Below are 144,179 nucleotides of genomic sequence, written 5' to 3' on the forward strand. Positions count from 1 at the left end.
CACGCCCTTGCGTATCGCAGCACGCCCTCGCATCTCGCAGCATGCCCTCGTCTCCGCAGCACGGCGCAGCACTCGCCTTCCTAGTTCCTAGCGAGCCTGACTTTCGCCACACTGCAAAGCCAAAGGCCACGTGATCAGCTCTACGCCGACCCCAGACGTAAAAGCCTCGACTAAGAACAGCTTCGCTTTAACCCTGATGTCACGCCAACGGAGTCCTACTGGAAAATGGCATATCATGTGGCCTTGCACCTTAGAAATGACCATTATGCAAGAGTGTAACTCGAAAATATTATCTGACAGAGCTTCGTCCAACACGCTATTTTCCACATCACATGCGACGCGTCTTCTCAAGCTTGTTGATGCTGTCTACGAAAGATGAATTCGTAATTTCAAAACTTAATATCGGCTTCTACAGAATGAATATTCAGCCGTTTAAACTTCATTGCTCTGCTGCTATTACCGAGAATGAATTCGGCAATGTCAGACAATGTGAGCGACCTCCAGAGTGTTTCTGGCAAAAATACAGCCTTGGTGGATTTGGTATACAACCGCGTTATGTACATACTTACTTCATTTCAAAAGTTACAGATGGACTCATTCGCTACAAAAGGATTCCTTACTGCACCCTTTTTTTACCTTCAGTGGTGGGGTGCTGTAGGGCTTGCATATGCGGAAGATACACTATGGAATTCGAAGGACCACTGACAGTCCATTTCCTTCTTGTGACTCCTATGCTCCAGTGTGTACGTACCTCTATGAAAATAATGACCTTAAATTTAAAATGGTTCAACGTAAGCCTAAATAACGCAAGCTTCGCAAATTATGATCAACAGTGGCGCGAGGAAATAAGCGTAGCAGTTCCTTCGCAAAACATTTTACTCGCTGTTATGTTATGCTTTATATAATCACGTCTGATTTATTCTGCTGAGGCTCCGCAGCCCCATGGCGAAAGACAGCTCATGGGCTCAGAAATGTGTTCTCTCTATATCATTGCTGCTTGCTTGCTTGCTTGAGCTTTGTTTTTCGCTCTTATCAGATGGTTTCACGTGGTATGGTATTTGCTACTTTATAACAACATTCTCCTCTATTTCCTGCTTCTACCAACGCATTCTTAACCTAGGTATTTTATTGCGCTGCGTCATTAGAATGCGCACCAACAGTAATGGCGGCACCTTTTGTCGCGTCATTGAAATCTTAGTACACAAGAACGTTTACCTTGCTTTTCCGTTTTCTAAAGCTCACTCCTCCATCTCCTATTCCATGCAAATTTCACTGCGGTTAAACTTGCCTCAAAATGACCAATTATTCAGGTATTTGTTAGTAGCTTGTTATTACCTATTTCGGATCTTCCATTGACTTGGTCTGCTCAATCCATCAGCTAAATAACGTAGAACGATTCCGCATTCAGTATCCCTAACTAGCTCTCCGTGATTGGTGAAATCTTCTGAGCCCTGCCCATAGCGCTTCTGTGTCACGTGATGCAACAAAATCCACGTGTTCGGCCTTCGTTGGAACACCTCACTATTCATTATTCCGGCTTGCTCCACAAATACATCGTACGATGGCTTTTATAATTCACAAGAGCACCGCATGACAGCAGGGGAATTGTTCGAGGGGTTAGTTTTTGTAAGACACAGCCAATGAAACTAACAGACAGTTAAGCCAAGGAAAGCATAGGGGACCTTATTTGATGTCAATAAACCCTAGTGTAAAACTTTGACCTAAGTAGAAAGGAATTAAATTGGATTTAGGTAGCAGGCGACGGTTTATTCGTCAGCTGCCACCTCGTGTGCAGATAACGTGCCACGTGACGCCCTATGGCAAAAAGAGTACACTGGCCGCCTTGGCTACGAGTGGTTCTGGCTAACACTCCAACGGATTAAGTGCACAAAAATACACTAAAAAGAGAACGAAGGAGCACCTTCTGTTTTAGCTGAATTGGTAGAGCATCGGACACAAATTTCGAGGTTGTGGATTCAGATCCCACCGGCGGAAATTTCTTTCAGTTTGGGTCAGAATCATTAAAGTGTAGTTCAAAAAACAACAAACAACGTCCCCTATCTTTACTTGGCTAAATTCTACGTTATTTTCATTGGTTGCGTCTAGCAAGATTATTGTGTTACTCCAACTCCCCGCTGCCCCACCGAGTCATCTCTAGTAGTAAGTGCAAAATTGAATTGGCCAATCATGACGTCCATTGCTAAATCGAATTCCCTATGTCAAACGACGCATTCATTTATTGCTTGGCGGATTTACATCAAACGGACTGCCCGAAGCAATTTATTTTTGCAAAATGCGATGGTGCCCGTAACTATTGTACTATATGGAGATCTGAAGGCAGCAGTACTTGTACCTCAGAAAGCAGTGGCAGTGAGCGAGCTAAAACCAACTGAATAGCACGTGGAACAGCAACTGAAAATTGTATTGATAATCTTTGGTCGGTGTTGTCGGCACGGCGGTGAAGCATGTCATTAGAACGGCGCCGTATTCCAGAGGCAGGAGCAATTCATCCCCTATAGACGCCAGACTCCCCATTATAGACGTAGTTTTAGCTTGGCCACTCTCCAAAATATAGGCACGCAGAGCGAGCGCAGGTCAGAAACAAAAAGGTTTTGTATTTTTTTTCAAGTCAGAAATTTTATTGGAAGAGTGAGACGCGGAGATCTCCACCGTGCACGATAAATCCACGCGTTCTTTATTTTTCTTCAACCAATAGAAATAGCGACCAATTGGCAATTGAAATTCTCTTTAGCACTGGTGTAACTAGTCAGTATGAAGTTCATCACCTCGCGCATATTGTTGATCCGGGTGAAGGGGCCGCCAGCCGGTGCGAAACCCAGTCGGTGGCACGGTGGAGCTTGGTCAAAGTCCACGTCGTAAGCAACCAGAGAGAATTTTAGGTTCAGATTAAGCTGCTTCGCGTTACATGCCTGTGAAATAAGAAAAAAAGAGCACGTCAGGTACGGTGAGAAGCTAGCCGTTGTTTCGGTTAAAAACATGAGGCCTGCCGGATATCCGCAGCAGTGCGACAGCGTAAGCTGGAGCAGCCCTCTTTACAAAGTCCGTTCTAAGCTCTCTGAGGGCGCCTACTGCAATAACAGTTGCGAAGTACCCATCACGCATTAAATCATTACATTTTGCGACGTAGCGAAGCACCGGCTACGCGTTTCAATGCACCTGAGTCAACGACGAGACGTTACTACAGCTTAAACTTGACGCCTTACTATGCTAGAACTAACATGCTCAAATTTAGTTTTTTTTTTCGTTCCATGGGACACTGGAATTCGTTGCCTGGTTCTGTTCATTGGCGCCCATCACCCCGTTTTGTAGCCGGCTCCCACGACATGCATCTGTAACACACACTCGTCTATTAGCCAATGGTATTAGCTCTTGAGTTGCCGTGTTTGTTCAATTTTCGTTGATGCTCATCAAACGTCTGTGTACTTTCGGCCTTGTATAACCACATATCTCTACCTGTTAGCGTAATTTTAATTGCCGTCAATTCCGCATGTCCTTGTATACCCACTCCTGCCATAGCGCCCATTGCTCTGCAGTATGAATGAATGAATGAATGAATGAATGAATGAATGAATGAATGAATGAATGAATGAATGAATGAATATGCGCACCTACGTAACTGCACACTTGGTTGGTGTGGCGGATGAAGGTGATGATGAATCACGTATGAGCCTTTTGTAATGAGCGGGAAGCTTTAAACCACCAACTGGTTACGGAATATACATGCTGCGACACCTGGGCCCATTCTGTTCTTCTGACACGCAAATTTATTCGTCGACGCGATTCCTGAAACGTGTCATGAACCCCCTCTCGGACATGGTGATAAAACGCAACCTGCAGATAGCAAATACCGCTATTTTAAAGGCGTTTATTGGACGCTGCAGTGAGGCTTGACCGGTAGCTCAATCGAGGGCTCAATTCACGGACCCCGAGCACGAGTGGAATCCACGAGCCACGCCCGGTAGACACAGAGCACTATGCTCTATCTCAAAATATGGTGGCAGCAGGGTGGAAACTAGGAGATGTAATCAAACCACATGCTTCCGCAGCAAAACATAGTTCTGTTTGTAATTGCGTTATAATTGGGGAAGGTTAAAACAACTGTGTTTGTTTGGCACGTGCTACGTCACGGTAATGCGTGACACGCTAGCCACGATTCGCAAGTACGGCGTCAGCATTTAATTATTATATCGGTAGCCACTGATAATTGTGATGGCATACACACTGGCCGCATCCATACAGACGCGATCGCCCGCTTCGACACGAACTCGCGCTTGCTGCTTGCCCACTGTGCTCACAGCAATAAATAAACGGTGGAATCCTACATCGTTTTGTACCATCGCACGCTGAGGAAAAGTATTAAGTACGCTTTGTCCTTATTATTGAGACCAGATTTTTGTTGAGCCACTCCTGGTTAAGCCTTATCCCCGAGAATTTGAAGACAATTCTTGGAAACACAGCCAAATAGACACGAATACATTGCTGTCGAAGCATGAATGCGCAAATAAAACGCAAACCCCAGCGTCGGTTTAGAACTTATGGGCCACACAGCTCACGACGGTGACTTCATAATTTCAAAACACAAGGAACCAGAGTCAATGGGTGCAATCATGTTGATTTTTGTTTTTCCGATGCTACCGGTTGCTACCATGTGCTCGGCTTACTCGGCCAACGCGTGAGCGCAGAAGCTATGGGGACGCCGAGCTGGCGATGCGGTGCTGATGAATACATCATGAGTGGTGTTCGCTCTTCCTTTTGGCTAAGCAGCCCAGTAGGCGTTAAAATGCTGCAACCAGCTTATGTGATAAACTATAGGTTGCGCTGGAGAAGATGCCCCACTACAGCGTCACTCTTCGCTACGATCGCCGCCGGGGTCGAAAAGGGAGCCACCTAGCGGCCTAGCTGCTCGTCACTATGAGTGGCTAATAGTACGCCTTGAAACTCTCGATGTTGACAATGCCGCGTCCACGACGGCGCATGTCCGTGGACGGTTCAACGGGTTCAATCAGGCAGTTGACGGGTGACGCGCTCGATGACTCGATAGGGACCTTCATACTTGGGCAGTAACTTGGAGGAGAGAGCAGGCGCAGCGGTAGGAACCGACAGCCACAGAAGCGCTCCAGGAAGGAAGGTGGTCGTAGAAGTATTATCGCCGCGAATGCACCTTTGGCCTCTTGGTAGTTGGAAGTAAAGACCCGTACGAGGTCGCAGCAGTCTTCGGCATATCTCACCGTGTCAGATATGCGCGCATAATGAGAACCATTTGGCCGGGACGGTACTGCATCATATTATGATGCAATAAAATTCTCCTTGATTGATTGAAAAAAAAAGTTGTGCCGGTGGTGTGCGACGGGATCCGACCGCACAGTAGGAAATAGGGTAAACGAAAAGATACTTGGGTGAGTTTGTAAGGAGCCATGATGGTTCTCGGAAGCCCCGAAACATACGAGACACACAAGGTACACAAGAAAGGAGAAATAGCGCTCACTTCAAAACTAATTTCGAAAACTATCCATGTTTCATCACACACCAAAAGGCAACAGCAAACACTGATACACATGCGTGCACAACAAACAAACAATAAACAACTGTCGCCTCAAAGATACATTTATGTCAAAAAAGCTACTTTGGCGCATGAGGGTCACAAAACATGGTAGAAAAGCTGTGAAGAACACACAGCTCGCGCCAGGCGCGCATGTTACGGCCAGCGATCTATTCCCAGCACCACCCTCACCGAGGTAAGCCACTTCACTTTATAGTAGGTCAATAAGCTTTAGTTTGAAGCGATGGCTGCTCTTGTTTATTTCTCCATTCTTGTGTGTCCAGTGTGTATTCGGGTTTGTAAGTACCATCAAAGGTGAACTCACAGCCAGTGGTGCTCTGAGTAGCAGTGTGCCATGCACAAATTATCAAGGGCAGAATGGCCACCAAATGTGTGCGGTCGGAGGCAATGTTGATTAAAAGCCCGTCGTCAAGCATGCGGTTGAAGTGCTGCAAGGGCATTAGCTTGAGGGTGGTACGCCGCAGTTGTGCGATGAACGACGTGGCACTTTTTAAGAACAGCTTCGGCTACTCTGTATGAGGAAGACACGGCCGTGGTCACTGAGCAGCTCCTGGGGTGGCCGCTGACATAGGATATTTCGACGAAGGAGAAAAGAGGCAACGCGGCCCGCTGCAGATGCCGAAAGCACAGCAGTATTAGCTTATTGCATTAGGTGGTCAACAGCCACAATTACCCAGCGGTTTCCAGCAGCTGTCACCGGAAGCGGCCCGTACGAATCAATGCCGACGCGTCCAAAGAGCCTGCTAGGACAAGGTAGCAGACCAGCTGGCGAGAGGAGGGGTCAACATTTCTGGTGTTGGCAACTGAGGCAAGAGTGCTCGAGCTTCTGGACGTAGCGATACAGCCCCCGCGTGTAGCACCACTGTTGAAGGTGCTGGTAACTCTGAAAATTTCAAGGGTGTGCACAATTTGGACCGGCGTGGAAACCTGTGCATATTTTGGAGCGCAGGCTGTGAGCTACTACAACCACTGGCGGTCGTCGGAGCTCTAAATGTGTCGGTGGAAGAGATCGTCGCATATAGCCAAATATCGAGCTTGGTCGCGTCGATGGATCAGGGAGCAACTATGAAGGCAATCTAGGGGTAATTGGGCTGCTCGGAGGTGGAGGTGTCAAAGTTGGTATAAATGACAGTAAGCTGAGATACTGAGTGGCAGGCATAGTCGTCAGCCTTGGGAGAGCGCGAGAGGGCGTCGGCGTCCGATTGGTGTCTACTGCGGTGCAGCACGCGCATATCATAGCCTGGTGCTCTGAGTACTGTTGTTGTAAGCGTAGGTTACGAAGGGCAGAATGGTTTCCCAGTTGTCGTGGTATGAGGCGACTGTGTAACTACTCTCGGCTTTGGTAAAGTGTTCGACCTGCATAAGCCATTGCATAATCGGGTAATTGAAAGAGATAGCGCAAAAAAGACACTGACAAAAGAAATGAACGTACACACACTGGCGCTACTAACAACAATGGTTTATTTCTTTCACCTGCCGACCAATATACCACTTTTGCGCACGACAGTCACATGAACACTTTATAAGACCACAAGAACAGGAATGATACAGAACAGGGAAACTTATCTCTACGAGATAGAAAACAGGACTGAAACGGCTAAGACAGGCAATTAACGACCCATGCGCAGAAACTGTAACTCTTTGGCACTAAGAGACAGAGAGGGGTTACTAACACAGGCGTCACCAAAATGATCAATTTGTTCGGCTACAATGATTAGCTTAGTGATATCGGACCGGCTGTTACTGACGACAATAGTTCCATGAAAGTTCGGTTGGCACGCGTAGCCATGGCAGTCAGTACTGTGCCAAAAAGCCATCAGGTGGCAACTTGCCTACTTTACTGCAGTGCTCACTTAGCCGGACATTAAGGCAGCGGCTGGTCTGCCCAATGTAAACGCGGCCACAGGACAGAGGAATGCGGTAAACAACACACGTCACGCACTGCACAAAAGGATTTCTGTGCTTTTTTGAGCATTCCAACGGAACAGACCTGTCTGGGTTGGTCTTTTTGCACAGATTACCGAGTTTGAACGGGGCGGAAAAGAAAACACGGGTGTTAACTCTAGCAGCTATTTTTTTATATTGTGAGAGACCTGATGGATCTACGGCACGACAGCCACATTTCTGACCTCAGGCGAGGAGCGACCATCTGCGCTAGCCTGGCACTGCAAGACTTTAAATTGCTTTAGTAAGCCCTCTGCCACTGACACTATGAGGTGGATCGGGTACCCTGCATCTTTTAAACGTGAGGCTTGCTGCCTGAACCTCACGCCAACCATGTGCGCACAAGACTTATTGAGGGCATTATTGAGACACATTTTTGCAATACCCATTTTGACGAGTTTCTAATGGCTTGAATTAAACGCCAGTAAAGGCTTATTAGCCCTGGGCTCGTAACACCAGCAAATGAGATCGTCTACGAAAGTGATTTTTATGACAAGGAATCTGATTATACCATCTGCAGGCAGCTCAACAGTCACAACCAGGAGACTAAGACAGTTACGTATCAAGGATACAAGGTTATTACACTCATCTTTATAATGACAGGTCGTACACTTAAAAAACACGATCAAATCATCAACGAACCGGAAAATTTTTACATTGCGGTTCCGCGCGTCAAGTTGCGTGGAGAGCTGACGGTCAATTTTAGCTAAAAACAGATCACTTAAAATAGGCGCTAAGCAGGAGCCGATGCATACCCCTGCTTTCTGTGAGAAAGAAACATTTTTTCTTTGGATGAAAGTGGAGTTTAAATAGAAATGGAGCAATTCCAGGAAAGCGCCCACCGAGGTACCGGCTTCGCTAGAAAACTTTACAGAGCCAAAATCGTCAATACATTCTTCAACAGAAAGCAAAAACTTGTTATGGGGCAAGGAATAATAAAGGTCTTTAACGTCAAGGGAGAATGTGTTAAGGCCTTCTTTATCGTGAGTCGCTAAAAATTCTAACACTTGGTTGGAATTCTTGATAAGAAAAGTATCTCGAATTTCGAGCAGTCTAAGCTTATCGAGTAGATACGTAGCAGTTTCCTTCTGCCACGTACCTTTTTCGGATATAACTCGGAATGGCTCATCCATTTTGTGAGTCTTGGCGCTAAAGAAGACATCTAGAAATAATTTGTCGCTTTTCTCAACACTCTTCCGTAGTTTATCAAGGCCTAAGTTATTGCACATTTTCTCTGCTTTAGCCTTCACTTTAGCCAGGGACAGCGCAAAAGTGGTATATTGGTCGGCAGGTGAAAGAAATAAACCATTGTTGTTAGTAGCGCCAGTGTGTGTACGTTTGTTTCTTTCTTTTGTCCGTGTCTTTTTTGCGCTACCTCCTTCAAGTATGACGAACCAACAAGCCCGACTCGCCACCCTACTCGGGTAACCCTAGTTTGTGCTGCGCGAGGACAACGCCGAGCCCAACAGCGCTGGCCCCTCTGTAGGGGCCGTCGGGTCGCAGTGGCGAGGAATTGGGGGAGACATCCGCGAGCGACAGAGATTCGTCAGCACCTCATCCAACTCTATTGACCACGCGGTGCGGGGCACATTGGTGCCTAGGAACTTCGTCCAGGCTGACATTATCGTGGCGAAACTAATTATGACGCGTCGGAAGTACGAACACAGTCGAATTAAACTGCGTAATTCTATGATAGACATTGGTTTAGGGACACAAGCAACTGCCAGGAGTTTGGAAGGGTCGGTGAGAATTCCATCCTTGGATACGACGTCCACAAGTATGGTGAGTTGCCGTGAAGCAGGTCGGCTCCTTAATCTTAGTTTGAGGCCAGCGTTTGATAAGCACGTCAAAACATGTTGGAGTCGTTTGAGGCACGTGGTGAAGTCGGAAACAAAAACAACGACGTGGTCACGACAGCAACACACACGTGCGTCACTTCAAGCCTCGCAAGACTGTGTACATCATAGACGCTAAGGGGTGAGCATGCTGAGCACTGGCTGTGCGGAGAGTCAGTGCGGAAAAGGGTGTCATGACTTTGCGAAGTAGGCGGCAAAATTTGGCGTCCATAACACACACGGCGTCCATAGTATGTACACTATGAATGTCTCACCCAAATATTGCAGTCATGAGCGACAAAAAAATGGGTTGTGGAGTAGGAACTTGCCATTTCCTCTGGCGCCCTCTTTTTACACTGAGGCCTGTGCTCACTCTCTCCGGAGATGCCGCGCATACTGTTTGATGTCGAACAGCACGTGACATGCTATTGGCCAATAGTCGACATGAATTAAAAGTGGCGTTTGGATCGACTGCGCTTCTCGCCACGTGGTGCCGACACGTGCCGATGCCGCACTGCATAGTCTGCTAACGTTACACAGTTAGCTACACTAGCACGCATGAATCATAATGGGAGAGCGCGGTCGCGCTCCATCACTCGCGCTCAATGTGATGGCGCGCTCACTTCTTTGCCCATGCCACCCTCCCTGTGTAGCGTCCTGCGCGCTTCTGGGGAGGGAGGGGGGAGGAGAAGGCGCTTCAAGCGTACGACAAATCCATGTAACTCCGCCAGTCCTTGACGGATCTGAGAAATTTTTTTGCGGCAATCGACTGGTGAGGCAATACACAACGATAATTGTGCCATTAAATGATAGCCTGATGAATTGGCCAGCACCAATTAACGGCTAAAGCCTTAAATGTCTCTGATTCAAGGTTATGGTGTACAAAATATGGTACTGCAAAGGCCATGTTCTCTTAGGAAATATGCTGCTATCTTTTTTTTTGTTAGACCATTTCAATTAGTTTCCATCGCATTCATCGCTTCGCCATCGCGTAGACTCTGACATCCTTTGAAAATGCCCTTAAATCAACTCCTACATTTTTTTAAACATTTAAAGTAAGCACGCATATCAAGTTCGGGATTCCTTCACGATCAACAATGCCGAATGTGGCAGCGCTACGAGCAGCGGCAGTGCCACACACAAAACAGTCCCTTGCTCCTCTTGGGGCCTTTGGGTTTCCCAAGCGTTGATCATAACGTCACCACACGCATCTGGTCATGTCAGCAGCGGCAAGGACCTACTTGTCAGCAGCACATACACGCCCCCTCACACACCACCTAGAACTGTGCTGACGCTGCCCGCTTTTCCTCCTCCCACGGAGACGAGGAGGAGAGGCAAGCCCACAAGCGGAGCGTGACGAAGGAAATAGCGAAACGATGGAGCATCGCGCTTCGATCATCAAACTCTAACTTCGCTAATAGGGCACAATTTCAAAACATTATTCGTGGCTACGTGTTCGTTGTAGAGTCGTGCACAACTGCAGCACCACAACTAAATTTCGACGCCTCGGGGGCGTAGAAGCCCTCGAAGAGGCATTAACACTCCTCTTAAAACGAAGCGCCATGAGCTTGAGGCAATAAAATTCATAGCAATTTTTAAGGGGATTCGCCAAGGCAGCCGTTTCTCACAAAAAAGTTTCATATCTTACTTTTAAATGAATTACCTCTTTAGACGCCGTGTCCACATATGTGGAGAATACATGTTCTTGCCACTTTTTTTCGACTAGAGCCAAAGACCGAGCAAGATTCCTGGATGAATTGAGCCTCATTCACTGTCAATATGTCATCAACTGCCTTCAGTGTGCTGCGTAAGCCTTGAGTCGGTAATTTCGGGGGAGGCACCATATTAGAGAGTTCATCCACGCATCGCGTTCCAGGCCTACTTTCAAGAGTATGAATTTTGTTGTGACAAAAATGAATACTACCAAAACAAAATGGCGCCTGCATTTCGAAACGGAGATCTGATTCTTTTTACGCGAAAATGAAACATGACTCGTTTGAAAAGCGATTTATTTTCGTTTACATTGTCGTTACGATTATTATTTAATGATGTAATAAAAGCATATTACTTCGTCGTTTTCTTTCCTCAAATTTATTATCGAGTGCACTGGAGTAATTTTGAGAACATTCAAAACGGAATCGTGAACAGAGCATGTTCTTGCAATCCCTGTTCTACGATCTCGCATCACTTCCTGCCTCCACCTTGCTCTCAACTTTTACTAATTGCTTGTCAAGGTATGACATAGTTGCAGACAGTGCGCGGTATGTTCATGTTCCAAGGGTGTAAAAGAAATCAACCCGCCGCGGCTGGTCTAGTTGTTATGGTGCTCCAGTGCTTACCGGAAAGTCGCGGGATCGAATCCCGGCCGCGCCGTCTGCATTTTGACAGCGGTGAAATGCTAGCGGCCGGTGTTCTTAGATTTAGGTCACGTTAAAGAACACTGAATGGTCAAAATCTCCAGAGCTGTCAACTAAGGCGTCTCTCATAATCATTGTTATTTTGGAACGTAAAACACGAGAAATTAAATATTCGGCTGATTCCACGCGTTGTCGGAATTGGTTTCATGCGAAGTAGTCAGCGAGTACTTGTATGCTGTATTTTTGGCTTTGAGCCAAGCGTTACGAGGTGGATAGATGGGTTTTTGTAAGTGTATTACTGTGTACCCATCGTGGGCTTACCAGGCCCGTCGACAACACTGGCGTCTAAAGGGTAACTTATGGTGCGACGTAACGTCACCACTCACGTTAGAGTACATACGTGACTATTTTCGAAACTAAGTGCACCTTATGGAGGAATCATGTGAATATCATACATAAATTTTGCTAATGTATTCCACCTTGTAAAATTAGATAATCAGCTCCACAACCACATTTGACGTTGCACCGCCATTACGCCTGCATAGACTGTTCTTCCAAACCACTTTCCAGATTGGCGTGGCCCTGTGGTAGTATAGCTGACTGCCAGGCAGAATGCTTAGGTTCGATTCCTGCTGGGTTCCTAATTTTTGTTCTTTGCATTCGTGGACACAACGCTGCCGATGTCGGTTTTTCCTAATGTTCACGTATTAAATTACCAACGTCTGTTCTCGCCGTTCCTGGTTAGAAATAAACTGTCAATCACTTGTTGCGCGTACCCGTACACCGCGGCCAGTGGTAAACGGGTATGTGCCACACGTGTCTGGAAGAAAGGGTTTGAATATGTACGCGACTGGCTTTTCACGTTATTCATGTCATGACTCGACAGTCATATTCGTCAAAACCTCTTACCCTTCCCATGCCGACTTTGGTTTATACGAAGTTAAGGAGGCGATCATGAGAGCACCCAGGCGTAGGCGGCTAGACAGATAGATACGTAGATAGGAACGCTGAAAGTGCCGAAGATTCGCTAAGAAATGCTTCGCGTTTAACAATTATTGTGAGACCCATCAGATAAAGGCAACCTTGTGTACTCACCAGTTGCGCTATGGTTGCCTCGGTCAAGTAGGTAATTGTCTTCTTCTCGCCCATGTTGTAGGCTAGCAGAGGCAGTGACCCGTTCGAAATCCAGCCACTTTGCGTGCACAGCTGTAAAAGTAAATAACCCATTATCCCAACGCATACAGAGACAAACACGTTATTGCGAATGCATTCAGGAGGACGGAGATTCGGGCAGGTTGGAAGAAGTATTTCGCGCACCTACATTTGACGACCAATACATGTTGCGAAAGATCGCATACTGACAAAGTGTCACGTGGTCGTGACAGTGAATTAGGCAGAACACAAATTGGTAGAGATAAAACTCCTTATGGACCTCGAGGTCGAACAGAGTCGGTGCCTAGCGGCGAGCGGAGGAAACCCCTGAATAGTGGATCCCGGTGGCCCGCCGCCTCCCCAGCAGCAATGTGTGCTGTGTCTGTTGTTCGATAGTTCACGATGGCAGTTGACGGGGACGATTATTTCGACATTGAGTAACCTGATTCTTTCCTTTTTGTAAAGGAAGGTGATAAAGTCAGGCGCTTTTTTTGAGTAGCGATGCGAAAAGCATTTGCTTAATGTGACTGCACCACGCTCGCTTGTTGCTTTTCAGGTGCTGCGAGACTAACATTTGTATTTCCGTGTCAGAATACCCTTGCCTCTGAGCACAATTTTGATCGACGTTGGGGACTGTCACACATTTATCGTCGATGGGGGCAAAGTTGTTGCAGCGGGCCACATCACATGAATTCAGTGTCTTCTCTTCGACGTGCTGCTCTGACGATGCCGCGCCCTTTATCGCGTTCGTGCTCCAGCCTTCCGCGCTTAGCAAAGACCCAGAAAAAGTCTGCGTCAAGTTTTCAGACGGGAAAACAATACCGGAATTAAACTGCTCATGCCCTGCAGGATGGTAATAAGACCTCAAGTCGCTTGCAGATGGTTGGTCGCGGCGCGTACCGCAATTTGTTGTATCGCAGCTTGCGAGGCAGCTTCTGCTAATAAAATAAACGCTACAGTAACTTCAACATTGGTACTATATAGACCTCAATAATTTCTGGAAGATCCATTTAAAAGGTTCAGAGAGCAGATACGTGAGCATGAGCAGAGGCGATAAGCTCGCCCGCGAATGTTCATTCATCGCTTACATGGTCCGTCCGTTTTGAGCTCGCGGGACTTTTTTTTTTAACTCTGCGCGAGATCAAGCACAGACTGGACGAGTTTCGGCTCTCATATTTATACTTAGGATACGCGTAGTTGAGTAGGCGTGATGGAAAAGGCGTGAACTACTACACAGTAAGCAAGGTCTGGGTACGGGCTAGTTGGTATTCCATTTTAAATTGTGATCACAGCGCAAAGTAAGACACGAGACAGAGAGCAACGAAGACGAGCGCTGACTTCCAACTAAAATTTTATTGTGAATAATTTTATTGTGAAGTTGGAAGTCAGCGCTCGTCTTCGTTGCCCTCTGTCTCGTGTCCTACTTTGCGCTGTGATCACAATTTAAAATGTGTAATAAGGTTCGGTGACGCTCGTTTAAAAGGACTTGCAGCTCGCGCGAACTTTGCAATCACTGCGAAGGTGGCGCACAAAGAATTTGGATCGAATCGCATATTTGGAGGCTCGATTCATTTACTTGCGGAAGTACGCAAAAGAGTAAGCAAATCATGACCGGCAGCCCTGGCCAAGATGCCACGATCTTTCGCGGACTGCAACAGTGCTCACGCACGTATAGTGCACAGAAAGTACGCATGCAAGAAGCATGAATGCACAGATTACAGACTAAGAGATAAACGTGTTAGCATCAACACTTTCGTCAGCCAAACCCCGTGATAGAAGCGCCTGCTGTGTACCATCGCCGTTACGACACCTGAGAAGCCAACTCTCGGCGATGTTGGGCGTCGCCGGGTTAGGAATGAAAGCTTATCTCTGGCTCTGTGCAAGTTGCGCGGCATTGCGGCACCGAATAATAACTCCCCTGGAAACAGAAACACTTTGGACAGCTACGGAGCGCAGAATGACGATATAGAAACAGAAGCCGCGTATACACCTATACACTTTGACAAACTGTACGGACGACGTATCCCCATTACCGCAGCGATGGTGCTGCGACCTATGGGCACCGTGCATACGTTAGGAGCCGCCACAGTCGCGCGCTGCCTTCAGCGCCAAAGCGGCCACGGCAGCAGATTTGGCGGGATAAGGGAGCAGACGACGCAGGCGGTGGCAAGCCACTGCGCCGTGCTTTGGTGCTTCGCTTGAGGCGTTTTCTTTCCCGTTTGCTTTCAAAAGACGTCAAATTATTAGCAGCTATCAGAGAACGTAGCGTTAGCGCGTGCGCTTCTTTTCGCCAGACCTCGTGTACCCTCAGGCGAACGCGGCAACATAAGATGCATGAGTGGGGGAAGACAACGGAGGTGACGGGCCCGTTGAGCGAAACTGCGCACGTGTAACGCGGGCCGCCTCGCTCACTAAACAGTCACAGCTTATCGCCTTCGGGCTAACGCGGCAGCGAACTCAGCGGTAGCTTGAAACTCGCGATACCAGCAATTGCACTGTCATGGCCGCTGAATGAAAAAAAAAAAATACTTTTCCATCGAACGGCCATGGCACTGCATTTGCTGCGCCGACTTCTCTAAATGGAAACTGGTAAAAACGCGTGCCCGGAAAATTCCTGTAGGTGTTATTGCACCTAACAACGCAGCAATTATTCCTGGAGTTCAGCATTCCTACGATTAGCGCAACCGACACAAAACGAACTCCCCGCGAAAATAGCTCGCGCCGTCGCAGCGGGAGCGTGGAGCGAGCAGGGGTGCAATCGCGGAGCGATGCTTGGCTTACGCTATATTGTTCTTATTGTCCACCACATGCGGCTGACTGATCGCGTTGATAACGCGGACGGACCGTCGCTCTGGTCACTGGCCAAGCGCGAAAAGCACGAAAAGTATAGTCGTCGTAAAAGGCATAGTTCCTCGATTTCACCTCATTGCGAGCATCCCGCCAAATCTGCGCTTCTTGCCGCTAGGGATGGCTTCGCTCAGGCAGCGGAGTTACGTCTGCACGGAGCCTATAGGTCGATCTCGCGGGCAATAGGGCGAACCCGTGCCCAGGAAGTGAAAAGTGAAAGTGGAAGGAATACGCTCTGTACACTGATAGCTGCGATCACATCATTCGGCCGTCGGTAATCTGATCATCGGCGGTACGCGTCGTCTTCTAGACATCAGTGGTCGAACGTTCCAGCGTCATCGCTGGGGCTCGCGTGAGCTCCCGAATAAACTTCACCGCTGGTGTCCTGCGCGTAATTTAAGCATCACAATATGAAACAATCGCGAAGCTTCGTAAACAATGGGGCGCGACCTGCGCCGAGAGGTGGTAACAGTTCTGTGGGCGAAGCCCGTAAACATCAAGAATTATCAATAAGGACCCACAAGGTTGATACGTATATCAGTAAGCGAACGAGCGCGGATCATCCGCATGCTCAGTATGTATCAGTGGCACCGTAAAAACACTGCCTCATTCAGAGTTGTGTTACAACCTTTCCTACATCGCCCTCCTGTCATACAGCTGGAACCTACATATAGTGAAATATAAAGGAAGGCGGGTTACACAAATCTAGCCTAACTGGTGGTCTGTCCGAATGGGCGCGCATGGCGCCATTGGCTTGACCATTGTAATACCATATAGGAGATGTCAGTGATATGGCTCAGCATACGGCGTGAACTAATTGCAGCGCATGGACACTTCTCATTATTTAATTCACATTTCATCGTTAAATTGGTCATTAGAGGAGTACTGGAAATCAGGGGTAGTAAAATGCATTGCTCTGGCACTGTCAATACAGGGAATCAACACTTCTTCCTAGCCTTCACTAACCTTCCCACAGGCGCTGTCTCCTCCTCGCCAGTTATTTGTTCATAAAACGTGTGGATAATGTCAACACGAAGCGTTCAGCCTATAATGATTTCGCGATTTTAGGCTACGCGCTGTTATAACCGCTTGCGTAATCTAAAACGTTCAAAACGATGCGAGGTACGTCGGTCGCGCGTGATAGCCATACGAGACAAAACAAAACGGCCGTGAGACTGCGTGGCTAAGCAGGGTATTAGAAAATTCATATCTGATGTCTTGCGTGTATGGACCAATCGAGACCATAGTTTAATGACGCCACTTGGACTGCTGCCGTCACAAATTGTGCCGACAGGACGGGAAACTACGGAAATAATGCGGTTGTTTTCTACATTTTCAGAGGCTCTTTAAGAGCCCTTTAATGCGAATAAAACGATCAACATTCGGCTGTGCTATGGCATAACGTAATATATATGGACGAATGTACACAGAAGATGTTTCAGCCAAAGCGGAGTCACAAATTTGATGCGATGTATAGATGGATAGTAGAGTGTTTCTATTACACAGTCTTTAAAATCTGGCGCGAATGCATTATACTATTAACTTACGCGTGCATGAAATTAGCGTACGGCGGGGCTTGAACACCATGGTTGTTTGCATCGAATAAACCGCAGACATGGAGTTAATTGGCCCGAGTAAACAGACGAGGCGTCATAGAGGGTAATTATTTTTTTTTCACTAAAAACCTTGGCTGAGAAGGAAGGCGTGCAATAGACAATAAACATTTCAGGCTGCAAGAACCCCGGTTTGGAAAGTACCGTGATATTCATTTTAGGAACACGTATGGCGGCCAGTCACGCAATTTAACTTCGGGGTTCTTTATTTCTTGCAAACAAAGATGCGAAGCTTTCTAGCTTGCGTTTTAATGAAAGCACTAGAAAACTAAGCATAGAGAAGGACATTACTTGCTGTCTTTTCAGTAATTATGATATAAATGCGACGAAAAATAAAGCTGACGAAAAGACACCTTGCCGCCGGTGGCGACCGAACCTTCAGATGACGTGTCCGATGCTCGACTAATTGGGCTACGCCGGCTCTCATCCTCCCGCGCACTTGATTGGGTATTTCTGTGCAAGTATCAGACAGCGGCGCCCAATGGGAAGGGCATCGGATGCATTATCCGGCAGCTGTAAGTTCGGTACCCACAGGCTGCAAGTTTCGTTTTGTCCACTCCAAGTTCTTTGCTATTGTATCACAGTTACTAGTTAAAGAGTACAATTACTGTCACCTATACCTTCAATTTCTTCATTGCATTTTGTTTTCGTGACCAGGATTTGGGGATATGCGCACGTAGCGCCATCTCTCGTCGGTGACACGGGTGGCTTGCCGTAACTGAATGGGAAATAGGCGAAAAGATCATATCTGAGGAAAAAAGCTAGTTACCAAAAACGACTCCCCGTTGTATGCAGCAGAGACAGATTGGAACATTCTGGTAAAATTACAGTGGAACAGTACAAGCGGCGTGGCTTTCCCGAGTGTCTAATATTTCACAATGGGGTTCCATGTGTTTCTAATGGGCGGTGTTCAATTGTCCTGCGAAGGCACACACTTTATAGCGCGATACTGCAATTTTACCAAAATGTTCCGGTGGGTCTCTGCTGCACATAACCGGCAGCCGTTTTTGGTAACTAGCTTTTTTTTGTGAGATATGATTTTTTTGCGCCTATTTCCCATTCAGTTATGGCAGGACGCCGTTTCTGCAGACGAAAGATGACTCCACGTACAGATGTCCCCAGCTCCTGGGAATGCGCTAGATTGTGTATAAAAAAGAAAGCGAGCTCTTTTTCCATTCCCCTTCTTTCGTCCAGGCTACACTGAGCATTTCACCAGTACTTGCTTCCAAAACACAAGACAAGAAACAGTTGTTCCGAAAAGCAATAGCAACATTAGATTCTACATTTCCGCAACGAATGTCAAAAGTATATTTCCGCTGTAAATGGTGTTTTGTGATTTATTAAAATTTATTATAGAGAAGTGCAGCTTTCCTCACCACTTTCGGGTCCTCGTAGAATGGTTCCCGATGTCTCGTACACGGCTTAAACAACTGAAACTCGTCCGTCTTCGGTGCAGAAGGATCAGCGAACATGGGGGTGTAGTACACTCCTTTAAGACTAAACGACATTGCAAGAGGAATCGAGAGGCCCGTCTTGTCCACTTCATGAAGTAGTGCCATGCTTTCGTTCTGTGAATGTGCGCGAAAGAGAGAGTGAGGCCTTGCAATTGGTTGGCGCATTTCCGCGCAATCAGACTCCGTCTAAAATTGTAAAACGCTCGTGAACCAGCCGTCGTCATCAATGAACACTGACTAGGAGCAATATCGTTCGCAGCAATAACCTTGAATGCGAGAACAGGGTAACTTCATTGCACGTTGTCGAAATATGACGCAAATGTGAAAGGAAATGTAAGCAGTGTTGTTTGACACGCCCCCCCCCCCCTTCCCGAAAGCTTTCTGCTCCCAACATGGTTTTGCGCCACCTCCGCGATCGCAGGCATTGGAAGCTTTCTGCACGCTGCTCCGGTGTCAGCCCACATTGATGACGCGACGATATTATGTGATGACGTCATCATGTGACCACGCTATGTGACACTATAGTGCCGTCGTTACGTGACGCCATTTCATGATTTTGTTTTTCATCACTCACGCTGGCGCCACCGCCGCTGACGCCGATAGTAACTGCTCGCCTTTAATTAGGCATCTACTTATTTCACCTTAAAAGTTAGGCGACCATTCACACGTTGGAGACATGCGAGGCATCACGGCTATGCGGCGCCGTCTTAAATGGGCCCTGCAACACTTTTTGATCATGGTCAGAAAATGCTGCCGATCGGTAGTCGAGGTTTACGCGATCACGTGAGCCAAGCGTTGTAGTACAGCGCGCGGCAATGAACTTACAATCAAATTTCAAAGTCAGCTGAAAATCACTCGCTTTTCCATCGACGCATGATCCGATATACCCAAAAGCAACTGCGTCATTTACCCAAAGGACACGGCCATTGGCTGGTTTGAACGATGTCCGCGGCCGCCGCAGTGTGCCGCGACGTGCTGGCGTCGCGGGCAAGTGATCCGCGCACATCCTTTATTCGTTGGCCGCGCGCGCGTTCAAAGAAAACAAGCAAAGAAAGTGCTTAAAGTGATCACGTGCGTTGACGTACAGAAGTAGCTCTTGGCCTCTCCCCGCGTGGCTTCTGCGCGCTCGCTTCGACGAAAGTAGATAGAGTGCTACAGTTTCCTGTAACTTCGTACGTACTTAAGGCATTCTAAAAACGTTTGCCTCAGTCGATTCGTGACCTAATAAACTCGTATGTTGAGGTAAATCGATGATTACATGGAAACGTGTGGCAGGGCCCCTTTAAGGCCACAACCCATACACACTCATACACACCCAGCATGTGCGACATTGAAGTACGAGAAAAGGTCATTTACTGCGAAACGCATTGTTGAGCAGATTGTTGTTATAGTCGCCATGTGGCATAACCTAAGGGGTGCAAATTCGACCTTTCAGCGATTGACCAGTTTTTTTTTTTTTTTTTTTTTGCGCTGAGGACTTACCTAACTGCTGGGCAGCAATGGCTAGCTCCTTCCGTTGTAGGTTAAACCCAGCCTATTTTAACTGGGAAGTTTGCCTTCGAAACTAGAATGCATGTTTTCCGTATGCTATTCTGTCACGCCGTGGGCGTATGATGACTCCGTTTCTCCTAAAGTACGTCTCTATAACATTTCGTAGTCTGAGCGAATGCTTACTACGCTGTGTCCGTAGTAGTCGTGTATCTCACGGACAAATTCAGGCAGAGTCTCCATGGCCACTGGAAAGATGAGGCAGTCACTGAAAAGCCTCAGCGGGTAGGAAATGTGCGCAACGGCGATGAACATCGATGGAGTGAACACTTTTCTGAAAAAGAACCACAATTTTAAATACAGCGATTGAATTCTACTTAACGGCAAAACATAGGGAATCTAAACGCACAAAAACAAAAGGAGATGTCAGGTTTTCTGCTAAAATCCATGGTTACTCATATATACACGAAGGACTGCATACATTAGGTGTTTATAAGTTCTAAGCCTGCGCAATAAGTCATGGTGCAGGTGACTAGAAACGCTGGCTGTGTATCTACTTGCGTTTCGGTTATTTGATTTCTGTTGTCGCATCACCTTTGATTTGAACCCAACAATTTGGCTGCTATCCAGCTATCTACATTACAGGTTAAAGTACCGTCACTTCCGCTGATTTCTTTACAGATTGTTTTTGCAGTAGACAATGGCCGACAATTAGCACAACACGAGCCCTATGACGAGTAGTATAAAAGCTGTCTGATTATGCTGACACCATATGTGGCCCATACGCCTTGAGACGCGATCGATCAGTAACCGCTGCGGATATATACAAACGGTTGACTGTCACAGCCTGTGCGTAGATGTTTTTGTTGCCGTTCGTGTACATCGTCAATCTGCAAGTTATGATCGGAAATAAAATATGATCAATGCAGAATTATCAAAGAACTCCGCTGTTAAATAAACTGCAGCTTCTAAATCTACATACATGTTGGAACATTACCACTTGACTATTGCTGTAATTCATCCCTCCAAGCGGTGTCTCAGAAATGAACGCGAAATACAGCGCGACAAGACGGGAAAATGAAAAAAAAAAACACACACATACACAGCTCTTACAACTGAATTTATTCCCGCTGACTACGAACTGCCCTGCTCGTTTTTCTAGAAGATAAACGGAATTTATTATCGCTTGACAAGCAATAAAAAGGAACACATGTGACGCCACAGAAACAGCAACGCGAAAATCAAGATGATCAGAAGAAAAAGAGATGAAAATGAACGAGGAAAAAGAAAGTTAAAATAAATCGGTTTTCTCGGGCGCCGAGTGCGAGTGTGCTAATGAAGGAATTCGTTGTTAGGGCGTTTCACTTTGCTGTTTCCGTAACGTGTTCCGTAACACGTGTTCCTGCTTATTCCTTGTTAATCGATAATAAATTAAGTCGTCAGTGCTGTGTATGTGTGCTTCTTTTTGTTGCCTCGTCTTGGCGAGCTGTTTTTCACGCTTAGTATTTATCAACTTACCCGCCTACAATCAGTGTTGCTATGTCTCAGAAGTGCGGCTTCCTTAACAGGAATCAAAACGTACGAGTGATTGTTTATCAAATCTTTTCTAAATATTCACAGTAATGCGCTCGCTGGAATTATCGCAGGTACTGATATTAGAGATACTTAGATATATTTATTAGGATGGCACGTGCCTCAAGTTAACCGCTCGCATAGGTGTTGCCGCGAAGTATGCCTTATCGTTTGTTCTCCTAGGTGTTTATTTTCTGCCAGCGTCTGCCCCCGCCCAACGGCCCTGTCTACGTTTCAAGCAAAGCGAATGTCTCCGTTTTTCTCTTATGTATGTCACAGTGGCTATTTCATTTGATAGAGGGAGTTTTTTGCCATGTCGCCTCGAGACCAGTGTTATCGGTGTAATTCGGTGGTTGTGGAAAGAATAACGCCGAGGTATAAATGCTCGCAGGAAAAACGCCGCGGCATACCTATTACGCCGACATTCGGCTGCGCACGTCGCTTTGTCGGCTGCTTCTTCTTGGAGTCCCTTGAGGAGCACAAGTTCGCTCCAATGAACCTTGTTTGCTGAAAAGCCCTGCATCGTTCTTCGCTACGAGGCAATATTCTCGGGCGTACTTGAAAGCATAATATTATCTTTCCTTACAAAGTAAACGGAGCAACAGTACAGCTCTGCCGCTGTGACACTCCGCTGTTCCCGAAAGTGATATAATTATTGTGTCGAAGCCAGGCATTCCGTCACCAATTTCTAAACAGAAATAGTAGGAAGATTAATTGTTCTGAACTGTTTACTTCAAATTCAGTCAGAAAAGCTTATTCCTTTTCGATGATGTGTTTTGATTTACGGTGAAAATCGTCGCACTGTCATTGCCGGGGGGCGGGGGTGGGGGCGAGTTAGCCGACCGAAGTTCTTCGGTATTGTATGAATATATATGCACGCCCACGTACAAACGAACGCACGAACATGCATAATGTTTAGTTGCATACCCACACCTCCCGTTCCAAAAAATTACACCACCTCTCACTAAAGGGAACCATATGGGGATGCAAAGCAGCGCTGGGTGTTCACTTGTGTTTCCATTGTTGTTCCATTTGTATGCTTCCGTGTATGTTTCATTTGTGTGTGGAGTTGTATATATGTTGTGAACCGCTTATGTTACCCCCCCCCCCCCCCCAGCTCGATGGTTCCGTTGCGCTTCGGGTTGCGTCGCACCTTCGAGATTCGCTTGCCTCTTACGTTCACTTTAGCGAGAGTTCATAGCGCCGTTGCGAAGGTGAGTGCAACGGGAGCGAGCGCGCGCCGCATTATATACGAGCGCACAGCGGTGGCGGAGAGAGTAACGGGAGAGGAGAAACCAAGCGGAGGCAGCCCTCACGAAATCTCCTCCACCTGACCTCGTCACACCTCCTCGCGCTCACGCGAGGAGAGGGGGGAGAGTTGGCGCATGCGCAGTGGGGAGCGGACGCGTGAGGGAAGGATGGACATAGCCCCGAGCAAAAGCTGCTTCGCTTCTAAAACATTCTGGTTACGCCCTCACTCTTCTTGTATTGCAGTATTGCAGTAGAACGAGCATAATTGCCTTTTATAGGGAAAAGGTGGCCTGTTCAAGTACCGACAAATAAACAAAGTGGATGGGGATTATGGCGTACACACGTATGCTGCTGCCGCTGTTAACATTTATTAGTGGTCCGTTTGATCGTGGCGATCAGTAATCACCTAGATGCTTCCTTAGATTCACGTAATAGATTACGCGTTACAAATTAAGATCCCAGTCTTGTGTTTTTTTAAATCATTATTGGAAGTTCTTTTTACTTATCCTACTTTCATCGACAGGTGCGACAACTACTGTTCTTCGAATTCTATCCTGGCTGTGGTCAGCGAGATTCTTGGTTTTGTTAACATCCTTGCCTACATTCACCACTGATCAAATAATTCTTCCGTCAACATATAAATCTACAGCCTTTGAAACAGCGACGCCTTCCACTGGCCGTGTAAAGTGAATAGTCTAACAGAGTGTGTGCTTTTCTTATTTCCGTTGTCTCTTCGATCCACCAGTTTCTTGCGCAAAGGTAGAAGGCAAATCCATGCGAATGTTTCTGAACAAAGGATTTTTTTGCTGGCGATAAAACCGCGTGGATGTCGAACTTTTTCTTTCGTACGCATTCCTCCATTTTGCAGGCTTCTGCAAAGGTTTATTACTAAAAACTGTCCAATACACTGCGAGTGACTGTCATAGATTATTGCCTCCCCCTTAAAGCATCTTGTTTATGCCGCTAAGCAATGCGATTCACATTCCGTGAGACTCACTGAATGAAATTGATAATTTGGTCGTTAGCTTTACTGTCAGGTGCCATGGCAACGACGTAGTAGGAAGGTCTCTTGGCTGAGAAGTTCGGTTCCAGGTGTTTATACAGCTCCTGAAATCGAGGAATGGAACAAGGACAGCGGTAAAAATATCTGGTCACACTTCACAATGCAAGCTGCGATACAGCAATTGCTTGCGACATCCTTATGGGGATGTAACATCGCAAAATTTGCCTACCTTATATGGGCCAACTTAAAATAATACGGAAAACAATAATATTGCCAAAATAATATATTGGCATGGGGAAAAGAGAATGCCAGGGGAACAAAGGCTGAGAAATGAAGGATGATGGATACGAAGGGTGAGGAAGAGACGGTATGGGGCAAACTGCCGCAGATTTAATTAGTACTCAGCTAGTATTACTTTTAATACGGAGCAGCACTAAGCGATGGAACAAGACCGGAAAAACATGGGCGCAAACTAACAAGAATAAATTATTTGAAAAACATACGCACGCAAAAACTGATGCGCGAAGAGCTTGAAAATTCGTCTACTGCAACGCCTCGTGGTAGATAGTATTAGGAGACACCAGAGCGCTCACATGTGACACCCTGTTACAATCTCAGGCTGCTGAGCTAGTAAATCCGCTCAAACAACAGACCCAGAGAGAATCAGAAGCACATAGAGCGCCAACTACATACTGATACATTTTGAAAATGACAGATGCGGTGCTGTGCCTTTGTGGCACTCACGCAGCACAAGGAGTATCCCTTGTGCGGCGCATCTGCTATAATGGCAGGTGCTATAATGGCATGCGCTATATGACGTAACTATGCGACGATGAAAACAGCGTCAATTCTGGCCGAAGAGCAAGAATCGAACAACACAAGCGCTTACGAACAACTAAGTGCAAGTTTATTGAAATGAAAACTCGATACGAAAAATAAGAATTAAAAAGAAACATAACATGCCGTTTGATCTTCGATGGTTTATCTTTGCGGCTGTATGCGTTTCTCAAAAAAAGTGCATCTTTACTGTATGGCGTGACGGGGGGTTGCTCACATACGTGGTACCTTTGTTTTTAAGGAAGGGAGATTCGAAGTGTTAACGAGCAGTTTTGTAGCAACTGCTGCTAAGTATGCCGACGGGCGTAAATATCGTTCTCACACGCATTTGTTGCACTGAGCCCTAATATGAGCATCATCCTACCCGTATAAGTTCTTCGAGGGCTCCCACTGTCGATCATTAAAGCACATGCCCGCTTGGCCGACATGACTTTCCACAGCTGAAAAAATAGCACAGATTACCCCAACCGAACAACGTCCAAAACGCTTAGCGTGTTCCTTAGTGTAACAGTGTGTGTCGGTGCTCGTGGTACAAAGGCAGAGTTGGCCAAGTTTGTTGGGAGCCGAAAGGGCGACACGGACTTCAAACTGCCAATTTCCTTAGATTGTGGCTACCTCTGTGCAGTGCGGCTCAACATCAGGTCTTGTGGAGTCAGCTCTGGCGGTGTCGTACTCAGGGCACAGTCCCTTCTTCACCTTAGAGCGAACTCTGTCGTCATACCACGAGTGAACTCTGTGTACATAGCTACGGTAAACTCTCTCTTTTCCCCATCCTTTTCTTATTCCGCCGACGACAGCAATAAAGAGGCCCTACAACACGTTTTAAAGCATGGTCTGAAAACGCTGCCGAATGATGATCGAGGTTCCATTATAGCGCAGCACGCGGCCTGAACTTCACAATTAATTCTCAAAGTCAGGTAGCAGTCGTTCCCTCTTCTCTCGACAAATGATGCGATAAACACAAAATGTCCGTGCCGTAAACCCCAAGTTCACGGCCATTGGCCTAATTGAGCATTGTGGGCTGCATAGTTACTGGGGCCGCAGCAAGATGACGCGATGTGTCCGTGGGCGCGCTGGTAGTCACAGCGAAATTGAGCCTCGCGTTTAAAGAAAGTATGACGCGCAGCTGACGAAGGGACGCATCTCCCACCTGCCATATCCCTCCCTGCGTATTTTTCAGCGCGCTCGCTTTTACGAAATGAGACAGAAAGAACTTGAAGCGTGCGGCAAAGCTCTAACTCCGGTCGTACTTGACGGATTCTAAAAAAAATGCGGCAGTTCATCCGTGAGGCAATAAACACTTTTACTGAATGCATTTGATGATTACTTGGAAAAGTGTTGCAGGGCCCCTTTGGTGCAGAACAAAACATTTGCTTCAGTAGAGAGAGACCCGGAATTAAGGGCCGAGTGTAAGGGGCTCGCGGGAACTCTGACCAGTAATGACATGCATTAGTTGTGGCCAGCTGCGTCGCTTTGTAAGATTTCAAATATCATTCGCACTTGAGTCTGCACCAGTCGCGCGACCATTTGCGAATGGAGTCGAAAAGGCAACTTTATGGGCAACCGAGGTTCACACCATTGAATGCGACCTACCCATCCCACATATAAATCACGCCTGCCCTGCTCGCACCGCGGCTCCCGTTGCCGTAGCCCCGTGAAGTAAGCTGACGTCCTGTTCCGGTGCATATGATTGGTTCAAACGGTTTCAACTGCAGTAGCACGATTCAAAATTTCAGCAGCGAGCGACTGAGCCAAAGTAGTTGCTCTATACGACCAATCGGGCCACTTACGACAATTTGCGACCAGTTGTTTTGCGACTTACGTAGTCGCGATACCAATGGTAGTCGCTAGTGTGTACGACCTCTAAGTGAACACGGGAAAGTCCATTCAAATTTGGCAGGTGAAATAGAAAAGTCGACTGCACCAGTATCACCTTTAGCACTTCGAGGGCTTGTAGAACAGTGTCGGGCCGCGTGAACTCCCTGTAAAGATCCAGGAAGCCAAAGTGTGAGACTCGTTGGCTCCAAACCTCGTCGAGAGTGTTGAAAAATGCACGCTCCTTGTAGTCCGTGAAGAGGTCATACCTGCGGGAAAGTTTAGAAACAGAGATCAGTAAGGCACACCACAGGATACGCACGTACACGTAGGAGCGCGAAATATTGGGGCAGAAAATCGGCGCCACTCGTTTTTCCCGCGGTGCGCGACTGCTTTTGGAGAATGCTCACACGCTAGGCGGATGTGCCTTTCGCTGTCAACCACTTCTATTTATGCAGCATTTTACAGCTCTTTTATGGCGAGAACCTTATATGACTCATCAAACGCGACAGATGACCGACAGCACTGGCGTCCTTGGCGTGAACACGAGTGGTGCAAAAATCCATATCACCTGATTAGGTCACCTTTTGACGTTATCATGATGCCACAGGCCGGCAGAATTTATGCCATCACAATAACGTCCCCATTACTTCTCCTAACGTGATGTAACACGAGGACCTCATCGCATGACAGAGTAGATTGGCCAAAGGAGGCACTGCAGAACCACGAGAGGTGCATGACGCTTCCAATGCCCCCAATATCGGAGGCCTTGCAAAGCCACGTCGGGTGCAGAAAAAATCAATAATCAGCGAAGGAGAAAAAGAAGTAGAAGATGCCTTTCGCGCTTGAGTCGTCTTAGGCAAGTGCATACGCGACCGTGAGAGAAATGAGCCGATAGTAACGAATTGTATTCATGACGTGAAAATTCTATTACAACGTGAGCAACACGCAAGCATTATAGTGCAATAGAAAAAGGAAAATGAATTCACTTCTTGTTAGCTTGCATCGAAATATTATCGGGCAAAAAACATTGAGGTATAGGAGCGGATTCTCTTGTACCTGTCGCAGTAGGTCTTACAAACGCAACAGGTCGTACGCAGCGATTTTCACGCACGTGACCTTAAGTCCAACATTCGAATGAAGTCTACCGCGACATGAACTTCGCGACAACTTCTGTCTGAAAGTTGATCTCCGTAGATTTTGTGCAGCTTCAACGAACATTGAATTGACTGGAGTACAGGAGATTTACATGAATACCTTGGAAACTATATGTTATACCGTTGTTTACCGCCCCACTGACGCGAGAATCGCGCGAGACGAATTGATAGCAAGCAGGCACAACAGGTACGCGCTGATCATTTCCTATTCGCTTACTTTCTCCTTTTACAGCGACATTATATGTGGCCAAGTTCCAGCGAATCACGTCCACGGACAAAAGGATGCGTATAACGACAACTTTAGCCCCTCGCTCCCTCAACACCGTCGACGACTCATTCACAAGTGTCACGATACTCGGCGGCGGAACTTCTCACTAATCGTAGTACTCCTTTGTCTCGTGACGTACAGTTACCCTTTGGACTCGCTATGCAACAGACGGGTCGCATAGCGAGTCCTAAAGGAGATAATTGAAGGAAGAAGAGTGGCGACTGAAGGAGGGCCCGCGCCCACAGCGGCGCGAGTAAGTGTGGTAACGAAGTGAAGCTGCTGCCGCGGAACGTGGAACCGCTGCCGATACTTCGAGCTCCAGCACATCTAATAGCTGCGACTCCTTCGCAGAAGTTCAGCTCGCCCGGCTGACCGCCAACGAGAGCAAAAGCGTCGGTTGTTATACATCGGCCACTGCTAGCCGAATTTAACCCACGCTAAAGAAAACTAACAGAACACCAACGTTATCGAGTTCTAAAAAGCAGTTCGTCAACACTAGCAAGCGCAGGACAACGCTAGCCTAGTCATATTGAGTCAATGCAAGCCAATGAGCGTGCATTAGTCTAGAAGACCATATCAGCAAGGAATAGGCAGCATTACAAAATGCAAGCCAGTACAATTTGAGTGTTAGCCATCGGTAGGCAGTAGCCTCGTAGCTTTGCGCGTCAGACCGGTGGAGGCCAATTCTCAGTTCCCTAGCGGTAGGCAGCACAAGTCAATATTAGCCGTCAGTCGTCAACAGTAATTTATGCTTGGCTAAAGTTAGGCAGTGGTGGGCATCATTAAGAGTCAGAATAAGCGCCAGTAATGATTTTGTCGAGGTATTCAATAATTACAAAATGTATGTATATAGAAGGAGCCCCTAATAGCTACCACTTGCCAAAATCTGCATGCGATATGGAAAAGAAGCCAAAAGTAAGCACAGGTAGCCAATATTAGCAGGAGCTAATCAAAATCAGCTTACACTATTTAGTAGATAGCCAAGGTTAAACAATGCTACTCAACAGTTCGAGAAATCTGTAGACACCATCACGGAGCCCTGGCTGGAGGCTGGCCAACCAGTTATAGTTTTATACGCGTAAATACGGCGCTTCTCATGTCTGAGGCCCGTGTACTTAGATTTAGGTGCACGTTAAAGAACCGCAGGGGTTCGAAATTTCCGGAGCCCTCCACTACGGCGTCTCTCATTATCATACCGTGGTTTTGGGACGTTAAACCCCAGATATTATTATTAGTGTTTTGCACATTGACCTGTCTCAGCTAACGTAATAAATCTGATGACATCTTTTCATGCAATTTACGACGTTATATCATTATTTTTGTCATGCGCTTGTAGTACATTCTGGTGTATACCATATAACTGAAAAGACCACGGCCGGCTTCTTGAAGTAATTGTCGCCTCATAGGTGCCATTCGTGTTACGATGTGTCTAGCATTTTCTAACTTTAACGTAAAAAAAAATTAGTTCATGTTTACCATATATATTCCAAGATTCCAAGATCCAAGAGACGGCAAACGCGTGAGGGGGAGACAGAAAATTAGGTGGGTAGATGAGATTAAGTTGTTTGTAGGTATAACGTGGCAGCAGAAAGCACAGGACCGGGTTGATTGGCGGAACATGGGAGAGGCCTTTGCCCTGCAGTGGGCGTAGACAGGCTGATGACTACCATATATATATATATGTTAAGTAGGGGTGTGCGAATATTCGAAAGTTTCGAATATTCGTCGAATATTACATTCGAAATATTCGTATTCAAAAAGTGTTGAATATTCGGTAACTTCTAATATTCGAAAAATTCCAATATGCGATTCGATTATTATGCATACAATAACTCGTCTTCCACATTTCTGCTGCGTTCGTACAGCTAAAAACGTGCTGAGAGGAGCGATACACATCGTAAGTACACGGAGGCACGATATCTGCCTGCGACGAGCGCCCCAATTCGTATGATTTATTGCTGGTGCATCTCCGACGTGCAGCGCTGTTGGCGATCAAGTAACCGTACATTTTCAATATTATGCGGCCGTAACATGTCGCACTACCACTACTTCACTATGCGGCACCACTTCTGAAGAAAGACAGTGACCCATGTGACTGGTGGCGGACCGTAGGCACCTTCAGATACCCCAGCCTGACAAAGCTTTGCCCCATGTACCTCCGTATACCAGCCACTTCTGTTCCAAGCGAGCGTGCCTTTTCAGTGGCAGGGGGGGGGGGGGGGGGGGGGGGGTTGTCTCTGTTAGAAGGGAGCGCCTGCTGCGTGATCATGTGGAGCAACTCATATTTCTTCATGATAAGATTTAGTCATTGCTTTCATTGTGCCGTGATATTTGATTGTGTTGTGATGTGCATTGTGCTAGCCTGGACATTGTGTTCTGGAGATAGCAGTGTATGTTGTGTAGCCAGTCAGGCTGTTAATGTTTTTTTTTTCAAATAGCTACATGTTAAATAAAATATTGTTACTGTGGAGGCATTTTTCCTTTGATATTCGATATTCGATTCGATATTCGAAAGTGGATATTCGTATTCGAAAACTTTGATATTCGCACACCCCTAATGTGAAGGCATACACATTCAACCACACACCAACACACTCAAACGACTACCTTGGAATAACAACGACGTCTCATTACTTTCGACATATATGACGTATATAGCATAACATAGAAGTTCAAGAGCAGATGAAAACTTGAAGCGATAAGAAAACGTCAGGCCTGCGCGGAAAGCGCAGCACAGTCACAGGGAAAGGTGGAAGAGCGGCATTTCTAGAGCCTGTTGTAAACTCTGTTGTGGCTACTAATACAAGTACACTAGCAACGTACTCACTACGCCACAAATCATAAGGAAGCACTCACCACATTATTCGTCATTCTGCGGAGAAGCGAGGTACCATCTATAAGGCATCAAGTGCACTTTGTTGATGCGACGGTTGATGACGATGAACATTTATGGCTGAGCCCTTTGTAATGGGTTGGAAACTTTAAACGACCCACTAGTTACCTATTTCGCATTACGTGAAGCCCAGTCGACATTTAACTCTTCCACCATGCTTTATAACATACGTTAACGTGAGAAAGAGAGAGAGAGGGAATTAAGCTTATTGAGACCTTGAAGAAATGGATCACGGGAGCCCTATGGGCTTCCTTGGCACCCGACAAAAGTGCACTTGCGAGGAACCCACTACGCTATAAATCAATTTTTTTGAAGTAGGGGAGCAGCAACTATGCAATTTTTCGTCATTCTGCAGAGAACCGGGATAGCCGCTAAAGACCTTTATGGCATTATGTGCACTTTGTTGATGCTGTGGCTGAAGACGATAATTAATTATAGCAGAGTGCTTTGTAATGGGTTGGAAGCATTCAGCAACCCACTCTTTGCGCAATAGTGTGACATCCGGTTAAAGAATTCGCGTGTGTGACGCCTGGTTCTTATTTTACTCTTCTATCAAGCTACATTACATATGTTAATGTGGTTACTTCCTGACATGAAGCCTGTATAGGGTCTTTTTCAAAGCAGTTTCAAGCACCCGAATGACTCTAAGGTACAATACTGGGCTCCCATGCCGACGGCCCAGGTTAGAACCTCGTTCCATCCTGGATATATTTTCTTAATTCGTTTTGTTTTTCTTAAGTCGCGCGATAGTGGTTACGGACACCGGCGGCGGCGGCGGACAACTATGGCGCGAAAAACGGCCCTTTTTGTGATTTCATAACAGATTCTTGGGACACCTGGTGTCGCTGGAGGCAACATTTCGACATGCGCTAGGAAGAAGACATGAGCACTTGTCGAAACGTCGGCTACAGCGAGACTGCGTGTTCAAAGAACACATAACATACGCGTCATTCACATGAGCTGAACAGCTATTCATTTCGTGATCGGTGATTTGTGTTGGTAATACCATCATGGCTTGCCGTGCAAACTTTAGCACGAAAGTGTTTTATGCCGGGGTCCACCAAGTACTTCCGTTACCGGATACGACCTTCATAAAACGGACACCAACAGGTGAGAACGAAAAAAAAAAAACAAGAAAAACATCAGCCGCTGCGGCCGCGACGGTAAGCGCCCGACTCTAAACCAACTGAGCTAGCTCGGTAGATGCCGGACTTCTCACGAACGCGTCGCACGGTGCTCTATGTTGGCGGTGTAGATAGGCGGTGTGGAGCGGGGTGGGTGCCGCCGTCTGTGAGAAGTGAAAAGAAGTAATGCGTCACGATCGACACTTATTAGCGCTTACACCGATATTGCACGCGACATCGGAAGGTCATGGTTAAAGCGTCTCGACACCAATGAGGGACACTGGCCGCGGTGGCGTCGCCGAGGCACCCTAGACGCAGTTGCGTTCGTTCTTTGCCTTTCGCTTTGTGTGAGCGTGCGCCGGCTCATCGGAGCAGTGCAGATTCCACATGCACCAACGGGATTTCTCCGCCGTCGACTAGTTCGATTGCGAGAGCACCGACTAACAAAACTTCTACAATACGTGTTGCACAAAGGACGCGATTTCGACGCGCGAATGACGTGCCTTGGTGAAGCGAGACAGAGGCCAGCGCGCACGCGTTTGCGGCTCAAGCTAAGAACCTCTACGAACTAGGCGTCAACATGGGTGCATTCACGCTAATCGGTGCTATAGCTGCCAAGCACGAATACACATTGTACAAGCTGTCGTATATCACTACAGAATAAGCACTACTTCTGTGCAGACACGTTTCGCTTTCGTGTTTTACCGATTCCTATGACGGAGGGATCAGCCATGCTTTTTGTCTATATGCAATATAATAATATCTGGGGTTGTTCAGTTATTGTAGGATTGAAAGCTGCCAGAGCTGGCTTAGACAATGTCCACTCAAAACACATTAAACTTGTAAGTTCTATTGTTTCCCCTATCTTAAGCCATATTTTTATCCGCTGCTTCAAAAACGGCGTTTTCCTAGATAAATTAAAAGTTGCAAAGGTAGTGCCAGTATTTAAAAAAGGTGATCCACTCAGCATCGGCAACTACAGGCCTATTTCTGTCCTTCCATTCCTAGATAAAATTTTGGAAAAACTAATTGAAATAAGGCTTTCCAAATATTTAACTAAATTTAACATACTTTCTCCTTGTCAGTTTGGCTTTAGGGCTGGTCTTTCTACTAATACTGCAATTGCGTGTTTCACTGACAAAATTAGGTCATTCATTGATAATGGTAACGTCACAGATTCTATCTTTGTCGACTTCTCTAAAGCGTTCGACAGTATTGACCATTTAATCCTTTTTCGTAAACTAGAGTACTACGGTATAACTGGTCCCATACTAACGCTATTACAGAACTTTCTCCTTAATAGGTTTCAGGTGGTCTCGGTTAATAACTTTATATCCAGTCCTACCCCCATTAACAGAGGTGTTCCTCAAGGTTCGATTTTGAGCCCCTTATTATTTTTGCTATATATAAATGATTTACCGCTTTGTCTTAATTATTCTTCATGTTTACTTTACGCTGATGACACGACTCTTTTTTCGCATCACTCGGATTCTGCGACTGTCGTGTCCAGACTTCAAGCTGACCTCAATTCAATTGTTGAGTGGTGTAACAATAACCGATTATTGATTAATGCTTCCGAAACTTGTTTTACGCTTTTTCACTCACCGAACAAAAAATTACCATTCATTGCCCACCTCTTTGTAGACTCGGTAGCCATTCCTTTGAGTGGACATACATCATTTTTAGGAGTTACAGTCGATACACATTTGAAATTTCACGAACACAATAATTCTGTTTGTAAAAAGATTTCATATGTTATAAAGGCAGTGATCAAGTCACGAATGTGTTTTAGCATCGAAACTCTTAAGGCATTGTATTATGCATTCATACACAGCCATCTCAGTTATTGCATCACATCATGGGGTAATTCATATTCAGTGCACATTTAGCCATTAAAGGTACTGCAAAAGCAAGCAATACGACTCACAACATTTGCTTCAAGTCAAACGCCATCACATCCTATTTTCTTTCAGCTTCATATACTACCCGTCTTCGAACTCTATGTTTATAACGTATGTGTAGTGTTTTTTAAGGTTTTTCAGCGCACCCTCATTATAGACATATTTTTTGCTGTCTTGTTGTGCAACTCCTATAGAACAAGATTCGCGGTCTCTAATAACCTTTTGTTGCCTAAAGTTCGCACTAACTATAAAAAAATGAGCATCGTTATTTCATCAATTTCATTATGGAATTCATTATCACGTGATTTGAAATATAGCATGTACATTCATGTATTTAAAGGAAAATTGGAACAGTGTTTACTCAGTGTATTATGGCTGTACATATCTAATTTTTTGAAGTTGGTTTGTGTGTAGTTTGACTATTGAGTAATGCGCTCCTTACTAGTAACACTTGTAACAAGCAGTTCTTCGCTTTTCTTAGTTTATTTTTCCATTGTATTAACAAAGGAGGTCCCGCCTTCGGTGTGTAACCTTGGGACCTCCTCCTGTATATTTACCTGCAATGTACTATATTTTTGACAATACTAATAAAATTTCATTTGATTTGATTTCGATTTAACGTCCCGACACGACAATATGAGGCCTATATACGAGGTAAAGAAAACTACTACGATAGCGTCAAGACGTATGTAGATAGATAGATAGATAGATAGATAGATAGATAGATAGATAGATAGATAGATAGATAGATAGATAGATAGATAGATAGATAGATAGATAGATAGATAGATAGATAGATAGATAGATAGATATGTTTTGGTGCGCCATGAATCGCGCCGTATATGAAAATTTATGAGCTTTTTGGTTCGCTTGAACCTTGGCTATCTTAAACACATTTAAATACGTTGAAGTAGTCGTGGGAATTGACTCACTCAGGTGAAAAGGATAAGCCGAACTTGGTCTTGCTGTAACGGGTCGCTTGAGAGACAAAATATTGGGCACTGGCCTCCATCATCTTGACGCCGTGGATAAATCTACTCTTGAAGGTCTTGTACAGGGAGTCGAAGAACAGGTAGTCACACAAGCCGTCAGTTGGCAGGTAGCCCAGATTGCTGCGCACCGGCTCGCTCACAGTACAGATGTACGGAGAGGAAGGCATGGGCTGGGCCACTGTAGAGAAGAACCAGTCATTCAACAAAACACATCAAATCAGGCGGGAATGCACATTCACTTGCAGCAGAAAACTAGGTGGAACGAATATAACTACCTCGACGCTTTAAGGCGAAGAGGTTTCTTTCGGCGCAGCCCACACCTTTCATCGTTCCTAGTCGAACTTGCACAAAAGGATTGGTCTCTGCAGACGCGGACGTCATTTTTACCTACTTGAGTAGGCGGTGGAGGAATACTGGGTAAGCGTCGCTGACTTTACTCCCTTCTCTAATAGAATGATACGGGCAGCAAGAAAAGAAAAACAGCGCAGAGCTTCGCGCACTGCGATCTTATCTGGAAAGCACTAAGTCAACACGTATTCGACTGGTCACAGGAGGCGCTCTACGGTTTACTGATTCCGTAATCCAGTCAATGTTGCGGGAGCATGGTCGGACGAAAGCGCATTGAATGAAACATACTAGGCACCAAGTATTCTTGGTACACATACGCCACGTCTCGAAGGTCACGTTTTTCATTTGTTTTTATTTCTTCTTTCTACAAGTACCAGTAGCGCCAGGAAGGCATCCTTGCATGAGGTGGCAAATCGTAAATAGAAAGAAGCCTATACTCGAAGCAAAGTAAGCGATAAGTATATATGTGCATGTATACTCACGAAATAGACATTCACATACCAGTTGCTTAGAAATAAAAAAAACATTCAGTAAAGAAGAAAGTCACAGTTTCGCCGCAACGGCGAAGCAATGAATGCGATAGCAACAAATTGGAATCTAACGCGAAGAACAGAAAGCAGCTCGAAATTGCCAGCGCGTTGTTCGAGCCCAACTATCATGCGTGACAGTTCGATACTTGAAGCGCACTGTAGAACATAAAGCAGGACGCACAAAACACACAAAACGAACGAACATGTACACACAGGACGAGCGCGAACTAAACGTCGCAGTTGTTACTTATTTCTGTTTGAACAGCGCACTCCTTTCGCAAACGCGGCCACCGCAGCGAGCGAACGACTTTCATTGCGCTCCTCGCGCCATCCCGCTGGCAATAAAGAAACGCTTATAAGCGCCTGCCGTCTCTGAGTCAAGCCAGCGGTAAAGGGTGTGTATATAACGCTCGCCGTTAGCTCTCTAGAGGATCGGCGTTTCGTGGCGTAGTGGCTAGCGCCACGGGCTGCGGTGCGAGAGGTCCCTGGTTCGATTCCGTGCTTCGGAAGCTTTTTAAGTGCGAATGCACTTTATAAGCGACCCTGAATCCGCCGTCCCATAGCAACGGCGCGAGGAAAGGAGAGGAGCGTCTGTAGCAACGGCGCAGCGACGTCACACCCCACGTGACTGCGCGCGCTCCGCCTCCACACCGCGGTTTGCGCGGGCGCGCGCCGGCTCCGCACCGCTCTTCTAGGTGGCATTGGGTGCAGTGCTTCGCCGCTCCTTCTCTCGCCGTTCGCTCTCTCTCCTCCCTGCGCTCCACTCTCCCGTCCGCTGGCTGGGCGCCTCTCGAAATGTGTGCTCGAGACGCCGCTGTGAAACGCCAACGGCAACCACAAGGCTGAGATTATGGCCGTCAGGTACAATGACAACACAAACAGGTGCTGATGAATGTGTAAATAAATGGTTACGGTACAAATCCTCGTCTCGTCAATAATTTACGCCATTAAAATTACTGCGCCGTGTACTCTCGGCGCAAGAAATGCATTCGCCTTTCCTCACGATTCCCTTCGGGGAGGTGGGGGCATTTTTTCTAATTATTTTTCTTTGGGACTTTCATATATATGTACATACTATTACATATACGGTGAATGACGGCGACGGAGACGGACAAAAACCAGCCGAGACTGTCCATATAATTGCTATCGCAATAAAATAAAACGTGCTAGGTCGATACCTCGAGAAGAATGGCTTCTCTTAGTGTTGTCATGGCAACACTGGTGCCAAGCAGCAAAAAGCTCACCTAGTTCAGTTTTCTCGACTGTGACGAGTCCCCTTCTAAGCATAATGAGTCCCCCTAGCAGTGCCCTACGGGGACGCAGCTTCGTAAGGCAGAACGGTTAACCATCATCGATGTCCACGTTTCATCGGATCGTATTACACGGCTATATCTTTTCCATTAATCGATTCAGATAAAATGACTTCAGTGGCGCGAAAATTCTGAAAGCGTGTTAAAATGTGCATGCTTGGGAAAGTTGGTAATCCATAATCTAGTTTGCGTTGAATAAGTATGAAAGTATCAGAATGACGAGCGAAACGAACGTCTATGATGCCGCGGAAGTGGACGATTTGGTGCGGCTGCCTTTAATGTCGACTCTTTTCTGGAATCCCACGTGTGCTGCAGCCGCCCAAGTCAAGCGTTTCCCCTGCATTTCCTCCCACTGCATAGCTTTAGGTCAGGCAGCCAGGTTTGGCAAGTGCACCCTGAGAAGACAGCTTCTGCGGATTTTCCCTCATTGTATCAGCCCAAGATCTATTCGTAAGAATGTTTGGTATGGGCAGTGCTAGAGCATACTACGCCATGCCTCCCAAGGCCATTAATTGCGTCGCAGTGACGTTGAGCAGCTGTGACGTCATGCCGCGCCATCCACTCCGCAAAGGCGTCGCAGCTGCGCTCGCTCGGGGGCATGGCGCTGTGGTACCACTCTTTGTGGTGCTTTTGACTGTTGCCTCGATATGAACTGATGACCGTCCTCTACTACTTATCGCGCGAAAAATTTTCTTAGACAAAGGACGAAACAGACAAGGACATGTGCAAGCTTCCAAATGAACTTATTATCAAGGTGAGGCATGTATATGTGTGTGACAGAACTGAAGAACGAATGACACAGATGCGCAGTGTATTGGCGCGCATCAACTAATTACTATACCCAGATGCAGTTCTCCCTCCAAGAAGGTCATTTCCTTCTTTATCAATGATATCGAGGTCATGCTCACGCAACTTTGCCTTGACGTTGCATTTGGGCTTTTTCGCACAAGAAATAGTAGAACATGAAGTACCAACTAGATAGAACCCACACCTAGATGATCGTCTTTGTTGCCTCCAGCAACTGAAATTTCGCACTTCTAAACTCGTGCATGACGGTCCAATATCCGGCATGGATGGAAGAAAACAGTTAGGAGGGAGCATGCTAAAATGCGATAGAAAGAAAGAGAGAGAGATAGAGAAAGAAAGAAACAAAGAAACAAATAAATAAATAAATAAATAAATAAATAAATAAATAAATAAATAAATAAATAAATAAATAAATAAATAAATAAAAGCAGTACGTCAGGTCAGGCAGACACGACAACTTTTGCTCGCCCCCATTTTCCCGTTAGGGCAAGGGACCATGAGTATATTTCCACTGAATTACTCCTGCTGCTATTACGGCGTTGGTGTACCCCTGATGTTTTAACAAACAGATTTCTTCACTAAAGTGTTCATTTGCATGAAATAATCGTAAAAGAATACTTATCTACATAATGTCATCGATGTTTCTTCCACTTCCATTTCAACTGCTACGTTCAAATTTAATGCCACGTGTATACTGCTATGACTCATCCGTTATGTCCTACAACTGCACTGGGCATGATTCTGTGGGGTTAATAAAGTATACAATGCTCAGACGTTACGTGTAATATTGCAGACAAGGCAGAGATACTTGATGGTCACTGGGACAGCCTTTCCTTTGCCCGGCAGTTAGCGAAGCCTTATGAATGTGGTCAATGAGAGAGCCAATTTACCTATAACTGGCCCGGGAGGGACAGGAACAGGAACAGTCACAGTTGTCTGCGTCGACCGTCTGCCTAGAAGCAAAAAAAATACGCAAGCAAATGTTTGCAAGACGAAGCCAATTTCTGCTGCCTTAAAAACACATAAGCAACTTGCAGTCATGAAATCCTCAAGGCATTCAATACATTTTTAGTTCAAATTGACTGATTTGCCTTACCATGTTGTGAACGATTCCCTATCCCCGCCCGTTTTCCTTATCTCGTGTAAGGTCACAATGGTGACAAAAAATTCCAGTCCCAAAGTAAGGCGCAAACTGATTGTTAACCACTAGTCTGAAGATAAAAAAACAAGACATTTGCTATTATATACCTGTCCACGTTGTCACTTCCCGTAGTGACCAGTATTTTCCTAGAACCGTAACATCGCCTGTTAGGGGACGTTACAAAAGCATTCCCAACGCCAAATTCATGGAAACACGCCAAACTGCATTGCGAATTTCGACCTGATGCTCAATTGCGATGCACGAAAATCGATACGTTGTTTAGAGCACGAGAGGCCATAGTGAGGGATGCTTCGCAAGGTAATTTGACATGGTGGCCAAGCCATTTCTCTAACGCTGGGTAAATCAAGCTGACCCGTGCAATGAAATTATTTTTCTAAGAGTGTAACAATCTATAAACCTTGGAACTAGTGCACCGGATCACTTTCCCCCTGTTCTTCAGTAAGCAGAGGTTATTTGTAACGCACCGTTTCAAGCAGCCGCGATACTAGATGCGGTAACGCAATATAATCAAGGCGCAAGAAACCATTCAGCGGCGGTACAACGCCCCTCTCCTTGCGACTTCTTTTCGCTTTCATGGCGCGGCACAGATAATAAGCTGCACACTTTCGCGAGCTCCTCGCGCTTCGCCAGCCGGTGGGACAAGAAAAACATGCTGTTTGTTTTCAACGGAAAAAAAAAGTCACAGTTTCGCCGCAACGGCGAAGCAATGAATGCGATAGCAACAAATTGGGATGTAACGCGAAGAACGGGAAGCAGCTCGAAATTGCCGGCGCGTCGCTCGAGCCCAAAGGACGCACAAAAAGAACGCACACAGGATGAGCGCGAACTATCATGCGTCACAGCTCGACACTGGAAGCGCAGTCCTCAGACGTAACCAGAACGCACGAAACGAACGAACAGGTACACACAGGACGAGCGCGAACTAACTCTCACAGTTGTTACTTGTTTCTGTTTGAACAGCGCGCTCCTTTCGCAAACGCGGCCGCTGCGGCGAGCGAAGCGACCTTCGTACGCTCTGTCACTTGAGCGCGGACATCGCGGGAAAAGAACAAGACAGACACCCCCCCCCCCGCCCGCCCCCTTTTTTTCCTCGGATAAGCGCACGAATGCGACCACGCCATGTAGTGCGAAGAGAAACGGCGCTCGCAGGGGTGGGGCGAGCTGGCCGACGCCTTCAAGTGCGCCCGTTGCGCTCATTGCGCCATCTCGCTGGTAATCAAAAAACGCTTATAAGGGCCTGCCGTCTCTGAGTACTGCGGTAAAGGGTGTGTATATAACGCTCGCCGTTAGCCACCTGGACGATCTGCGCTTTGTGCATAGTGGTTAGAGCCACTCGCTGCGGATCGAGAATGCGCTGGCTCAATTCCGCGCTTCGGAAGCTTTTTTCGTAATTATTTTCCTGGGGGACTATATAGATATATATATATATATATATATATATATATATATATATATATATATATATATATATATATATATATATATATGCGCAGCATGACGGCGGCGATGGCGACGGCAAAAAACCAGCCGAGCCTGTCCATATAATTGCTATCGCAATAATAACAACCTACCGCGAAGACGGGCATAGCTTGAGTTGGCGTTTCCGAAACGCTTCTTGTGTCTGTTTACTCTTGCATACCGAGTTCCCAAAACTTTTATTTAGATGGATAAAATAGTGTCAAAATTATACAGTTTTACGCTACAGTGCTCACTACGTACACGCGGTATTCAAAGACGCCGATGTTCGCCAATCTAAGCGTGGATGCAATTTTTCATAAGTTGATGAATAGCCCCTTTATCCTGCGCCTCTTCGGACATGAAACGTATCAACAATGTTGTAATGGCGCCGTTCCATGCATTACCTTACCGACACTTTTCATACCACGTAGTTCTAAGGTCATAGCAAATAGATTACCTCCATCGAAGACGCGGTTACTTTTCGAAGGCCCGGTACTAGCTTGTTATTCGCAGCTTTAATTTTAAGTTGCTTTTCTGATGTCCTACTAGCTGCCAATCTATTGTAAGGTACTTAATTATTATCAACTTGTTTTCTTCCTTGGAACTCATATATTTTCACGGGGTCGTGACCTTGACGAAGGCAGCAGTCGGCTTGTCCAAGATGAAACTCTTTATTTGGCCGAACTTGTGGCTGGGAACTGAAAGTCAAACTACAGCACTACACACTGTACATTGATAGTGAACAGAGCGTCGGCCGTCGAAAAACTGATCATATCTGGGACGTGCCGTCTTTTATCCACCACACACCAAACTTTCCAGTCTTATCACTAGTCGTCGCGCAAGCTCTGGAATAGTCTAGGCTATTCGCGTCCTGCGCGCAATCTTAAAAAAAATCACAGCATATCCACGGAGTGAATGATGATGAGTGGGCGAAGCTGCGGAGGTTCATCGGTAAACCGTGAATCTTCCGTGAATTCTGCCCAGTACATCATCGCCGACGTGAGACCGGGCGCGTTTATACTAAAGGTTCGATGAGTTATGACGACTTGCAGCTCACTTTAATTTAACATGGACGCTGTGAATTTTCATTGTTTAGAAAACCCTTGCTTTAAAAAACATCTGGCGTCTTTCGTTAAGCAGCTGGCGTCTTTTCCTTTTGCTGTAGAAACATCTGGCGTTCTTTCGTTTTGCTTTTAGGAAACATCTGGCGTCTTTCGTTGGTTTATTTCATCAATCAACGGCGTTTTGAACAAAATTTTTATTGTTTAATCACGCACAGGAGAAATCTCACCAGGCACTACCTTGGAGGTAAACAATGTCTGCTAATGGGAATGAGAGAGAGAAGAAGTCGACTTTTAGCTAACACTTACACTTCTACTTCTACTAACGTTTCCTACTGGAACATGCCAATGGCTGCTAATGGGGAATGAGAGACAGAAGAATTCGGCTTTTAGTTAACGCGCACGCTGCGAATTTTTTATTGTGCAACAACGCACAGGAAAAATATCCCACCGGCACCACCTTGGAGGTCAAGATCTGGTACTAGCGTCACGACTAGTTACGCACTACTACGAGGGACGAACCGGTGCCGCCTTAAGGAGCTTCGCCCCTAAAATGTGATCTACTACAATCGCGAAGCTTCTCAAAAGCTGCGGCGTGGTCTGCGTCGAGCGTTGTTAACCGTCCTTGCGGGTCAAACCCGAATACATCAAACTAAAACGAGAAGCGGGCGTGGCAATATGTATACACACATACACTACATCCATCCAGCAATAACTTCTTTCCTCGAGTTTCCCAGCCTTAGAATACCTGTATCAGTGCATTCTAGAACCTCACGCGCTCTGACGGTGTCAAGGATAGGAACCCTGAAGAAAATCTCCACCTTTGAGAAGCTCAGCGAGTCGCAGATGATAGACGCATCAGCTAGAAATCAGTCAAGATCATCAGCAAACAATCGTGAAAAAAAAAACACTGAGAATGCTGTTTCAACTGGAATCATTACTAGGTATAGACATCTTAACAACATACGCACGCGATGTCAAGAATAGCAAAAATATGAAGCTGGTGTAAGAAAAACGTTAGTTTGCAATGAACTTATCTGTTTAACATTACTTGGTGGTGTTATCTATTTTTTGCGGGACGTATGAAACGCGGTAACAAAAAAAAAACAATCGCGATTATACTTGTGGTAGTCGTATCTTTGCTAATGGCATTTAACGGAACAGCGGCTTAGACCGTCGTTCTCACAGTTTTCAAGGTGGTTTTGCTGCTTGCATGCATCGTAGTGGTAGGAGGGTGCTTTCGCCTTCACTATAACGATCGTCCGTCGGCAGGGTTAATGCTGGCCTCGTTGGCAACCTTCTTGTCAAGGAGTAAAGTGCGAGGTAATCCCCTGAGTTGCACGTTAAGCCACTTCAAGTGGTATAAATGAAAGGCAGAACTCACAGAGAGGTGTTATTTCCAGAAAATAATGCACTGAAATTAATTCTTAGTTGAAAATCACAACAAAATTTCCAGTTAGGACAACATGAATGGCTGTTGTTGCAACAAGATTTCCCAGTGTACTCACTACAAATTCCTAATGTGCCGCGGACATAATAATTTTTGGGGTTTAACGTCCAAAACATGCGCAAACAACATCTCCTGTCATGAATTGGATTGGATTTGATTGTAAGAACTTTATTAACAAAGTCCAGAGGCGTGTGCCTTAGCACACGGCGGGCCGCTCCCAGGACGGGACAGTCAGGCCGAGACCTACCGCCGCATCGTGGGCCCTCTGGACAGCCCAAAGCTGTGACTGAATGTCCGGACTCCTCAGAGCGGAGCCCCACTTGCTGGCCGATGCCGTATCAGTGCCACGTGCCGAGGGGCACTCCCAGAGCATGTGGTGTAAGGTGGCTAAACCGCCACATTTCGTACATGAGTTAAGTAAACATCAGGATAGAGCTAGTGTAGAAAGGCAGGGTTAGGATATGTTTCAGTTTCCAGCAATCTCAGTGTCAAAGCCTGCGCCCTGTTTAACTTCCGAGCTGGAGGCGGGAAGACTCTCCTACCCGTAGCGAAATGTAAAGTAATTTCATTGTACGTGGTCGGTTGATCCCTATTTACCAATCCTCCAGGTTGACCCAGAAGCCCTCCATGGTCGCGGATAGTTAACCCTCGCGCCCTGGAGTGGACCAGCTCATTGAGATTGATAATCTCTCCTACCATGGAGCCCATATGAGCAGGGAACCATGTAAGGGTATGAGTTGTAATTGACTTTTCACCGAGTATTGCTTTGGCCCCTTTGCACACAGCACCAACACTGAAAGCGCGAATGGCCGCCCTAGAATCACTATATATATTTTCGTGATTTTCATCTAGGAGAGCCATGGGGATGGCAACCTGCTCGGCTGCATTAGCAGTTTGGGCGTATACCGACGCCGCATTAATGGTAACCCCCTGGTGGTTAATTGCAACTACCGTAAACCTGCCACTGTTGCCGTCATATTGTGCCGCGTCTACGAAGCAGCCACCCCCTTGGAGACCCTCAACGTCGCGGAGAAGGGCCAGAGCTCGCGCTCTCCTCCTGCCTACATTTCGCTGAGGATGCATGTTCCTCGGGACAGGCGAGACGATAATGTTCTCCTTCTGATCTCTCGTCAACCCTTGGTACAGAGCGTCAACCTGAGCCGGTGGAGTACCTATATCCGCGAGAATTCTCCTGCTTGCTTTTGAGCCAGAGAGTCGAATTACCTGTGCTCTTTCTTGCGCTTCCGCGATTTCCTCTAATGTATTATGAATTCCCAACTGCAGGAGACGATCCGTGTGGGTATAATTGGGGAGCCCCAGGGCACTCTTTACCCCCTCCTAATCGTCGCATTAAGCTTATCCCTTTCCACTCTCTTCCAAACGTGCATTGCCGCCACATATGTAAAATGGCACAACAGAAAGGCATGGATAAGCCTGACCAAGTTGTCCTCTGATAATCCTGCCCGTCGATTAGCCACCCTCCTAATTAACCTAATAACACTATCTGTCTTTTTCGCTAATCTTTGAAGCGTGATGTTATTGGTGCCCGTCGCTTCTAGCGTCATACCTAGGATTCGAATGGAAGCGACCTTGGGGATTAACCCACCGCTCTTGGTACGGAGGTGGATGTCGGTCTCAAGTGGTGGCACCTAGCCTCTCGGTCAGGGGCCCCTCCTGACCGGCTTATATAGGAGAAGTTCAGACTTCTCCGGGGAGCAGGAAAGACCTGTGCACTCCAGAAAGCGCTCGGTAGTGTCGATTGCCTCCTGCAGGGCAGCCTCTACAGCGCCATCACTACCTCCCGGACACCAAATGGTGATATCACCTGCGTAAATTGTGTGACCAACATCCTGAATTCCACTAAGATGCCTCGAGAGACCAGCCATGGCAATGTTAATAAATAGGGGTGAAAGAACAGAGCCCTGCGGGGTGGCCCTATGGCCCAGGACTTTCACATCCGATTCCAGATCGCCAACTTTAAGGATGGCTCTCCGACTGCTCAGGAAGGATCTGACAAGCGCATGAAACGAGGAACCTAGGTTGAGAATAGAGATTGCATTCAGAATAAAATCATGACGGACATTATCAAAAGCTTTTTTTTAAATCCAAGCCCAGGATCGCCCTGGTATCCCTAGTATGATTATCTAAAATTTGAGTCTTAATGATTTTCATAGCATCCTGGGTGGAGAGGCCCGGCCTAAAGCCAATTAAGTAATGAGGAAAGGTACCATTGTGTTCTATGTAAGCCGCAATTCTGTTCTGGATAACGTGCTCCGCCACCTTTCCCACGCATGACGTGAGAGAGATGGGACGGAGATTATCCAAACTCGGCGCTTTACCGGGCTTGGGTATGAGTATCACCTTGGCCAGCTTCCATTGCTCCGGGATTTCACCTCCCTTCCAAATCTTATTAATCTCGTCAGTGAGATATTCAACAGAGTCATCTTCCAAGTTTCTATGTGCTCTATTGCTAACCCTATCCGGACCCGGTGCTGAACCGCCGTTGAGTTCGTACAGGGCTCGTCGCACGTCACTTACTCCGAAGGGTTCATACAAATGGGGACACGGTGTCCCTTCATACGCCGGATAGGCTTGCATGTTGGAATCGGGAGCTAGCGGTAGATACTTGTTAGACAGCTGCTCTAATATCTCCGCTCCCGAGGAGGACTTTTGAGCAAGATGGAGTATTTTAGCAAGGACCCCCCTTTGATTAGATTTTGTGCCCGACTCATCCAGAAGATGTTTTAGAAGATTCCATTTACCCCTCGTTCGCATTTGTCCCTCGACTGAATTACAAATTTTATCCCACTGCTGCCTGGATAATGTTTGGCAATGTTCTTCAACTTGCTTATTTATCTCTGCAATCTTTTTCCTAAGCTTACGATTAAGCCGCTGGCCCTTCCATCGTTCCAACAGTGACTGCTTGGCCTCCAATAAATGCGCAAGTCTACTGTCCATTTTGTCGGTCGGTACCTCTGTCTCAATCGTCTTAGTCACCGCCTTAACATCCTGCAGCAGCATCTCTGTCCACTGCTCCAGAGACTCTGGTTTTTCCCCTCGTTCAGCTCGAGCCGTGCGTGACTCTCTAAACTTATCCCAGTCCAGATAGGAGAACTTTCTTCTACATTTTGCCTCCATTTGTAATTTAGTGACGTTACTATAGTGGTCGCTGCCTAAATCTGTCAGAAGGTTTTCCCACCCGACTGAGCCCGCATTTTTGACGAAGACTAGATCCGGCGTAGAGTCCCGGGTGGTGGATGTGCCGCGTCGAGTAGGAAATGCCGGGTCCGTCATTAATAATAGACCCGCATCCCCCGTCTCCTGCCACAAGCTCCTGCCCTTAACAGAATCATATGGGTAGTTCCACGCATGGAAAGGCGCATTAAAATCCCCCGCTACAACCAGAGGGGAGAGCCCAGCCATTCTCGTTGCCTTAGCTATGATGGTCTTAAAACGCTGACTGTGATCACTAGGGCTACTATATATATTCAATATAAAGATACTGGAAAGGTTGGCAGCGCTTGGAATGACCTCAACCAAGGAGATCTCCGTTTTTCTAGGCCTAACCCCGAGATCATGTGTCACGAAAGTGAATCTGTTACTGACCAACGTTGCAATGCCCCTACCTTCCCCTTTAATTACGTGTGCTTTGTAACCCGGGAGGGCTACGTTATCGGACAGCGTCTCCTGCAGTAGGATCACTTGTGGCTTCTCGCTGTGAGCGCGGACAAATTGCTGCAAGGTGCCCCTTTTGCTAAGGATCCCCCTGCAGTTCCATTGCCATATACGAAATTCAGCGTGCGAGGCCATTTTGATCATTAGAGGGGCTCCCTGACCCCATCGTCAGGTTCTCTACAGTAGGAGCGCTACTATTCGAACTTTGGATACCCACGAGAGATGGCGTCGACAATGGCGTTCTATCGTGAAAGAAATCCGGGCGGGCGGACCTCAGCTGCTACTCTGATATCGGGGCTCTGCACCATAGGGTCGGCGTTCTGTAATTGAGCCTCCATGCATTGAATCCTTATATTTTGAGCATCCATCTTTTGGTCCATAACCGTGAGACGCTGATCCATCACCGACAGGCGCTCATTAAGTCTCTGAATCTCAAGGCAAATTGAATTGAGAATCTCCTTAATTTCAGATTTAGCCTTACTTAGCCTGCACATTCTCGGCTGAACTGCTAACAGCCTTTCGCTTGGCTGGGTTGCCCGAGGGGCCCGCTTCCACGACCATGGGAACCTCCGTGGGTTGAGGAGAGGGAGAACCTGAGAGCTGAGAAGCAGATGATGGAGTCGGTTGAGATTTACTGGTACGTCTAAACTCAGCCATTTCGGCTCTCAGTGACTCAATAATGCTGCGCATTTCAGCATTCTCCTTCCGAAGTTGGTTTAACTCCTCTAGACCCTGCTCTGGCGCAGTGCCTCCCGTTACCTTTCCGCCGGGTCTTCCGGCGCTGCGCACCCGATCAGCCCAAGTGCCACCTTGCAACGCCGGTTCGGATTCACCCTGGAAATGGACCTTTCCTTGCGGGTCCCCAGTCCGGCTCCTCGAGCGAGATCGGCCCCTTGATTTGGACCGACGACGACTCTTGGATCGGGACCGGGGTCGGCCCTCAGAAGAGCCTCCATCCTTCCGGCCTCGAGAACGACTCCTGGACCGTGCGCTGGATCTGGATGGGCTGCGTGGCCGTTGCGACGAGTCACAGTCATCCGCCTGGGCTTCAGCGTGTTGGGTCAGACCCACGTCGGCGCTGGCAGGTTCCGATGGCTGGCTACGGCGCTCGGATTCTGCACGGCGCTCTCTTCTCCGCCTTCGCACAATAAAAGGAAGTTGGAACCTCTGCTTGCAACTTTTGGCAACTTTTGTCAGTCGTAGCGTGCGGACCACCACAGAGTCCACATTTCGGGGAACACGTATGGTTCTCACCAGGATTGCTGATCCCGCATTGCTTGCACACAGCTTCGTCCGGTGTCGGACAAACATCCGCCCTATGCCCCAGTCTGCCACAGGCGTAGCAGCAGTCATGCTGACGATGGTAGAGCGAGCATCTGACCAGCGCCGTGCCGAAATAAACAAAATTTGGGACCTTGTAGCCGTCGAAGACGATAACCACCGTTTCACTGTTCTTGATGCGCTTCACTCCCAAAGCCGAAGGGTTTCTGTCAGTGAGGATACTCTTCTCCAGATCCGTCTGGCTCTCTGATATATCAATCTTTTGAATGACCCCCTTACATGTCGCATGCGGGGCAGCCTCATAGGTGTTGATCTCATACTGCTTGATTCCCAATGTAAGGCATCTCATCCTGAGGTAAGAGTCGGCGTTCGCCCGGGACGCCGTGCTGATAACCATAATATTTTGCATTGCATTCGGGCAGACAACATCCTGACCGGCTAGCTCAGGCGCAATTCCGGCCGCCACCGCGATCGCCCGGCCTAGTCTGGCCGAGCCCGTCTGCTGAACATCTAAGCCACCTCTAGGGCGAACGATAATCTTCCAGTGCTCGCTCGGCAGCCGAGGCATTCTTGATGATTTGATAACTTTGTTCAAGTTTAGGTCCTTTTTTATGGCATTGAAATAACCGCCGGCGTCGCCGCATGTCGTGGCACGCTCTGTAGCACTAGCGTCTGTGCGCCTGGAGTGTTTCTTGACCGCGGCGGAGCGCCAGCCGTGCTCTTCTCCAAAATCCTCCGGCGGAAGGTCGTCGCCTTCCATAACAACAGCCGCACCCTCCATCATATCGGCCGAGCCGGAGGAGTGAAGGACGCGTCCTGCCCGGCAGACGCCAACAATGCGCTCTGGTCGTTCGTCTTGGCCGGCGCGGCGAGGCCGTAGAGGTAAAAGTCCGATAAAATGCTAAAAAATCGACCTACCGGCGAAAGTCCGGTACCGACGTGATCCTTGGCGGCTTATGCGTCGATTGGTAGCAAAATCCTGAGGCACAGCACAAGAAAAACCACAAAAATCGTTTGCGAAAGCGGCAGCCGAAAGAACGCCCGACTGCTCCGCTCGACGCCACCTGGCGTTTTTCCTCCTGTCATGAAAAAAAAATTACTCCATCTCCCGCTAAAGGAGACCACGAGGCGATGCGAATCCGGAGCACTTGCAAGATCGCGTTCCGTTGGCGCTCGTTAGTCATGCTACCGACCTCAGATCGTTATTAACGGTGTTATTAACGTTGTATTATCGTTGTAATACCGGTGTTATTAACGTTGTAGAAGAAGGTGAAACGGCTAACGAAGGTATTTATTGAGCACCGTGTAGTACTTGAGGTGTGCACTTTGCTTTGATGAGGATGGCTTTATGGTCGCTGAAGTGAACCGTGAGGTTCACTTCAGCAGTGCAGTGGGTGGATATTGAAATTCGCGCTGGGCTCTATCCGCTTAGAGGAGGAGAGTAGCGCTTGCGCCGCGAGAGCAGAAGCGAGAACACAGGGGAAGCGCAAGCAGGGGCTGGTAGAGAAGTGGAGAGAGTAACGCGCAGCTGTTGGAGAAAGGGAAGGAGGATAGATGCGCATGCGTACCGCACATGCACCCGAAAGGCCGCCAGGGCTCTGACGGCCGCAGAACGCACCACAGCCAGGCAAAGCCAGGAAGGGTCAGGCGAGCGCCATGACAGCACTCCCCACTACCCTTCCTTCATCCCTGTCAGGAAAGTCGGCGCAGCAGACAACCGCGGCCATTTCGCCGCCAGCCTCGTCGCAAAGGCACCCAGAGAGCCAGAAACCCTCTCCTCAAAACCCGCTTCTGGAGCCGGCAAGCAGCAGCAACCGGGAGGAATGCTGTACACAGCAGGTCAGAAAATTGGCCGCGTATCTGCGTGTTTCGCTGCAAATGTCGCCGAAAGACGATAGATTAGCGCTGCGTGAGGCATGGGCGCCGTCTGGCAATACGTCGGGAAACATGAGTTTGTGCACATGGCCTCCGAGATGGCGGGCGCGCGGCAGGATTCACGCACGCCATCTCGGAGACCATGTTGTGCAGACCATGTTGTGTTGTGCACGGAGGAGGTTCTTTCTTTTCTCAGTGGCAGAGGGCTTTCGTCAGCGTGGATAGCGTGGCATTTTCAGCGCAGCCGCATTTTCAGCGCAGCTTAAGAAACTGGGGTCTTTAGAATTACGTATCTATGTATTTTCTATTAAAGGAACACACCACCTAATACTTGCCTAGTCACGTTGCGCCTCAGATATGCGTAATATTTGCTTTTTAATCGAAAATGTACACAAGTATGAACCTAGCCACCAGTTCAAGATGGCTGGGCGATCGGAAAGTGGTTCAACTTTGGCCGGGTGGCTGAATCGGGTGACAGACAGACTTAAATTTCTGCATTTAAGTTCCCCAAGAAAGACTATCGTCTTTAAGACCCGTTCGCACCCCCCCAGCAGGAGAGTGAGACGAGCAGCCGCGAGTCACCCCTCCTCAGCCGTCCCCCCCTGGAAGCACACCGCGCCGTCCTCCTGCACCCCCGCCGACTCTCCTGCTGATAGCAGCCCAGAGGAAACCCGCTTGGCTGGTTCGCCTGAGTGCGGACTAGCCCACCGCGGGACATACCCCCGAGCAAGAGATGCTTCGCATCTAAAAAAGGCAATTCTGTCGCGTGTGTGATGTTACTTAGCAACGTGTGATGTTACAACACAGAGCTGAAGCATTACAAATAAGTACCGCCGAAACATTTGTCCGAATAGACATGTCCGTGAAAAAACGCGAAAAATGTGATGTATCATTAAAGAAACCTGTTGACACAACAAATCCCCAACTGAGCCTCGCGACAGACGACAGGGTTGCGCGAACATGCCATGCCCCAAAATACGACAAGACGTGATATCTTCCTACAGTCGTATTCGGTTGAATTTTACAGCGGAGCGGTTAAGCTTTTCGTTATGCCGTGCAGAGCCGAGAGAAAACCATCATCATGAATCGGCACGCGCTCTCTTCCTCCTCTCTTTTCTCCTCGTCCCCTTCTAAATCTTCTGCTTCTCTCCCAGAACATGTGCGCCGATTTTGTCCGGCGTAGGATGCAACAACTCTGATGGGCGAGAGAACGAGAGGACAGAGAGAAAGGCAGAAAAAGATATAAAGAAAGAGAAAAGTAGAGGGAAAGGAAGGCATGAAAGACAGTATAAGATAGAAAGCCAGACAAAGAAATAGACAGAGGGAAAGACCTAGAAGACGCACAGAAAAGAGATAGGAAAAAGAGAACAGGGCAGAAAGAAACAAAGAGATAGAATGAAACAAAAAGGAAGCCAGAAGTAGAGACAGAGAGAAAGGGAAGGAAATTAAAGATGGAGAGAGCTATAAAGGGAAAGTAATATTGTGAGCACAATATTCACAACATGCTTCCTTCATTCTCTTCACCTGTATGTAATCATCATCACTGTGAGCGTCATCTTCGTTCTGAGCGTTGGTCAGGCGGCTCTGCTGAATAAAAGGCGTCGAGACGGCGACTGTGCTGCGGTCTTTCAGAGTGGTGGAGGCTGCTTTCGATCCCCAAGTCCTCTACGGCGTCGAGTTTCCCTGGAGCTTCGTTCGGGTCGCCGCTTGCTCCTCCTATCCGCTGTCATGGCCCAAGACACGCTGCCTGGCCCATCCGGCATCCCCGCCCAGCCACCCGCCCCCGCATGGACCATCCGCCCGGCAGCGGGACCCACCTATCTTCTCCGGTCTCCCACGCGACGATGTCGAAGTATGGCTGAAGGAGTACGACATGACAAGTGTGTATAACAACTGGGACAATCCTCAAAAACTTCGCCACGTCGCATTCTATCTGTCAGACGTAGCGAAAACGTGGTTTTTTAACCACGAGGACATCTTCGCTGATTGGCCTACCTTCGCTCAACAAATCAGGAGAATTTTTGGGACACCCAACATTCATTCTGAAGTTTCGAAGAGAAAGCTCGACGGACGCGTACAACACCCAGGGGAGACGTACACTTCATATATCGAAGACGTCCTTGCCCTTTGCCGCCGCGTGGACTTGGCTATGACGGAGGCTGATCGTGTTCGACACATCCTCAGAGGGATCGGCCACGTCACGTTCAACGCTCTGGCCGTCAAAAACCCCAACACCGTCGAGGATGTCATCACGACTTGCCAGCATCTTGACGGACTACAAGCCATCCGTTTGCACCCAGACGCCTGTGACAGCCGACCTTCCTCGGATGTGGATTTGCGTACGCTGATTTGCACTCTGATTCGCGAAGAGCTTCAAGCGCAAGGACTGTCCTGTCCGCCCGCCCCTCATCCTCACTCCTCGGCTACTAGTCTGGGCGACATCATCAAAGAGGAGCTGTCCTCAATGGCTTGCGCTATCACGCCTGACACTCCGTCGCCACCAACTCCACCCGCGACGTATGCGCAAATCGCTGCCATGCAACCTGCCTTGGTTCAGCGCGTGCATCCTGTGCCAGCTCAGAGCAACTTGCAACATTTGCACCACGTTCACCTGTCCCACCTGCTCCTGCATTTTACACCCCCTGGCGCTCATTTCGCCCAATATGTTATTATTGTGGCATTCGAGGCCACATCTCACGATTTTGTCGCAAGCGCCAGCAGGACGAACGCCGCGGCTGCGATGTTTACGAAAGGGATGCGAGGTCCTCTGCTAACCAGTACGAGCGCCGCGCTCCAACACGTTCCTTCTCCCCGTCCTCTCCTCCCGACGCACCTCGAACCTACCGTCCAGGACGCCGCCGCTCCCCTTCTCCTCTGCGCCGCTCAACATCGCCTCTACAGCCGGTCACCCATGCCTCTGAATACCGCTCGGAAAACTAGGTGGTACAGTTTTTGGAGGGAAAGCTGCATCGCTCGGACAAACACCAAAACCTCCAGAGGGCCCGGCCAATTCGTTATTAGTGTATGCTGTAGGGGTGCCTATTCAAGCATTGGTGGACACGGGAGCTGCTATTTCTGTTATTCATGCGGATTTGTGTCGTCGTTTACGTAAGGTTACTACACCTTATACTGGCACTCCCTTACGTAGCGCAAATGACTTTACGATACGGCCGTAAGCACAGTGCACCATTCGTGTTTTCATTGATGGGACCCGGCACCATATTCAATTCGCCGTTTTGACTTCCTGTGCTTATATGCTAATTTTGGGATGGGACTTTCTTTCTGGTGCTTCCGTCTTCATCTCTTGTCAACAACGCCTCGTACACATGCGAGAGACTGATGATACTGACGAGGAATCTTGGTCACGCCACCGTTTACGAACCGTCCAAGATTCCGTGGTGCCACCTGGCCACGAACAAGTTCTCACGGTTGCTTCAGATATCATTGACCACGGTGATGTTCTAGTCGCTCCATCAGGCTGTTGTCTCTCCAAGGGAATTGCACTAGCGTCGAGTCTTTTTCGCTTCACCAACGGCACCGCCTGTCTCGCTGTACTCAACGTCACAAATGAGCCGATTTTGCTTCCTAAAGGCTCTGTTGCCGTTTGCGGCGTGGACACACACACTCTAAGAAAAGATCGAGTAAAAAGGGCGCCTTTTTGTCCCACAACAATAATCGTCATTTATTTTGCCTTCCTTTCCTTGCACTATCGCCGCGCGCCCGGCACTTTCTGGTCCCGAACAACATGCGCGCTATCAGCGTGACATAGCATTCTTGGTAGGAAAGTGGCCAGCGCCGAGTTTTCAAGAAAGGAAACGTAAGCAAGCCAGATGACGATTGTTGTTGTGGGACAAAAAGACGCCTTTTTTACTCGATCTTTTCTTAGAGTGCAGCCTCTCTCTGTAGTGGCTACGAATACTGATGCGGCGCCACCACGCTCACTTACAGATACTAGTCCTGCTACAGCTCTCGCCAATGCAATCAGCACGGATCTAACTCCGCTGCAAGCAGATGAACTACTAGCGCTGTTGTCGAAGCATAAATCTTCCTTCGATATACATTCCCCTATTCTAGGACAGACTTCGGTGGCAGCTCATCGCATACACACTGATGGAACTTCTATTGTCCGCCGCCGACCATACCGTGTATCTACTAGCGAACGCGAGATCATCGACAAGCACTTTACCGATATGCTCAAGCAAAATATCATCCGCCCCTCCGCAAGCCCTTGGTCGTCACCTATCGTTCTCGTGCGCAAGACGGCTCGGTGCGATTCTGCGTTGATTACCGTGCCTTGAACAAAATAACCAGAAAAGACGTATATCCCTTACCTCGCATTGATGACGCCTTAGATTCGTTGCAAGGAGCGCAATATTTTTCAAGCCTTGACCTGCGCTCCGGTTACTGGCAAATTCCCATGCACGAGGATGATAAGGAGAAAACTGCCTTTGCCACGCCTGACGGGCTTTACAAATTTAACGTCATGCCTTTTGTGCTCTGCAATGCGCCAGCAACATTTGAACGAATGATGGACACTGTACTGCGGGGCCTAAAGTGGAAGACATGCTTATGTAACCTTGACGACGTAGTCATATTTTCTTCAACATTCGAACAAGACTTGCAGCGCTTTGGCGAAGTTCTGACGTGTTTCGCAGCTGCTGGTCTCCAGCTGAATACAAAAAAGTGCCACTTTGCAAGCGAAGCCATTAAAGTACTAGGATATCTCGTCAGCAAAGACGGAATTCGGCCTGACCCCGACAAGATTGCCGCTGTTCTTCGCTTCCCGACGCCTCACCGTTCCAAAGAGCTCCGCAGCTTTCCTGGCCTCGCCTCTTACTTCCGGCGCTTCATACGCGACTTCGCCACCTTCACGAACTACTTTCCTCGGGAACTTCATACGTATGGTCGGACCAGTGCCAAATGGCTTTTGACACGATGAAATGTGCCCTCACGTCTGAGCCAGTGCTTTGTCATTTCGATGACACCGCGCCCACACTCCTCCATACTGATGCCAGCGGTCATGGTGTCAGCGCTGTTCTTTTGCAACGACACGAGAGTTCGGGAGAACGTGTGATCGCATACGCAAGTCGGACCCTGACATCTGCCGAGAAAAACTACACGATCACTGAGCAGGAGTGTCTTGCCGTTGTCTGGGCCATTCAGAAATTTCGACCTTATCTCTACGGCCGCCACTTTACCGTTGTGACTGACCACCACGCTCTGTGCTGGCTATCGACGTTAAAGAATTTGTCTGGACGCCTCGGTCGCTGGATACTTCGTCTTCAAGAGTATGACTGACGTCACGTACAAATCCGGCAAGAAACATAACGATGCAGATGCCCTCAGCCGTTGTCCGTTACCTCCATCGTCAGACACAAACGGCCTGTCGCCATCCGTGAGCGACCCCGTCAACGAGTCTTCGGCAGTTCTTTCACTCGCCGCTCTCAATGTGCTCCCTTCATTCCGCAACGAGATGTTTGCGTCTCACCAACGCAGTGACGCTCACTGCTACTCCATTATGCAACGCTTTCACGGCTCTTCGCGTCCTCCTAACGCCCGCGCCCGTCGCCAGTTGCAGAACTTCAAGACTGAGAACTCAATCCTATACCGCTATATCTTCCACCCCGAAGGACAGCGTTGGGTTCCCGTCGCTCCTCGCTCACTCCGAGCACAGATATTGGCAGCATTTCACGACGACCCCAAGGCTGGTCATCTCGGCTTTCACAAGACCTATGAACGCATCCGCAGTCGCTTTGCTTGGCCTGGACTCTCCACCTGCGTAGCGCGATACGTTGCTTCATGCTCGCTCTGCCAGCGCCGCAAACGACCCACTTCATCTCCCGCGGGACCCCTACAACCTCTTCCATGTCCTGACGCTCCATTCGAGGTCATTGGGATCGATCTCTACGGACCACTGCCAACATCAGCGAGCGGTGAGCGGTGGATTATCACTGCAGTAGACCACTTGACAAGGTACGCCGAAACAGCTGCAGTCCCTTCCGGATCAGCGGAGGACATTGCCACCTTCTTTGAAGCTATATTTTTGCGACATGGTGCGCCGCGTGTGCTTTTGAGTGACCGCGGCTAGGCGTTTCTGTCGAAACTACTCGAGGACATTCTCCACGCATGTAACACCATCCATAAGACGACTTCCAGCTACCATCCCCAGACTAATGGCCTCACAGAGCACTTTCATCGAACTCTCTCCGATATGATCTCCATGTAGATCAACGCCGACCACACAAACTGGGATACCATCTTGCCATTCGTGACCTTCGCGCACAATACCGCTACGCAGCGCACCACGGGCTACTCACCCTTCTTTCTTGTCTACGGCCGTCAACCGACATCTCCCCTAGACGACTCTTTTTTTGATGTCCCCGTGGGGTCGTCGACGTCGTCGAGTGAGCACTTAATCTCTCGCCTTGCCGCTTCTCGCCACCGCGCCCGCCTCAATACCGAGGCGAGTCAACAGGATCGGAAGGCTCGCTACGATGACTTTCACCGCGTCGTTCACTTCAATCCCGGAGATGAAGTATTGCTGTTGACCCCTACGCGAGTTCCTGGCCTATGTGATAAGTTTCAGCCACGTTTTATCGGCCCCTATGCTATCGTCAAGCAAACTTCTCCCGTGAACTATCGGGTAACTCCCGTTGTCATACCTTCCGACAGCCGTTGCCGCGGCACAGAGGTTGGCCACGTTTCCCGCTTAAAACCATTCCTACGACGTACACAACCGTCATAAACAGCGGCCAGGTTGGCCGCTTCAGTGCGAGGGGGAAATTAGTGTGAGCACAATATTCACAACATGCATCCTTCATTCTCTTCACCTGTATGTAATCATCATCACTGTGAGCGTCATCTTTGTTCTGAGCGTTGGTCAGGCGGCTCTGCTGAATAAAAGGCGTCGAGACCACGACTGTGCTGCGGTCTTTCAATATAGAGAAAAGGAAATAAATAAAAGAGTTAGAGAAAAAAGGCAGATCTAAAACATGGAAAAAGAGATAAATAACGAGAAAAAACGAAAACAGAAAGAGAAAAATAAAAAGAAACAAGCCAGCCCACTTAGCTCCGCACTTCCCTCCGGCTAGGCGCCACTAGTGCGAAGCTGCCTTGATTTTATGAACTGGGTTCATTTATATGAACTTACTTCTTGTGACGACCGGTGGTGGCGTCGGAGTCGGTGTACTCGGAGACGCACTTGGTAGCTGTGTAGTGACAGCCGTGCTCAATTGGTGGGGATTCGTTATTACTTCGATTATAGGCATGCCTGTCATATTTCCCATTCTAACGACGGGGATTGGAGGTGACGGGGGAAGTCCTCCTCCACCACGACTGCCTCCTCCTCCTCCACTTCCACCGCTTCCTCCCAGATCTTCTTCATCGTCCTCGTAGGTGTCCTGTTGAACGTCTAATTAAAGAGGTACAAGCAGAGACAAGGAGTAAAGGCAATGCGCACACGGCAAGGGAAACAAAATCCACATTCTCAAAAGCGCTCTCGCTACGTTCAGCATCAGATGCATTAGTTTTAGTAAAAAGTCACAGTTTAGCCGCAAGGGCGACGGCGACGGCAAAAATCAGCCGAGGCTGTCCATATAATTGCTATCGCAATAAAAGTTACATCACAGCTGCCAACTGTGCTCTTAGTATCTCGTTTACGCCATAACAAATAAAAAATTACACCATCTTCAACTAAAGGAAACCATGTGTGGATGCGCAGCAACGGAGAGATCGTTAGCTTGAGCGGGATATAATGTAATTTTTTTTCTTGCGTTCTCGAGCCTGTGACTTCCTATGGCGTAAGAATCAGCACTGTCTTCCAGTCTCCATCCAGCTACCGCTGCGTGGAACTGCCGGCGTCCGAGGTATTCGACTCCCGCAATGTCGCAAGATCGTGTGCGTCTGCCTCTCTGCAGTGTATGCCATTGGTGTCGTCGTGGGATTCTTCAGGGATGGTAGGAGAGCACGAGCGCCCCGCGTCTATACTCGGGGACAACTTTCTGTGACAATGAAGGGAAAGCTATGGGGGCGGAGCGTCTGAACATGCACTGCTACGCGAAGTAGTCCGGCTTGGCGCGCTTCTCGTAACGCCGTGGAAAGTGATGACTAGCGTTGCATTTCGACGCAAACGCTGCTTAGCGTCTAAGGTATGGGTAAAAGGCGCGACTTTTTCAAGCACACAAAAACGCAAAGTAAATACAAATATCTCGCTTGTGTGAGCTGCGTTCCGTCTCAAAAAGCTACATGTACAAAATGAAGGAGTATTTTATATATCTCATGCAGAAAATAGGCACTAAGTTGCGGGACCACATTCATTAGCGGTAGGATACGTGCATTGAGGCTCTGTAGCTTTCCCTTCATTACCACAGAAAGTTGTCCCCGAGTATAGAGCCACAGAAGCAGAGGCGGCCATCGGCCGCTCGTGCCACGTCAAGACGCCGGAGGCGTCGCTGCTGCCTACTAGTCGCAGGAGAGAATGAGGCAGGCGAGAGGGGGGGAGCGTAGGAGAGGAGAGAGAGGGGAAGGGGACGCGCATGCGCTGGCGCATCACGTGGGGTGAGAGGCTGCGCCGCGGCTGCAGCGCGGGAGAGGAGCGGAGGGAAGGCGACCGAAAATCTGCGTAAAGGACGAGAGTGGGAGAGAGAGTAGGCGCATGCACAGTGGAGCGCGGACGCCACCGCCGGACACAGCACCTAGCAAAAGCTGCTTCGCATCTAAAATTACTGATTCTCAAGAGCAGGGTTGCAACACGTATGCTTCCTAACACCACTGCATGTAAACCACTCGACTCGGCGCTTCGTATTTGTAGACAGGGTCCTTGGACCATGCCAAAGGAAGCTACACAAGAGTAACTGGAATAACAATAATAATATCTGTGGGTTTACGTCCCAAAACCACGAAATGGTTATGAGACGGCGTAGTGGCTGGCTCCGGAAATTTCGAGCATCTGATGTTTTTCAACGTGCACTGACATCTCACAGTACACAGGCCTCTAGCATTTTGCCTCCATCGAAAGGCAACCGCCGTGGCCGGGATCGAACCCGCGACCTTCGGGTCAGCTCAGCCGAGCTCCATAACCACTGCTCCTCCGCGGCGAAGAAGAGCAACTCGAAACATGAGTGCATTAATGGGGATATTCCTGATGTTAGTGAGGTTAGCTGGACTGGTGAAGGACGAACAGTATTGAGTAATGGCACATCCTCTTCTACTAAGGACTCCCTAAGATGAGTGAAAAGAGCGGAAACGTTCTTATTAGCAAAGACATTGGAGGCCTTCCGCAAAGATACTGAGGTATTCTAAAGCGTCGGCGAATTCATAGCAAATGTGGTGTTTATTTAGATCGGAGATGTCACGTCAAAGCCCAAGGATACGCTCTAACGTGCTGCCAATGCCTCGAGAAATGAATTAAATTGTTGAGCTACCAAAGCTAGTCAGCATTAACAAACTGAGTTACATACAGAATAAGGCAGCAGTAAAAACAGAATAAACGCAGCAGTAAAAAAAAGGCGGCTGCGTCAGCGAAGGTAAATTCTGCAAAGCACGGACAAATATGTTCTAAGTATAATATCAACAGGATCGCGTTATTAGCTATTTTAATGACGTCGTTAAGTTGATATAATAGTTGTATTCGGAACCACACAGTTCGCAGAAAAGCTATCCAACTTCAAGCGAAATAAAGTAGTCACAGAAGGGCGAAGTTTAACCACTGATGAGATTAGAAAGGCTCACGAGAAACGCGTCGCGGACAGTAGACCAGATATGACGAGTTTATAGTAGAACTGATAGAACACTGAGGGCATCTTGTATTCGCGAAACTTGCGGAAATCTGCACGCAATGTACTTAAGGCCTCGAACGGACCAATGAGCAGAGAAAGGGCCAGAAATATATTAATACACAAGCATGGTGAATCAGTACATTTAAACATTGATATACACATCAGGCCACTTTAAGCTCTATACGAAATATTCATGAAGGCGGTTTCAAACGGCTTAAGAAATATACTTCTCGGAACTACTCAGCAAGTTTGCGTCAGAAAACGGTACTGCACAGGGAATCCAGCCAAGTGATCAATCAGGCAATTGAGGAATTGGCTGAATACTAAAAACTATTTAATATACGCGTAGCTCTCATAGTCTACGAAAAGGTCTTCGTCTTAGCAGAAATAAAAGCAGTATTGGAAGAATTTCGTCACGAATACCTGAAGGCACCCCAATCAACAAAGTTTGCATGCACGGCAGCTTTCCACAAGAAATGGAATATCATTGCAAATGTTAGTTGCAAGTCAGCGCATGGCTGCGTTCCGTCGCTTTTAATTTTTCCGCGTTTTTAGTACCCCTTGATCTGAAATCGATACGATAAATTTCAGATCACTGTGTGCATGCGGAGACGTTACAGATGTCATGAACAACATCTTTAGATCGGATTACAAGTTACCTTTTTCCTTTCGCTTGCATGAAAATAGAGTTGATGCAAATGAAGTCATCCCTAAACATTTTTTTGCTAATGCTACTCTAGAGACAGACCCGGCGGCTAAATCCCGTTTAACAGGAGGACACAAGAGCGCTGCTTACTTCTCGTAGCCACGAAGACGATTCCAACGATGAGAAACGTAAGCACGACGAAGGAAATAGCGACTGTTGTGCAGTTACACTTCGAAGATGTGGCTCTGGAATGAGAGAAACGGCAACGCTCAAGATTAATGTACCAGTAAATGTTCAAACTAAGAGGAATCGGCTGCAGCGCGCAGCCGAGCACCCATTGCTGCGGCCAAACTGCCACACGATACTCTGCTTTTCATCCTCATGCGAAGGGTCGAGCAAGCATATCGAGAGAGCAAGAAGGAAGGGTTAGCTTAATTAACTACCGTGATATTTCGTACAGTTTCCGTGAAGCAGTTGTAAGCAACGATGGGTCTGCCGACTTTGAAAATGCGTTAGACCTTAATACCGTGTAATGGCGTATGTTGAACTTCAGTATGTGAAATTCATTGCTGATTTTCATTGTAATATGACTGTTTTTTTACAAATAAATAAAAAACTAACTAATTACACGATGTTGATCAATACTGTGACCCTAGAAGCAGTGGTTACGTTTACTTTTCGGAAAAAAAATTTCATTCATCGAGCGTTTGTCCTCGTACAGAATTTGCCGTTTCTGAAGCCAAAATGACATATTCAATAAATAACAAACGAACGCGCATTGAAGCGTGTTGCCACCTGCAACGATTGACGCATGGAAATTCCACTCAAGGAGCGGAATTTCCATGCGTCAGGGTGGTTTGTCGCAAAAGTGACCAAGCCTAGGAAACACACCGTCATCCTGTTGCATGTCGCCTGCTCGGCTGTATAAGTCTTCTAAACAACGCGATATCGCTGATCTAGTTCTGTGTTCAAGCTGAGAGTTTGACGGAATCCCGCCTGCTTGTGATGAAACACTTGTTCACATGTTTCTATGTTTCGCAAAGACGTCTTCCTAAGCCGCTTTTTTTTTTGCTCCGACAGTTCACTTCATGACGCAGTAACTTCAACTAAAATGCGTACCAAAATATCAAGTAATTAAAAAAATTTGTCACAACGCGATCATTGTCATTATCACAAATTATGGACCTTTTACTATACAAGTTCTTTTAAAAAATGGGTACAACATCAACATACATCAGGAAAGTGCGATATTTGCTTGCTGTCTTCACAATTGCTTTTTATGCAGCGGCAGGCATCTTGAGATGGGTAAATAGGTCATTCGGGAAAGTAAATTAGAAGTTAAATTAATTAGCTGTTTAATTCGTGGAGTTAGACGGGTATGTCAAATGGGACAATTTGTACCTCATGTGAAGAATCCAGCGCAGCGTTGAGATATTGAAAAAGCGGCGTCTAGTATATATTGTGGCGTAATAGAATTCAACCCACTTCATAGCCAAAACTGAAGCACCGATGAGCGAAACCTCCAGAACACCAGAAAGACGTCACTGTTTAAGACAACGAATACAGAGGCGTAGTTCTTCCGCGCTCGTTAACGTATGCGCGCCATACATACTATAACTGCAAGCGCAGCCCTGTCACCCCCACAAATAAGTCGGTCGACGGTTGACATAACGACGCTCACTCATTCTGGACGTTTCAGAAGAATATGACAGTTGTGCTTTCCCGCGTTTCGGTTTCGCCGCTAAATCTGGTGGAATTTTATTACATCGCAATTATTACTAGAGGCTGCTTTCACTAACTCTCACCGCTGCAATGAGTTCTTCGCACGAAGGACTTCAATTCTCCCATTTGACGTAACCGCCTAACTTGCTTAACTTAAAAGGTATATAATTTAACTTTCTTAATTACTGTCCCTGGTGATGTATGACTTCACAATGACTTCTGCCGCTACAGAAGTCATTGTGAAGGCATTGAAAAAAAAAATTACACCATCTCCCGCTAAAGGGCACCATGAGGCGATGCGAAGCCGGAGCACTTGCACGATCGCGTTCCGTTGGCGTTCGCTGGGCATGCTACCGACCTCGCGTCGCGGAACGCGAAGAGGAACACTACGCGCGTCGTGTCTTCCCTCTAGCCTGGCCGTTAATTCTCACAGGGCGTGCAGGGAACGTCGACAGGCGCGAGAGAGAGAGGCAGCGTAGGAGAGGAGAGAGAGGGGGAGGGGACTCGAATGCGCTGGCCCTCATCCAGCGTTGCGCAGGACAGAATTTCGGCATGTCGAGCCCGCATTTCAGAGGAGCCAACCGAGGCAAGCGCTGGACTGAACGCGCGCAGCTCCCTGCCATTTGAAGGAGAGGAGACTAGAGTAGGAGAGTAGCGCATGCGCCGAGAGAGCAGAAGTGAGAACGCAGGAGAAGCGCAACCAGGTGCTGGTAGAGAAGTGGAGAGAGTAACGCGCAGCTGTTGGAGAGAGGGAAGGAGGAGAGTCGCGCATGCGTAGCGTGAGTGCGGACACAACGCTGCGTGCGGATGACTATACGCCGCCTCACATACCCCCGAGCAAGAGATACTTTGCATCGAAAATGTCGCATTCCCTTTATTTTTCAGGATTTTGGACACTTCAGTGAAACACGCGGTATATAAACCGTTTCCAACTATGAACTAGCCATTGTTGCCAAAAAAGCGTTATGACCCACAAGTTAACGTGCTCAGTTGACTTGCTGTTGTTTCTTTATACCCTTCGTGCAACTCACGCACACAAGGGACACGATGGATGCCCTAGCCACAATGATGTGGTCATCCCTCACGATTCAGTTCTGTTACGCATATACACTTTGTATATCCAGGCATCTTCCTTGATAGTTATTGATCCTCAGACGTATAAGTGCTCATTCGCTATGCAGAATAGTATGTCTACATATCTATGCTGTTTTGGCGTAGCAGACATCCCTACAAGACTTAAGAGTACTTATATTGTTTACGAAGGGTGGCCTGCCATCGCTCGATTTTCAACATTGAGTGACATTCATGGTGTTGATATTGGTTTCAAATTATAAACATCATAGTCAAGAATCTAACACATGCGGCAAATACAGATCCTTACAAAAACGAAAGACGAATGTCATCCATGAATGTTTACAAGAATGAGTGGAGCATGAAATTCACAAAACTTCTGGTCCATAACTTTTTAGTCAGTCGCGAGCAAGTTTCGCATATGACATTTCAACACCTCCGTATGCCGAAATTGTCTGTCTCGAATAAGTATGTGAATAGACGTTTTTCCGAGTGCGAGTCTAGTTTCGCCAGAAGCGTGAGGCATACAGGGAAAACATAGCAACGCAAATTGCGCAGCCTGCGCTTCAAGGTCACAGACGCTGGAGTCTGTGCTAGAGCTGCAAGCCTGTCGGTCGACCAGCGCGCATCAAACATTGCAAGGGCATCGAACGTGTGTAACTCATTATTGTATAAGATCAGTGTAACACCTAGAAATACCTAGTTTGGCAGGTAACACACAGTGTTCTTGAAACACTGGAGTGAATAACTTACAAAACCGTGACAGTAATGCGCGAAATATTTCGTTGCCATTTATTCGACGCCACTGAACTACGAAAAAGGATTACGACCCTGTTTTCTTATCTTCGCAGTGAAGCGGTGTTTGGGCAGTGTTAAATTAGCATATGGACTTGCTGGATAACGAAACAACCGGAAGAAAAATGGCATTCACATGAAGCATACTTACGTAGGGGCAGCTGAAACGAAAGGTGGCATGTTAGAACACTTCACTTGAACTACACACATAATTTGGGTACGTCGAAACTAATAGATAGCAGCAGTTCTTCCTATATACTTACCAGACACCGTGCTCAATTGCGACTGGCTTCCTGAATGAAATAAAAGAATGAAACCAGAAATGATGTACCGAGAGTGCATAATTTTACATCGCTTGAAGACTGTATGCGCGCATAATTCATGTTTTCGTTTTGTTATCAGCAAAGAAAGTTTGTGCAGTGACTGCTTGGTTCTAAACTGTAAGAGGCTGGAAGCCGATACAAGCTCTCCTGCGTTTTCTCTTCTCATGTCCCCTACTTTTTGAAGTAGAAAATAAATGAAATGAAATAAAATGAATGTGCATATCGGCTACCTAGACGGATTTCCAACCTGCACGACACGTGGCAGTAGGGGAAGGCACAAGAGGCGTAGGTAAGATCAGCGCCTTTTACGCACAAAGATAGCAGCATATCTTCTTTTACTTGCCGCGCGTACGTCAAGTTCGTCGATATTCAATGACGCGAAAATCAGCTACCTGCAACTCACGCGTTCATGTGGGCATCGAACATGGCAGCGCTTCTACAAAAGCTTCACGCGGACTTGCGCAGGCGCGAAACCAAGTCCTTCATTACCGAAGGAAACGTATGAGGGAGATGTATGATGAACAGTAGAAAGTGTTACATCACGGTAGTTGCTCACGTAACACGAGTGCTAAGATAGCATTAAATGCGAAACCTTGTCGCTGGAGCTAACAGACGAAACAAGATCACTGTTCCTGTTTAACGGAAGACTTGGCATCCTCGTCAAGAAGTGCAAACGAAAGAATATTGAACAAGGCTGCTTAGGTTTGCACGAGCATAACTAATAAAACATGTTTTCGCGTGCGACACACATCATAGGGACGGGCGGCTGTACTGAAAGCCACTGGTTGAAAGGATGCGAGAAAAAATTAAAACGTACGTGTATGCGTAAAGGCACATGTGTAAATAGGAAAAGAAGTGTCATACCTTTTGTGGCATTTAGGTGTAGCCATGAATGACGGAAAGGCAAATAGCAAAATGTGGGAATATACTAACCAGCCGTAGACTGATCAGCAGTCGAGTAAGCGCTGTAGTTACTCTGTTCGTAAGCGGTTCCGTAAGCGTCGTATCCGGGCTGGTAGTCTGTAAAAAAAGAAAAGAGACTGCATAGCCCTTTTTTCAAACTCTTTAAGAATACTTTTTTATGCATGATTGATGCAGCGCTAGAACACAAAGTAGAACAGAGAGACAGGACGAGCGCTGTATCGCAAATTGAGGATTTATTTCGAAAAAGAAATATGTGTAAGTATACACCTTTTTTTGATCTTTCGTGGAATCGACTTTCTGCATGGTTGCAGAAATCAGGAGTAACAGGAGTGCCATAGGTATTACTTACACTCATTACGTATCTCACAGGCTAAAGAAAGTGGGGTTTAGATGCGACATTAATGTTTTTACGGCTGCGAATAAGCTAGGCACGATATGTGCAGCCGTGCAGTGAGAGAATGAGCGGGTAACAGACACGAAGCGGACGAACATTTGTATCGGGAAACATATTTACCGATTGCCGCACGGGTGTGGCACAAGATTACGTTTAGCCGAGGCCGCTCCTCCGTGGGACAGACAGGATTGCTGTGTTAGAGACTAATGGAAGATAACAGATATGTAACGTGAGGCTAAGCAATCTAGTATATCTTTATATTGCCGAGAGTGCAAATTCAGGCGGAAGTTCTATGAATGCGCTGTTTTGTACAGGCACAGGATTGGAGAAACGCGTGTATTGGTCGAGGCCGAGCGTATCGATATCAGTTGGAGCGCATGTGTGAGCCAACCTTGTATAACCTTCCATAAAGAACAAATCGAGTGCCTCGAGAATTGTCTGTCACGTAGACGACCGCGCGTGCCGGATTGATAGGCATCGCCACTTGCCTGGGCGTGCCCAGAAAAGCTTTTGTGTCTACCTCCTTATCCACCGTTTTACAGTTGTTAGCGTTCGTTGTGTCAGACTTCTCTATTGTGTCCGCGTTTCCACGCCCTGTCTTTTTAAGATGAATACAGGCTGCCTAGAATCTAAAGAAGACGAGCTGTCAGCAAGGTTTTGGTGGTAAAAAAGAAATATTCATAGACGGACATGAAAAAAAATGGCCTGCTGTACTGAAACTAAGAGTCGATGTAGGCAAGAAGTGACTACCGGTAAAGATGATCGTAGCCACAATTTTATACAGCCATTACGAGACGCAGGTCTTAAAGATTACTGTACTTTCAAATATAGTCGCGTTGAGAAGAATGTACCAAGGACAAATGAGAAAAATTACTTGTCCAGTTCTCTTTGTCGTTTGTCCTTCGCGCCTTTCTCTCAGCGCAACACGAGAATGCCGTCCCAAGTATCCCAAGTTGAAGCTTTACTGGAGAGCTTGAATGAATCTGAATTGAAACTCGTTGGAAGTCTCGTCTCTCTTGAGCACCATTTGCGCCGCACTGGACGCTCCTTCCGTGGTTATCAAGTGTCGCGCCATTTCTCGAAAGAAGCGGCATAAGATCACTTGAAGGTCGCTGACAACAGTAGCTAAAAGCATTTCATGCCTAAAAATGCGGCGCTGAATTGTTTTATTTGGCTTTCCCTATGGATATCCGTTGACGTTAACCGTAGGCATTCAAAGTAAAAGACTACAAGTACATTTTAAGAGCTTGGCGAAAGGCAAGCTACCTGGCGGGCTTCATGCTCTTCAAAGTGGTCAGATAACCAATCTCATGTAAAGGCGACATCTTCCGTAACTCAATGCATATACGCAAGGTCAGGAAAGTAATTCTACCGTGATCTGTAGAAAGCATTGAACTCACCCATCGCGGTGGAAGTCCTGGTGGGCTCTGTGGTTTAGGCAAGAAGCGAAGGCAGACAGCAATGCAGGTGTGGCACTGGCGGATGCGAGCCAAGAATACGTTGAAGCGCGAGACACGCGCCGTGATTGTCAATGATGATTGCACTAATCTTTGGCGGACACCCACACCCACTAGTGGGCATAGGCCAAGGTTCAAATAGAAGGTAGTGCGGTAAGAATAAAGTTATGATTTGTTTAGTGACTGAAAACCTAAACAACGGGGTATGTGAAAGCCTTGAGCAACCTCAACTACAATGAGATACAACGGCGAAAAACTGTTGTGCGATTGGGTTGTCGGACTACTTGAAAAAAACTCACAGGTTCTCTTATGCACTAATCTAAGATGACTGGAAGACGAAAGCCATCATGTCTTTTTTCCCAGTCGATGTATTAGATCTATTGTTCCTGCACCGCCATCCTGCGAAAGCTTTCTGAACCGAACCTGGTTTTCCACGGCCTCTAGGATCGGAGGCACCTCACCTGGTTTTGCACTGTCTCCGTGATCGGTACACCATTGACCAAGCTACAATATCATGCGATGACGTCATCATGTGACGTCACTGTGACATTTGATGGCATCGTAATGACGTCACAATTTTTAGCGGTCTGTGACGTCATCACGTGATGATGATTTTTTGCATGACTTATCTTGACGCCGCCGACGCGGGACGCCAGTCAACTTTCGCGTTTGATGGGGCATATAAGGTTGTTCGCCCTAATTATGATACAAAATAGAACAAAATGATCGAAGGTTGGGCTAGTGGGACTTGTCATTGCGCGCAGGCACTATGACGAAATTACTGGACTGATAAATGAATCAGGAAATATTCACAGAATTGGTCGAGCTTGCATTAGTACGCCGTCATTATCTTTGACAAATATGGAAGAACATTTCCGCAATGCAGCTGTACCTGTGCAGGCTTGACTTTTCTTTCGATATATATTTGTGTGTGACCCGGCTGCAAATAAATAATTTGTTGAAACTTAGCGCCTGTTTGTGGCCCCCTTAGTCTTGTCCCGTCTTTAAAAGTCTCTGCGCTAAACTCTTTGCACATGTCGTACCAATAAGGCGAGAAGTGAGTGCTGTGCTTTTTGTTTCTTCGTATTCAACTTTCAGCGCTGCATCGAACATGTTGATGCGATATAGGTAATAATGAATCGGCTAACAAAGGCAGGGATACTAAGGCATTTAACAGGACGTGTAACTGCCCTGAAATCTTTATGAAGTCGCAGATAACGAAATCATTCTAAAAATTTGTGAGCCGCAACAGTCATATAGCGACAGAAGACCACCGAAGCTTCATTCTCGTGTCTGCTGTAGACGCCTCTCCTCTCTTTCCTCCATCCTGAGTGAATGCAGACGGTGACGCTCTTCCTTGGACCGGTGGTCTTTCGACGCACTCTCCCTTTTCTCACGGTCCGGCTTTCGTTGTCTCTCGTCGCTGTGCTGGTGTCTAAGTTTCCCCGTATTTTAGTTCGGCGTGAACATGCTCCACCACCTCGTATTCTCAAGTCTTTCGCAGTCAAACTGCAGCAATGCCTCCACTCAAAGCCGAGGGCAGCGCCGCCGCCACACTTCTTTCCCTTCTCTCATTTCCTATGGTGTGAGCGTGCTGCATCAGCTGCGCCGTCGCGCCATCTCCGGCCATGTCTACAAAAAATTGGGGGATGCTTAGGACTTGCCTTTAAGAGTTGACCGCGAAAGTGATATCTTGCCCCTAGCGCGTACTTCGACCACTTAGTGCATACTTCTAAATTGTACGTTGCTACTCGAGCAGTTCGTATTGTGCATTACTGCGATGTAATTGACAATGTACATAGTGATCGCATAGACTCCGCACGCTGAGCTTTGGCGTCTGCCTTCTCTGCCTCCGTCTTTCGTGGTCGCCCTCGTTGTCGTGCGCCAACTTGACACTGATGCCCCACCAAAACTCGCCGATGAGGAAGACACCGCATTGTGGTTGGCGCTTGTAGACGACACAGAATCCATCACAAGCGTGTCAAGAGCCCGGTGGCGTGAGAGAACGTCGGTGCGCGTGGCATTTTGTTTTGGAAGTAACAGTGCACCCACTACGTGTGTGTAGCAAAATGCGCGCACTAAGCTGTTGCGCCTTGTGTAATGGGTATCATGCTTTATACCAGGAACAATTATGCGCGCGAAACTTTTTCGAAGTTGCGATGCACCGACTACGTGGTCTTAATTGAACAGGTGCCGTAATATGTTTCTTTTGTAAACGGTGGCTGGCTTTCAACAACCAAGTCGTTATGATATTCACATGGTGTGACGCTCAATGGCAATGTACGCTTGATTAAAGAATAAAATATGTCTCTGCCTTCAGTTTATTGAGCTGGCAGAGCGGGAACGGCACCAGCTTGAGAAGGTCGATTTAAACCAGCTATTACTGTTTCGCACGGTCGTGTTGCATTATGAGTATCTTCTACCTAAAGATACACGATACAATATTTAATGTATCGGAAATACAGATACTGGTACACGTCTTGCGAGGCGTATCGCGATACAGGCACAAGATGCCCAAAGAGTATCTAAGATAGTATCGAAGATACATGCATCTTCGATACTGCCCAGCACTGCTAGTACCCACGAACCAACAGTAGTGGTGACATTTTTCGCGGTGTGTTCAAATTTTAAGTGCACCGAAACGTTTACCATGCCAATCGATTTCTTTAGCTTGACTCTTACGTCTTCTAATACGTGAAAATTTCATTGCAGCTGAATGTTCCTCGAATAGACAATGTCATATTATTCAGTTAGTTAATATCTGCTTCTTTAATAGCAATTTCACATCTTTCTTTCAATTAGCCCGCTCAATCGCAGTACTTGCAGAATCGTAAAAGTGTGACGCGCAAGGTTAAACAAACGAAGAAATAAAGAGAGAATGAAAATAGGGCCAACATCAAACTGCACTTGAAAGTTGGCGCTCACTCTATCCTCTTCGCCCCCCCCCCCCCTCAATTTAACTTTGCGCCTTGTACCTTTATTGTTGACCTATGGCCCAACTAGCCCTACAACGTATGCTGCTAGTCTTTCGTAGAACTCGCTGCTGGCTTCTAGCGTGTTATGCACATTTGAAAGTAACGGTTGTGCGACAAAAAAAAAATAGTAATAAGACATGCTTACAAGCAAGGGTAATTTCTTACTATTTATTCATGTTTCCTCCAATGAATAAACAGTGTGAGTTAGCGCTTGTCCTCCTAGCCTTCCTTGCGAATGCATATTTCATTTGGCGCCACCTTTCAGCTTCAAGTACTCGTCGTGCTTTTCCAATATATTCTTGTACATTAGGATTGCGCGGGTCATGTTACATTTCCTAGCGTGTTTACGCAGTCATTAAACATTACATTCTTCATTTTCGTGGTACTGCTTTATGTCTAACGCACGACGTATGCCCACTAGTGGGTATGGGTCTGAAGCGAGTGAAATCATTGTCGCCAATCGCTGCGCGTTCTCGGCACATGCTCGGCGCGTGAACGTTTTGAAGAAGTCGTTTTCCGCCTGACTTGCAGTGCAGTCCTTCGCTTCGTGACTAAAGCACAAGGCCAACCAGAACTTCTGCCGCTATGGGTGAGCGTGGTCTCTTTGGGTTCCACAGCGCAGGACGTAGTTACCTCTCAGTTTACGTGCATTGAGCTGCGCATTGTAACTTTTTTTCCCGCATACTGCTGTTTGCCGGATGCTGTGAACCCCCCCCCCATTGTAAGGGGTTAGGCCATCGTCAGACACCTTGGTTATCGTCTTGCCCCTGAAAGAGGCCCTTCGACACTTTTTGTTTTCGGTTTTCGTTTCTGTATAAGATTCTTATAGAAGCTTCGACTCCCGCATGCTCTTCACGATTGCGTCAATATTCGCCAATTTCTCCCAATGCAGGTGTAGCCTACGTCGACCCAGCATGTAGGTGCACCGTGTTTATTACAAAAAAAAAAACAGTGGGGGCACAAAAACAACTGTTTTGAGATGGAAATGCGAGAGAATACGTTGCTACTGAGAGTGGCAGTTGAAGCGCCAAGCGTGCATACAAGGGCAAAGGAGGAGGAAATGGCTGCACAGTGAGCGCATGAACTGTAGCGACTATATTGCTATGTATTGACCATAGGCCTAATTCGCAACGCTTACCCTTTGTAAGCACTCTTTGCCGTGGGCTGGCTCGCTTTACTAATGGTACTTCAAGCATCACAAGTGGCCAAAAATTTCTCGTACCAAGTCCTTTAGGGCAAGACCTTTTTGTGAATACGGGTTGCGGTCACTAGGCGGTGACCACAAGGCGACCACGTGCACCACGTGCACGCGGTCACCAGGCACGTGCGCAGCCATTCATGTAACCATCCACGTGTACAATCATTCCTGTCAGTCGCCTGCTATCACATAAAAGCAATGAGAAAGCGGCGCAGTTGTTAGCACACTAAGGTACCGTGTGGTAGCAGCGGCGGTTGTTAAGAAGGTTCGAATCCTGAGCGTGGCATCTTTTTCAGCGAGTCTGTCAGCCTCTGTGGGTCCGGAATTTTCCGCGGCGTTGTCCACGTTGCAATAAGAATCTGAGTGATGCCTGCGAAAAGTGCATGCATTTGTTGGTACACCGCATAGAATTCGTTTTGACAACGAACAAGAAGCATACAAACCGTATATTTGGTGGTAAGGAGTCGCAAGCTCATATGATTCCCCGCAAACGTTTCCCGCTAAAGATTAGTGTGCTGTAAGGTGACATGCAGACGCCAGCTGGCGACGTGGGGAGTGACGTCATTGTTGTTTCATATACAAACAACATAAGCTCTTCATAAACTCCGGTGCTTATATTGCGTAACTCTAATGCTTACTTTGTTCAACCCTACGAAGACAAAACCCACAAGAACGCAAAATATTCGCATCAGATCCAGTTATCCCTGTTAGAGTCAACACACAGCCAAGCTTCATTTCGAAGCACGTCGACGTCGCTCTTGCTGGGCATTTTTTTTTATTCCACGAATACAAGTATATGCACGTCATCTATAGGACATTAACAGCATAACTGAGACGATAGCAGCACAGTTATTTTCTTAGCTTTAGGCCGCAAGCTGTATGACATAGTTACTTGACTCGATGCCTTCAGTTAGTATGCAGGGGTTTATTGGTCAGTAGCGAAATCGTAAAGATATCAAGTGTAACGTAACGCCAGCTGGTAAGAACAGTTTCTCGCCGTCCTGGCTATGAGCGACGCTGGCTAAAAAGCCTAGTTTTACGCGCACAGAAGTACCCAGTACAGTGAAGGGGAGTACGACCACCACCGGTCGGTGGCGGTACCGGTGGGAAATTGTCTTTTTGTCCACTTTAAATTCATTGCACTCATATCATAATGAGTACACTTAAGGAATACAAATAACGCCCCCTATACTTTCCTTGGCTTCATTGTCGATTGGTTTCACTAGGTTGTGTTTATAAAAAAAACTGGCCCTTGATCAATTCCCCTTCGTTAGTGTATATATAGATATATATATCTAAGTTTTCTCCCGCCTATAAACACTAAAAAATAAGCAGGTTGTGCTTGATACGACCCAATGAACACCCTTGTATTAGTAGCAGCGTTTTTAATTGTGACTTGAGACATAACTGCATATTTTATTACATATAAACGTTTTATTTGCAATGCTAGGGAAAGGGCTAAACATTCGGTCTTTTATCTTACAGACCAGCAGCCTGGATATGACCCTTACGCTACTCCTGACCAATCCGGATTCGAGCAGAGTTACTCCGACGCTAATGCGTCTGCGTATCAGTCAAGCGTGGGTAAGTGTACTCCCACATTTTGTGTAATTGTCTTTTCGTCGATCTTTGATACTCCGAAATGGGTACATGCCGTAGTGTCAGTAAAGCTACGGAGCCGTGTACATTTAGATATGTAATTCTATGTATACGGATATGTTAAGCGTTATTTCCTCGTAAACCACCCTGCTGATCTTGTGGCTTCAGTTCGACCTAGCGCGCGGCACTTGCAAGCAACAATCAGAGAAGTCTCACACTTTTACCGTGCGAAGGCAGGGCCGAGAGAGCAATCCGTGCGAGAGCAGGATCGAGTTAGCCGTGAAAGTTGCTCTTGCCTTGAACGCTGACTAAATGGACTGTCAGCCCTCTCTTAATGACGCGGCGTTCCCAGTCCATGCAAATACCACGCAAACGTAACGTGAACAGGGTATGATCTCACGTGTTTGACATGCGGTGTACTTCCTCTCGCCGGCACCTGAATTCCTCCGCACAGCAATACGACCCTTTAGAGATGACAGTTTTAGCAGTAGACAATTTCACGGTGCTTCTTTATGATTTCCAAAAATGCTGTTCAAGAAGAGTAGGGACGCGTCACCAAAGTGAGGAAACACTTTTCTGCGTAATTTCTACTACATTAGATTACCATTTCGTTTAATACTGAGTGGTAGCTTACAACTATCACTCAAGAGCAAACTTATATAACAACTGCATGTTGCCTGTACTTACCTACGGAGCAGAAACCTGGAGGCTTATAGAGAGGCTTCAACTTAGGTTGAGGACGACGCAGCGAGCAATGGAAAGGAAAATGATGGGTGTTGCCTGAAAGGACAAGGAGAACAGAGTGGGTCAGGGGACAAACGGGCGTCAAGAACATCTTAGTCGAAATCGAGAAGAAGAAATGGGCATGGGCAGGGCATGCAGCGCATAGCCATATAACCAATGGTCGTTAAGAGTAACAGGCGAGATTCCAAGAAAAGTCAAGTGCACGAGGCGGAGACAGAAAGATAGTTGGGCGGATGTTATTGAGAAGATTGTAGGGATGACGTTGCCGCAGCAAGCGCAGGACCGAGTTGATTGGCGAAACATCGGAGCGGCATTAGCCCTGTAGTGAGCGTAGTCAGGCTGACGATGACGAAGAGATGAAAATTTTTGGACAAGGGTTTTCGCTGAAGCCAACGTTTCGAAAAGTGGTCTTCAAGACATCAAGCTTCCTTGTAGAAGAGTGGACCACTTTTCCAAACGTTGGCTTTAGCGATAACCACTCTTCAAAGATTTCTCATCTATACATAACTCTTATACTGCATACAAATGCACTCCCATTGTGGGTGTCGTTACACTTCTTCGCCACTACAGTGTAGTAATAACGATAAATACGCACCTAATTCTTATTTCATTCAGGAAGCCAGTCGCAGTTGAGCACGATGACTGGTAAGTATATGGGAGGTTCTGCCGATTTGACGCCCTTTCGACTCAACGTCTAGCATTTTGTTATGTGTAGTTCAAATGGACGAGCTTTGCACACGCAACAATTTGTTTCAGCTGAGCCCCAGTAAGTACGCTAGCATGTTCATAGGCACCGTACACTGGCCAGAGGGAGCTGCGTTCCTCGCACTGGCCCGTCCCAAGTCCGCTGACATTGGCCGTTAGGGGCACGCAGAAAGTAGACGCGCTCACGCGTCCCCCGTGTAGCCCGGCCACAATTCGCACACTTGCGCAGGGAAGGGGACGCGCGCATCGCGTTCAATTTTGACGGACCCCGTCTCATTATTGCTTTTTTTATCCGCTAGGCTTTGCGCTCTGGCGCTGCAGTCACACTGGAAAACTCGACTGTACGGTGCCTATATAACAACTTATCGCATGAGAAACTCCGTTTCGCAGCGAAGGTAACAAAACCGGGTGTTAATACTTTTTTTGTGGCAAAGTAAAGTCGAATAAAACACGATAACAAATTAGATTTTGACTAATAAATATAAGTACAGCAGTTCCTTGTGATTTCCCGCCTGATTTTTCGATGGAGGCGAACATGTTTAAAGCCCGTGCACTTAGATCTAGGTGCGCGTTAATGAACGCCAGGTAGTCGAAATTTCCGGAGCCCTCCACTACGGCGTCCCTCATAATAGCGAGTTTTAGTATAGCGGGAAACGCTTACGTTAGCGTTAGCGTGCGTCTCAACGCTAACGCTAAAACGGAACGCGCTGCGTGTCAACTGGTTGGTCTTTTAGTACAGCGCAAGGCATTCCCGCCAAGGAGGTTAAAAAAATTGCTGGAGTGGCGATTATTGCGCAATAGTGAAGCCGTGCCCACCAAAAGATGGCGGCTGCGCCCGCCATCTTAGTAGGGGCACGATGTACCATCGGCGTTTGGCGAAAGAAAGCGAGCGTTTTTGACGCACGCCAGACAAGTTTAATATGGCAATTTTTAGGAGTCAGATACTGCTACAAGTGTGTCTTCATGTTACTAGTTTTCGTAAGCAAGCCTCAAAGCCATGGCAAATTTTATTGGAGATCAATCGCCAATTCTCCTCTCGACGGGTTACCTTTGTCGGCCACAACGATCTTTTATTTTATAATTAACGTAGTATTTACACATACAGATCAAAGCCATTTGATCTCTCAGTAGGCACCACCAGAAAAGAGCTGGTTTCCGAGCTCTTTGGTGGGCAAAAGCTGGCTTCACTTGCGCTGGCAAGCTGTTGCGAGAGCTTCCACTCCAGAATTTTTTTTTAAACCTCCTTGATTCCCGCTAACGCTAACGCAAGCACATACGGCGCCATCTAGACATAAAAACACTAAATGCACTGTAGAATCCACAAAAGCGCCACCAAGTCGAGCTGATCCAAAGTCACCACTGTTGCGTCTCCATGTCGCGTTTGATGAGGTGTTGAGTTCTGACACATTGGTTTCTGTCGACATGCCGCGTTCGAGAATTCTTCAAGACCCCTATTACCTGGCCTTTTTAAGCTGGGACGCATCACGCGTCACATTCATGCACTGCCGCGAAAGGCATGAAGGGAAACGACGCCTGACATGTATGTATGTGGCCGTATCTTGGAAAGAGGCGACTAAAGACAGCGTCGCCATCTCTGCGCTGCTACAGAAAACATGAGCGAACCTTGCAAGCAAATCTTGCTAAGCCTTCTGCAGCCCAAATCCACTTTGTATCTCAAAAACGGAGCTCTTTTATCGGTGGTACACGGTTGGCGAAGCCTCATCACTCAAATCTAAATCAAATACGAACATTATTAGGGAATGAATAAGTTTAGTAATGCAGAACGGCGGCTACAAAGATTCGAAGTGGACGGCTCTCGCTTCAACAGGCACCGCCATCTTGCCCTACGTACGGGATCTCTTGCGTGCGTTAGCGTTGAACGCTATATTCCAGAAATAGCGTTCGTACGTTAGAGCTCGGGCTACGTTTACGTTCTGCTCATGCGCAGTTAGGAGCACGCAACGCTAACGCTAACGCTAAATCCTTGCGTTTGTTATCCGCTATACTAAAACTCGCTAATCATAGCGTGGTTTGGGGACGTTAAAACCCAGATAATATTAGCGAGTTTTAGTATAGCGGGAAACGCTTACGTTAGCGTTAGCGTGCGTCTCAACGCTAACGCTAAAACAGAACGCGCTGCGTGCCAACTGGTGGTCTTTTAGTACAGCGGAAGGCATTCCCGCTAACGCTAACGCAAGCACATACGGCGCCATCTAGACATAAAAACACTAAATGCACTGTAGAATCCACAAAAGCGCCACCAAGTCGAGCTGATCCAAAGTCACGACTGTTGCGTCTCGATGTCGCGTTTGCAGAAGTGTTGAGTTCTGACACACTGGTTTCTGTCGACATGCCGCGTTCGAGAATTCTTCAACACCCCTATTACTTGGCCTTTTTAAGCTGGGACGCATCACGCATCACATTCATGCACTGCCGCGAAAGGCATGAAGGGAAACGACGCCTGACATGTATCTGCTTCACTTGTGGCCGTATCTTGGAAAGAGGCGACTAAAGACAGCGTCGCCATCTCTGCGCTGCTACAGAAAACATGAGCGAACCTTGCAAACAAATCTTGCTAAGCCTTCTGCAGCGCAAATCCACATTGTATCTCAAAAACGGAGCTATTTTATCGGCGGTACACGGTTGGCGAAGCCTCATTACTCAAATCTAAATCAAACACGAACATTATTAGGGAATGAATAAGTTTAATAATGCAGGACGACGGCTACAAAGATTCGAAGTGGACGGCTCTCACTTCAACAGGCACCGCCATCTTGCCTTACGTACGGGATCTCTTGCGTGCGTTAGCGTTGAACGCTATATTCCAGAAATAGCGTTCGTACGTAAGAGCTCGGGCTACGTTTACGTTCTGCTCATGCGCAGTTAGGAGCACGCAACGCTAACGCTAACGCTAAACCCTTGCGTTTGCTGTTTTCCGCTATACTAAAACTCGCTATTATTCCTTGTGATTTCCGTAAGTTGTCCGCTCCAGTGCCCGTCCAGTGTAAGTTGTCCGCTCCGCTTTCTCACTGAGCTGATAAATTGGATACGCTTGGCACACTTGATGCCTTTGATGGGCATGGCACGCTTGCAGTTCGCACGCAAACACCAGTGTATGTGACGCTGAGTCATAGGCGACAGAATCTGAGTTTCTAAACCTTGTCATATGTGCATTTGTCTCACTTTTTTGGCAAAAGTAGGCCCGTACTCAGAGACACCTCTGACTTCAGAAGTGTTCGTGGCAGAAAATTGCGGCCTATAGTTGGTTTACAAATGTGCGAAGGTGGCTGGCCAATGGCTAATAATTATAACCAAAGATTTTGTGACTTTCAGCCCCTCGTCGTTTTGTATACTTTCACAAACTACATTGTTTTCTCGTTTTTCAAAGCATCTCTATACACCGCAGAGGATTGGAAATACAGTGCTAACTATTTGGCAACAATCTAACGATATCACGTATCTGTCTTGACTGTTCAAAATAGTAGTGGTACGCTCATTTGTTCCCTACACTCGGTTATTTTCTTTGTGTGGGCTAAAAGTTTGCCATGAAAGTTCAAAATAAAGCGAAGGCAGGGCACGCAAGCGATGAAATAACCTTGAAGTATTTTTGGAATGTCCGCCGCGCCTGATTTATTCTTATATAAAGGACATATAATATTAGCAGTGCTATGAGTCATTTTAGTAGTAAACTTCCTATAATACTGACTAACCATAGTTCCTTAGCCTGCACGCGAAGAACCGCACCTATTCTCATCATGTGATTGTTAAACCCTGCGCATCAGAATAAGACGCAACGGGGTTTGGTTACGGCTGCAGCTACGGATGCTTTGCAACATACAACCATCAGCACGCTTAACACAAACGCTCCGCAGTGTGGCCTCAAATGGTTTAATGGACGCCAGCGCCGCGTAACTTTGGGTTCTGTTGCCGAGATGTCATCAATACATGCCGACAAAGTATCCAGGCAACCGAGGTATTATCTCAGCAACAGTTCCAGCACTTCATGGTTTGCATCAGTCTAACCAGTCTAGATTACGCTGCGGAGCTTTCGTGTTCAGCGTGCTGACGACTGTACGCCTGCCGCCAGCCATTTATGCTACTTCAAAGCTAGACTGCTACATTTCTTTTGAAAGTTTCGTTTTTCTGATTCCAGACGCGCTTCTTCGAAGTCGACGCAATGCTGGTCCATCGCCGTTGCCTGCGTCCTGTTCATATTCGTCGCCGTCGCAGTCTTCGTGTTCGTGACTGAGAGAAGTAAGAACAACCCTTGTGTCCTACTGTAAAACGAGCGTTATGCACTGCCTAATGTTTAATATACCTGATGTCTCTTATGTGGCGTGGATTAAATCCCTTGAAAAAATTCCCGTCAAAATGAGGAAGCACTTTTTCTTCTGTTTCATTGGCGACCCTTTTTCATCTGGTTGACTCTGGAATGATTACTCTACTTTCGCCTGTGAAGAAAAAAAAAAAAGAAAGCTTTCGTTTGCTGATTCCTTGAGCTCTCCACCTACCCAGCAGAACGCAAGTTCCAGCGCACATAAATCCCCATCGAGCAGGGGCATAGGCAGAAATTCTTTCGGGGGGGGAGGGGCACCTCCTAGATCTGAAATGTCGGTCGGGCAAGCAAGTGCGATCGAGTGTCATTTTGTGCTCTCTGTGCCATGGGGGGGGGGGGGGGCACGGGCCTGGTGTGCCCTCCCCCCCCCGACTACGCCACTGCCATCGAGTACCATAGTGCCCTTACGATGACGTTGATTAGGCTGCTAAAAAACGTCAAGTGCCTTTTTGCAGCGAATCAGTTTATCTCAAGGAGGTGGGAAAATGTGACAGTCCGGGAGTTCGTCAGTGCGCTGAAACTATAATGAACAAGCAATGCTAGCACACACTTCCACGAAGGGTCTCCTCGTTTGAATTAAGTTCTCAGGTTTTGTAGCGTTAACTACACTTGCCTAGCCGGAGCCGATTTCGCGTGGATCGTCATGAACCATGCTGCGCATGCGCGAGGATCAGTGATGTCACACAGCTGGCGCACCGGAGCCGGTATCTCAGGCGCTCTCCGCCACCACCGCGCGCGGCACGCCGCCGCCGGTCTGCGCTTGCCAGAATAGTGACGTCATAGCCTTGGCAGCCGCATTGGCGCCAGCGCGCGCGCAGCTCTTCGCCTTCGCTGTGCAGTCGCCGCCTGACACTGTGCTGGAGCCGCTTGATGGCGCCTCTGACTGGCGTTTGCAGGTGGGTAACGCCATGGAGAAGGAGAGCGCAAATGCTGCTCGACGGCGCAGAAGAGCCGAGAAGCTTATCTCATCGGACCCCGACGTAGTTGCCTGGCAATTAGCGGGTCAGCGTACGAAGAATGAACAGAAGAAGTCTCATAATCCTAGACAATCTGGAAAGTTAAGAATAATCAGCTGAACCTTTGCTAACGCTACGTATATCCTGGCAAGCCGAGCTAAGCCACTGCAATTTTTTTAAGCATATATAGATAGGAATGCTAACCGCGTCTTAATGAATCGCTACCCAAAAAATTCTTTCTGTTAGTGATATCTCACAAACGTTGTGGTCGAGAAACCAAAAGGAACAACAGAAGACACTTTCATAGATCCTAGCTTGTGATAGATACCGGGGTCACCCGTTTCAGCCTTGTTGGTTAACAATCTGCACGGAGTGCTTGGCTTACGCAAGGAGTACCGCGCCACACGACGAACATTTCACAACGCACACAACATTCAATAAATAAGTATTTTATTTTGATAGTTAAAGTAAATATTATTCCTCACACCACCGCTCAAGCGAATCAAGAACTTTTGTTATTACATTGATGTTAATATAACATATTTTGTTCTTAATATGAAATTTCCTCCATCATCAATCATGTCTACTTTAAAACTGTCTTCTCCGGCCGTTTTTTCGCGAAATATCTCGTGCTGCCTCGATATCATCGGCAGGCCCGTAGCCGGGGCGAAATTTTGGTGATGTAGGTGTTTTTTCCAAAAATAAATAATGAAAATATGTGTTTTTTTCAAACAGTCAAGGTCTTCAGCAAGTGCCCCTCCCCCCCCCACCCCTCCCCCGAAAAAAATTCCTGGCTATGGGCCTGATCATCGGTATATAGTGATACTTGAATCTACTGTGTCGGATTCGGTTTACATATCCCTCGATGATAATAACCTTTCCTGCAAACTGTGCTGTTCAGAGTAGAATTATTTTTCCACCCTATGTAATAATATTGCTCATAAAATTTCTCTGCTTATTTTTTACTTTGTGCATTTCGGTCCTTGTGCAGTTTTCTTCTGCCTGTTATCGCACTGCCGCAATTTGCACTGCTGCCTTTAGTTATATAACGTCATCGTTTCGCAAGGCGCGGAGTTTTTTATAGTTGACCAGCTTCGACAGCTCAACAATTTTGATTTATTTCCTGAGGTACTGGCTGTTATTTGCTGTCGTTTCTTTATTAAGGCTTTTGTAATTTGAGTGATCTCATTTCATTCATTGGCGTTTCACCTATTTCACTGCGGCTTCATGAGTCAGTGAAATACGGTTTCCATTATTTCGTCTATGTCGAGAGTTAGTGTTCTAAGGCCGGGGGACAGCAACTTTTTGAGGTGGAGGACCGAGTTGCATGAAGCCGACAGGGCGGGGGCCGTACGGCGAAACGGGAAGGGAGCGGGAGGGCGGGCTTTGAAAAGCAAAGATTCGGTGAATTGAGAATGTCCTAGGACACTATGAACATAGACAACGGTACCAAGTTTAGCTTTCTAAACGCAGTCGTACGCAAGCATTCGAGATATTGGATTGCCATAGAATGCCATTCATTCTTGTTATAGCTAGAAAAAGCGGGAAATAGCACCGTCGGTCAATGGGCACACGATATTCGAATTACATAAATGTTCAGTTGATACAGGGTTCAGCAAGAATGTTTTTCAAAAATGCGCGTTGTGTCTGCCTTGGCTTGTGCGCATCGCGTTTACGCCTAATCTCTGCTTGTACCTCTTTCACTAGACGTCAGTGAGCTCCCCGAAGAGGACGTTGAAGATTTCGGAGGAGGCGGGGGAGGAGGAGGAGGAGGCGGTTCTTCAGCACCTCCTGTGTCATATCCAAGCCCCGTGGTGACGGCTGCAACTATGACAGGCACGGGTGGTCCTCAACCAATGAGCACGGGTGCCACTCCATACCAGACAAGTGCGCATCCCACACCTGCGCCTACAACACCTGCTCCTCCCACACCTGCGCCTCCCACACCTGCTCCTCCAACGCCTGAGCCTACCACACGTCCGACTACGAGAAGACCGACTCCAACGCCGCCACCTGTTGTCACAACAAGTAAGTTTTTGTAAATGAATATATCCCAGGGCTTTCTTATCCGGAGCAGCAACGTCACTCTGAGGCCCGCCATAACGGATGACAGGGTATCACGTGGCGTGCTTTAACGTGCAGCTCAGATGAATCTAACTACAGGGACTGCTTCACTGCATTTTGTCCCTAAAATAAGGCTGGCAACGAGTTCAGGATCAAAAGTGCCGACGAAGTTCGTTAGAGCGAAGGCGAAAATGCCTTCCTACCACTGCGGTATGCGTGGAGCACGATCACTGTCATGACTACTATTAGCGCAAGGAGAGAGCCGTCAGAACGGCGAAGGCGGCCGCCTAGCTAAGCCGCAGTTACGTCATCCAGGATATCCACGATGAACAGGACTGATAGGACGAGCACAACAACAAGCACTATCAAACAACGACAGTAAATATAATTTTTGTGGTTTTCTCTTTTGATAGAGACGGTAAATAATGAGCACCCCAGGGGCCTCAGCTGTAATCGAAGAAATTGGTAGGAGTCTAACGTGTTGCTTAATCCTTCTTGAGAAACCCTCCACGGTGGTCTAGTGGTTATGGTGCTCGACCGCTGACCCGCAGGTCGCGTGATCGAATCACGGCCGCAGCGGCCGCATTTTCGATGGAGGCGAGAATGCTTTAGTCCCGTGTACTTAGAAGCTCGTTAAGACCTACGTGGTGGAAATTTCCGAAGCACTCCACAACGGCGTCTCTCATAATCATATCGTAGTTTTGGGACGTTAAACCCCAACGAGGACGAAGAAAATACAGCGCCGACCAAAGTATAAATATATCCTTAAAAAGTTTTTAAGAATATATTTTTACTTTGGTAGGCGCTGTGTTTTCTTCGTCCATGTCATTCCCCGGCCAGGCGGGATTCCGCCATACTCCTGACTTCATAAACCCCAACAATTATTATTATATTATCCTCCTTCAGATTTTGCACTTCATCTCAAAGGCGGCGCATCATATTACGCTGACTATACCTTGTAATGACTCCTGTTGGAATGATATTCTTTCAGTTTTCTTTTCATCAACGCATGTTGCTCTTGTGGACTGATGAGTGGCCTATGGCTCGATATCATGATTTCCAGGAGTGTACCCCTGCTGGCGATCTCCGCTTGTAGGAGCTCTGTGAGTCATCGCAGTGGAGATCGCCGGCATGGGTACTCTCCTGAAATTCACGATATGGCGCCCTGCTGCCTCGGGCACGGATACTGATATTGTGATACAATGAAAGACCACGTAATAGCCTTCGAGTTCAGCAGAATAGAACAGCCGGGCAATTCGGTAGTGTACTCATTTATTTGTTAGTAGTGTGGAGGCACGAATGTTTTCCAGAGAGGAATGGTCGTTATATGAACGTAAAAAATATAATTAAAGTAAAAAAAACAGATAAAGGTACATCTGATAAAGGTATATCTTTTATCACATGTACAAATATCATAAAAAATTGGCCGCGTATCTGCCTGCTTCGCTGCAAATGTCGTCTAAAGACGATAGAAGAGGCTCTGCGTGAGATATGGACGCCATCTGGCAATACGTCGGGAAACATGAATGCTGTGTTGCGGGCTGCTAGTCCCGGCGCAGCGGCAGGTGAAGACCGGCGGTGACCAACCCGACCGGCGGGGATGCCGGCCAGCCCGAACACGCGGTTTGGAGCGATACGCCGAAGAAGAAGAAACGTCCGCACTCAACGAGTACTCTCCACAAACTCTCTTATTTACACGTAGCCTGGGTAAAACAGGAATGTCAGAGCAGCGCCCCCCGTCATTCGTGCAATGCAATACTGAACCGAAACCGAAACAGAACATGAACTTGTGCAGAGGGCACGGAGGAAGACAAGTTTCAGCGCCGTCGCATTTTCAGCGCAGCTTAAGAAACTAGGGTCTTTAAAATTGCGTATCTATGTATTTTCTATTAAAGGAACACACCATGTAATACTTACCTAATGATGTTGCGTCTCAGATATGCGTAATATTCAATTTTGATCGACAACGTTCACAAGTAGGAACAGCCGTCCCAGTTCAAGATGGGTGGGCGGTAAGCAAGTGGTTCAACTTTGGCCGGGTGGCTGAATCGAGTGACGTGCCGACAAACAGAAAGACAGACAGAAAGACAGACCAAAATTTCTGCGTTTAAGTTCCCCAAGAAAGACTATCGTCTTTAAAATGAGTCGCATTGTGCGAATCGGTTTTATGCGAAGCAGTCGGCAAGTAACGGCCTATGCTGAGCTTTTTTTTTGCCTTTCAGTAAATCGTTACGAAGTGGATTGATGTGTTTTAGTAAATGGAGTAGTTGGGGGCATATGTTACGCTTACCAGGCATGCCGACTACACTGACGTTTAAAGAGTGACTAATGGTCTTACATAACGTCAGCACTCATGCTAGAGCACAGACGTTGAATTGAAACGAAACGCACGCTACGGGGCGATTCACATTTAGCGTGTGATCATGGCAAGATAATACTTAGCATTCGTTAGCGTATTGCTCCGGGCTCGAACAATGTTTGAAAGTAGCTTGCTCAATCATAGGAGTGTATATATAATTTTATTCAACCGTTATAAAAGCGGAGCCAGCACTGGAACCAATATTAAAGTTAAACCAACATGATGCCTGCATCACAGGAATGCACAAGTAATGTCTGTCACCTTGTTTTCAATTAGATAGCCAGCACTGCAACCACAATTGACGTTGCACGTGGACACGATTGCTGCTCATAGGGCCTTCTTCCAAAGCACCTTCAACACCTTGCATGGTTCTGTGGTAGAATACTTGATTGCCAAGCATGATGCCTGTGTTTGATTCCTGCTTCGATTCTGATTTTTATTTTTTGCATTAGTCGGGTCAACACAGCTGATGCCACATTTTCTTGAAGCTCTATTGTTTGAATTACCAGTGTCTGTTTTCTCCGTTCCTGGGTAGATATAAATTGCGAATCACCAGTGGCGCATACCCGTGGCGCGTTGTATATGGGTATGTGTCACACAGGACAGGATGAAAGGGTTTCATGACGTACGCGCCAGGATTCTCGCGTTATTCGTGTCACGAGGTGACAATCATCTTCGCCATACCCTCCTATGTCAATTTGGGCAATACCATGTAATGATGGCGACCACGAGAGCTCCTAGACGTAGGCGACTACAGAGATAGACAGACAGACAGATAGATGTATACGTAGATAGAAACGCTCAAAGTCCCTTTGCTACGCTAAAGAATGTCTTTGCGCCAAAAAACCCGACTTAACTAACTAGCTTCGCATTTATTAAAATGCTCTTATTAGGCATTATGAATAGCAAGGTAGCAATAGGTGTGAGGATACGAGTAAACGATGGAATGGCCTATGACACAGTGTTAGCTATGACTGAGTGAAAACTAAACAGCCCTTGATTGGAGTTCAAAAGGGAGAAAGTTCGGGCGTGCTAATAGTTCATCGTACTGCACAAACCATAGCAAAGAAAAACAAAGCACGAATAGAAGATATGAAGACAAGACAAGCGCTCCTGCTGTCTTCAACTCGTATCCTGTTCTTCAGTTTAGAGCCATAGCTCTCATGAGATCACAAAAGCCTATTTTGGTGGCGTAGTTGTCAGCCACCGCCGATGTCCGTAACCGATATCGTGCACAATAAGGAAAATGTCCCGGATCGAGCGAGATTTGCACCTAGGCCCTCAACGTGGCAGTCGAGCAGTCTACCACTAAGCGACACCAATGCTTGAATCTCTTTTGCGTGATGACCACATACATGCGTCATGTTGGTCAAGGAATCGCGTTAACAGATGTAATGGAGCGTGTTAGACGGGTAAAATAACCAGGCGTCGCACAATGTAATCTGTCTAACGAGTGGCTGGTTTAAAGCTTCCAACCCATTACAAAGGGCTCGGTCATACTTCTGAAAAATGAATCAGTCAAAAGGACAAAAAAAGGATTGAAATGGCCCAAAGACTTCTGTCCTGTGTGCTTCCTCCTTTCGAATGGTTCATTGTTTCAGCGTGATGCACCAACTGACCCAGACTTCAACCTTACGGCTCAACCACAATTCTTCACTGTCATCAGCCAGAGCATCAACAAAGCCCACATCATATCTTAAAGATGCCTGGCGAGTAGCTCGCTTCTCCGCAGAATGATTAATAACGTGGCTACTTCCGTACTTCACAAAGTTATGATTTATGGCGTAGTGGCTACCGTCCAACTGTACCTGTGGTAGCCGCCCAAGAGTGTTTAAAACGGGCTCTAATAAAGACTCTCTTCCAGCTTCCGCTGTCACTGTGCTGCGTGTTCCACGCAGGCCTGTTTTCTTTTTCTTGAAGCTATGGTTTAAATAGATGTCAATAGATGGAGTGGGCCGTGCCAACCTTGTGAAAGTGGTTGTGCGGAGATGCGTAGGATGGTGGTGTAATTTTCAACGTGTCAACTTTGTGAGCAGGTATCCAGCGAAACCCACTGAAAAGGACACACGAAGCACGACGACGTGTCTTCTTTCTTCCTGCGTCCTTGTAAGTGAGTTCGGCTAAAAATCCTCCTCAGGATGTGCACCCGACTAGCTCAGGCGAGCTCTATTCTCTAGTGTCAACTATGGTATCTACTTCTCGATGGATGGATGTCTGCGCCTTCGATTGCGATGTAGGTTTGTTCGGCTCTTTAGCATAATACTATGCCTTGTGACTTCGTTTTATTCACCTAAATTACATACTTATGCGAATCGGTTCGAATGTGTAAACAGCCACATGCAGCGTGCACGTGACTGCCGAGTCAAACACTATGATAACAAAGCATCGGGTATGCTTTCTGAGTTATTAATGCAAAAGCCTGAAATGCCTCATCAAACGCTAAATTTCATCATCAGCGTCGGCGTCCCGCGGCGTCGGGGACGAGTGATGCAAGAAATAATCACGTGAAGACGTCACCGTATGGCATTATAATGACGTCGCAGATCGCCAAAATGTGTGACGTCATCACGACGTCACATATTTTGTCGTTACTTCAGATGATCTCATCATCAAATGATATCGTCATCATCATCATCATCAGCCTGTCTACGCCCACTGCAGGGCAAAGGCCTCTCCCTTGTTCCGCCAATCAACCCGGTCCTGTGCTTTCTGCTGCCACGTTATGCCTACAAATTTGTTAATCTCATCTACCCATCTAATTTTCTGTCTCCCCCTCACGCGTTTGCCATCTCTTGGAATCCAGTCAGTTACCCTTAATGACCACCGATTATCCTGCCGACGTGCTACGTGCCCGGCCCATAGCCATTTCTTCTTCTTGATTTCAACTATGATATCCTTAACACCCGTTTGTTCCCTGACCCACTCTGCTCTCTTCCTGTCTCTTAAGGTTACACCTATCATTTTCCTTTCCATCGCTCGCTGCGTCGTCGTCAATTTAAGTTGTACCCTCTTTGTAAGTCTCCAGGTTTCTGCTCCGTAGGTAAGTACCGGTAAGATGCAGCTGTTATATACCTTCCTCTTGAGGCATAGTGGTAGACTACCATTAATGATTTGATAATGCTTGCCGAATGAGCCCCATCCCATCCTTATGATACCTCCCACATGATATCGTAGCTTGGTCAAAAGTCGGTAGATCACGGAGGCGGTGCTAAACTAGGTGTGGTGCCTCCGACCCTGGAGGCAATGCAAAAGCTGCGCACAGCTGCGTAAAGTTTTCTGAGGGTGGCGGGGCAGGATCATTACATCAACCGAGAAGAAGAAGATGGCTATCGTCTGCGGGTCATAATAATTGAATGCGTAAGGGACCCTGTGAGTTTTTAGGGTGCAAGCTCACTGTTGTGCACCCCCTCGTAAACCTAAAACACCGCGAATTGGAGAGTGACTTTGTAAACAGTGCCAAATCGCGAACACATTGCTGCCGAAGTGTCAGACTAGAAAAATAAAGCAATACAAGCGAGAATTTAGAACATATGGGTCACACAGCGCGTGGCGGCCACTCTATTATCTAAGGAGGCATCCGCTTAAGATAGTGCCGGCATATTTTCTCTTTTGTTTTCGCGGTAGCAGCTATATGGATGCTCGAGGCGCATTTTTTCCGGCACCGTCATAAAAGGTAAAACGCGGCGGCCTTTTCCGTCGCGCGAAGTGGCATGAAGGTGTGCCGGTGCAGGCTCGCATAACTACGCCGGCTACTGTGAACTTGACCAAACGGGCTCGGTACCACGTGGTTGCGCGCTCGCTGTCGCGAAATTGATCAGCATACGGTTCATACCCTTGTAGTTCCTGCGTTGTCACCGCTTATTTTGCGTCTAAGTGAAAGGCAGAACGAAGGTCGCTTCACTGGCGGCAGTGACCGTGTTTCCTTACGCCAGCGTTCAACGCGATAGCGCAACAGAGCTCGTTTCGCAGAAATTGCGGTGTCGGCGTCGGTGTGTATGGCTCTGAGTGAAAAATGTTTTCTGTGGCTTAAAAATCGAGAGAGATGCAAATAAAATAAAAAATAAAAATCTTCGGGTTCGACTGTGAATCGCACCCAGGCCGTCTGCAAGGCAAGCAGGTGTTCTACCACACAGCTGCGCTATTTCTCCAAAGTGCTTTAAAAAAACTCTATGAATGTCACGTAGCGAAAGGAGTCTCATTAACGCATACAATACTGCGTGGCAGAAGCATAGAATCACGCCAGGCGTCAAAACATGTGAATTGCGCAACGGTGTTTGAAAGGACCACCCATTACAAAGCGCTCAGATGTATGTAATCATCACCATCATCAAAATCATCAACAAAGTGAACAGTTGCGTAATATTGCGTTTTCCCTTACGGAAGCCTAGAGGGCCTTTCGCTGATTCGCAAAAGGAAAGAAAAATTATGGTTGATCCCTCCATCATAGGAATAGGTATAACACGAAAGTGAAACGTGTCGTCACAGAAGTAGTTTATTGTTTATAGTGCATTGGTATATGACACCTTGTACAATGTCTACTTTTGTTTGGCAGATATAGCACCGCTTGATGGTGGACGCATCTCACACACGTTGACGCCTATAGTGGCACATCTCCGTACCGACGACTAACGCCCATGATCATGATTTAACCCTTGCGGTAGCTGAAGTTCTTAACATATATGTGGATACCGCACATGGTGAGTCCCGCGCAAAGATGGCATCTACAAGCACATAATAACAACAGATACTCGATATGCACTCCTTTAAAGCGTCGTGAAATGCGAAGAGAAACGCTACGCGCGTCGTGTCTTCCCTCTAGCCTGGCCGTTACTTCTCACAGGGCGAGCGGGGAACGCGGTAGCCAGGCGAGCGTCGGAGAGCTATTTTTCGATATGGATGGATGCTATGAGCGAGGCCTGAGCTAAAGCTGCCACCTCATGGTGTGTTAAAGCGTTGACGAAATTATACCATGGCCTCCGAGATTAGCCGGCGGCGCGCCGTTGCTACGGCCGTCCCATTTGGCGCGTTGCCCAGCGGAGAAGCGTAATTTTGTCGCCTCCTGAAGGCGCCGCGAGATGGCGATGTTTCCCCAAGGCTCGTGCGGCGCTCGTTTGGCTCGTCTGCTTGGCACAGCGTGCGATTTCAGTCACAACATCAACCGTGTTGGCACGTAGCACGCAGTAAACGTGCATCTACGCCTTGCTGCAGCTACAAAGAAGTTCAGGTACTTTATTAAAAAGTTACTCCTTGCTTTTGCATGCAACTTAGTGGCCGTTTAAAAGCCGATTGGGCAACAGAGGCTGCTACCGCGGAATATTTCATCTAGGTTGAATGCAAGCTTGCCGAACGGCGTTTCCAAGTTGTCGCGAAATATGACAACACGTAGTTATGCATTTTAGATGCGAAGCATCTTATAGCGGAGTTCAATCCGGTGGTGGTGGTGGTGGTGGTGTGCGGCGTGTCCACCCTTACTGCGGATGCGCATACCCTCTCCACACGCCTCCTCTCCACTCACCATCTCCCCTTTCCCTCTACTCACCCTGTCCCCTCTCCTCTCTCCTCCCTCCCTCCTCTACCCCTCTCCACTTCCCCTCTCCCCTATCCCTCTCCACCCTTCCTCTGGAACGCGGGCTAGACATGCCGAAATTCTCTCCTGCACAACGCCGCGATGAGCGCCAGCGCATGCGCGTCCCCTCCCCCTCTCTCTCCTCTCTTTCGCTGCGCCCTCTCGCAAGCCTGTCGACCGCGTTCCCCGCTCGCCCTGTGAGAATTAACGGCCAGGCTAAAGGAAGACAAGACGCGCGTAGCGTTCCCCTTCGCGTTCCACGACGCGAGGTCGGTAGCATGCCCAACGAACGCCAACTGAACGCGATCGTGCAAGTGCTCCAGCACGTACACTAAAGAGGTTACTACGTTCACCTCAATTCCATACATAATGTCAAAAACCTTATGCATTGCAGGCTGTTATGCACAGCTCTACCCAGAACACTGTATTAAGGTCGCCTCGTGTCCCTCACTCACCGGTCGCCTCACAGTACAACACGCGAGGCGACCGATCACCGCTCGTGTCTATTCCGTGTGTGTGTTTTTTGCTACAAATCGTCCCCGAGAGAAAGTTACCAGCGCGTTGCAAAACGTACGTATGGCATCAGCGAACGGTCTTGTGGCGATGTGCCTCTCCCCGCAGTCCTAATTATGCGTCAGAATTGAAGAGGCAACAGCACCAGTAAGCGACATTTTTCCTTTAGTCGGCGCATATGTGGGTTGCAATTTTCCATTACGCGTCGCACAGAGGCTGCGATTGCCGAGCTTTCGCCCTCCGGGCGTGCCTGCGTCGGGGCATGGCTTCGGCGCACCGCCGGCTAATCTCGGAGGCCATGGTTGGGGGAAGCGGGCCATGGGGAGCGCGCGCCGCGGTGCGGCGGCGGGAGTCGTTAACCCGCTTTCCTCCGATACGCGCTCTGCGTGCGAATGGAACGGCCGTAGCAACGGCGCGCCGCCGGCTAATCTCGGAGGCCATGATTATACTTGTATCGAAAACGCGCCGAAAGGGACGATCGTAGCAACGGCGCGTCTTTTTTTTTTGTCGAGCCTGGTGGCACAGATGTCACCGCCCCGTTATAAAGGGGACGCTCATAGCATCCATCCATCAATTCAAGAGCACTGTGAGAGGAAAGTGTGAAAGATAAAAGGCGCGTTCATGTAGCCTCCGTAATGTGTTTGGCAGTAGCTCAGTGGGTTAAAAGCCCGCGAGCAATCATCGCGCGGACCGAGAGGACATGGGTTCGACTCCCGCCAATGGAACTTTTTCTTTAGTTTTTTCTTTGCCATCTGATGGCGATCATTTTGCTGACGTACTTCCGTGACGGAAATACGTCATGAAAGTCTTGGTGGACCCCGGCATAAAACACTTTCGTGTTAAAAATCGGAGGGGCGTAGCACGTATGGAAGCGTGTTCAGCTCCACTAGCGTGAACCCTGCGCAGAGGCGATGAATGCAGTGTGCGCCGGTGCATTGCAGGTCAAAATCACTGCTAATGGACAATGAGAAACAGAAGAAAGATTAGACAGAGACCCGCAGCTCTCTATTAGTTAACGCGCAGGCTGCGAATCTTTATTGTTCAACTACGCACAGGAGAAATCTCCCACCGGCACTACATTGCAGGTCAAGATCCAATGTATACGGGGTGGCACGTGAACGGTTTTACAGCGCGAGTAGTCGGTCTTTTCAATCAAGAAAATCGCTACAACTCCTAATCAGGTCCTGGCTAAATGCTGGCTATATCCAGGAAACCAGACGAAAAATGTCCGGTTTCCTGGCTATGTCTGGCACTTTAAGCGGGACCTGATTAAGAGTGTAGCAGACGCTGCCTGCGTCGGCGTTGTCTCTCGCGGGCGAGGTCGCCTTCTCGTTCCTTGCGATCTGAGCTGGTAGCTTATTTATTTATTTATTTATTTATTTATTTATTTATTTATTTATTCGTGTACCTACAGCGCCATCTACGGGAATTGTAGGGGGGTTTACAAATCAATGGCGCGATTTTGTACGCGTTATTAAAACGGACGGAGGTGGTTCGTTCTTTCCAGCCGCAAGCGAATGGTCAATGCGAACCGCGGAAGACGTCACGGTCTTACATTGACCATTCGCGTGCGGCTGGGAAGAACGGACCGCCTCCGTGCGTTTAAGAACGAGTACAAAATCGCGCCACAAAAATACATACACGTCAAAGAAAAATTGCGCGGTACAAAACAAAACAAAAACAAATCAAAATATGTAAATCCCAGCATACAATATTTGCACAAAATACATGGGCTGGACATTTCCGCCTTTGCTAAATGAAAAAACATTGACAATAGACGAACACAAAAGCGACATTAGGTAACAGCATACTCTTTTAAAAGCGATGGGAACGCTCTGTGGGCGCGGTAACAATATTTGACGGAAGACTAATCTATTAGTGTATAGTTTTCGGAAAAAAGGTATTTTCAAACGCACTTGTTTGGTGCTTATATTCGCGTGCTTTTAAAGAATGGTCCCGTCAGCGTTCATCGGAGAAAGAGCGTTTCCATAGCGAACGCGCGCCGTTCTCTCTCTCTCGCCACACGGCGAGCGCTGAGGCAGTGGCGCTCTCTCTTGCGCTCAAGCAAATGACCACCCCGACAGCAGACAAGGAGGCGCGGATGAACAAATGTTGTGGGGCTGTCGCTGTTCCTTTTTCCTAAGCAGTCCCGTAGCCTGCACAGTACTGCAGCCAGCTTGTGATATAATAGGCAAGGGCAAATGTGCAAAATGTATCCATACGTAAATATTTATCTTAATTTACTGTGGCTTATATTGCATGATTAGTGCCGCCGCCTTATTTTGTGAAAACTTTCGCGGTCATTGTGATGTCGCACGAGAGATCGGCAAACCTGGCTGGCTGGTGAATCTTTTAACCGATTGTGAAAGGCAATTAGTGGAATTTGTTATATATTGTTGCAATGTATTAACGATACGGTGACTTCGAGTTGTTTACACGCCTGTAAACCGGTAGAATAATACTACTATTTGAAAATTTCGCTTTTGTTTGTTCATTTTTCTTCTCGTTTTTAGCCACTCGGCGGCCGCGGCCTTCTCCGACCATTCCTGTCACTACCGGACCACCTGCAGGTAAATTAGCACTGTCATTACCGGTCGCAGTAAATCGCAGTACGCCTGCTGTGACCTGTCGATCCCATGTTGCCTAATTTCGGCGAAGGAGGCAGGGTACGATGTTCAGTGCTGGTATTAATTCCTGCCTTTGTAACTCTATTGGTGAATGGAGGAAGGTCAGCGGCACCCAGTCAGTGTGAGATCACCCACTCAGCTCGGAAAAAATGAGATGTCTGTCGACACCAATCTTAGGCGTGATCTACCACGAGTTACGATAAAAGATGCTGCATTCGCCGAAGGAAACACCTACGCTTCAAAGCGTTCAGGCCGGTAATCGTTTCACGTAGTTTTTTTGCGACGAGCGAATACATAGCCGTACCTGCTTTGATATGTTTGGTTGATTGACTGGTTCTTCTCGACAGCGGCCCTACCCCTGCCTTCCTATCCATACGTCTGTACTGTGTCTGAACCGGTGCGCCGTAGTGTGGTCTACCTGCCTGTTGAGGGCATGTGCGACTACATGTTCTACGACTCCCTGTACAAGAACGGCACGAGCAACTTCCTCTCGGGCATCACCCAGCTGGAGCTGGCTCCTCAGTACTTCATCTTTAGAGCGGTGATGTACAGGAAGACGCAGATGGGCTTATCCTTTGCGCCCGAGTGAGTGAATTCCTTCTGCTATTTCAACGTTTTCAAAAGCCCTTGTAACAGCTAAAGCTTAAGCGCAGCAAAAATTTACAAAGGCTTACAATTTTCTCATGAGTTTCTCAAGTCCGTGCAGTCGGTAACAGAAATCGGTGGATATTAAATGCGAAGCTTCTGGTGGTAAACTAAAAACATTTCGCACGCATCTATCTATCTATCTATCTATCTATCTATCTATCTATCTATCTATCTATCTATCTATCTATCTATCTATCTATCTATCTATCTATCTATCTATCTATCTATCTATCTATCTATCTATCTATCTATCTATCTATCTATCTATCTATCTATCTATCTATCTATCTATCTATCTATTCTCATACGCCTCGTTGCTGTCGTGGAGGTCATTTTGTTTACTTCGCATATAAAAGCAGAAATTCGCATGGCAAGGCATGATGGTATCGCCAATAAAAACTACAGATCTTGACACCGGTTCATGACATGTTATTCTCGCATGTCTCTTTAACATGCGTGAATAACATGAGATATCAATGGCAGGACATCGCGATGCCAGTTTGGTCGTTTTATTGCGTCGGTATGCAGTACCAGAATGTCAATGCCATGACTAATGCCTCCTAACCTATATAAACGTGCCGTAAGCCTGCAATCGGGTGTCCAGCCTTCCCTTTTCTCCAGATGGGTGCCAATCGTAAGCGATCGTTGCTTTGGCGGCTGCAAGGTTCTATGCCTTCGTGATTACAAAAACGTCTACTGCCGTGGTGGCGGCAGAATCCGCCAAGGACGCCGGGCTAATGGCTGTGATGTTGTCACTTCCGAAGCTACCAATAGCACTATAGCCGCGAGCGCTCCTTGCACAGAGTACAATGCACTACGAGTAGCATCCGCCCCCCAATTAGAAAGCGGGCTACGTCACATGCATCTTGCAAATGGGCCATTGCCATGACGTTCTTGTCTGACATACATGGCCGAAATTAAATTGCATTAAAGTTAAACCAGCTATACAAATCATGGCAAGAATGGTACTTATGACTAGAGGCCGGAATTTTAGCCATTAAAAAAGCGTGTTTTAGGCGCCGAAAATGAGCAGGTCAACACAACGTGTTAGGGCTTCAACGCCGTATATATAGGCACAATAAATTTTTACATAAATGCAAATAACATTAAAAGAAAGACGTGCGCGACCTGTACCCATAACAGGAAAGCAAGAAATGCTACTGTTTATGATTGCACGAAGGCGCCAACAGTTGAACATAGCCGTGCAAACGTCCTTTTTCCCCGCATAGTTCGCAGTTCACGGTCTCTCCTTCTATTCTGTAGCATGATGAGTCAAGTGTCCACTGTCGAATCAACACGCTCCTGGGTCTTTCTTTCAGCATGGTCCAGAAGGGCAGAACAGCAGCAGATATCTAGACCGCTAAGAGACCAGAAGGTTGGGATGCCTCGTATTGGCCGGGTGGAATCGCGTAGAGAAGACTTCTCCTCTATCGGCGAACACCTTAAAAAGTGAATTACAAACAAAACGAAAGCCGCGTGAACACCGCATTTTAACAGCCAAGCTCTTTGAGGTGTTCCTAACTTGTGTTCCGTCGTAGAAACTATCATCATCATGAATCGGCACGTCTGCTCTTCATTCTCTTTACAGTGAAACTGTTCGAGCTATCGGTAACTTGTAGTGTGTCGTGCAAAACTCCTCAGGTTAGTATGCGCCGCAAGAATTGGGCAAGCCCCACTAGCGAGTCGGTGTGAGCATTAAACGAAAACTCTGCTCGGCGAAGTGGAGCGTGTGAAACACTTGAAATAGAGAGATAGAAAGAAAGAGAAAATAGAGCGAAGGAAGGAGACAGAGAGAAAAATAAGTCAAATAGAAAGAAAGGGAAAGAGAAAAATAGCGAGAAAGAAATAGAGATTGCAAACAGACACGAAAAAGAGATAGAAAAAAGAGAGCAAGACAAAAAGCGAAAAACAGAAACAAAGAAAGAAAGAGAAAGAAGAAGAGAAAGAAAGATAGAAAGAGCCGAGAAAGAGAGAAATCGAGAGAAACAGATGCAAAAAAGAGATACCAGAAACAGGGACAAAGAGAAAGAAAGAAAAGTAAAGGTAAACAAGTAAGGCCTCCCAGCTTCGCTCTTCCTTGAGGCTTGGCGCAACTTGTGCGAAGCTCCCATAATTTTTTTTCCTTCATTTGCGGCCCTTGCGGTTTCGTATTCGGCAACCGCTCGCGCTTAGTCAGCGCGACGGCGGCGTATTCTGCTGATCCTCCCCCACCTCCCTCCAAAGCTTTCTGTACATACCGTGGTTTTACGCTGCCTCTAGCATTCGAGGCATTAGAAGCTTCCTCACCTCACACGCTTTTGCGCTGCCTCCGTGATCGGCCTACCTTCGACCAACCGATCATGTCATGTGAAGATGTCTTCACACAATGACGCCGTATATTTTGGGCGATCTTTGACGCCATGATGGCGTTTTATGGTACGTCATCACGAGATGATTTCATCACGTCATCACGAGGCGGTCAATTTTCGCGTTTGATGAGCAGTCTAAGTCTTTCGACTTGAGTAAAATAAATTCCTTTGATATACTTTCGCGTTGTCGTGACGGTGAAGAACGCGACTGAACCCGATAAAGTTGGAAGCCTTTATTGGGCGAACTTGTCCTGAGGACAAGTACACTCGCAGTAGAGCCATAGCGGCGAGCGCAATCGTCGGTCTTCCACACTGTGAAGGTCCGTGAACAGGGTTGGGCAAAGATACTTTCAAGTTGTATCGCGATACGATAGAAGATACCACAACGCCGATTGTATCCGATACGATACATTCCAACTGTATCTTAGTACGTCGATACATCCGCGAAGTTTGTTACACACACCACACACACACATACCACACCCACAAACACACACACACACACCACACACACCACACACACACACACACATATATATATATATATTATATATGATATATTATATATATATATTAATATATATATATATATGATACGGTAATGTAGGACTAAACGCCGATGGCAGAAAATGTTTCGCATTGAAAGTTTATTACTGCTATCAATTTTGTTTATATTGAATGAAATGTCTGTTGGTATCTCCAAAGTTTCGTATTTTCTTGCTGAAGGTAAGTATTACTTTGTTCCGAAAAACAACTATTGGGGGTTGCTTTAGCTGCTTACCGTGACAGCTCTTTGTACAACTCGCTAAAAAACGGTTTTTGCTTGACGCTTTTGTATTGGGTGGAGTCGATGCTCTGCTTGCCGACCAGCTAGCGGGCTGCCATCTTCAATAAGATGCCTCGGCACGATGGTGCAATTACAGTTAAGTTCTACCTTGCCCGTAAAGGTGTCACGGTTTTCGCAAAACCCGATCACCGGACAGGTGTACATCAGTGAGAACGCTGGTAGCGACACTCTTTGCGGCGCGTCTTGTTTACGTAGATGACATAAAACTGCAATTACTTTTATATTCTACTTATCTGCTGGCGTAAAGCGTTCATTAGCGACGTACTCAGCAATGCGCGATCTTCGAACAATTTTTCATTTATGAGAGAACATCTGCAGCCCAGAAAACGTGTCAGACGTGTTCCATAGTTCCATGAAGTGCCGCAGGACACCGCCGCTATTCACACTATATTGCCACTTATGCTCCGATTACCTGGTGATTAGTAACAGTAAAATATTCAGGGAAGACTAAGAAAGAAAAACAAATATAACTAAGTAAAATAGAACGCGGTTCTGTATCAAACACAGCGAATAAGTATCGAACACGACACAGGCGGCACTCCCAAGAGCTAATTCATAATTGTTGAATTTAACGTCCCACAGAAACCACGATGTAATGACAGACGCCCATAGTGGAGGGCTCCGGAAATTTCGACACTGGTGCTATAAAACTTAAATATAAGCACACGGGCATCGATTTGCAGCCGCCGCGACCAAACGGGTTAGCAGTCAAGCACCATAACCATTAGACCACCGCTGTGGCTAACCCCTAATAGCATGACAATTAGGAGTTAAGGCGAGACCAGAAAATTCAGTGCCTATGTAAAATGCGTAAACCGACTCGTGAGACGCTCATTAGAAAAAATTACACCATCTCCCGCTAAAGGGGACCATGAGGCGATGCGAAGCCCGGAGCATGCCACGATCGCATTCCGTTGGCGTCGTGGGCATGCACTACCGACCTCGTGTCGTGGAACGCGAAGAGGGACGCTACGCGCGCGTGTCTTCCATCTAGCCTGGCCGTTAATTCTCACAGGGCGAGCGGGGAACGCGGTCGACAGGCGGGCGAGAGGGGGCAGATAGGAGAGGAGAGAGAAGGGGAGGGGACGCGCATGCACTCGAGCTCATCGCGGCGTTGTGCAGGAGAGAATTCGGCATGTCTAGCCCGCGTTTCAGAGAAGAGTGGGAAGGGGGATGGAGAAGGGAAAAATGGAGAGGGGGCGGGAGAGGGAAAGTGGAGAGTGGTAGAGGGGAAGGGGAATGGTGAGGGGAGTGGCGAGGAGGTATGTGGAGCGAGGGTATGCGCATGCGCAGTTAGGGTGGTCACGCCGCACACGACCACCACCACCCCCACCACCACACCGGATTGAGCTCGACCTTAAGATACTTCGCATCTACGGAGCATTTTGTAACAATGTTTCTCCAATTCCTTTGCTAACATCTTTGAGATGGCTCCTAAGAATTTACGTTATCATGAAAAATTTCGCTATTTTACTAAGCAGTAAGCAGAATTTTGTTACTGCATGCTCCAAGCACGCGCAGATTATTATATATAATATTTTTTCGTCGCCTTCACATAACAGTAAACTTAAGTAGAATATAGGTCTGTAAACCGTAGCAGAAATAATGCAGGCAGCTAAAAGTAAGAATAATGAAGTGAGCTTACGTTGACAGCACATTAAAGAGATATTGCCGCGAGCAGTACCGGAAAAACAGGGGCGTAGACAAGGGGGGGGGGTTGGGGGGGTTCAAACCCCCCGAAAATTTTCAATTTTGCTTGGTTATAGGCATGCACACATACAAACGCACGCACGAACATACTAAAGTATGGTTGAACCCCCCCCCCCCCCGAAAAAAATTTCTGGCTACGCCCCTGCGAAGAAGAAGCACTACAAAGAGATAGGTGACGCATGGGATGAAAAAGGACAGCTTAAAAAGAACTTGTGCTAACAATCCAATTATGATTTTGAAAACGCATTGAATAAAAGACATGGAGGCGTACGCCAAGATAGCTTCTGTTAAGTGAATGCTTGTTCTGTTAATACAGCATCGGTATCGCTGGCGCTATAGCTGTTAGAGTGTTATTTGCATATAAGTCAATCTATTGCATGTTGTCACACTTGCATCGACGAAGTCCTTCAAATCGCCGATGTGTCAAAGCCACGAGACCCAAAGCAACCCCTTTTCTTGCATTCTTCAGACTTCGTAACGACGCACAACGCAAGAGAAACTTCGATTACGACACTATAGTGGCATCACAATTTGTGCAAAAGACACCGCACGCATTGGCGTACGCGGCACAGCATAGTAGCTAAGAGCCAAGCGTCATAGCACTGACACAACTTAAAAAAAAGAAAACCGTGAAAACAAAATGTCGTCTGGGCGTATCTGTTCGCCCGTTTGTCGGGACGACGCGAGCGCCACCACGTGACTCTGCTCCCTCAGTAGGGACACTCAAAGGTCATCGCTTGCCCTCGCTGGAAAGCTCTGACGGAAAGATAAAATAATGTCATTGCCTTTAGTTTTATTCTGTTGGCTTAGTGGGAGCAGTATCAGCTTCAGAAGCGGAGTTCAGCCAACGTTTATTGTTTCGCGCCGCGGTGTTGCGATCGCAGTATCTTGTATCTTAAGATACACGATACATTCTTCAATGTATCGAAAATACAGATACTGATACAAGTCTTGTGAGACGTATCGCGATACAGATACAAGATACCCAACAGTATCTAAAATATAATCGAAGATACATATATCTTCGATACTGCCCAGCAATGTCTGTGAAATCCGCCGGCATTTTGACCACTTCGGCCTCTAAGTTCTTTCGCATAAATGAATATATTTATACCTTACCAAACCTTGCAGCGCTTTTCGGTAACTAAAGATGCTATCTTTAGCTATCGAATAAACTCAACCGCTCGCGTCGTGAGCGCAATTTCATCGAACATTTTAAACATTAGTGAATGCTCCCATAACTTCTTATGTATCCTGTGCCGAGCAGCAACACATGTAACAGTTTGAGAGGATTAAGCGCAGTCACAATGAAAGAAAAAAATTTCAGTGTCTTAGCTCGGCTATGCCAGGATATACGCAACGTTAGCAAACGTTCAGCTGATTATTCTTAGCTTTCCAGATTGTCTAGGATTATTAGCCTTATTATGTTCATTCTTCGTACGATGAACCGCTAATTGCCAGGCAACTACTTCAGGATCCGATGAGATAAGCTTCTCGGCTCTTCTGCGCCGTTGAGCAGCATTTGCGCTCTCCTTCTCCATGGCGTTGCCCACCTGCAAACGCCAGTCAGATGCGCTATCAAGCGGCCCCAGCGCAGTATCAGACGGCGACTGCACAGCGAAGGTGAATAGCTGCGCGCACGCCGGCGCCACTGTGTCTATGGCTACGACGTCACTCCTCTTGAATGCCGCGCAGACCAGCAGCGGCGAGCCGCGCACGGCGGTGGCGTAGTCTGCGCGCACGCTGGCGCCAGCTTGTCTGCCGCGCCTACGACGCCACTCCTCCCGAACGCGCAGACCAGCAGCGGCGAGCCGCGCGCGACGGTGTCGGAGAGCGTGTGACCCAGCTGTGTGACATCACTGATCCTCGCGCATGCGCAGCACGGCTGATGACCCTCTACACGAAATCGACTCCGGCTAGGCAAGTGTAGCTAACGCTGCAAAACGCGCGCGTGGAAGTATATCGACAGGCCCAAGCAATGTTATTGCATCACTAAGTGTCTTCTAAAAAACATCACTGCGGAGGTCCACAAAAACTGCATTTTGTTTGGCCTATTCCTTCGTTGTCGGTCCTGTTGCTTTCGATATCACTAAAATGTTCTCTTATAAGAAAAAAATCTTATTACTGCACACTGAACGGTATAAGAGCGTTGAAAAACTTCGTGAGGTGAAAGAATATTGGGAGGGATGCGCACCGCGTACAAGCACCGCGTACTATGTTAGTCTTCGTCAGTAGTGGTGCCAATACTCACCGCTAATGTTGCACACTGCAATGTACGAGTATCCGTTTTCTGGCAGCTGATCTTTGCGTATAATTTCTTCTGCAGGCCTGTACTCTTAGATACAGACTCCAAGAACCCTAAATTCTTCACCGTCATCGACCAGATTTGGGGCAAAACTGTGTCCCACTTTGGCTTCCTGAACCTCTACCGGGAGTACTTGGATCCAGGCACGGTCACAAAAGCCCTCACTCTTCTCAAGGTGATTTCAGTGTTTCTCTTTTCTAGTTCAACGTCCCACCGGGAAGTGATCAGCCTATCCTCGTTGAAGTTTAAAGAAGACGCAGCTTGTGAAAGCTAAACCCTGTCATGAATCGTTGCGATTATTGCGCAGCCCTTTACACTTTATTTTGCCCGCTTACTTACACCATAAGCTCCGTTTGGATATTACATCGGGTGCTTAACAATGCATACCACTCATACCACGAAGTATAAGCGAACGTCTTGTCTTAATCCAACACTGGACGCGAGGTCGAGGTCATGTGTATATATATATATATATATATATATATATATATATATATAATATATATAATATATATAGATATATATATATATAATATATATAGATATATATATGGGTGTTTAGGCTGAAAAGTACCAAGTATTAAAGACAACACAGGTCTCGAATTGACGCAGTGTTTTACGCAGCTATACAGAGCACATCATGATATTTTTTCGAGCCTGCCAAGCTCGGCATTTAACAGAGATTGCCTAATTAACTTTTTAAATAGTAATTCTAGCGAAAAATCTTCAGTACCGAGGTTGTAGCGCTTGCTCAGAAACATCGGTATTTTTAATTTATGCCAAGATAATTCCCCTGCTTACTTTTTTCCAGCCTTTCTTTAAATCGCGAGAATTACCAAAAGAATACCACGTGACTGCCACCTAACGTGCAGCGCTTTTAGCGCCATCAATTGTAAGTTGAACGAATTATCAAAGGCGCCTCCGCATGGAGCGCGATTGAACAGGCTATCGGTTACTGCAATGGACTTTAAGTGATGGCAGGGGAGAACTGTTTAAAAAAACATCCTTTGTCGAAAAAGGGGCCGCCCCGTGTGAGTGAATTTTTTATCTCGCTCCTTCATCACGCTGTCACCCTGGCTCCTTCCAATGTGTTTCTTTATTGGTGCGAAAGGAAATGAAAAAAAAATGCCTACGCTGCACAATACGCTGCCTAAGGTCTAGTATAAGGCATTTGGAGGTGGCGGCCTCTTTTTTCATTTAGGAAATATTTTTTCTTAAAACGGTACGCCCCTTTTTCCGCTTAAAGTCCATGCCACAGTCACCGACAGCCCGTTCAATCGACCTCTGTGCGCGAAGCAGCTTTCGATAAGTCATTCAACTCACATTTGAGGGCAATAAAAGCGCCGCGCCTTAGGCGACACTCATGTGGTCTTTTTTTTTAAATTCGCGCTCTTTAAGAAAGGCTGGAAAAAAATTAAGCAGTGGAGCTATCTTAGAACAGATTAAAAAATCTGACGTTTCTCAACAAGCGCCACAACGTTTGTATTGAAGATTTTTCTCTAGAGGTGCTATTTAGGATGTCCATTAAGCAATCTTTGTAAATTACCGAGCTTGGAGGATTGGAAAAGATATTCTGAGGTGTTCTATATTGCTCAGAACAATATTGCACCGATTCGAGATGTATACCATCTACATTTATTTTTATTACGTGGTGCTTTTTCGCTGGAACACCCTATATATAAGTATGAGAGGTGGCACTTCAAGAAAACTTCATTTATTACGTCGACGTTTCGGTCAGAGCCTGAGAGAAAGGTCAGGCTCTGACCGAAACGTCGACGTAATAAATGAAGTTTTCTTGAAGTGCCACCTCTCATACTTATACGGCAACCAAAGGCAACCACTCCTTCAACTAATATATATATATATATATATATATATATATATATATATATATATATATATTATATATATATATATATTATATATATATATATATATATATATATCATAACATGACGGCTGATCACGTTGCCACCGACAAACTGAAATCCTGAGCCGATCACGTTGCCATCGACAAACTGAAATCCTGTGTCTGAGCGCCAAAAGATGGCAATTAAGCGCCTGCACGGTGCCGTCTGTCTGCTATTGGTTCATCACTGTTGGAAATGAAAAACAAAACTTCAGCTACGAAAAGGTACAGCATCAGCGATATTGTGAACAAACATTAAGTACTCGGAAGGAATACTTTTGTAACATGTTTGGGCACTAACTAGCATATGTAATGTGGTGCTGTGCAAAGAGCGGGGGGCCACAGCCCACATTTTCTTTAATGTTTTCACTGTTGCCCGGATGTTCTCGTCGTGCAGGTCGCAACGCTACCTGGATAGCCTTCTTAGTATTGGTGTAGCCAGTGATGGAGGGGGGTGGGTGTGGGAGATTGTAACAGCCCACCCCACTGCCACCGAAATAATTTACTTTTGCGTGCGTATATATACGCGCACCAGTACAAACCCAATGCGAACGTACAGAAACTATGCTTAACCCCTCCGCCACCGAAAACATTTTCTGGCTACGTCCCTGCTCGTTAGAGGGACTCAATAACGCTCAGGTGTTTGGCTCAGGGTTGCTGAAGGGTCGCCGACAATGTGGCCTCAAAAACATGTAACGCTTAAGTTGTTGGCGGCACTTCTGGAAGTGTGAGAAAGTCACGGTTTCGCCGCTAAGTGGTAGCAATGAATGCGAGAGCAACACATTGAAATGTCACGCCAAGAACGACAAGCAACTCAAATCTTGCACGATGCACAAAGGACACACGAAAAGAACACACACAGGACGAGCGTCGACTAACAACGTGCACAGCTTGACACTTGAAGCGCTCTGCTCAAACACAAAGGACGCACGGAACGGACGCACAGGTATACACAGAACGAGCGCGAACCAACCACTGTCCCAGTTGTTACGTACTTTGTGTTTGAGCAGCACGCTCCTTTCGCAAACGCGGCCGCTGTAGCGAGTGAAGTGACGTTCGTGCGCTCTGTAACTTCACCGTAAACTTTGCATTAGAAAGCACAGTTGGTACAAAACCACCCCTCACGAGATGAGCGTGTGCACACGGGCCACCATGCCCTCTAGGGCAATGTAGCGGTGGTAGACGTAGGAGGACCGCACGCATCGCAACGAGCGGTGCGACGACCTTTAAAATGCGCCCTTCGCACCATCTCGCTGTTGATGCAAAGAACACACTGAAGTGCCGCCGAGATCTGCGTACCGCCAGCGGCAACTGCTGTATATAAATAGCTCGCGGTTAGCATACTGAATTATGTACGCTCATTGGTCAAGTCGTCTAACACCGCGCGCTGCGGAGCGATGTGTCACAGGTTCGAATTGCCGGTCGCGCACTACGCAAAATACTTTTCAGTACTATTTTAATCTTCGTGGCTTATATACATATCAGTGCTGGGCAGTATCGAAGATACATGTATCTTAAATACTATCTTAGATACTCTATGGGTATCTTTTATGTGCATCGCGATACGTTTCGAAAGACGAGTATCTGTATCTGTATTTTCGATACATTACATAATGTATCGTGTATCTTAAGATACAAGATACTTCTATCGCAACACAACCGTGCGAAACAGTAATCGCTGGCCAAGCTCCGCTTCTTAAGCTGGTACTGGTGCCACTAGGCCATCTGAATAAGTCTGAAGGCAGTGACGTTATTTTATTTTTATGCCAGAGTCATCCAGTGAGGATAGAAGACCGGGGAGACAAGCACGCGGACGTCTACGCCCAGCCCACGTACCTTTTGTTTTCTCGATTTCTTTTCTGTTTAGTTGCGGCAATGACGCGACAGTTGCTCTTAGCCACTGTCCTGCGTCGGGTACTCCACTGCGTGCGGCGTCTATCGCGCAAATTCTGATGTTGTTACAGTGTCGTTATTGAAGATTCTCTTGCGTCTTGCTCCGTAACGAAATGTGATGCGTGCAAGAATGGGGTTGCTTTGCGTCGCGTGGATTTTACATATCAGCGATTTGAAGGATCTCGTGGATGTATGTTTGACTTGCATGCAATGAATTAACTTATATCCAAATAAGATTTTAACAACTTTACGGCACTGATACCGATGCTAGATATAATAGAGCAAGCGTTTACCTAACAGAAAATATCTTGGCGTACGGTATTTTTCACTTCCATCTGCATTTATTGAACGAATTTATGAAATCATAATTTGATTATTAGCACAAGTGCTTTTTTAGCTGTCGTTTTGCATCACATACATTACCTAGGTCTCTGTACCCCCGAAATACGTCCAGCCTTCTATTTTCCCGGGCAACCTTTTTTTTCTTTTTGCCATGGAACGACTTTCTTTCGAACAAATAACCTTGCCCCCCCGCCCCCTCCCCCCAAAATACTGGCTACGTGCCTGCTGTACGTCTTTGTAAAGCGCTCAGAAAATTTTGTAACGTGCTCAGAAAAAGCCGTTTCAGGCAATTTCCATAGGCACTGAATTTTCTATTGTCGGAACAGGTAAGTTGACGATACTTCATGCTCATAGGTATTAAGGGCGCCGTCTGTATTGTGTTTCTGTACTCATTCAATGTGAATGTTTGATACACAGCCCTCTCTCTATTTTACTTATATTTCTTTTCCTGTTTTAGGCCTTCTTAAATATTTTTCCTATTACTAATCGCCACGTAATGGAGCTATAAGCGACTATTAATAGCGCGAATAGCGGCTGTGTCATGCGACGCTTTCTGCAACTATACAATACGTCTGAGATTTTTCTGTGTTGCACATGTTCTCTCCTTGAAGAAAAATTGCTAAAAAATTGCACGTTAGTGAATATATCAATGAAGAATCCCTTACACCAGCAGCTAAGTAGTACATGGTAATTCATTGCAGTTTTACGTCATGTACGTATACACCAGGGGTCTCAAACTCAACTTATAGCCGGCGGGCTGCAGTCGCGAAATTTAGCTCTGAGGGCCGGGACAGTGAAGATGGTGGGATCGGAGGGAGTTTGAACAAACTGATGGTGCCATTTGAAAGGAAGCGTTTCCCATATCTAATATATAGGTAATTTCTGAAGGGGATTTGGAGTCAAGATTCTAGGAACATCGATACCGATGTACACAAGGAGTGAAATCTGGACGCGGATTGAAATGTACAGTTTTTGTTCCAAGGTTGTTTCATGACATGGTGACCACATATTCCTCACGAAAGAAAGACGTGAGACCAGTGATATCTGTGTAGCTCACGCACATACTATTTAGAAAATAAAACAAATGGGACGGAGACGGCCATGTGTGCCGGCCGGGCCGCTAACGAACGGTCTCAAACCCCGTATAGACGATGCGTTCCCCTTCACCCCCCCTCCCTCAAAAAAAAAAATGTTGCTACCAGCGTTGTTGTTGCTGTACACCTGTCCAGATATACGGTATTGTACAAACTGTCTTACGGACAAGGTAAAAGTCCACACCGGTATTTGCGGCGTCGTGCGAAGGCTTCTTATTGACGTTATTGCGATTACATGGCAACCCGCTAGCTGCTCGGCAAGCTGAGCAGGGACTCCCATCAATTGCAAAAATGGCAAGCAAGAACCACTGTCAGCGAAGTGTATAAAAAGTTGCCCTGTGAAGGAGCTAAAATAAGCCCCAATAAGTTGTTTTGGAAGGAAACTAAAGTACTTTGTACTTTGAGCAAGAAGGGCAAAACTTTTGAGATACTAACAGACATTTCATTCAAGTGAAACAAAATAGAAATTTTCAAGCAAACATTTTCGTGAGTATATATATATAAAGGAAAGAAGGTGACTTTTAAGAGCATTTCGAATGTAACATGGCCACTAATTTCGGCTTTATGGCTTGAAAGATGTGTCTATTCCGAAATGGCGAATAGCACACATAAATCTGCAGTAGGTTAGCACGTGTAAATGGATTTTTGATCAATTCTCGGGGAATTACTTTTGGTGGGCAAGGTGTGTGCCTGGACGAATGTACTTGGGTGATGAATAAAGTCGATGGGAAAACGCTAACCAACAATATGTAGCTGTGTATCGACGTTAAAGAAGATCATCTTAAAGAATTTTATCGTTGTGTGCTGATTGGGTCAATCTATTTTTGACCAGACCCAGTGTCATTACTTCGCGGATTGAATATGTATATGTATGAAGCCTCTAACACGCTGAACTACACCGTGTTACTACATCCAGCCCTTAAAATTCCCCTTCTTTCATTCAGCCGTGTTATAAACAAATTTAAAGGGTATGGCTCTCACGGGGCGTTTCCAAATCGAAGTAAAAATGTTATCTATCAACAGGAAGCACACTGTGAAACAACCAATACCGAATCAGAGATTCGTGAAAGAAGAATAAGTATTCGCCAAGGCATTTTTTTTGGACGAACAGCTTTTTACTATGGATTCACGACCTCTCCCGCGTTATAAAAAATCTTCGCAATATTTACGCATTCGCATGGTTCTGAACCTATATGTGACCAAAGGTCATTCAAGCAAAATGGAACAAACCTGAATTCATGTGAAGTGGGAGGTAAAAGATAAGCACAAGATGTTCTGTTGGAAGGAGCTAGCATTGATCACAGTGAAAGCGAAGTGCGTTGTGCTTAATTCACCGCCAAATGTTCTGGTTGAGTGATTTCGAAAAAAAAGACAGGTGTTCTGCTCAATAATTTTTCTGAAAGAAACCTGACATGGACGAAGTATGCGAGGAGAATGGGGAAGCTTCTTTTGTCTTCGAGGCTTATTTCTCATACCTACAATATGGGCAATCTATTTCAGCATATTTAGCAGCTACTAAATTTACTGCCTAGGTATCTGAGCTCGCGCACGCCATGCGTTATAACCAGTAACAATAACAATCATAGGTCATATGTGCTACCGCTATAACCAGTTTCAATACCAAGATTAAAAGCAATACGTTTAATGCAATTTCATATCATAGTTCACACGCGCTACCGCTATTCCGGAGCCTAAATATGATTCGTACAGCACTGCTATGGACTAAAAAAAAAAAGCTACCACTACCCATCGAAATACTCGCGCCTACTACCCAGTTTTCTAAAATCATTTTTTTGTTCTCCCAGTCGAAGCCATTATTCAAAAAATGGCGATTACCATCCTCAATAAACGAGGAATGTTTAGGGTAAGAGAAAATTTACAGAGCTGATGTAGCTGCCGTATGGCCAAGCCTTTCACTAAAATATCTTCTTCGCATGAAAAATACATTCTGTAAGTAATATATTGGTCAGTTCATATTGCAAATGCTAGAAATGAGAGCGATAGGAGGTGTTTATTGATGAGTATGCAATCTGAACTGAATAGAGCACGAAGTAAAATGGTGTTTCTCCGTCATTGCTATTGGGTGCAAGCACTCATATTTTCTGCAGTTGTAACAAATTTTGTCCTAATGTTCTATGCATTATGTATGAATGTGTTTCTCACAGTAATGAAAATGTGTACTAATGTTATAAAACATAGATGTTAAACTGGAATAAAAGCTTTTTTAGAGTATTACACGTAATAATTATTCAATGTATTAGTGTCTAAAATGCTATACTGCCCGCAAAATTATTTTTCTCCAAATCAATGTGCTTGTAGGATGTAAATTGATCTTCTTCATGTATGTACTGGAATGAATGCTGACTTGCTTTTATTGAGGTAACGATTATGTGGACTCTCTCGGCGGTTTCTAGCAGTCACCATCATGTTCGACATAAAGTACAAATCGATAATGTCTCCCCGTGCTTAATTTGTTGCGCGCGCGCTATAGCCCACAAGCGCTGGGGATGAACGCGTCTGAAGCAAAGATGAAGTGAGCCGGCCGTCTTCGTCGCACGAAGGGTGAATGCAATAACATCGGCCCGCGTGCGATGCCCGCAGTCGATTGCTCCTCAAGCACAGAGCAAACGCCCCGGCCGTCTTGTCAGCCGAAAGAGCATGAAGGGGCGCCAGTTTTTGGGGAGGGGGGGGGGGGTTCGCCGTTAAAACAGGATTTGCGAACTTTGATCGTGAGCGTGCTGGTACGCACGCTATCTTTAGAGGCACCAGTAGAGAGCTCGAAAACTTGCTTCGCCCTCACCACACATTTCACGTTGAGACAACACACAGCGCAAAACCCGCTTCCTCCTAGGTGGCATGCGTGTTACTAGGGTCCCTAAACCACACTGAGTTCAAAAGCGAAACAGTAGTTTCTTTCTAGTCTTCACTACCCTTCCTAGAAGCGCTATCTCCTCCTCTCCACTTATTTCTTCATAAAACACGTGGAATGTCTGCACTAAGCGCTGAACCAGGGAGCATTTGTAGCTTTTCCACTGCACGTTATCTCCGCTTGCGCAGTCGCAAACACTGAAAACGATGTGAAATCATTCTATCGCGCACGATAGTCATGCTCGACAAGGCAAAACAGGAACGCGACTGCATGGAAAAGCAGGGTAGGAAACAATTCATAACAGATATCTCTCGTATATCGACCATTCGAGTGCTTATTTCATCCTGGCGTCACTTGAACAAACTGCTGGCGTCATAAATTGTGGCGCGTAGACGGGACACGCCGAGAGCGAAGCATCTTCGTATCTTCAGAGGTAGTTTAGGTGCCCTTTAAACCAGTGTTTTGCCGTGTTATGCGATATCGAATCCAAAGGTGTTAGCGGCTAGCCTTACTTCGTATAACATTACAGCTTGTTGCTATCACATTCATAGCTTCGCCCTTTCGGTGAAAGTGGTTCTTTAGCTAGATATTCGAATGTTACATTTTAATTTAAGGAAGTTATTGATTCGTGTCAATAAAAATAAAGTGTATGTGTGTATTTATATCGCCAAAACACGCTTGAAGGTACATACATGAAGAAAATAGATCCGCTTGGAGTAGTGCAGTTTTGTAGGTACCTTAAGTTTCCATGAACACGAAGTCACGGAGCAATTCACGCAGGAAGTCAAGGTACGCAATGCTTCAAAACGGAACAACATATTCATCAGCTTCAGGAACGTAAAGTTGGCAAAAAAGATTACGAGCACTGATATTAATGAGGCGATGTACCAATGTAAGTCCCCAGAATAAAACGTTCCTTATAGTAAAAGTTTGCGAATTCGGATTTCATGGGACCAAACAAAACTTTCCGAATTCACCGAATGCCGAATTACCGAAAGTACAGAGAAAAAAATTAACAAATGCGTGCTTCAGCAATGCACTTCCATCTTCTTAAGGAATGCGTAAATCCAGTAATTATTTTGCATAGGAGTAGTGCAAAAGCCACAATTTTCGTCATTTGCGACTTCGTTGACATTGTGAACGCGGCTCAAGACGCCGCACCTTAAGCCGAAATGTGAACTGAACCCATAATTTATTATGTATCAGGAACTTGATTCTGGCTGGCGACCACGTCTTTCTGAAAGCCCGCGGCCGTTTCGGCTGTCCGCGAACGCCGTTTTCGCTGCTTTGCGTCGCACATGTGCGGCGCTTCGTGCTTGGCGCTCTCCGAGGATCGTCTGAATTAACCAGATTGCGGCCAAACATGGCCGAATTAACCCTGTAAGGCCCACTGTATCATATTTGATACATGGAATGTAATGCCTCAAAAGAGGTAAAAAACCCGTCAAAGCTTCATAGAAAAGCCGTTATTGTATATTTAACATGTTATATTTAAGTTACACTGAGTTACTCATTTAATCAAATCAGTTAAATAATTTTAATTAAGAGTAATCAAGTTATGTTGGAAATAAAATTTCACCCTTTTTTTGTTAAAATGAACACTACAAGAAGAGTATATATGGTGAGTGTTTTCTCACAATTTTTCTCAAGGCGCCTTTTGGGCATTACAGGGTGAACGAGAGTTTTATACAATTGAACAACGCGTATGCTAGCCGGGACCAGTGAACACATTCGAATGATCCGATTTTCCGAATTAACGAGTGTATATTTAAAGAGCTTTTAGTGTGCCAACTAAGAAGCATCCTGGCCACCATGACCTCCTTCCCTCCTTCCCTCCCTCCCTCCCTCCCGCCAATTTCACTCCACATGGTAGCCTCCATACACGCATATCACAAGCTGCGTACATATGAGTAGATAAAATGCTTAGGAACAGCGGCGCAACTTGCGTACGAGCTGGCGTGCAATTTCATCCCACTGCTTAAAGCACGTTTCAGCAAATAGCGAAACTTCAATTTCAGGGTGAAGTGTAAAAATGGCAGCGTCTAATAAGTATGGAACTTATTTTCTGAATAATGCATAAATAAAAAGCAGCTGATGCGTCGTACACAAGCTACTGAAAGGCTGACGTTCAAGCTTCCCTTGTTTGATTCAGATCTAATATTAGGCGTAGCTCAAGAAATCCTTTAACAGGGAATGTCACTAGGGACAGCATTTCAACAAGAGCTGTCTTTCGCTGTCTTATCGGGCACTAAACTTCTGTCTTGTTTTTGTAATGCTTATTAATTGCTTAATTACACGGTTAAAATTATAAGTTTGGTAAAAGCAAACAAATATTTCATGTTATGTAGGGTGAAATTGCGTCTCTTTATATTTCAACGAGACTCGTCTCAGTCAAGTAAGGTATACCGAATCTTTTTATTAGGGCCACCTTCCCACTCAGCTAATACGTGCACTTCATCTTCCTCGTCTTCTGTTCAACCCTAAAAATTATTTGGGAAGAAGGCTTATTTCTTGCCTGCTAAAAACATATCAGGTAGGTTTCTGCATGTAATGTTCGCCACGAGCAAGCCTTACAGCAAACTGACGGTATCGCGAATGGGATTATGAAAGAGACGTGGCCTTTTCAACGCATTTCCTGTTTTCAGGAGCTGCACCATTACCTGAAACCGAAAACCTCAACTACGAGACCTTCCTACTACGTCATTGGCTTGTCTCTGGCCGGTACATCAAACATCGATCTTCTGAATTTGATGAAGTGAGTCACATGTAGTGACGATCGTAATGATTAGCTGTATTTAGCTGCGATTAGCTGATAAGCTGTCCACGTGTTTAGGCTAGAGACCAGAAAATCTTAAGAATCGCCTGCAGTGATTTAAACAATTCTTGCAAATGTAGAATAATTGGTCGAAGTAACAGCGCAAAAAACGAAGACAGAGTAAAGGAGGAACACAACACGAGCGCTGACTTTCAACTGAAAACTTTATGAGGAAACACCAAACATATACGACTATATCATTTTGGTAGACAGGAGCAACTTCACGAACAACGCCATTAACATTCTGAAAATCTTCAGGGAGAAGGCTCTTGGTTTAGAGTTTACATTTGAAATGCCGTCGCAAGGTGCGTTGCCATTCTTAGACCTGAACCTATCCTTCCATGATAAGCAAGTATGCTGGCAATACCAACCTCGTAGTTCCAAGCCCCTGCTTTCTTTTGCTTCTGCTCATTCGAAAATCATAAAGAACGGTATCGCCTTTTCCACCTTGAAGTCTTCATTAATCTGAATTAACTAAGTCATGTGATCATAAGATGCAAGCGAGCGTACAATCACAAATCCTGAGGCAAAAAGAAGCTAATTATCCGGAAGGTATTGTTTTGCTAGCTTGCGATAAGCTTATGCGAAATTTGAAGAGTGACTTGAAAGGCAACCCAGTACCAGTTAAAGAAAAGGAAAAGAAGAAATTCGTCGTTTTACCTTATATTCACCAACTGTCACATAGTCTTAAGAAGGTGGGCTCACGTCATGGTATTGAAGTAGTTTTCGCGGCCAAAAATAAGGTCGGCAATGTTTGCGCGGCGGTGCGGAAACGCGCCGAAAAAAACCCGTTCGTGAACAATGCATTCCCCATCAAGCACAAGAATATATTTGTCCCATGTGCAATTGGAGTTGTATACAACATACCCTTCGCGTGCGGAAACGTTTATATTGGTCAGACGGGGCGTTGTGTAAATACGAGACTGAGGGAGCACCAAAATTCCCTCAGAAGTACAACGCCCGTGACACACTTGGCCATACACTGCCGGGACTGCGGGTGCACGCTAGAATTTTCGAGAACGAGGGTTCTTTTCCGCCACCGGGACCAGCTGACAAGGGAAATATTCGAGGCCCACAGAATTCAAAAGGCAGGGCAAAATTGCGTCAGTCAGCAGTCCATTGCCCTCCATGACAATGAAATATCTTTTTTAGATTATTGTAACCGCTAACGTTGTTAAGATAGTTGCCTCGTGCCACACAGAAGTGTTTTCTTTTTTTCCTTGCCTTGTGAGAGCATGCGCAAAAAAATGTATATGTTTGGTGTTTCTTCATTAGAGTTTTCAGTTGAAAGTCAGCGCTCGTGTTGTGTCCCTCCTTTACTCTGTCTTCATTTCTTGCGCTGTTTACCTCGACCAACTATGAATCGTTACCAACTTGCCCAGCTTTCAATTCTACTTATGTAGATTAATGCCCCAAAATAGACGAGTATTTACGAAAAGCAAAAATTACCATTTGCCTGTATTTTTTTTGAAGAGCTAACGAACATTTGTTCAGAAAATCTGCTTGCATTTCTTTGGTAGCTTTGCACTGAGTAGTGGTCGGGTCAGCCAGCGCCTTTGGAGGCGCTGGTTCAGCAGATAACTGACCTAAGTAAGCTATTGTTTATGCTTCATCGGCTTCATTGCCTGCCAGGATATGAAATCAACAAGACCCGTGAAAAGCACGCCTCTTTCAAAGGATCTGGCTTTCAGGGTGGATGAAAGGATTACTTGACCAGCGGTGGCTATAAGGAAGTGACGCTTAGAATGTCACCAAAAAAGACCAAGCGAATTCACAGAGGACTAGCCGCTGCAGAAGCAGGTAACGACAACAACAGTTTCAATGTAGGAAAAAGTTGGCCGGATTGGAAACTGTAACGCATGGAATATTGCGTGACTGTAACGAAGAGGCTAGCTTATATCTGGTCGCCACCTGGCTTCGAAAGTGATGATCACCAAGATATATATTATCAACAACATATCTGCGCACCCAACAATCTATTGTACCGTGAATAAATACTGCGCTACAGTTACTAGGACAAAATAAGTTAGTGAGAACAGACGTTACGAAGTGGACACGACAAGCGCAAACTATCAACTGAACTTATTAAAAACCCTTGAAAGAAAAAAATGACTCGAGGAAAGGGAATGAACAGTTTACGATGGGTAGGGGACGACAATCTTGCCGAACTGTCTTCTGATGCTAAACGTGGAGTGATTACTGGCTATGGCGATGACCCATGAAGCTCTTTCCCGAGTTGGCTGGCTTAATTGCTCCATGTTGCATGTGATAAATTCGAGTTTTTTCGGGGTTAGCAGAATGGAGCCTGAATGGAGAACTGAGTGGAGAATGGGAATGGAGAATTGTGCATGTGCATTGCTGGTTCAATATGTGGAAGGCTTCCCATATTTCGCGCTTGGTTTTAATCTTTGACTTTGCCAAATCTGACGGTTTTTTGAACATTGGGTTACACCCACACTCCCTGCAGTGCATGGAAAGGTTGCTTGAAAGGGCCGTTTGCTGGCGTGCACAGCGACGCTTTTTGAGCCATTCGTTGAGGCATCTTCCCGACTGCCTCACATATTCCTCGGCACATGCCAGTGGGATGGTGTATGCAATGCCTAATTCACCTTCAACATATTCATTCGCATGACGTGTTTGGCATTCTTTTTTCTTCGCATCCTCCTCGTTTACTTTTTGCACATTCCTTTCAACTTCACTCTCCTTTTATGTCTTTCCTCCTCTCTGTCTCCTTTTCATCCCCGTTCCCCGTGTGTGTACCGGTTGAGGTGTCCTATTCGAGAGACAGCTATCGTGTACACCAAACCCCAATTCTTATTTCTGAACAGAATCACCTATATATAAGACTGGAGCTGAGAATACAACATTTAGCTCATGCCTCGCTCCTATTTCCTTCAATTTATGGGATGCTTTGTGAACGTATGGGACCACTACCGGTTTTTTGTCATGCTTCGTGGCTTCTGTGCTTATCTTTCGTTTCATCTTTAGCATACTTTCTCCTATTGATACCAGCACGCTGGTACTGAATCAAAATGATGTATCCCCTTTACTCCTCTCTTTTAGTAGTTGTAGCACGTGTGGCTTCTGTCTTGTTTTGTGTTAAGGTCGAAGTATTGCAGAGCGTTTTCGGTGGGGGCTTCGTGGGTGAGTTGCAAACCATGATGCGCGTCCTCAAACATTTTGACTATTGTTTCCACGCTGAATCTGTCTTGTGGCTGGTATAAGTGCATGAGGTAGTCGTCGACATATCTGAAGCACTCCACCACGTTGGTCCCTTGAAAGTGCTTTTGAAGTGTCCTGTCTTCTACCGCTAAGAACATGTCAGGAGTGTGGGGGCGAAGCATGATCCGATGCATACACCATCGACTTGCTTGTATACCTTGCTCTTGTAGTCTATGTACAACGAGGGAAGGTACATTTCAACAAGTTTCATGAAGTTCGCTACACTCATCACACATTGGTTTTGAAATCTTACGGTTCCAAATTCATCGATAGATTTAACAAAGCTTGAAATTCGGCTAGATGGGTCATAGTTAATAGGAACATTTGAGCGCAAAAACGCGACATTCACTAGAACGAGAGAGACAGGACGGGCGCTACCTTCATCTAACTTTATTTGTGGCTTCAGACAAATGTATGCAGAAAAACATTCCCAGAAAATAAGAAAGGCGCTTGATATCAGGAAGAGGGGGCGGGGGGGGTATGTGTGTCAGTGACATATCGGCGAAGCTTTGGAAAGGCAGAAACTGAATATCTTTATCATTTTTACTCAAGTGAAAACTTGTTTGTGACAATGGATTTCATTTCCTGCGCATGTGTGTTTTCTGCATATATTTGCTGGTGAAGCCACAGATAAAATGAGATGAAAGTAGCGCCGACCCTGTCTCTCTCGTTCTGGTGAATGTCGTGCTTCTGCGCTCAAGTTTCTCACCGATAGAATCTTCTGCTGCTCTGAGAGTCGCCTTTTGTGGGATGTTTTAGTGCAGATCCATTACATCTATTTAAAAAATTGAGGAACACGAGGTTCTTTCAAGGAATTCAAGAACACTGCCCGAGTTTCTAATGAGAAAATGAGGTGCTCCTGTAAGAAGCATGCGAAGCTGTTCTACCAAGCCGAGCGTACTTCTACAATTAAACGGGCTTCCTTCTTCGTGCGTCTGGACTCTAAAAAATGGCGCTAGGCTGTCTGTCACTCTTTTTGATGCTCTACTAGCTTTCTAAGTCCAATTTCAAAGCACAGGGTTCCCGCATCAAAGCAACGTTTTTTTAAGCTTCGATAGGTTCATCTGCCTGTCGTGCACGAAATGTTAAGTGCTTCCATCCCAGTTTCATTGTACATGGCGTTGATTGTTATGACACGACTTGAGTCTGTTAAGCAGACTCAAGTCGTGCTGCCTAAAGTACTCCACCACTTTCTTCATTCCAGCTGATCTTTCTTTTTTTCGGCCCGCTTCCTCTTACGTCTATTCCCCTCAGGCCTTCCATAATGCCTGCCAATATTGCCTGTTCCGGAATTTTCTCAGAGACATTGCGCACCATTCCTGCGTATTCTGCAGCATCTAGGCTTGGTTGTAACGCAAACTTAGGTCCCTTGTGTCGAGCCGTCGGTATTTCTGCTCGTATCCTTTGTGCAGACAGGTTAATACCTGCATCTTCTGTCTGAATTTTCGTATCATTCACATGAAACAAAAACATGCGATTCAAAATACCAGATAAGTTTTTGCTTTTATGGTCTTCAAGAGAGACAATTTTACTTCCGAGTTATTGTGTCTTTGTGCATAATGGTGCATTATCTTGACTGATATAGCGGTTACGGTGCTCGCTTGCTGGCCCGAAGATCGCGGGTTAAATTCCAGACGGGCGGTCGCATTTCAATGGAGGCGAAATGCTAGAGGCCCCTGTACTATGCGCTGTCAGAACACGTTAAGGAACACCGGATGCTCAAAGTTTCCGGAGCCCTCCACTACGACAGGCTTAATAATAGTTTTGTGGTTCTGGCCAGTAAAACCCCTATTATTATTATCATCTTGACTGATAAATGCATAGACATACTATCCTCTCTGAAATTGCCACGTTCTTTACAAAGCAAAGTTGTGTATATTGGTGCGTGGCAATATTTTCCTTGATATCTGATAGCTCATAAAAAGTGGGCAACTATTAAGGGAAAATATCGGTACTCGACCATTTCGACAGTGATACCAAGGACAACAAGAACGAATGAATGGTTGGTGCATGCAGTGGGCTTTAAAGAAAAACATCACAGCCCGATGAACCCTCTTAAGAGGTGAGGTTGCAGGTGGTGTTCTCAGATTGCGAATGAGGTGGGTACAAATCCCCTGCGAAATACTTCAAAAGTGCTCATATCGCGCCACTTGTTTCGGCAGTTCTATCGCATATACCCGGTAATGTGACCACAAGGTGGTGTGTTCATCAGTCAGTGGAGCCACTGATCACTAAGTCAGCTTTACCACTTTCGAAAACTCTCTCGTGAGAGAGCGGGACAGTGTGCGTCTCTTTCCAGCAAAGTAATGGCTTGATTTTGGTGCATTTTGTTGCATACCATTTTTCTTTTGCTCATATATATGTACTGCAGCCAGTTTTTATATTGTCACGGGTGGACAAGGGCAGCGAATGACGACGACGAAGTGCTGGGTGGAATGCGCTTGGACTGCGTCAGCGTAGTACGCTTTTGTTGTCAAATATACCCTGTGTATATAGTTTCTTCCCCGTAACATCATTGGCGGAAGGTGCGGGGTACGACTCGCTATACAGCACCAGGAACTGGATCTTCGCAGCGGACGGCGCGTTGCAGCTGCCACGATGACGCACCAAGCGACCCAGTGTGAACAAGATCCGTCAGGCTCACAGCCGATCGTTCTGCTGCAGCCCCGTGATCCCGGCACATTCAACGGCACAAGCGGCGTGGGCGTCGACGACTGGCTGGCTCTATATGAACGCGTCAGCAGCAGCAACCACTGGGACCCAACGCTGATGCTGGCAAACATCCTCTTCTACTTGCGTGGCACTGCAAAACTCTGGCACGAGACGCATGAAGAAGAGTTGACAAGTTGGGATGTCTGCAAGCAGAAATTGCGCGATTTATTCGGGAAACCTATTGGACGACAAGTGGCCGCAAAGAAAGAGCTCGCAACTCGTGCCCAGACTGCCACAGAGCCGTACATCGCTGATATACAGGACGTGTTGGTTTTGTGCCGCAAGGTAGACAAGGGCATGGCTGAAGAGGACAAAGCCGGGACATACTGAAAGGAATTGCCGATGATGCCTTCAATCTCCTGTTGTGCAAGGATTGCTCGACGGTGGAGTCGGTCATAGCAGAATGTCGTCGCTTTGAACAGGCAAAAAGTAGGCGGATCATTCACCGGTTTGACCGCCTTCCGAACACGGCAGCTACGTCCTCCTGCGAAGATCTACCCCCGCTACGGCAGCCACCAGCTCCTGAAAACGTCACCAGGATTGTCCGTCGGGAACTCGAGGCTATGGCACCCGTTATGCCTGGCGACAGCACTTCAGGAAACAACTTTCTACTGTTTTATTATTCCAGGCCGTGGTCCGCCAAGAGATTGCGAATATCGGCATTTCACCGTCATTCCAAAATGATAGTTCTACTTCTGTCTCGGCTCCTCCAGTCGTTGCGGCTGCTACTCCGAATGCCACCTTCTCGCCTCGACGAAACCCAGCCGAATGGCGTACACCTGATGATCGGCCCATATGTTTCACATGCCATCGAATAGAACGCATAGCCCGCCATTGCCGCAGCCGTTGGACCTCATCACCGCACCAAAGCTTCAACGATTGGGGTTTCCGCTTCGAACGTGCGCCATATGCTCCGTCCTTCCGTGCTGAGACAAGTGCGGAGCGTTTTTCGGAACATTGGACCAGCCGCTCGCCATCGCCCCAGCGCCGTCAGTCCCGCTCGCCCCAACCTCGCCGTTCTCGGTCTCCTTTTGACCGCCACTCGGGAAACTAGCCGGTGCAGCAGGTGACGCTGCATACACGACTTGGACTGCAAATTCTCTCGTTACTCCTGACAAGCGATGCAACCTGCTTGACATTCTCGTTGATGGTATATCTGTCACTGCTCTCATTGATACTGGTGCACAAATATCTGTCATGAGCTCAGACCTCCGCCGCCGCCTCCAAAAAGTTCTAAACATCTACCGTCCGTATAGCCTATGGGAGTACTCCTGCTGTGCTTGGAATGTGCACTGCACGCATCACCATTTCTGATCATCACACTTCTGTTCTGTTTTCTGTACTCGAAAATTGCCCTCATGATCTCATCCTTGGCATCGACTTTCTGTCCACGCACGCTGTCCTTATTGACTGTTCAGCAGGATTCTCCGTTTGGAGCTCCCTTCACCCTCACCCCTGCCGGCCCATCCCGTCTCCGCTCCCTCGAGTTTCTTCGACTTCCGCCGCAAGCCGCCGTTCAAGTCCAGCTGTCCCCATTCCCACCAGTACCTTATGGCGATTATGTTGCTGCCCCGATTCCTGACGTCGCCATGACGCGCAATGTCGCGCTCCCCAACACAGTGGTGACAGTTACAGACAATCGAACTTCGTTTCCCATCCTCAATTTCGGCTTCTCGGGCAAGTTCTTCCTCGCGCGATGTCACTTGCACATCTGACACCACTGGCCGACCATACAGTTGCCACCTTGACCCTAGACTCGCCACCCGATTTTTCATCGACGTCATTCTCGTCACCATCCTTGTGCGAACACTTCACGCTAATGATATCCGACGAGCTCACTTCTGAACAAGTCTCTGCTCTCCGCCGCCTCCTCGTTTCCTACGAGGACATCTTGACTTCGGCGACCGTAATTTGGGACAGACATTCGTGGTCACCCGTCGCATTGATACCGGTGATGCCCGACCCATTCACAGACTGCCTTACGTGTGTCAGCTCCAGAGCGTGCTCTTATAAAACGGGAGGTGGATAAAATGCTCCATAAGGGCATAATCGAACCCTCTTCCAGTCCCTGGTCCTCCCTCGTTGTGCTTGTTAAAAAGAAAGACAATAGCTGGCGAGTCTGCGTTGACTACCGCCATCTCAATCACATTACCAAGAAAGATGTGTATCCCCTCCCGCGTATAGACGACGCGCTCGACTGCTTGCACGGTGCCAGGTATTTCTCTTCAATAGACCGGCGCTCAGGGTACAGGCAGATTGCTGTGGACGACCAAGACAGAGAGAAGACTGCATTCGTGACCCCTGATGAACCTTATCAGTTTAAGGTGATGCCTTTTGGCTTATGTAATGCTCCCGCGACTTTCGAGCGCATGATGGACTCTCTCCTTCGAGGCATGAGGTGGTCCATCTTTCTTTGCTATCTAGACGATGTTATAGTTTTTTTCCACTACTTTTGAAAACCATCTCACTCGACTGTCCACCGTGCTTGATGTTTTCCGACGCGCTCACCTCCAACTTAACTCGTGGAAATGTCGCTTTGGACAAAGCTAAATGTGTGTACTCGGCCATCTCGTAGACGCTGCAGGCGTACAACAAGACCCTGGAAAAGTCCGTGCAGTTCGAGATTTCCCCACACCCGGCTCTGCTAGGGACGTCCGCAGTTTCTTGGACTGTGCCCCTACTTCCGTCGTTTTGTCCAGAACTTCGCCGAAGTAGCCCGTCCCCTGACCTGCCTGCTCAAAAGGGACGTCGCATTCACCTGGGGCCAACAACAAGCAAACGCCTTCTCATCACTCGTTGCCATCCTCACTATTCCGCCAGTTCTGGCACACCTCGACCCGTCTGCCACTACGGAGGTCCGTGCCGATGCCAGTGGCCACGGCATAGGCGCAGTGCTTGCACAACGGCAACAGGATATACACCGCGTCGTCGCGTACGCAAGCCGCCTCTTGTCGCCATCGGAACAAAATTACTCGATTAGAGAACGCGAGTGCTTAGCTCTCGTCTGGGCCATCGCGAAATTCTGAACGTACCTGTATGGCAGACACTTCTCGGTTATTAGAGACCATCATGCGCTTTGCTGGCTCTCCTCGCTCAAGGACCCCACAGGACGCCTCGGTCGCTGGGCGCTGCGCATAAAAGAATACACATTTTCTGTATCCTATAAATCTGCACAACTTCACAAGGACGCCGACTGCTTGTCTCGGCACCCACTCGATCCCACTGAAACGACGGAAGATGACTTATGAAGCACTCGTTCTCTCCATTACAGACTTCGACAACATCGCTGCTGAGCAACGCCGCGACTCGTCTTTGCGGCCTATTATAGATGGTCTGCAATCTCCACAGTCTGACCGCTCCCTACAGATGTTCGTCCTTCACAACGACATCTTGCACCGCTACAACGCCCGCCCTGACGGTGCTGAGCTTTTACTCGTTGTTCCTGCGCCTCTCCGCTGGGGCGTTCTGGCCCAGCTTCATGATGCACCCACCGCCGGCCAGCTAGGGGTGTCACGGACGTATGACCGCATTCGATGGCGATTCTATTGGCCTGGCTTCTACCGTTCTGTGCTCCCTGAACCATACCCTGGCAGACATGCTTGCAATGTACGTCTCTGAGGCCCACCGCAATTGGGACATAACCTGCCTTTTGTAACCTTCGCATACAACTCTTCGCGTCACGACACAGCTGGATTTTCACCTTTTTACCTGTTGTTTGGCTACGACCCAACTTTACCCATGGCCACCATGTTGCATTCTGACGCCGACTCATCGACTGCCTATGCTCGTGATGCACTGGCCCGTGCTGACATCGCTCGCCAGGTCGCCCGGGATCGTGTATGCGCCTCGCAGGTTAATCAAAAGTGTGGTTACGATCGCCGACACCGCGACGTGCAGTACTCTCCGGGGTCGCTGGTCTTGCTGTGGTTACCATCGCGACATGTCGGTCTATGCAAAAACTGATGTCCCGTTATGTTGGCCCTTACTGCGTTATACGAAAGGTCACTAGCGTGACCTATGAGATCGCTCCACTCACTCCTATGCCAGCGACAGCTTCAGCCACGAGCGATATAGCTCGTCTCGCGACCTATACCGTACCACTCTCGCCCCGAGAACTGATCGCACCGGGACGGTGCTTCTGCCGCCGACGGGTAATGTCACGGGCGGAGAAGGGCAGCAAATGACAGCGACGAAGTGCTGGACGGAACGCGCTTGGACTGCGACAGCGTCGTACGCTTTCGTTGTCAAATACACCCTGTGATATAGTTTCTTCCCCGTAACCATATTATAGTGTCAAAAACAGGGATGGGCAAATGTGCATTGAAATTGTATCGCGATACGATACACAAGATACTAGGGCAAGAAATATTTGAGATACAGATACAAGATACTTTCAGGATTAATGTATTTGATACATAACGTCCCAATTGCGTCGTAAGATACCTTGATACATTTGCAAATTTGCTAATATATTCGTATATAATAAAGCAGGAGACGCCTATGTAGAGAAACGTAATCTTGAAAATTTTTTAACTGCGGCTGACTCCATTTCAATGAAATATCTGTTCTTATTCCAAAAGTTCTGTATTTATTGCTCCAATTACAGCAGTTTCATTAAACATCTTATACTTGGGTTATGTTTGGCTGATTAACAGAACAGCTGATTATACGCTACGCTTTCAATGGTCTTTGCTTGACACTTTCCTAATTGATGGGTGTCGCTGCTCTACTTGCCGACTGATTAGCGGGTTGCGATCTACTTACAAATATCTCCACCCTCCTCCTCACCCTGCCTTGCACCCTCAACTCGCAGACATGCTGGCATCGCCGGCGATCGCAGCGTTCCCATGAGCGCACTCGACGGTTTGAGCTTCGCCCAGTCATCGCCTCCGACAGGTTGCGCGCAATCTACAAAAACGTCATTAAGAATCCTTCGCACAATGGTGCAAATGCCGCAGTCTTAACTCGTCCGTAAGCGTTATAACTACTGTTGTGCGCATGTTCTGTAAGGTTGCCTTGGGCGTATATATGCATGTGACTTCCAAAGAAAGCAGTTGATAGTCAGCGCTTGTGTGTCAGTATCTTTTCTATGTGGGGCGTCTTGTATGTTTGCGCTGTTTCTTTTACCTCAGGCTCATAAGAAAAACAAAATAATTGGTATTATGTTACTGACAAACCACAGTACTGACCACACACCGCCCCAGGACAAGAGACCGCTAATTAAATAAGTTGAAACCCTAAGACAACGTCAACCATCGCAGTCTAGCAAAGTCCTGCCTATCCCTACAGAGGACCTGCGCCTCCACATTTCTTAATTAAGGACTTTCCATCCATCTGAAAATCCTTTGCTTAACATATTTATGATGTTTGCTTATAATTTCCATTGTTATAATCGCAAGTCAATTTCGCTATTTTGCTTAGTCGCAAGCAGAATTTTTATTGCTGTATCGCCTTGAGAGTAAACTGACATAAAATGTGGGTATGTAAATAGTAGGAATGACGCAGAAAGTAAAAAAAATAATGCTAAAACACGAAACGCATTTTAGCAGGAGGTTGCAAAAGACATACTGCAGTAGCATACGGGCAAAAACTATACAGATATCTGGCTATTTTATGTGCTGCAAACGGAGAAAAGCACAGAGAGCGCTTGTGCTAGCAATTATATGTATGATTAAAAGTCCTCCTTCAATAATTTAGGAGGATTAGCAAAGATACAGTACGCCGAACTGTCTTCTATTGCGTAAATACGTGTTCTAGTGCAGGATGCATCGGCACCGGTGGTGCGATGGTTGTTTGTAGGAATCTCATTTGCATATAAGTAAGTTTCATCCTGTGTAAGTCAAACTTACATCCACGAGATCTTTGAAATCGCTGATGTGTGAAGGCTGCGAGACGCAAAGCAACCCCATTCTTGCATAGTTCAAACTTCGCAACGTCGCAACATGCAAGAGAAACTTCGATAACGACGCTATAGTGGCATTAGAATTTGTACAAAAGACACCCCACGCATTGGAGTACGCAGCGCAGTACAGTGGTTAGGAACAAGTGTCTTGGCAAGATATGCAGAAAACGAAAGGTGGGCTGCGCTTAGACTTTCGCGCGCATGTTTTTGTCGAGATGGCTCGAGCACCACCACGTGACTCTGCTTCATTAATTGGGACGCATAGACCTCATCGCCTCCCCTTGTTGGGAGATTCGGACCGAAACATAAATGAATGTCACTGCCGTTTGTCTTATTCAAATGGCTTAGTGGCAGCAGTATCAGCTTGGGAAGCGGAGTTCAGCCGACGTTTATTAAGGCAAAGGCTTTGATGCTTCATCAAACGCGAATATAACCGTCGGCGTCCCGCGGCGTCAGAGACAAAACGAGGCATGCAAAAATCACCACGTGATGACGTCATGACGGCACTGTGAAGTCCCATGGTGACTTCATCACATGACAGTGTAGCTTTGTCAAAGGTGGGCCGATCACGAAGACAGAGTAAACCAAGGCGAGGTGCCTCCGATCCTGGAGGCAGTGCAAAACCACGTTAAGTGCAGAAAGCTTTCGGATGGTGGCGGGGCAGGATGAATACATCGACTGAGAAGAAAAAGATGACTTTCGCCTTCGAGTCGTCATAGGTCATTGGTTAAGGGAACCTGTGAATTTTGTTTCGCACAGTGGTGTTTCTGTAGGAGTATCTTGTAACTTAAGATACACGATACATTATTGAATGTATCAGAAATACGGGTACAGATACTAGTTTTGCGAGAAGCATCGCGATACAAACAAGATACCCATTGAGTATCTAAGATAGTATCTAGGATACATATATCTTCGATACTACCCAGTACTGGTCACAAGTATAGGAAACATACAATGGTATGAAAATTCCGGCAGATCTCACGCATTGCGGGAATCTGTTTCATGCGAAGCAGTCGGCGAGTAGCAGGTTATGCTGGATTTTTTGGTTAAGAGCGAAGCGTTACGAGGTGGTTCAACGTGTTCAGTCGTGTGCATATTGTGGGTTTACCAGCCACGTCGACTACTCTAGCGCTTAAAGGGCAATCCGACGTAACATCAACACTCACGTTAGAGCGCACATGGTAATTCAATGAAATGGAAGTGATCTTTATTGTGCGGTGATGTGGATATCATACGCATCGTTCGTGGATGAAAATTAGTAGTCCCTCTAGCACTCAAGTTCTGCCAATTCTTGGCTTAGCAAAATTAACAAGGCAACCTATAAATACAGCAGCTGTAGTCAAGGTACTTTAACTTCTAACGTGCATAGCCTGAAACTACCGAAGTTGGTCATTTGAAATCCAAGGCGATGACCTACAGCAAGCAAGTAGCCAAATGACAAATAACTTTACAAAGCCAGCGTCTCTGGTTACATGAAGTATGACGTATGACGAAGGTTGGTATGAGCACATGCTGCATGCACGCTGCAGAAACTGCGGATCGTAACCGAATACGCACCGTCTGAATTTGTTTGTGGGCACTCATATTTTTTATTTGCCGTTCAGTAAAATTTATTTTTCTGTATTTCAAACTTTCTTCCTTTCAGGACAGTGTTCACACCGTCCATGTTCATCGCCATTTCCCACCTTTCCTATCCGGTGAGGACTTTCACAGATTGCCGCATATTTCCTGTGGCCATGGGGGCTCTTCCTCAACACCTCGTACGTGGGAGAGACTACACTTACGGACACACCGTGGTATGTGTTCGCGCATACCAAGAACTGTAGTGAAGACACGCTGCACCCGAAGTGACCTCGTAACGTGGTCTCCGTTACCGAATCTTTCATTAATTTAACTTGTTTGACCACGGAGCTTTTCTAAGACTGGGTCTGACCACAGATGAGTGTCCACGTCGCTTGTCAGGCTCCGGTTCCAAATACAAACACCGATGGCGCTACTGCTTTTGTAATAGGTAAAGTGATAGCCTAGCCACACAGAATTACGAGGAAGGGTGGCTCGAAAGCCAATAGGGCTTCAAGTCGTTCCGCAAAACTGGTTTCCAGATACACCCATAGATAGCGCAACTGCCTCTCTAGCGAACGAAGCGGGTGCAGTAAAGTGAAGCGAGGAAGGGTGGCTCGAGCGTGAGGCCTAAAGTTGTCCCACAAATCCGGTTCCCAGATGCCAGCATAGATAGAGTAAACGCCTCAAAAACGGACGAAGTGGTCGCCGCAGGTGAAGCGGGGTAGGGCGGCTGGAGCGTTAACACGGCATAAATTCACTGGAGCAGGAGTGGATGAGCAGGGGCTGCCACAAGTCATATCCAGTGCATCTCGACTAACAAAAAACGTAACAAAGGACATACACACAAAATCACATAACATCACAGATAATCGCGCAACAGAAACACAGGAGAACCGCAGCTCCACTGTTTCTGCAGATATCACACTAAGAACTGCAATAGGGTGTGTTCAGATAAGAATGCCGGTGCATCTCCGTAAACCCGCTTCAATTTCGCTGAATAAAAATACATTTGGTTGTCCGAGTCCCCAGGCCCTGGAAATCATTCTTTGGTTTGCAAAAAAAAAATGGTTGCCTTAATCAAAAAAATTCGGAAGTCTCTACTCAGCAGAACCGTTTCTTTTTTTGGCGAATTGCGCCAAAAGGGGATTTTGACGAGGTCCTAGCAGATAACTGTTGTAGCTATGAGTCTCCATATTTTTCTTGGCGTACTGTTCTGTGAGTAACGTCTGTTACGAAAGATTGGTTATAAAACAGTGTTGTTGCCACATTTTATGAAACAAAACCGCAAATACGGCACATTGCTCAAAATGCTCTAATTTCATATTTTTTGCTTCACGTTTATATTACTCAGAATTTCCAAAATTTCCCAGAGCGCTGCCACAAACTTTTTAACAAACCTGTTAAACATGATTGCCGAGAATGGTGTCCAACGCAAACCAAAAATGCGTAAGTGAAAGCATGTGTCTAAAACTGCAATAATTTGAAATGCAATAAAGAAAAGCCATCTTCGATCTTTTTTAAAATCCCTAGAAGTAAAGCACAGTGCGTACGCTAATTTAATCTGTAAAAACATGTTGCATAATTTTGTGAGGTGGGGAGTTGCAGAGCCACAAAAGCGTCAAAATTGACGTTCACACGCAACGACTTAAATGAGCGAGCATGTAGCCACACTTGCCTTGTCACGATGTTTGTCACGAGCTGTCATAAGCGGAACTTTCGCAGTATCAGAGATTTGGATAGCGCCTTGTTCATGAGATTCGTGCCAGAAGAAACTCTCTCCGTCCTGAAATCGTTTTCATCCACTTCAAACAGATCGGCGTAAATTGTGAAGATGAGTCTCTTGTGTAAAAAATATTTTGTTCCTGAGTGAAATGCTACCACGCTGCTATACGTAGTCTTTTCGTCAACAGAAACTTCTCCTCTGAAAATGGCGGTGAAGGGGAAACGTCATTGTCGGACGTCCTACGCGAGGCACAAGAGGGCGTAAATCGTGCGTGCCGCCTTCATGACACTTTCGGCCGGACCTAGTCTTCGTTCGATGCCTGTCTCGCGTCCTGTGTGCATTAAGGCTGAAGAAACTGTTTGTTGCATGCGAAAACACGACACGAGTTTGCGTCTAGACGAACTCTTCCCGATAATTGCTTTCTCCAGAAACGATACTACGACGCGTACAAACGCACGTATGAACAAATTTGCACTTTAAAGCAACTCTTCATCTTTTTTCTGTCAATCTGATGTTTCGGGAACACGAGAGGATATACTTAAGACCTAAAAATCACGACAATGGCAATTGCAGCTACATGCTCACTCATTTAAGTGGTTTCGCGCGAATGTCAATTTGGACTCACTGGCGCCTTTGTAACTCCCATTTCACAAAAATATACAACATGCTTTTACGGATTAAATTTGAGCACGCACTATTCTTTACTTCTGGGGAGCATAAAGGAAATAGAAGTATGGCTTTTTTAATTGCATTTCAAATTATTGCATTTTTAGAGGCATGCCTTCGCTTACTCATTTTTGATTGCTTTTGACAGCATTCTCGACAGTCACGTTTAACACAATTTTTAAAATAATTTATGGCAACATTCTAGAAAATTTTGGAAATTCTGAGTTCTATAGACGAGAAGCAAAAAAATCTGAAAGTAGAGCATTATTGAGGAATGTGCCGTATTTTCGATTTTTTTTCATAAACTATGGGCTAACAATACTGCGATATAACATTTTGTAAACACATGTTGCTCATAGTATGCCAAAAACAATTTTGAAACGCAGAGCTACAACAGTTATTTTGTAGGACCTTGTCAACATCCAATTTTCTCCCGATTCGCAAATAGCGGTTCTGCTGAGTGGAGACTTCAGAATTGGTTCGACAAAGGCAGAATTTTTTTCGCAATACTAGGGATAGTCTGTGGCCCTGGGGACCCGGACAGCCAAATATATTTTTTCAGCCATATAGAAGGGGGTCCACGGACATGCACCGACGTTCTTATGTGAACCCACCCCGTAATTTTTTTTTCATTCATGCACTTGAGAAATTGAGCCCGAAGAGACGAAATCTTCGCGAAGAACTAGGCAGGATGATCGCTTTTTCGTCGTTTTCAAGCCACTGAGTATCAGCTAGACACTGCTGCGCTGGAGAGAAGTTAATTTTAGGTAGCGGTAAGTCGGTAAGGAGTGCAAGAGGAAGAGTTGCTGCTTCTCGACTCCATACTAAAAGGGCAGCAATAATAAAACACGCCAGGCCTGCGCGGAAAACGTAGCGCAGTCTAAGCGAAAGCTGAAAGAGCGGCATTTCTAGAGCCCGCTGTAAACTCTCTTGGGGCTACTAATACAAGTAAACATGGAAGGTACCCACTGCGCCATATTACTACTAATACAAGTACACTTGCAAGTACAATACAAGTACACTCTGCGAAGTGCATTGTGCGAAGAGGCGAGGTACCCGCTAATCATTTGCAATGTATTATGTGCACTTTGTTGATGCGGCGACTGATGACAATGAAAAATTATGCTTGAGCCCTTTGTAATCCGTTGGAGGCAATAAACGACCGAGTAGTTACCTAATACGCATTGTGTGACACCCGATCTTTTTTTCACTCTCTCGATAATAAAATGGCAGGGATAACAAAAACGAGATCATCTATGCGCTTTGCAGTGCGCTAATTCGTGACTTTTTACGTATAGCACAACCGTGCCGGTGACGTGTTCGTAGACTGGTTGGAGGACGATGTTGCACAGGCCTTAGAATTTGCGTTTCTGAATTGTAAGCTGCCTTTTCTTGCATCAACAAAATACAGTGGATATCCTTCAGGAACAGCATTGGAAACTGTGTACGCCTTAGGAAAACACAATACGGATTGCCGGTTTTCGACAGGCTTATTCTTGTAAATATTCTGCCAACGAAGTTGGTGTTGGGCAGCGCTCAATACAGAGCTTTACTTTGTTCGCCAACTTCTTTAAGTTAGCGTTATGGCGGTTCGCCGTAACGGAACGCGCCGACGTGGTCCAGGTATAGTGGCATAGCACGGCCGTTGTGAACCAGGCAAGCCTTGAATTATTACTAGAGAAACCTAATGCATCCTACTTCTCTTCTGTTAAACATTCCTCGAAGTGGTTCTAAATCCGAATGAGTTGCATTTACAATATTTTTTCCCTCATGAACACTGCAATAAAAAAAAACACAAGCGTGTACACAATTGCGCTTGCACGAAGAGTCACAAGATGGCGATACCTTCGTCCAGCTTCCCGGTGTTCCACGAACGCCTTTGCGTATGCCGGAACACCGCACAAGCCAAAAAGCAACTAATGCTCACACATATTACATTTTTGCACGCACTCTGGTGACGTCAACATGCCTGAGCTTAATGAGCGCCTCTCTCTTTTTTGTGGATGCTTACAGAACGAAAGCTTGGCGATACTACGGGAAGTGGACAAGATGGGTCTCTCGATTCCCCTTGCCATTTCTTTTAGTCTTAAAGGAGTCTACTACACCCCGAAGTTCGCCAATCCGTCGTCGCCAAACCCGAATGAATTTCAAATGTTCAAGCCATGCCAAGATCACCCGAAGCCGTACTATGACGACCCTAACAATGTGAGTGCCATTTAATTTATGTCCTTGTTTAATAATGAAATCACGAAAACACCCCATAAAGCGAAACTGTACATTGCACAGTTACTGCTTTAATGAAGAAGCCACTGAAGGTCTTGTTATTCACATAAGGGAAGCTCTGGCATATTACTCAAAATAGGCTGGAAAACTCGATTCTGGCATACAGGGAATGAGGAAACTTGGAGCTGAAGCGCACGACTAAGCGGCATAATTCTCGTTAATGGCAGTTGCAGGGACATTATTATGGAGCTATACTCAGAAGTCCAACTTCGAATAATATTTCGCACTGCTTCCTTCTCAGTCAGCGTTTAAAAAAAAAAAAAGCTTCTCCACCTATCAGGCCGCTGGTCGTTCTGGGCAATGTAGTCTATTTCGGCGGTTGTTTTGTTAGAAACGAAAAAAGAGGAGCTGCAGCCCTGCGCAATGCTAATTTGATGTTTCTGAAAGTTGCTAACCTAATGCCATCGCGTAAGGGCCAGAAAGATACGTTATGATACCACTGCGCTGTCCATCTACATTGACTCATCTATGCTTCTGTTGTGGCTCAAACAGACGCTGTAGTAAATTTTCGCCAGTAAATATCCTTCCGCCAATCCAGTCTAATTTTTACCGTCTCATTCAAAAGACTTCCAAAGGACATCATTATCGTTACCGGCTGCAAGGCGAAATCGAATGAGCAACCACTGCGCGTCATATTCATCTGCAGCGCTATGGGATATCGGCGGCGTGACCTTCTCCCGTAATTAACGTGGCAGCAAAAAACTATGGACTACCCATAATTTCCTGGCAACTGAAAAGCTTCCCTTCTGGAAATACATATGCATTTACTTCTGGCTTATATTTCAAACGGGTGGTTGTCTATTTTTCCCAGACATTAAATGTAACTGACTGGATTATAAGAGTGGACAAACGCGCGAGGGAAAGGCCGAAAGCTAGTCGTGACTATGAGATTAGGAAGATTGCGTGGATAAGGGACCGCGGCCAGGTTTTTTAGGCCGTGGGTGGCAAAAAAAAGCCTTGCCTACTTGGCTTGTTTCTGGCTACATTTTCTTTCCCTCGACTTTAACCAAATTATGAATATCTTGTGAGGTTGCCTCCATTGGCGTTTGAGTTAGGGGCGTAAAACATGGCTAAGTAGTGTGTCCTGCTCTCGAAATTGAATTTCGCGCTTGCCTGACACAAACTAAAAGATACATGGCTGTGACACGGAAGGAAAACTGTTGCACAGCGCGTAACTTTGCAGACGGTGCATTGATGACTACGACTTTAAACTGTTTTTTAAGTTAACAAGACAATCGAAAGCACTCCGCATCGAAGAAGCTCTGCAACCAACGGCATCTGAAATCGTATATCCGATGAACTGTCTGTGTTCTTTCTTAGGGTGCGGTAAGCAGTCCAGCTCAAAAATGTTATCTGCTAGGACTCCGCCATCATGCAAGAAACGACAGGGAAAACTTTATGCTGCATCCCCAGCGACTGAGCAATGCTAATATTTATTTCACCGCAATGCTGTTAGTTTTACTCCTTTCATGAAAAATCACGCAATACACTTGAAGGAACTTCGTCATCCTACACGAAATGATTGGTAAAGTCAACAGTTTATGCTCTAATCTCAACGATTACGATTTTAAAGCCCTCTTTTTAGCTTGTTTGTCTGATTGTCTGGATATTTTTCGTCTTTTCCACCTGGCAACCATGGCCGCAGCACGCATAGGACCGGATTAGTTGGAGAATGATGGGATGACCTTTGCTCTGCAGTAGGCGCAGTCAGGCTGATGATGCTGACGATTATAATAGTGACTGATATGAATGACATTTCGCACAGTAACAGCGGCCACGCCAATGGCGTCATCCGCGTTAATTCGGATTGACTGTCACTTTGGCAAACAATATGCGACGTGTATGTCTACATATTGAGGTGCCTATAGGCTCTTGTGGTTTCACGGGGCGTTAAGGGATGTAAGATAGGTTGTCTGCACAACGCTGAATGAGACACTGTTGTTACAGCGACGCTAAGAACAGTGAATTGTGATGTTTACCTGCGATCTTTACTGCTGTGCGTTTGTAACTGCTTTGGAAGATTATTTGGCATATATTCTCTTGCAGAATATAACTTTGAAGAAAGAATGACAGGCTAAATGCCTTTTCCAACCCGCCCAGCAGTCCAGCCTCTTGAATGCAGTTCACGATAACGTCGTTGTTGGTTGGTTCCATGTAAGATCGAACAAGAAACGGGCTGTCGACTTCTTCAATTTAACTCAAAATTTTATATTTTGTTGCCTTATGAATGAAAGGAAAAGATCCACAATCGGTTTCGCTGCCAAAAATTTTTTTCGAAGCAGCGTAAACTAACAGTGATGAAGAAGTGGAGTGCAATCAATACTTTCCAGCTAGGTTATTTTGGCCAACTTTGGTTCGAATTGCTCAAAATCTAATAAGATGAGATGGCTGAAACTGATTGAACTAGACATGTACACTGTTTTTGATTGTTTTGGGCGATTTCTGGCTTTTACGGGTAGTTTAGATGTTTTTACGAAAAACCTCAGAATCTGTCCAGGAGACATTTTTCTGTATCCGTTCCAATGAACGTCTATTCACTTCTATAGCTGTGCAATCAAACGCAAGGTATCTGGATTCCACAAAAGTCTCTGTCTGTACTGGCCCATAACATTGACCAGAAGAAGGCAATGACCTACTTGACCGAGATCGCCGTCGCGCAACTGGTGAGTACGCAAGCTAACCTTTGTGAGATGGCTTCAATTTTTTAAAGCCGAATATTAACCACGGGGAGTGCAAGGGCTGCTTTGATATATATATTCTTGTCGGATGTGACTGCCACCACGACTACCCTTAACCTAGTTGATATTAGGAAAAAAATTTGGGTTGGGCCACCTATGCAGTAGTGGTTTGAAGACAGAAGAAACCACGGAGCTGGCCTTTCCCAGCCCTTGCTGTCCTATAGTATACATGGCTTTATTATGCTTTACCTTCTCCCCTGCTCCTTTCCGTCCTCTTCACCCTCACGTCACTCCTCACCACCCTCATTTCTATTTACCACGCATTGCTATATTATACGATACGTGGGCATGCTATGCGTCACCCTCTCCGCTTTTTTTTTCTCTTCACCTAACTCACGTACCACTTCTGTATACCTTTACTTGCCTTTTCTACCCCTTATCTGTACTGTACTCTACAAGGTTATGCTATGCTTTACCGTCTCCCCTCCTCCTTTCCTTCGTCGTCACCCTCACATCATCCCTCCTCGCTTCACTTCCATTTCCCACCTCGTTCCTAAACTATACAATGCAAGCGCCGAGATGGAGGCTAGTTGGTGTGCGATCGTTTTTACAGCGCAAGAAAGGACGAGCAAAAGGACGGCGCAAATTGTTTGTCCCATCCTCTCTCGCGCTGTAAAAATGAAGGTATGCTGTAAAAGGCTATGCAATGCTTCGCACTCTCTTTTTTTTCCTTCCTCCTCACCACCACATTACTTCTCATCATCCTCACTTTACTTTCCCACGCCTTTGCTATGCAATACAATGCATCGCTATGCTATGCTAGCAGCACATGGGCACCAACCCGCTTTCTGTGGCGCATAACCGCTCGGGTTTGTACGCATGATCCCGGAATTTTGCCAAGCTCAAACAGGTCCGCTGTTAAAGAAAATGAAAGACGATGCCAAAGTTCTAAGACGAGAGCAGGAAAGCATTTCTTCTGGCTAGGTTATCGTTTCGGAGGAATACTGTAAAGCGATGTTGCCGTTTGTGCTAAAGGCAACTGATATGGCAGACAAGGGTGCTCTATGTAGATGCTGCGTCGGTGGCCACGTGTTGGAGACATCAGAGCGCTCACGCGGGACGCCAAAGAGTGGCTTCAAGCATTTACCACGATGCGGTTTGACTTGCTACCACGCGACGTCGGGGCGTACATTCCGGGAGTAAAAATGCCTTGAATGCAGGTTTCATCCTTGTCCATGTTCCTTTTGCCACTTTGCAATGTTTTACTCCCAAGCGTACGTGCCCCATCTGTGAAATCGGCGTCGTGGATTGTCTGTGCAAAGTAATACCTTCTAAAGACAAATAGGAGAAGCATTAAGAAGCTGAAGCCCCGCGGAGGAGGTGGTTGTGAGCCATGAGCAACAACGTCGGTCCGCTGAGGAAAGATTCGCGTACTAATTAAATTTACTAGCGTGGAGCCTTCTAGGCTCCACGCTAAGTCCTTCTAGGCGATGTTTCTGTTATAATTCTTCGCACAGCGCAAACATTAGCACAGGGCAAGAAAACGTACGAAGACAACCGCTGGCATTCAATAAAGTTTATATCGGATAGCATAGAGATATACATTTTCCAATTCCAAAAAGCAAACAAAACCATTCCGAAAGCACACACCTGCCATGCGCGAACATCTGACAGTCTCAGGAAACTTAATTATTTTCGCACAGCCCGAGGGAGGGAGTACTGGCGCAGTCAGGCTCTAACCTACAAATCCTCTCTGCCTCGATAATTCCTTTTATAAGATTTCTTTTTTCTTATCATAATTCATAAAGCTTTCATGCAAAAGCGTTTTGAAGCCACACGTACTGCAGTGCGCGTCCAAGAAACCATTGCACCCACTCAATAGGTTGCAAGCTTGTTCCCGGAGCCTGTAATTGGTAAAGCGGCTGGTTTGCCCTATGTGCGGGTCTACATGAAAGAGACATCTGACAGATGACGTTTGTTGCATAAGTGAACAAGGCGTTTTTATGCCCGTTAGAAGCACCTCGTTTTGCGTTCGAAACATTCATTTTCGACATGTAGGACAGCCTTTATTAAGACAGTTGGGCCTAACACAAAGTTATTGATCAGGCAAAGGAAGTAATATTGTTTTTAGATGCGAAGTATCTCTTGCTCGGCGGTATGTCACGCGGCGTAGTAGTCCGCAATCACACTACGCATGCGCAACTTTCCTCCTTTCCTCTCTCCAACAGCTGCGCGTTACTCTCTCCACTGCTCTACCAGCACCTGCTTGCGCTTCTCCTGCGTTTTTCGCGCGTTCAGTCCAGAGCTTGCCTCGGTTGGCTCCTCTGAAATTCGTGCTCGACATGCCGAAATTCTCTCCTGCGCAGCGCCGCGATGAGGGCCAGCGCATGCGCGTCCCCTCCCCCTCTCTCTCCTCTCCTACGCTGCCTCTTTCTCGCGCGCCTGTCGACCACGTTCCCCGCACGCCCTGTGAGAATTAACGGCCAGGCTAGAGGGAAGACACGACGCGCGTATTGTTCCTCTTCGCGTTCCACGAAGCCAGGTCCGTAGCATGCCCAGCGAACGCCAACGGAACGCGATCATGCAAGTGCTCCGGCTTCCCGTCGCCTCATGGTCCCCATTAACGGCAGTTGGTGTAATTTTTTTGCCATACGTTCAGTACTCTACCGTTTTCCTTTTTTACAGGCATGTGAAGGCAAGGCTTTTAACCTGAAGCTGAACTTTGCCCTGGCTGCCTACGACGCCGACTTCGACCAGGGTGCCAAATGCTCACGACTGGGTTTCGATATTTTTGGCGGCAGTTTTAACCGGCTGCTGAATATGCGCAAAGTGATGGATTTCTTACGGAATACCTACACCAGTGCTTCAGACAGCTTCGACTGCGTCGCCGTTGCCGTGAACCTGCCCTTTTAACAGAATGTGGAGGGCGCGTGTTCTGGTTGTGCATGAAAGGCGCTGATGCCGCTGGATAGTTTATCAGAATTGATTGCTCAAAAAAGAAATAAATCATTTATGTGTTTACCTTGCGTTCACGGTGTTTATTTATTTCCGGGAGATGGAGTGTTCTTAGGCTACGTTTACAATTGGGACGCCGACATCCAAAGTGAACTGAATGCTCCTGCCGCTGAGAAAACACGGAGGATGCTTAAGCTTCAAGCGAAGAACGCGATAGGCTAATCGGACCCCTTTCGCATCGCCTTCTGGTGGACACCTCAACAATGCAGCAAGGAACGAAAATAGTGTGAGCGTAGGATAGGCCGCTTCAAACTATTCTAGAATGTGTTTGCGAAGTGCCGACTCCGTCATAATTCTAAGGCAACACGTTCACCTGCGGAGCTGCTCACTTTTATTGCGATATCAATTATATGGACAGTCTCGACGGGTTTTTGCCGTCGCCGTTTCCGTCGCCGCCATGTCCTTCCGGTATGAAGTCCAAATTGATAAGATCTCCGGCTCATTGTATGTTCTACCGCGGGTAAAAGCGCTAGAGCGGGGAGATGAACGCGGCCGAAGCAGAGTTCAAACAAGCCGGCCCATCGCCCGGAGGGTACATGCGATAACATCACCCCGCTCGGGGGAGGCCTGCCGTCGAAGCAGACAAGAAACGCTCGGCCTTCTTTAACGAGCCTTAAAAGACGCGAGGGGGGGGGGGGGGGGGGGAGTGTCGCGTCGCGCGAGGAGCAACTTTGAATCTAAGGACGCAGTCGCGATCGCTTGCGCGCGCGCGCTATCTCGAAATCCATTACACTGGGCGGCTCGTATAGGGAACCCAAGCTCAAGTTTGCGGCGCGACGACAGCGCCGCGCTGCGGCTCTGGAGAGAAGCTCTGGTGCAACTGGGTGCACGTGCGGCGGGAACAGCGGGAACACGCGGGAACACGCGCGCGCGCGCGTTCTCAGTCGGTGCGGGCGCCGTGCCGACTCGGACGCCGTGCTCTGGCGCCGTGCCGACAGCTTGGCACGCTGAACCAAGAGGCTTGCAGTTCGAAGCTGAATTTCCACGTCGGAAGAAGCGGCCCCGCGGAAGCGCAAGCAAGGTCCGAATTATTGCTGTCTCGTGGCCTGCCACAACAGTGCAGACAACACCAAGGCACGCGATCCACGTGTGAAACTGTATCGGTTCTCGGGCATGTCGCACGAGAAATAAAGGCGGCAAGCGTGGATAGCTGACAGCGCTGTCTCACCTTCTGTTTTGGCTGTCTAAGTTCATCGCTTTCATTCGTTTCGACCACATGAATCGGTACGTAACTCGGCGCATGCACGCAAACAACATTGTGCTTTGATTCCCCGTGTTTGTGGGACCACCCGTCGTTGTTGAACGTTCACACTCGCGTTATACCATGCGTTGCGCAGTTGCGTGAATTCAACTGAACTCGGCACATTGCCAGAAGTTCGGCGCCTGCAATTCACGCGTCGGGAAGGCTGCTTTATCACGCCGGAACGGACGTCTGTGCATTTTCAGCAAGCTTTGACATCGTTCTACAAGTTTGCTTTGTTTTTGTCACTTCATTAGGGTGTTATTTAAGCCGCTAAATATAACTGGCACTAAATACATGCTTTGCACTTGCAGCCTTGAAGTAACCACCTTCTGACTTTGTGTGATTCTCTAGCCGCGTTCGCGCAGGAGGTTTTATACGCCTGTCAAGTCGATATCATAAAAAGAGACTGCAAGCATGACACGAGAGCCGAAAAAACGAGGCGAGCAGTCCATCTTGCTTCACAGTGGTTAAAGCTCAGCTAGCTGCCTCGCGTCTTAATCGGCGGGTGATTCTCCAGCGGCACGGAGGACTTGACTCTAACCTCAGGAAGCAGTGCCATGGCCGTATAATCATTTTTTCGCATGCCGCAAACGTTTGTTCACGAAAGTACACGGCTGCTACTGTGAGCATGCCATATCAAAACAACAATCATATGATTCGTAGTCCACGCCGCAGAGCATCGATAGCGTGTACGGTTTCATTTCGGAGTGCATGTGGACCATTATTCATTTTAACATGACAGAATGAGACTTACCTCGAGGTATACGTCCTTCTTACACGGTGTAATCGCGACTTGGGAAATGCATTTCGCTTTGAGTCGGGCGTCGCTGTCGTCGATCGTCTGCTCTTCACCGTTAACGTGATTAACGAGCCTTTCTCTTTTTATCAAGTTCGCTTTTCGGAAGTGCCAGTCAAGCTTGAAGATCCTTCCGAAGCCGCACTACAAGCGGTACATTGTGAGACGCCGCAACTGCACCGCGAGAGCTCTGTTCGTGCATGGAAGCAAGCGGCAGCGCATTGGAGAGAAGGGAAAGCGCGCGTTGCTGGCACCAAGTTGGTATTCTTATGCCAGAGATGGCGCCGCCAGTCAAGAGCGGCAGCGCTGCTAAGCGTTGCTTGGGACGCCTGTACCCTTCTACGTGCTGCGCTTTAAACGCGAAGTGACTATGCGGAGAGCATCGCTCCCTGGAGCGGCCGCGTTCTCCTACACCATCGTTTTGTAGTTACGCAAGATCGGATACAAAACAGTTAGCTGCCAGCCTCACTTCGTGTAAAACTACAATTAGTTGCTGTCGCATGTACTGCTTCGCCCTTGCGGTGAAATTGTGACTTATTTATGGTGTAGCCGATAATGTTGATTATTTTGCCTTAGCGATATATAAAGTTGGACCTTTAAAACAGCTACTCTGCACAATTCATGTTTGCACGTTTGGAACAATTCTATGAATCTTCGATGTAATATTGCATTCGTTAAGGCGATTCCTCGCACTGTATGGCATTTATCTAGTGTCTTTTTTCCGAAGCAATTTCAAGCTCTCTCGTGGCTTTCTGGTAGAACAGCTGCTTTTCACGAAGAAGTCCACAGTTCAATTCCCACGTGGACCGAATAATTTTCTTATTTGTTTATTTCCATCTATCTCAAATTTTGGCTCAAGTACCAGGGCGAGTTTTCGCTCGCGAACCCCACACCCACACAGGAATTTTCGTGAAGCGAGATCTATAACACTATATCGTTCACGCGGCATGCTTGACCAGCGTGCAAACGCTATATGCAGTCACTGGAAAGAAAACACATATATTGCAATGACATACTGCTTGTCCGTAAGTGCTGGCGGCCATATCGTCTCCAGATAGTCTGACACATTGCTCCTGTGATGCAAATCGTAAGTGAGGAATTTACACTGACTAGACATAAATAAACAAATAAATAAATAAACAAATAAATAAACAAATAAATAAATAAATAAATAAATAAATAAATAAATAAATAAATAAATAAATAAATAAATAAATAAATAAAGACGCCACTCGTATGAATCACCGTCAGGTTGTCGATATATTAGTCCTCGACATGAAGATGATTTGGAAGGGCTGCTACTTACCGCACTGACAATCGCAGCTGAAGAGAAGAAAGGAACATAAACAAGCCACTAAAGCACTCCGTACATATGGTTAACCACCGAAGATCAAACGTGCGGCACCGGCGTTTAACACTGCGTTTATTGTGACGGTTCATCAAAGCCCTTGTTGCTTAATCAGGACGCGGAGAAAGACTTCACTAAGGGCGCAGCCAATGACGTGCATCTTTCTCTATTTTCCTTCTTGCTCCGTAATGTCGCCTGTTGCTCTTTATTTTTAGTGGACCCGTGGTGAGTATCGCGGCTGGCCCTATGTCTGTGGCACAACGCGCTAGGAATTTCTACGTGCTCTACGCAATCCGGATTTGCAAGCACAACTATGGGCAGTCCAACTGGCCCGCGACGTTGTAGAGAGGCTAGGCCTATCTGGCCCGACGTGGGAGCGGCCCCATACAAACTAGTTCTCGTCCCGAGTGACCTAAATAAAGTTATTTCATTCCATAACGAATGGATAATGGTTTTGCCCAGCAATATCTATCTTCATGTAGTACCCCAGGCCTGCGCGAAATTCGTACCAGCGTCAGCTGAAGCCGCAGCAAGTCCCAGTGTAAGGTGGAAGAACGGCCTTCTTACAGCCAATTGTAACCTCTCTTAGGGCCACCTTCTGGAAGAACAGTTGAAGTTCCCGCTGTTCCATAAGACAGTGTGAGCTCCTACGTAGTCCCACACAGTTTACAACGTATAGACACTTGTACATATAAACTATTACAAACTGTGGAGTGAAATGCAGCAAAAAAGCTGCGTCTTGGGTTCTTGTACCATAATATGTACTGCTAAAATGCATCGCCTTCCAGATGTACAGCCGCCCATTTTTTTAACCTGAACGCAGGAGCGTAGGAGCGCCGAGTTAATAAGCACCGTACAGCGAAGCGCAGAGGCGAAATGAACGAGAATACGCGCATGCGCGCTATGAGCCTTCCTAGGGTGCTATTCTGGACACTGTCACATTCCACCATATTGTCACGTGGTCGTGACGTCGACGAAGACAACAGCCGGCGTGCTCAAGATGAAACACTTTAATTGGCCGAACTTGCGGCCGGGAAATGAAAACTACAGCAATACACGCTGTACACTGATAGCGGCTAACTGGGCGTCGGCCGTCGATAATCTGCTGACGGCTGGGACGCGCCGTTTTTATATATCACGCATCGAAATTTCCAGTCTTAACACTGGTGGTCGCGAAAGCTCCGGAATAATGTGGACTATTCGCGTTCTGCGCGCAATCTTAACAAAATGATCTACTACAATCGCGAAGCTTCTCGAACACTGCGGCACGGTCAGCGTCGAGCGTTGCTAACAGTCCTTGCTGTTCAATCCCGAATACATCAAAATAAAACAAGCAGCGGGCGTGGTAATATTGTCAAATGTCGTAATGGCGACATTTTAAGCCAATCAGAGATGCCGTACCAGCCCTCTGTGCCAATCAGTGTTGATCAATGGCGGATTTTGACAGTGTCCAAAACAGTACTCTGGCCAGCTGTCGCCTACTAGGCTTTTCCGGGAACCGTACACCACCCGCGCTTGTTTGAGCTCCGCCATCGTCATATTTTTTTTCTTGTCCAAACGCGGCAATCAAGTTATAATAAAGGTCCAGTGGTCGCGTTTGAGATGGATGGTATGTGATTACACACCCTGATTATACTACGTTCGTACCAGCATTCTTACAGCTGAGCTGTTAAGCTTTTCGTTATGTCATTTCGTAACTTCTTCGTACCGTGCGAGATGGCCGCAGCGGGGGTTCGATTTATACAACAGATATATAGTTATGTTGGCACTACATCTCGTTTCTCTACAAGGGTTTTTGCCTAGCTTTGGTCTCTTTATTTAAATAGCAAAGCACTATTGCGAATACATTTTTTTAGGTGAACATTATTGTCATTCATTGGAAGCAACTTCTTTTGCGGCGGGGAGGGATAAAAATCAAGCTCGGCACGGCCTCGTGGGGCCATGCTGCGCAAGCGCCAGAAGCTGTAACGTTACAGAACGCACAGTTGGCGCGCCTCACGGGTGTGTGCATTCCAGAGGAGTGACCTCATAGCCGCGGCAGACGCACTGGCGCCGGCGCGTGCCCAGCTGTACGTCTCCGTTGCGCTGTAGACAAGCCTGACGCTGCTCCCGGCGTTGGGGCCATGGAGACGGCAGCGTATTACTACACTGACCACCGAGCCGTATTTGTGGCAATAGAGAAGCAACCTGACCTTGAGCAAAAATAAATATACGTGGGTCACATAATAGTTTTACTGTGTGTGTGCCATTAAAACAGCAGTAAGCATGGTAATCAAGCTAACCCTAGACAACCTGGAAAGCTAAGAGTAATTAGCCGAGCCGTAGCTCATGCTACGTATATCCTGGCACAGCCGATAGGCTACTGCTGAAACTTTGCTCTCGGTCGATAAATTGATCCTTGCTCCCCCCCCCCCACTCAATGCTTTCTGCGAATAACGTTTTTTTCCCGCCTCCGGGATCTGCCCACCTTTTACAGGCCATGGTTTCGTGATATGACGCCATGATGCGATGCCATAATATGTGACGTCATAGTGATGTTATGAAGCCTTCACAAATTTTGGTGATCGGCGCCGTTATGATCACGTGATTTTTTGCAGGGTTCGTACCAACACCGCCGCCGACGCCAGCGACCAATTTCCTCGTTTGATGCGGCATCTAAGGCTTTCGCCCAATAATTGCGACATGACCCTCTGTAATGGGTGGGCAGCGTCAGATCACCTACACCCTATGCAATTCACATGACATGACGCCTGTTATGATGCTCCTAAACTGCAACGTTTTTATTCCGAGACATGTCCTTCAGGCATAACGAGGGACCTCTCGCGAGAAAGAAGTGTTGTAGTTATTATCGATGATGATGATGGTGGTGGCGATTATAATGATGTGGTATGATGTCTGAATTCCCTATAAAGTCTACGCAGCCTTGTTGCGCCCACATTGAGCAGTTCACGTGGCATGGCGCGTGGCGAGAAACAAGACAAGTGCTGCATCGGTGCCTACCTCGCACTCGTGACAGAATGCCGTAATTTATGTTGCTGCTCATAACAATTACTGGGGCATAGTATTTGCAATGGGTAATTTTCTTAAATGCACGCATTCATTAGAGTATTCTCAAGTATGACATATGGTGCGATATTACCGAACACAATCAGCTACATACTCGAAGCCACAGAGCTTGGTCCTTCCTTGAACCGGCTCTTTCATAGTGTGTGTGCGCACAAGCTTGCGACCGTGGGCGTGGCTCAGTGGTAGAACAGTTGTCTACCACTCAGAGTGACGGGCTTTTATACCGATGCTAATCAGATATTCTTTCTCCTTAAGCGCAATGGCTTGGACGGAAACTGATTTGAAGTTTTAGCGCTTGGCCGAAGGCTGACGCAGTCGGTGGACACAAGAGTGCCGCAACCACTTACATGGAACATGAAAACCTTCGCATCGTGGTCTAAGACGAATTGAGTCCTTGACGAAGAGGACGTTGAGCTGGGTCATAGTTGGAAAGCACCTGCCCAATGTCGCAGAGATTGTAGAACATATAGGGTACTTTACGGTGTATTGAGCTGATGATTTCTTCTCAGCATTGCACGAATGCTCCAGAACAGCTTAGTCGTGCAGTGGATGTAATTTTCAAGCGTGATATTCGTCTCGGGCGTGGGGCAGGTAAATTCAATGTGCACAGACGTAACAATACGAAGCCGGCAGGAGTGCAAGGGAGATCTCTTAAAGCTGAATGAAACCTCAGAACGGCCACATCTACCATTGCGATCAGGAACCGTTTATGAATGGCGTGAGTTATGAATGCCACTTTCAGTGGGCGCTAAAACAGCATACCCGACACGGTGGTCTAGTCGTTATGGTGCTCGACTAGATTCGTGACCAAAGTATATTTTCTGCTTTCTCTACTAAGCCATCTGCTTCGTTGCATTCCTTTGCCTGTTGATATTTCAATATATATATATAGAAAAGAAAGCGTACATATTTTAAAGCAGTCTACGAAGGAAAAAAATAATTCGTTATCAAAAAGAGAATAGGTTCTTTATTTTGTGTCTGTCTTCTCGACGGAATATCCATCTTACGGGAGGAAGCAACAACTCCAATAAACCGTGCTTAAAACTTAATGTTGATGTTAGAACGCCAGACAGTTCTGTTGCTCGTCCCGCAGTTAGGGCTCTGGTCAACGGTTATGCACAAAGATAATAATGGCAGTTGTTTTCCAGTAAGTAAACATTGCTTTATTCTCTCCATTATGTTCAGGTTCCTTGAGAATGTGTAATATGCCTCAGAAACGTGTAAGCGATATGATGGGCCACAATATCATAGAAGCACAAATTGTCAGGTAGGCGATGGCCGTGCTTTACCGTACTGTATTGCGACGCTGAGTAACGCCATGCGGTAGCTTTGAGGCAAGAGCCAGGCAGACCAAAAATATGGGTAACGTGTGTGAAAACAGCTAGTGCAATTTGTACCGGACGTCTTGCCGGCTTGTAATCCATTGCACTAATCAGGAAAAGGTCACAAACATTATTACAAATAAATAAGAATTCGCAAATTAAAGCATTTAGTTTAAGAATACGAGTAAATCAGTTAGTTGAAGAGTAATGGCGCAAACCTAGAAAATAACAATTTACATTTGATATTCTCTGCCATAAATTGTTGGGCAAAAAAAAAAAAAACCACTGAAGGCTTTTCATGTCACGTGACCAGAAGAAATGTTTTCTCAGTCTCTGAAAGCTATAAAAAATGTTGGATATTTTTATCTGCGTTTCTTCATTAAATCACGACACAGCTAGTTGAATAGTTCAGAGCTATGCTACGCCTAGCCAATTAATCTTTAGAAGTTAGGTCCCTTAGTGTGAGCGCGAAATGTTTCCAAATACTGCTTCTGGTGCGCAATATAGAACCAGAAGTACTTATTTAATCGCCTAACCCAACTCTCATTTTGCGTGATCCAGGTGTCGCAATGAAAAAAAGGTTAATTTAATTGCTCCCCCTTCTTTACTGTCACGCATATCTGCAATTCCGTTAGTACAATTCTGGCGTGACCAGGCAAAGGAAAGCGGAGCGCTAGGTAAATAGAAATAAGAGTAAATAAAATAAAAAAAGGCCTCTTTTAATGTTTTTTATTACATGCGCTGCTTTCATAATAACCAAGCCGTAGAATACACGAAACGAGATAATTCGCAAATGTCTGTGAAATAGAACTGTCTCCCACAAGTCGTGCATCGTCTTGTGAGTGGGGGACACAGCTTCGGACTTGTTGAGCAGTCACCTTGCTATCAAATATGTTCTATACAAATGGATCTAAACCTATTAAAAATGTAGAGATGACTTCATGGAGGAATTATAGCCTCCCTCTTGTTCAATAACACATCCTTCAGATGTTTGCAATACAGACTGTTGAAAAATCCTCAAGGACATAACGTACAACTGAACAGAACTTTTGACCCGGAAGGTCAG

At 46.7% G+C, this 144,179-nt stretch overlaps 2 protein-coding genes across 2 annotated transcripts; both read right to left on the minus strand.

Annotated features, from left to right (window-relative positions):
* Nucleotides 1-2,638: 2,638 nt before the first annotated feature.
* Nucleotides 2,639-18,891, minus strand: LOC125759592 (uncharacterized). The gene is made up of 3 exons (XM_049418591.1): nt 18,706-18,891; nt 12,813-12,923; nt 2,639-2,930 (listed from the first exon to the last, which is right to left on the minus strand). Exons 1-3 carry the CDS (start codon nt 18,886-18,888, stop codon nt 2,706-2,708), a joined length of 519 nt encoding a protein of 172 aa, XP_049274548.1. The 5' UTR covers nt 18,889-18,891; the 3' UTR covers nt 2,639-2,705.
* A 1,533-nt stretch (nt 18,892-20,424) lies between these two features.
* On the minus strand, nt 20,425-61,370 carry LOC119403443 (uncharacterized). The gene is made up of 7 exons (XM_049418329.1): nt 61,355-61,370; nt 57,192-57,452; nt 38,970-39,032; nt 35,025-35,262; nt 26,868-27,018; nt 24,092-24,201; nt 20,425-20,605 (listed from the first exon to the last, which is right to left on the minus strand). The coding sequence occupies exons 1-7, from the start codon at nt 61,368-61,370 to the stop codon at nt 20,425-20,427; spliced, it is 1,020 nt and encodes a 339-aa protein (XP_049274286.1).
* Between the last annotated feature and the right edge of the window lie 82,809 nt (nt 61,371-144,179).

Source organism: Rhipicephalus sanguineus, chromosome 8 (assembly GCF_013339695.2).
Source record: "Rhipicephalus sanguineus isolate Rsan-2018 chromosome 8, BIME_Rsan_1.4, whole genome shotgun sequence".
Classification (NCBI taxonomy): Eukaryota; Metazoa; Arthropoda; class Arachnida; order Ixodida; family Ixodidae; genus Rhipicephalus; species Rhipicephalus sanguineus.

What these genes read in the sequence shown, in the direction of transcription:
- LOC125759592 (XM_049418591.1), bottom strand. Translation starts at nt 18,888, where the DNA reads ATGGCACTACTTCATGAAGTGGACAAGACGGGCCTCTCGATTCCTCTT. An exon ending in TCTACGAGGACCCGAAAGTG is followed by an intron (nt 12,924 to 18,705) that starts GTGAGGAAAGCT and finishes TTACTTTTACAG; the next exon opens with CTGTGCACGCAAAGTGGCTG. An exon ending in AGGCAACCATAGCGCAACTG is followed by an intron (nt 2,931 to 12,812) that starts GTGAGTACACAA and finishes CTTATTTCACAG; the next exon opens with GCATGTAACGCGAAGCAGCT.
- LOC119403443 (XM_049418329.1), bottom strand. An exon ending in GGCTTATCCTTTTCACCTGA is followed by an intron (nt 27,019 to 35,024) that starts GTGAGTCAATTC and finishes ACTTTCCCGCAG; the next exon opens with GTATGACCTCTTCACGGACT. An exon ending in AAGCCCTCGAAGTGCTAAAG is followed by an intron (nt 24,202 to 26,867) that starts GTGATACTGGTG and finishes CCTCGATTTCAG; the next exon opens with GAGCTGTATAAACACCTGGA.